Source organism: Varanus komodoensis, unplaced genomic scaffold (assembly GCF_004798865.1).
Source record: "Varanus komodoensis strain SLA01 unplaced genomic scaffold, ASM479886v1 scaffold33, whole genome shotgun sequence".
NCBI lineage: Eukaryota > Metazoa > Chordata > Lepidosauria > Squamata > Varanidae > Varanus > Varanus komodoensis.
In genome coordinates this window covers 5,484,228-5,627,338 of record NW_025335817.1, presented here as the reverse complement: position 1 = coordinate 5,627,338, position 143,111 = coordinate 5,484,228, and the positions used below count along the sequence as shown (strand labels likewise).

At 47.4% G+C, this 143,111-nt stretch overlaps 2 protein-coding genes across 3 annotated transcripts; one reads left to right on the top strand and one right to left on the bottom strand.

The window, feature by feature from the left end:
• The first annotated feature begins 27,007 nt into the window (after positions 1–27,007).
• DMXL2 (Dmx like 2) lies at positions 27,008–106,764 on the top strand. Of its 2 annotated transcripts, none has more exons than XM_044438949.1 (44): positions 27,008–27,094; positions 42,451–42,573; positions 44,521–44,592; positions 46,615–46,693; positions 48,641–48,821; positions 50,703–50,769; positions 54,192–54,370; positions 56,108–56,297; positions 57,248–57,422; positions 58,584–58,814; positions 59,661–59,938; positions 60,855–61,548; positions 63,609–63,730; positions 64,783–64,872; positions 66,179–66,296; positions 66,935–67,054; positions 67,807–68,034; positions 69,538–71,214; positions 72,021–72,131; positions 72,560–72,729; positions 73,971–74,068; positions 74,248–74,413; positions 75,547–75,811; positions 77,527–78,569; positions 79,170–79,361; positions 81,175–81,251; positions 82,802–82,929; positions 83,895–84,143; positions 87,406–87,587; positions 89,017–89,147; positions 90,590–90,675; positions 91,350–91,551; positions 92,342–92,459; positions 93,414–93,476; positions 94,102–94,188; positions 94,287–94,408; positions 95,901–96,054; positions 96,999–97,059; positions 97,207–97,334; positions 98,270–98,347; positions 100,714–100,805; positions 100,900–100,952; positions 103,603–103,820; positions 104,999–106,764. In XM_044438949.1, the coding sequence occupies exons 1-44, from the start codon at positions 27,008–27,010 to the stop codon at positions 105,206–105,208; spliced, it is 9,195 nt and encodes a 3,064-aa protein (XP_044294884.1). In that variant the 3' UTR covers positions 105,209–106,764. The 2 variants fall into 2 exon arrangements, with proteins under 2 accessions (XP_044294884.1, XP_044294883.1); XM_044438948.1 differs by having other exon boundaries at positions 82,799–82,929.
• A 3,011-nt stretch (positions 106,765–109,775) lies between these two features.
• GLDN (gliomedin) lies at positions 109,776–135,433 on the bottom strand. Its single transcript, XM_044438542.1, has 10 exons — positions 135,074–135,433; positions 127,938–127,989; positions 125,206–125,223; positions 123,290–123,390; positions 122,939–123,092; positions 121,414–121,533; positions 114,806–114,889; positions 114,332–114,457; positions 113,461–113,611; positions 109,776–110,315 (listed from the first exon to the last, which is right to left on the bottom strand). Exons 1-10 carry the CDS (start codon positions 135,431–135,433, stop codon positions 109,796–109,798), a joined length of 1,686 nt encoding a protein of 561 aa, XP_044294477.1. The 3' UTR covers positions 109,776–109,795.
• Between the last annotated feature and the right edge of the window lie 7,678 nt (positions 135,434–143,111).

Genomic DNA, 143,111 nt, shown 5'->3' with positions numbered 1-143,111 from the left:
CCGTGTGGTTATTTTGAGATGCAGCCTGAATACAATTCCCTGCATACAGATCGCTCTCACACTCATCCTCCTCTCGCCCATGCTGTGCACATCTAACCATGCACCTGTCTAAATCATTTATTTCTCCTTTTCCCTAAATCATGCACAGAGCGAACACTGACACAGCAGGACTTCTGTGCATAATTATGGATTCCAGCAGAAGATTCTGCACACATGAATAGACTCCACATTAGTTAGCCCCCTGGTCTGAAAGTTAACTTTTCCCTCTGATTTTACCTGAAGCATATTCATTGGGCATTTAATGCTGTGTATTTTAAAGTCTAAGATCAGCTAGAAAAAGCACACCAGAGATCTGCATCAGCTCTCAGGGAGTCTAATGCAGAATGGAAGACTACCCAGAACGGGCGCAACCTAAAAGTTCTACTAAGGTTGCTTCAGCACCCTCTGGGTAGCAACCAGAGGCCAAATTCAGGGGCTGGCACTGTTTGGGAGGTGCGTGTCTACCCAGAAAGAAGCTTCGCAGAGTCCCCACTTCGTACCCCCACCCAGAGAACATAAAAGTCTCGCAGTATAATTGACTGCAAAGCACATAAGATTGATCCAGTACAATTTCATAAATATTAAAGCGGCAGCCCCAGAGTTCGTAGTAGCATTTGTTTATGTTCTCCAAAGTGTATACGCTGCCTTGGAGCACTAATCAGCATTCCCAGGGTGGCTTAGGCAAGAATACACTGTATTCAAACATCAAAACTGGAGGACGACAACAGCTCAACACAACACCCCGCGGTCCCCACAACCCCTGCAGCAGCCTGCCTTCACTGCGGCTGCTCAGCTCCCCTCCCCAGACACCCCCTGTTCTAGCACGCGGAAAGAGTTTTTGCGTCGGGAGCCCTGGGAAGTGGCCCAGAGAGCCAGAAGGAGTCTTGGTGACTGTGCCACACTCCCAGAGCGCAGGAGGGCCCCGATCCTCTCAATCCGTGGAGCAAAGACCCTTCCTTCTACGCGGGACTCTGAAGAAGCGCGCCTCGTGCTGCACCGTGGGAACGGCGCTTCCTTTTGGGTTTCCTGGGCGTCCCTGATCTCAGTTTCAGGGCGGTGTGGGTTTCTCACCTCTGCTCTAGTCGCCTTCCTGTCTTCCATACTGAATCTGTAACGTCCGTCTCAGGTGCCGCGGCTCCTTGGTCTCAGTCAGTCTCGCTTGGTCAGAGAAGGAGCACAGGCCTTTGCCGGCTGAGGGCACCTCCTGCTCTGTGGGCAAAGGCGGGCTCCCCTCTTGTCTGGCGCAGCCAAAGAGCCGGCGCAGCAGCGAGGATGGGCAAAGGACACCCTGGAGCAGCAGCGCCTACTGGCGAGCGGCTGCTGGCGGTGGAAGAGCAGGGCAAGGCAGGGCCCGGGCTCCAAGCCCTTGCTGGCTCACGTGCCTGTGGAAATCCGCCAGCCATCCCTGTGTCCCTGCTTGTCGTGCGGCCGCTGGGCATGCTGGGTGGAGACACTGCTTAGGTCGCAGGGCTTCATGGCATCAGCAGCAAAGAGGGTTGAACCGGGTGCTTAGCCAGCCCCCCTTTGTTCGGGCACTGATGTCTCTCGGGCAGCTTCGCTGACCATCAGTTCCCGCTGACTGAAGCCTGCCTTGCAGTCCAGCACACGCTGTGCATTTATTCATTCATTTATTTATTTAGTTGGAGCATTTGTATGCCGTCCCATCGCATAGCCTCGGGACGGCTTACATAAATAAAACATAATACAGATAAAATCCAGATCCACCCTGGCTGCAGATTAAAACCTATATAGCTGATGTTAAAAGTTATTAAAATATTGTTGAAATAAAAAGGTCTTTGCCTGGCGCCGAAAAACAAATAACGACGGCGCCAGGCGGACCTCTCTGGGGAGCGCATTCCATAGGCGGGGCACCACCACAGAGAAAGCCCTCCTCCGGGTACTTTGCCTCCTGATGTCTCTCCCGGAGGGCTCCCGGAGGAGGGCCTCTGCTGCCGTTCTCAGGGGGCGGGAGGGCAAATATGGTAGAAGGCGTTCCTTTAGGTATCCAGGTCCCAAGCCATTAAGGGCTTTATAGGTAATAACCAGCACCTTGAATTGAGCCTGGACTTCGATGGGAAGCCAGTGAAGCTGGCAGAGGACTGCGGTTATATGAGAGTAATGCCCAGTCCCTGTCAGCAACCTGGCTGCTCTGTTTTGCACCATCTGAAGTATCCGGACTGTCTTCAAGGGCAGCCCCACATAGAGCGCGTTACAGAAATCCAACCGGGAAGTCACCCATGCATGTGTCACTGTCGTTAGGCAAGTGACTTGCTGCTAAACTCTTTTGAAAGCTAGCAAACTTGCATTTTGTGCACAACAAAGAACTCCCCTCCTCGTAAGTAAACCTGGGTCTTGCATATTATTTCCCTGGGATCTCAAAGGACTCTCTGAGCCCACTGCTGCGGGCTAACGAGGGGCAATGCAGGTCCCAAGGTGGAGACTTCGTGCAGATGGGGTGTTTTCAGTGCCCCAGATTCTTCGTCACTTAGGTAGGGTCCTGGAATATGCGCTGGGGCTTCCTGCCAGGTGTCCCGTCCCCGGCTTCTGTTTCATGTTGAGTGACACACTTGTGTCCTTATGCCAAAAGAAGCCATACGAAATTACAGAAGTGTGTTTATATTGTTTTTATATGGTTTTATTTATTTATTAAAAGTTTTTATATGCTCTCCCAGTACTAAAAGTCTCTGGATAGCTTTTATTGTTTGTAACCCACCCAGGGAGTCGCATGGCTAATGGGGTGGGCTAGAAATCAAATAAATAATAAATAAATGTCCTGCCCCAAAATATGATAAGGCAGGAATACCTGGTCGGTACAACAGAAAGGGAAATTCCTGTTTTACTTGCCTCTCCTAAGATGCGGCATTAAATATGCCTCCCCATACAGTTTCCAACCAAACCAACCATAGTTGGGTAATTCAGATGCTTCCTTGTTGCGTTTACTTTTTCTACTGTTGAGATTCTTGCCTGTTCACACATCCTACAGTTCCAGTATTTAAACTGGAACAAATGGAGAAGAAAATAAGCATCCATGACCTGTTGACGCCAAGTTATTTCTCTCCTATCTGACCTTTAAACAAGAGAAAGGAGAAAATGGAATATATGATTTTGCAAATACCAGCCATGCTTCAAATAGACATCCAAGCTCAAATCTATTTGTTGAAATGGTGACAAACGGGGATAACAGGGGAGGTCAGAAAAATGGCTGACCTGAGCTATTTTTCGGAATCGGAATGAATGCTGCCGAGTGTTCTAATGCAGCACGTGGGATTCCTGGGCAGTTCCCATCCCAGCGTGTAATTTCACCCGGCCAGCTCCTCTGAAAGCAACCTGGCTTTACATCTTCAGAACATTTCCCAGCATTCCAGGTGAGAAGGCTCTGGATCAAAGGAGGGTGTTTTAACCTGGTAGGCCAACTCCCAAGGTCTAAATTACCTGTACTAGCCAAATCCTGAAAGCCTTTCTTCTCCTGACTGAAACCTCCTGGAGAAAACACTCAGCCAAACAAAGGACTTTTTGCATACAGCATTTGCCTTGGGCCCATGGGGTTAAAAATGACCCCATCTAAGGCTAATGCTAGGCTCCCTATTGACACAGTAAAGGCTGAGTTTGTTCAATTCCTGCATCAGTTGTTATTACTACATTGCATTTATATCCTGCCTTTTTCCTCTTCTGTGGAACCCAGGGTGACTCCATTTTATCCTCATAACACCAACCCCGTTAGCTAGGTTAGGCTGAGAGTGAGAAGTTGACCCATGTGGATTTTTTTCATGTCTGAATGAAAATCCCTTTGTATTTTTCCATGAGTTCATCTAAATATGTACACCTTTGCATACAAGCGTCTTGTCCATCCCACAAGGAGGGTGCTACCACGAAAACAGCTGCCGCCACACAGGTTGGTCTTCGGACAGAATGGAAAAAGAAGTGCAGACAGAAATGGATTAGGTGCCTCTGGGTTTCGTGCAGGCAGCATGACCTAGCGGCTGGATGGAAAGCAACTCTCCAAGAAGTGGGTGTTATAATTTCGTCTCAGACAGTAAGGTGGCAGCCGCTCTCTGTGCTCCAACCCAGATGCCTGCAAAAGCACCTGCAGCTCCTTCAAAATGCAGCCCGTGTTCAGCTCCAGCAATACTGACTGGCATCGAGAGTTCCTGCAATCCACAGTGCAATCTCCACACCCCTGATTAAAGTTCTCCTTGTGGTGCTGTACATTTCCCTTGGAGATGCGATAAATAATATTCCTGCCCGTAAAGCAGGCACTGCATAAAAGAGCATCTCAATACCCGAGCTAATGCTAGGACAGAGAGAGAGAGAGAGAGAGGTGAGAAAGAGGAATTCCAATCCTGCAGCAAACCTCATTTGTTTTCATTAATACTCTTGTGCAATCAAAACAAAAAGTAGGCCGAGGCAGTGTGAGATCTAGTCCCCTGTCAACCATGAAACTGACCAGGTGACTTTCCATGGTCTTATTTCCATGGTTAATATGAATACAGGACCAGAATGCCTTTTTCATTGGTGGGTTAGCATTTCTACACTAGTCTGAGCTCTCTCGGAGGTTCTCAGCAATTCAAACCGTAAAACAGAACCTGATAAAAGCAACGTGTTTTTGCTTGTTTGTTTGGTACGGTTTTGTTGAAATTGAATTGTTATGAATTATCATGGCAGGGAGGGTTTAATATACGTTTTGCATTATTTTAAAATACGGTATTTTTATGTAAACCACTTAGGAAAGCCTCTTAGAAAAAGTGGCACAGGAACATCTTAAATAAAGGCATAAATATGCAGAGTGCACTGGGTTTAGGATGCATCAAAGCAAATTAAGCAACCAGTCTCTGCCAGAGTGCCATTCTGCCCTCTGGTGGAGACAGAGCATCATGACCCCGCTTCAGAAGAGCATGCTATTTTCTGAGAAGTTCTGTAATCGACAATATTTGCTCATAGCTGGGGATATATGAGGAATCCAAAGTAGGCGAGGAAATCTAATTGATGTTCACAATTCACACCCACACACGCACACACACTCGATTCCAGTGAGTTCACTTCGTGCTGGTGTCACTTCACTGTTGGTGCAAGCCAAGGAAGCTTATGGCATTCTGTCTCCAAGGCAGGCCATGATTTTCATATAATTGTTTCATCACTGATGAAATGTGGGCAAAGTGCTTGGACAGGTTCATGGAAATGCCTCTGAACTGGGTCCTTGTCTTCCCGGCTCATAAAAGCCAGCAAGAAAAGGATAACTGGCTGGTCCAGGGAGGTCTTCAACACCTCCTTGCAAGAGGGAGTGGTCCTGGGCTGCCTTAACAAGGCAGCGGTGAGACCACCTACCAAGGCGCTCTTCCTTGACCCAGGAAATCTGGACAAATTCAGGCCTATAGCAAACAGTCCTCTCCTGGGCAAGTTTCTAGAGAGGGTGGTTGCCAATCAGCTCCAGGCACTCTTGGATACGACTGAATCTGGACCCGTTTCACTTGGGCTTCAGGCCTGGTTTTGGCATGGCAACAGCCTTGGTTGCCCCGTTTGATGACCTCTGCCAGGAGTGAGACAGCAGGTGTGACCTGTTGATGCTCCTGGACCTCTTGGCGGTCTTTGATGCCATTGACCATGGGATCCCTCTGGAGCTGAGATGGGAGTGGGGGGCACTGCATTGCAGTGCTTCTGCTCCTGCTCGGAGAGGCCTCTCCGGAAGGTGGTGCTGGGGGATGTTCTTCAGCCCTGTGGATCCTCCAGCACGGGGCTCCCCAGCGGGTTGCTCTGTCCCCCGGGCTATCCAACATCTACGTGGAGCCACCAAGTGGGGTCGTCCAGGGTTTTGCAGTGTGCTGCCATCAGTCTGCTGGTGGCACTCAGCTCTGTTTCTTCTTCTCCTCATTGGCAGGTGAGGCTACGGATGTGCTAAACCAGTGCCTTGCCATGACAAAGGACTGGATGTGAGCTAACTGGAGCTCCATCCAGACAAGACTGCGGTGCTGCTGGTGGGTGATTCCTCTGACCAGGTGGGGGGTGTTCGACCTGTTCTAGATGGGGTCACACTCCCCCTGAAGAAGCAGGTTGGTAGCTTGGGAGTGCTCCTTGATCCATCTCTGTCACTTGAGGATCAGCACTGCCTTCTCCCAGCCTCGGCCAGTGGCCCAGCTGTTTCCCTCCCTGAACAGCCTGGCTTCAGTAATCCGCGTTCTGGAAATCTCTACCTTGCATTACTGCAATGCACCCCAGGTGGGGCTGCCCCGGAAGCTGGTTCTGAAGTTGCAGCTGGCGCAAGATGCCTCAGCCAGGCTAATAACTGGGACCTGGAGTTCCGAACATGCAAGACCAGTCCTGGCCCACCTGCATTGGTTACTTGAACGTTTCCAGAGCTGATTCAATGCACTGGTTTCAACCTGTAAGGTCTTCCACAGCTTGGGACCACAATGCCTGTCAGAATGCCTCTCCCAAGCCCGATTGACTCGTCCACTGCTCTCAAACTCTAGAGCCTCCCTCTGATGCCAAGCCCTTGAGAAGTACGGAAGGTCGCAGGGAGGGGGAGGGTCTTTTCTGTGGTAGCCCCCATCTTTGGAACAACCTCCCTGCTGCGGTCCTCCAAACTTGCCATCTTTTCAGCATCCGGTCAAGACTGTCCTCTATGCAGAGGCCTTTAAAGACCTCCCTGGCCATCCAGGAACCTGACGGGGTTATCCAGGTGCTCTTCTTCTTGTTAAATCTTTTTATTGCATTTTATTGTGTCATGTATGTATGTATGTATTTATTTATTTATATTGCGATTTATATCCTGCCTTTTTCCTACAAAGGGCTCAAGGCAGCTTACATCATTCTCCTCCTCCATCTTATCCCCACAACAACAACCCTGTGAGGCAGGTTGGGCCGAGAGTCTGTGACTGGCCCAAAGTCACCCAGTTGGCTCCATGGCTGAGCGGGGACTCAAACCCGGATCACCTGAGTCCCAGCCCCGTGCTCTTCACCACGACACCACACTGGCTCTCCTTAATTAATTTTTAATTTTTAAGTTATTTTTAAATTCTTTTATACTGTTTTTAAATTGCTGTTTTATGCTATTTGTACTTTTTACTATTTCATAGAATCATTGAATAGTAGAGTTGGAAGGGGCCATGAAGGCCATCTAGTCCAACCCCCGCTGTTGCAGGACACCAAGTCACACCATCCCACTCAGATGGCTGTCCAGTTTCTTTCTGAATGTCTCCAGTGTGGGAGAGCCCACCTCCTCTCTAGGCAGCCGCTTCCACTGTCACATTGTTCTGACAGTGAGGAAGCTTTTCCTGATGTCCAGCCTGAATCTGAGTTGTTGCGACTTGAATTGATTTGTTTTATACTTCCTGTAAACCATCCAGCTACAGAGTGGTATAGAAATTAATATAAATAAAAAAAATTGCACGAAGAAGCCTGCAGAACCCGCATGGCTTTGTGCAGAAGTCTGCAGAAAACACACTGACTTGTCCCACTTCTGTCAGGACCGGAATCAGGCAGGAGATCAGCCGCACTCACACAAGCCAGGCATATGCCCCCAGCTGGGCACGTTCCTCCAGGAAGGCTTGCATGTTCAGGGCTGCAACTCTAAAGAAACTTTTCTCTACGTGTTCTTTATGGGGTGCCCATCTGCCCATATTCAATAAGCAAATACAAACCTGGATTAGCCTCAAGTATGAACCAGTTGTCAAGAACCCTCACTAGGAAGGCACACGTGTTTATGGCCTCTTTGTGGGCTTCCCCACATGGAGCTAGACGGGTCTCCAGTCTGATTCAGCAGAGCTCTTCTTCTGTGCTTAAAATTATCAGGGGAAAATATGCCAAAATCAGCACTGGTCTAGCCCTCCTTGAGATACTCCCGCTGTGGCCCCTACATGACCAAAACTGTACCATGCTCAGGAAAATGGGAAGGGATCTGCAGACATAGGGAGAAATGTTTAGGGAAATTCAGGGGCCAGCCTTCCTCAAATCAGCTGAAAGAAATCCCACATAAATATCTTTTAAAATCCTTTCCACATATTAAAAACTTACCCTTTTTCAAGGAAGGGTTATGAAGGGAGGAGTGTCGCTTTACCTCTGTAGGGAATGTTGTTGTTGTTCTTTTGGTTGTGTTGTTAAGCATTCAGTCACATGAGCTGCCTCCCGCATGCTGCGTCAGAGCAGCCTAGACACGGACTTGTTGGTTTCCTTTATCTGAAGTACTGATACGCTGCCTTGTAAATTAAAAAAATGAAGCCACTTACAAAAGAACGTCAGTATCTCATCACTAAGCAGCCAGAAAATAATACCAATTACAAATTCATGATCAGTAAAAGAACGGAGTACAGCAGGGAAAGACCGATGATGTGATGTACCAGGCAGGAAATTGTCAACAGCATCTGTAACATCGTGGCTTATTAAAAAACCAGGCAAATTCCTTGGCTCCCAATTGGGCCTCAGGGTTTAGTCTGACACATAATACAATACAAGAAAACCTTCTGGGTTTGCTGCCTTACAGAGAACCCAAACATGCAGGAAAGGGGGCAGGATATAAATATATTAAAGAAATAAAATAATTCAGATCAATCAACAAGTAGCTTATAGAATGAAAGACACTTGGAGATAAGTTGGAAGTGACGGACTGTAACTGCCACACTCCGGCTTGTACATGGGAAGTGGGAGAGAGCGAGAGATAGAGAATGTCGGAGTGGTTGGAGGCTGATCTGGGCTGTTCAAGGCCTGACTTAGTTGGAAGCTCGCCGAAAGACCTCGTCTCTCTCACAAATAGAGAGCACGATCATGTGTGTTAGCTTGAATACTTGGAGGAGAAGAGGGCATAAACAAGGAAAAAAAAGAATTACTGAATATAGCTCAAGGCTGCCAAACAGGGAAGGCAGAAAGACGGGTGTGGACAGCTGAAAGATCAGTGAGAGCCAGCATAGCACGGTGGTTCAAGTGCTGGACCGGGGACCTGGGAGATCCGGGTTCGAGTCTCCACTCAGCCATGAATCTCACTGGATGGCTTTGGACCAGCCCCAGACTCTCAGCCCAGCCTACCTCACAAGGTTGTTCTGAGGTTGAGGTGGAGCTACACAGAGCCACCTGAGGTTCCTCAAAATAGAGGAAAGGCAGGATCAATGTAATTCACTGCAGGAAGACCTCATTTTATTGTGCCTCTCCATTGCTCTTCACAGATATTGCTCTCTGCCATTGTTAGATCGATGTGTGACTTGCTTTGTTGCTCTTTGCACTTGATCGCGGTGGACCGGGACTGAACCTTCCATACCTTTGAGGCATGCCTCTGCCTTGCACCTTGCACACACCACCTTGATCGAGCACCACAGCCTTTGGCGTAATTTCTCCAGCAGGGGTCGCTGTGTCTCGATCCCACAGTTTGGTATTGTGATTCTCAAACTCTTTATTCCAAACTTGTCTGTTCTTGTGACAGCGCTGTATATCTGTATATCTGATTACCAGTATGCAGTACTGTACATGTAGCTACAGTATATGTGACTCAAGTTATTGCTCTGTTCAACTTAGTGGTCTGGAACTGACCCTGCAATATCTCTGAGGCATACCTGCAATAATGACAGACACAGATAATGAGCTTTTGTCCCCTTCCCTTTAACATGCTGCAGATTACAAATAATTTAATTTGTAATAATTTAAATACAAATTATCTGGAATTTGTAACCAAATTACAAATTTGTAATTATTACAAATTAAATTGTTTGTCATTTATAATTGACAAAAAATCTAATACAAATTACTTGTCATTACAAATACTGTAATACACAGTACTGTAATTACAAAATATTGTGATACAAATTGTAGTATAAATTACTGTAATACAAATCGTAATTACAGATGACTTCAGCAGCCACGTTTATTTATTTATTTATTTATTAAAACATTTTTATGCCGCCCCATTCGCCGAAGCCTCGGGGCGGCTTACAACAAAAAATTTAAAATAACATTTTAAAATATATACAATAAAATACAAATATACACTATAAAACAAGCCGCCCTGGCCAAATAAAATTCAATAATATTAACATTTAAAATACTGCTTAAATAAAAAGGTCTTCGCCTGGCGCCGAAAAACAAATAACGACGGCGCCAGGCGGACCTCTCTGGGGAGCGCATTCCATAACTTAGGCGCCACCGCTGAGAAAGCCCTCCTCCGAGTAACCACCCTCCTAACTTCTTCCATGGAGGGCTCCCGGAGAAGGGCCTCTCCCGCCGATCTCAGGGGGCGGCTGGGCATATAAGGATGTAAGCGCTCCTTCAGGTAACCAGGACCCAAGCCGTTTAGGGCTTTATAGGTCATAACCAACACCTTGAATTGGGCCCGGACTTCAATGGGAAGCCAGTGAAGCTGACGGAGAACTGGAGTCATGTGAACATAACGTCCAGTCCCCGTCAGCAGCCTGGCAGCTCTATTTTGGACCAATTGAAGTATCCGGACCGTCTTCAAGGGTAGCCCCACGTAGAGCGCGTTGCAGAAGTCCAAACGGGAAGTCACCAACGCATGTGTCACTGTCGCAAGGCAGTCATTCTCCAGATAGGGGCGCAGCTGATGAATTAGCCGAAGCTGGAGGAAAGCACTCCTCGCCACTGCTGTTACCTGAGCTTCCAGTGAAAGCTCTGGGTCGAGGAGCACTCCCAAGCTGCGGACCTTGTCCCTAAGAGGGAGTGCAACCCCATTCAGGACAAGGTTCAATTCACCCTCTCCGAAGCCCGATCCACCAACCAACAGGACCTCCGTCTTGTCTGGATTGAGCTTCAGTTTATTGGCCCTCATCCAGCCCATTACCTCGGCCAGGCACCGGTTCAGCACAGCCACTGCCTCACCTGGATTGGTGGAAAACGAGAGGTAGAGCTGGGTATCATCAGCGTACTGATGGTTCCGCAGCCCACACCTCCTGATGACCTCTCCCAGCGGTTTCATGTATATGTTGAACAGCAAAGGGGACAAAATGGACCCCTGCGGTACTCCATGGCATAGCTGCCATGGCGCAGAGCCATAGTCCCCCAGCACCACCTTCTGGAACCGGCCATTGAGATAGGAGCGGAACCACTGCAAAGCAGTGCCTCCAACCCCCAATCCCGCAAGCCTATCCAGAAGGATACCATGGTCGATGGTATCGAAAGCTGCTGAGAGGTCCAGCAGAACCAACAGGGACGCACTCCCCCTGTCCTTCTCCCTGCACAGGTCATCATACAGGGCGACCAAGGCAGATTCAGTACCGTACCCGGGTCTGAAGCCGGACTGCAATGGGTCCAGATAATCAGTTTCATCCAAGAGTGCTTGGAGTTGTCCCGCCACCACTCGTTCTAACACCTTGCCCAGAAACGGGATGTTGGCCACTGGTCTATAATTAGTGGCCATCTCTGGATCCAGTGACGCCTTCTTCAGGACCGGTCGGACTACCGCCTCCTTCAAAGGGGCCGGCACCCGACCCTCCCTCAGAGAAGCGTTAACCACTTCCAAGATCCAGGTTCCAATCCCGTGCTTGGAATCATTTATTAACCAAGACGGGCAAGGGTCCAAAAGGCAAGTGGTTGGACGTACTCGCCCAAGCACCTTGTCCACATCATCGGGCCGCAATAACTGAAATTCATCCAATAAATCTGGACCAGACGGCAGCATTGGTGTCTCCTTTGAAACCTCTGAATCAATAGTGGTGTCCAGCTCGTGACGAATCTGAGCGATTTTCTCCCTGAAATGCCTGGCAAAGTCGTCACAGCGGGTCTTTGAGGGTGGAATCAGGTCTTCCTTTGGACCTGGACGGACCAGGCCTTGCACCACTCGAAAGAGCTCCGCCGGACGGCATTGTGAGGAGGCAATGGAAGCGGAAAAGAATCTCTTTTTTGCCGCCCTCACCGCCACAGCATAGGCCCGATAGTGGGCTCTTAAGTGTGTTCGGTCAGATTCATCTCGTTCTGGAGCAGCTTCTGTGTTGAGAGGCGGCATGGGGAAGAGAGCTGAAGGGCCGTTTTTCTGGTGGCACAACCGTGCTTGGCACACCCTGTCACGACTTTCCGTGTGGGCATCAGAAAAGGGGATCCCACGTGTGACTCGCTGACCATGCCTCGGCGCGTCACGTGCTTGGGGGCCGCCGCCGGGCACATGATGCACTCCTCCCACATGCATGCAGACCCTCCCACATCAGCGTCCCTTGGCCTGTCCAGAAGCTGGCAGGGCAAACACTCAGCAGTGGGCTGGCGAGGACAGCTTGTCCCTTGTTCTCACCAGGAAAAACCCGCACACGAGCAGAGGGGGAACGTGCCTGGGGCAGAGGCACAGCGCTTCAGGCAGCCCACCCATTCCAGAAAAGCTCGGGGGCCCCTTGCAAGCAAGGGTGAACTCAAAGGCAGAAGTGTTGAGAGAGAAACCCCAAACACTGCCTATTTGTTGCTTAAAGCCCTATTGCCAGTCTCTACGCCTTACGGGAGGGACATCAGGATAAAAGACCAGGAGACCAGGATGCAGAACAACCAGGAGGCAAACCCAGAGTTGGCAGTGGGTCCAGGAAGGGCCTGGTGCTTTGGGGCACTGGAGATGTTCTAGAGGGCTAGACTCGTGCCTCCGATCGAAGACCCAGCAATGGAGGAGAGGCATGGAACGGGTCCATCCGTCTCAGCACCATCCCTCCGCAGTCCAGAGAAGTACTGGCATGTTTTGCATGTGTATCTGCGGGACTCGTTGTCTCCCTGCTCCTCTTCCACTGCCTTTTGTACCTCGGTTTGATTCAAAGAGGGGCAAGGATGCGAGGATTTACGGAAACCGCTTCGCACCAAATTCAGCCTCTCCGAAGACAATCCCCAGGGCTGCCACTGGGTGTCACTGCTCCTTCACAGAAGGAACAAGGCTGCAGCGTCTTCTTGGAGAAGGGAGGCACGGCTCGACTTTTCCCTCCGGGCTCTGCTCCAAAGGAAGATGCTCCACATGGAAGCAGGCGAAGTGAGGGCTGGGGGAGCTGCTGCTCCCGAAAGGAGCCGAGAGCCTCTTGCAAGACTCCTGTCCCTTTAGGCTTCCGGTAGCATCCCATGCAGGCGCATCCTTGCACATCCACGTCACCCTTCGTGCATGTCTGGGGTCACGCATGTTTGCGTGTCTGTGTTGCTCCGTGTCTCCTGTAGGGATGTGTGCATGTCTCTCCGTGTCTGTGCAGGTGGGCATTTTGCTGCTTTTGTATCTGTGTGGGCATTTTGTGCTTGCCTCTTTCAGTTCGGGCTTCTGTGCATGTGTGCACACTTCTCTGTGTGTGTTTGCCTGTTTCTGAGCATGTGCATATTTGTTTTCGAGCATGTGTGTTTCTGTACATACAGGTGTGTGTGGGCCCACATTTGTGTGCACGCGTTTGCATCTCTGTGCGTTCACTTCTGTGTGAGTGTCTTGAAGCATGTATACGTGTGTGTGTACAAAGCATATGTGTTTGCGCCTCTGTTTGCATTTTTGCTTGCATACGTGTGTGCACATGTGTATCCATATACATCTTTTGTGTGCCTGAGTTTGTCCATGGGTGCACACATCCCCTCTGAGTCTCTGTACCTGTGTGCTTGCATTTCTGTGTGTGCAGTTTGCACATGTCTGTGTGCATTTTTGTGTCTCTGCACATGTGTCTGTGTGTTTCTGCACATGTATGCATTTCTCTGTATGTTTCTCTATATGCCCATACTTTGCAAGTCTATACATGTGTGCTTGTGCGTTTTTGTGCACACATGTCTGTGCGTGCTTGTGTTTCAGTGTGCTTATTTCTGTCTGTTCATCTGTGGGAGATCAAGACTGTTGTCAGAGGCTTTCGGTATCTGAGCGATATCTGCCGCTTGGAGATGCTGCTCTTGGAGGGACAGACAGGCGGCATCTGGCTCTGCCTTCGCCGAAGCTTCAGTCAAAGGGATGCATCGTTAAACACATTCCCTTTTCTTTCCCCTTTGCCTTTGCCCCGCTCTGGTGAAATTCGCACCACACAGACACTGAGAGGCCCTGTGGTGGCGGCGGGGGGCGGGGGTGGAATTGAAGTGGAGCAGGGCAGCCTGCCTGAGGGCCCTTGGGCAGGCCACGGGCACAGCTGCTCAGCCCCTGGACTGCGGCACATGCCTCCGCAACCCCAGATGCGGCTCAGCTGCTGTTCCATATGGGGAGGCTGCCGAGAACGTGCATCCTGGCTGGACTTGTAAACTGGGAACACTGCAAGAGGCAGCTCGGACACGTCTCCGCCTGGGTGGCTGAAAGGATGGCTTGGCTGGGAGGGGCTGTGTGTGTGTGCCAGGCGGAAGCGGCTCTCTGTGTCTCCGTTCAGGAGAGAGAGGGGGACGGAGGGAGGGAGGGAGCATCATTGGGCCGCGAGCCAGACTGTGGGTCTCCAACCGGAGAAATTTCTGCTAGCACCAGACACAAATCGGCAGAAAACAGGGCAACTCGGGCCCCCATTTGGAGAGTGCCGGCAGCCCAGGAATGTTGTAGAAACTTGCAGTGCAGGTGAGCGTCTTTCAGTGTCCGTTCCTCTCTCTGGCCGCCTCCACTTCCCCAGCTTCCCACACTTCAGGGAATGCCCAGGAAAGACACAGCGAGGCCATTCCTCCCATAGAGCTTTTTCGAACTAGGAAGCGCTGGCAGTCTGGGAGGCAGCAGATCAATGGAGAGAGCTAAAATAGGAAGAAAACCACATGCGGCAGACGTGATGGCTGCCCGGGTTTTGGTGCCACCCTCCTCTCCATTTGCAGTGCCTTGGAGCCGAAGGAGACACAGGGCAAGGCCCAGAGTATTTATTCCCTAGAACATGAGTACCGAACTTCCTGCAGCCCAAAGGCCAGATTCCCTTTAATAAAGGCTCTTGGGGACTGCATTGCAGAGGTAGGCAGTTGTCGGAAAATCTCGGAATCACAGAACCAGGAGAGTGTAATTCAAAATCACAAGGAAGGCATTGCATTCGGTTTCAGTGATTTATTGGCAGGATAGCCCCAGGAATCCTCTCTGACAGAGAAAAACAACAGTGCTGTCAGGTAGACAACATACCAAGCTGGCTACAAGCTTCCAGAGCATAGGCATAGTTTTTTATACGTTGTGGGTCACATACACAGTTTCAAGGCAGCGATGAGATTCTGAATGGGTGAGAGGGACAATGGGGAATAACACAGAAACATCAAGAAATCATTATAGGAATCAGGAAAAACAGCAGAACCCATCAAAGGCTTGAGTAGCAGATAACAAGTAAATCAATCAGGAGTCACAGAAATGTAACAGGTTTAAAATGCTGTGGTTTTTGCAATCAGAGATACAAAATTCCTTAAGAGAGTATGAGCTACTTAAGACAAAGCATGAGCTGGCTAGATATTTTTACATTACAAAGGAAGTTCAGCTGCAACATTGTTTCAATGCTTTTTTTTCCAGCTAGGAGCTTGCCTTATCTGAAAGCCAGTGGATCATTAGTATGTTGTTGTTGTTATTAGTCGCAAAGTCGTGTCCGACCCATTGCGACCCCATGGACAACATTCCTCCAGGCCTTCCTGTCCTCCACCATCCCTTGGAGTCCACTCAAGCTCACACCAACTGCTTCAATGACTCCATCCAGCCACCTCAACCTCTGCCGTCCCCTTCTCCTTTTGCCATCTATCATTAGTATAGCTTGGGGCTATTCCCCCTCTCCTCCCCAGGAAAGGATCTAGGAAGGAAAACCCCTGCAGATAGGGAGGGGGAATAAGGGCATTACTGCCGGATATTATATTAAAGGAAACACAAAAGTATATCATTTTATTTGAGGATTCATTTGGACTTTCCCAACACAGTCCAAAGGCAAAGATACTGGCATATTTTAATTGAAAGTTCCTACTGACACTAACAAAGCTTTAGAAAGGCAGTCCAGCCTCTTGCAATGGGGAAAATGGCACAAAAACTGGCAAGCCACCCAGTAACTGCTGGCTGGGAGAAAGGAGCTAGGGGCAGAGGAAGGAGGCATGGCCAGGGGAGGAACCCCAGAGGACTAGGTTGGGATCCAGGATGGCAGAGTTAGCCTCTCGTCTGAGGTTCTGCACCTACTTGGTTTAGTTAGTATATGAAGTTCCTAAGTTATTCCCCCAAAGAGTCAATAGCCAGTGTACCCCAATGAATGCTGTCAGGATCTAGGCAGCTCCAGGGCTCCCCCTGGTGCCAGAACAAGAACAACCACTGCAGGGTTGCAGGATTGGTCCCAGACTCTGCTAGAGTTCCCAACAAGCATCAGCTGGGAGCCCTGTGGGGGGGAAGCTATTTCAGAGCAAGCTCTTCCCTCCAGATGCTGTCTCTGCATCACAGGTTTTCTGCTTGCATCTTGCCTGTACCACGCTGTGCCTTTGCTCCTCCTGGATCCCACCAGTTCTCCTGCCTCAGGTACATACAGCCTGCCTGGTTGTTGACCCTTGCTTTGTTCATGACTGTACCTTTCCTTACATATGCCTTCCTGGTTCCTGACCTGAATCCAATGCTTGCTGCTGACTTGTTGCTGGACTGGGCAGGGTCTTGACTGTTTCGCCTGGGCCATGGTGCCTCTGCCTGCATCTGAACCCCAGCAACTGCCTCTTTTCAGGGTTAGACAATCAGGCACCTCCAGGTGGTTTGCACTACAGATCCTACCAACTGAAGGTTGATGATTCTGGGAATTGTAGTCCAAAGCAGCTGCAGGGCCTCCCTTTGCTCTCCTCCTCCTCCTCCTCCTCCTCCTCCTCCTCCTCCTCCCCCTCCATGACTTCTCTTCTGTGAAGCAGGATTGTGCCAGCAAGCAGACCTGAATTAAGAGGATGGGATTTGCATTCTGGAGGTCTGCAAGCACAGAAATGACACTCCTGCCCTCAGCTGCATCTTCTCTTGCTGGGTGAGCTACTGCAACCCATTTCATACAATTTTCTCCTTTGCATTCACACCCACTCATGGGTAATAAAAAAACCCATTTCCTTCTGCCTCCCCCAGCCTAGCAGTGACCCAGTTTCCACACGCATCTTCTGCCAGGCCACAGCTTTGCTCCTGGATCTCTCCCTGATGTTCTCCTCACAGCTGCAGTGCTCCCAGCAAGCAAGCCTCCTTCCTCCAAGGCCAAGGACGTGGCAGGAGGCCGCTGAGAGCAAACCACTGCTTTGTGCTTTGGAATGCAAAAAGAATGCAAAAACAAGCACCCACAATTCCCCTTTTCTAAACTGGAGTTAATTACCACCTCTAATGTAATGTCAGAGGAAGGAAACCGGCTAAAGTAGGTGCTATGAACAATGTAGTCCCATTCCTCAGGCCTTAATCTTAATGACATGTCCTGCCTGAGGGCAAGAACTGTAAATAAGGGAGCCAAATAATACCACCCCATGTTATCTCTCCATCTCCTCCCCCCACCCACCCACCCACAGGGACTGTGTTCTCTACAAAACTGTGATTTAGGTTGACTGTGGTGGAGACTGGGAGGCATTTCTCTTTAAAGCCAGACCTGTTTAGCACAGAGATCTCTTAGACTTGACAGTCTAAATCCCCCTTTCAGAGACACCTAATTCTTTAAACAGGTGGTCCAGCGGAGGTTGCCCTCTGATGTTCTGGAGCTCTGCTCCAAGGGCAAACTCACCAGTCTGCTCTGTGGCTGCACAAGGGTGCAGAACTGGGGCTCCTCTGCCATCAGAACTGGGCTGGCAGGCAGCCTGGAAGGAGGTGTCCCTGGGGCAGTCTGAGGACCTGCTGCGGGAAGCTGCAGACTTGCAGATCCCACATAGGGCATGAAGACCTCTGTCTTTCAGTGATGTGTTCGTGGTTTACAAGGCACCTGTGAGGTCCCCCTTGTCCTTTTGATATTTTGAAGTACTAAGCTGCCTACGTGGGACCAATTGTGGCTCCTTTGCATGTGGAAGCTCCTAGTTTGATCCCTCTTGGTGATGCCAGTGAAAACTTGGAAAGAATCCTTCCCGCAACACTGGAGAGCTATGGCTGCCTGCCAGGGTTGACACCACCAGGTAAGATGGACCAATTTAGTATGGTCCCCTGTCCCCACCACCCACACATACCCAAAGCGGTGACTTGATGAGCCCCACAACTCAAGGGCGAGCCCTCAGCCTCCCTAGCTAATGGTTTCCATTGCTGTACTGCTCTAACATCTAGCCGGAATCTGGTTTCCTGTAACTTCAGCACATTATTCCATGTCCTGCACTCCGGAGTGACCAAGAAGAAATCCTGGCCTTCCTCTTGCAACAGCTATCATCTGTTGCAGATGTGCTATCATCTTTCCTGTCAGTCCCCAGTTCTTAAGGCTAAAGAAAGAGCGGAAAAAGCAAGCCAAAAGGTCTTTCCCAAATCATGTGTATCCCATACTTGCTTTCAACTACAAATATATACACTCCATATTTTCAAGTCTTCTTTAAGACTGCATCTGGTTGGAGATCCCCCACCAGCCCCTGCATCAAACCATTACAGCATCTGCCACAAGTATACAAACTGGCCCAGTGTTTCATATCCTGTTTGAAGGGGGCAGCTGAACGGGCCTGTTTAGAAATGCATCTCTCCTTCAATCTTAGCACTGCAATCGGCATGAGAAGGTCCTCTTTTAACACCCGTTTTGCTACACTGCAGCCTTCTCACCATTGCTATATATAAACATCAGAGAAACAAAGGAAGTTTCCATGCTAGCTGGAAAGGGCAGGCATCAATGTGCGATTGAAAACAAAGAATTGTGCCCCCTTTCATCTCTTAGCACCCATTTTATTCCGACTTTTCAGAAGTGACCTTGGGGTGAGAATTCGGAACGCCTTTATGCCATGAGTTGCTGATTATTGCTAGGGCTGCTGCAAAAATTTAGCTTTGGTTGGTTTGTACATTCAGTGTAACAGGCTTGTACAAGGTATAACGAGGCCTGACTTCAAGCCAGAAAATGTTACCTTAGTCTTCATATCTACCCATTAGAAAAGGTCCAGCGGAGGGCAACAAAAATGATCCAGGGGTTGGAAACACTGCCCTACGAGGAGAGACTGCGGGGACTGGGCATGTTCAGCCGTGAGAAGAGAAGATGGAGGGAGGACATGATATCCCTCTAGAAGTAGCTCCAAGGTTGGCACAAAGAGGAAGGTCAAGCTCTCTTCTTGCTTACGCCAGAGTGCAGGACACCGAATAACCAGTTCAAGTTGCGACAACCCAGATTCAGGCTGGGCATCGGGAAAAGCTTCCTCCCTGTCAGAGCAATACGGGAGTGGAACCAGCTGCCTGGAGAGGAGGTGGGCTCTCCCACACTGGAGACTTTCAAGAAGAAGCTAGATAGCCATCGGAGTCGGATGGTGTGACCTGGCGTCCTGCAACAGCAGGGGGTGGACCCAGTGGCCTTATTGGCCCCTTCCAACTCTACTATTCTATGATTCTATCACCATGATTGGCAATGGTCTGCCAATCTAAAATTAGGGTGTGAGTTCAATGTTACACTACTCCATCACTGATCTTACTTTCTGCAGTTATTTATGCTTAAAGTCACACTTGTAAGTTGAACCTCAGTTGTTGTTTCCTTTCACTTTATTCAAGCATGGCACATACAAAATTTGATTAATTAATACTCCACGATGCATACCTAGGGGAGGCTGGTGCCTCCCATCTCGGTGGCCTCTTGGCACTGGAGCTCTCCAGGGTGCTGAAGGCCACTTCCCCACCCTGGATAGCTCCCATCCGATTCAAAATTGCCAAGGCAATGAATGTGGCTCACCCCTGGCTGGATATGCATTATACTCGGCCAAAAATTATACTGGCTTGTTGCTCCTTAGCTGCGTGTGTTCAGATATAATGTCACAGGTCGTGCCTGGCTTAGGATGTACCCTACAGCTTCATGGCTGACTGTGGATTTGAACAGGGTTCTTTCATCAGAACCTACATACCCACCGTCCACCGGATGGGAAGCCTGCCTTGGGAAATATGGGGGATGCACCCTCCTATCCTATCCTTAACAGCATTGATAAATCCTTTATTTTTCTTTCCCTGTGAAATCAGTGTGTTCTGTTTTTGTCTCTTTTTTATAATCAGACCACTTACATTGGTAAACATTACACTTTCAGGCTGGATTAAGAACACAGTATTCTAATCTACGACTCCTTATTAGAGGGTGATGTTACTTTTATGTCCCACCTTTCTCCCTCTTGCAAGGAACACACAGCAGCTTACAAGATTCTCTTCCTCTCTGTTTCGTCCAAGCAACACAACCTGTCAGGGAGGTTGTTGACAGACTGCCTGGCCCAAAGTCCTGCAGCGACTTTTAGTGGCTGAGTGGAGATCAGAACTCAGAGCTCAGGTCCCAGTCCAGCACTCTTCCAGCATATCCTAGCATAACATGATTACCCTTGCAAGTCATATTAAATTGCATAGCACATTTCAAGTTGTAAATGTGAATACTTGCAAAGGATTCTGTTGCTGCTGCCGCTGTCGTTGTTTTGGAAAGACACTGAGCTGCAAGGAAAACATTTGCTCAAGGCTTTTGTCAGGGCAAACTTCATGGGGCAAAATGTCTGAGCAAAGTAAACAGTTAGTGGTTGTTACAGCTCTGTCACGGCTGTGCACGACTGTGGCTTTCAAAGCAGAATCACTGCTGAAACGATACATTTCAAAGTTATTTCACCGGGAACTGACAATGGGGAGGCATCGCTTCTGCTTCCTGAAAAACAGCCTGATCTATAAATATGCCTTTGCAAGAGTTTTCTTTATCTCCTTCAGGACAGACAAGGCCCGCCTTTCAGAGAAATGAACTGCCAATCCTGCCAGGAATATTATAACAAACTTTCATAATTTATATGTATAAACATAAATACATATAACCTTTGCTCGATCAATGCACACACTGAAAACTGACATTCTCCTGTATGCATAGAAACTATTCTTTGCCTGCTCAGACTGGGCTTACAACCCAAAATTGAACTATGGAGGTTATTTGTAAGAAAGGTAAGTCCACATCCTGAAAGTCTGGGATGGGGAAGATTTTCTTTTGGTCACCACAGCAAGACGGGAATACTCCTCCTCCTTGAAGCTGAGTGCTTTTCCAAATTTTGCAACACAAGTCCTGTGGTTTTTTGTAAGCCGTCCAGAGAGTTTTTAGCATTGGAATGGCATATAAAATTTTTAAATAAATAAAATAAAATAAAAAATAAATATTAGGTTGGACTGCGACTCAGGAACTGGGCCTAGTCTCCACTCAGCCATGGAGCTCACTGCATGACTTTGGGCCAGTCACTGACTCTCAGCCTAACCTACCTCACAGGGTTGTTGTGAAGAGGAAGACAATGCAAGCCGTCTTGAATTCCTTACAAGGGGAAACTTGGGAGATTATGATGGTAATAATATATCATCAAGGGAATGGCACAGTAATGCCCAAACCTTTATAGCACTTCCCCAAAAACTGACTCACGTCTGAAATGATTCTGCGGCTTCCTGATTCAGCGAGTCCCTCCCTGCCTGTGTCAGAGTCCCAGAAACTGCTTACAAAGTTGGCCTAGGCCAGGGGTTGGCAAGTTTAAACACTCAAAGAGCCATTTGGACCCATTTCCCACAGAAAAGAAAACACTGGGAGCCACAAAACCCTTTTGACATCTAAAATGAAGATAACACTGCATATAACGTTTTTTATCTTTATGCTATGTATAAAAAAACTACAGTGTGTCGCATTTATGAAATCAATGAACTGCTACAGAGAAAACAAATTTTCATTTCTGCATGCAAAAAAACCGTATTAGGCATACTGGTAAACCAGTGAAAGCGAATGAATCTGCCCACGTACCATTAAATGTTCTGTTTCCTTCTGAAACTTTTCTTGGATTCATCCATGGTTGGTCTACTGGGGGGGTCGAAGAGCTCAATAAATCGTGGGCTGGCGGGTGTCGCACATTGGTGGTTGTGACGCATATTTTGAGCGACAGGGAGCCACAGCAGAGGGATGAAAGAGCCACATGCACCCCTGGAGCCACAGGTTGCTGACCCGTGGCCTAGACAATAACAAAACCCAATTTCTGGCGTGGCTCCGAGGGCCACGTCGAGTCCTGCTTGGCTCACAAGCCTTCCAAGGGGCTTGTCCTTTTGCCCACGGCGCAACTGGGGGATATTTTGCAGCTGGCACACGGATGAGCATTATTTACTAATAGAAGACTGGGCTCCTTTTAGTGCCTACATCATCAAGGAAGATGTGACTAACTCCATCGGGTATTCTTGCTAATGGAAGGCTTGTGTGCCAAAAGAAGCCAATTCATTAGCAAGAGCATGACATTTTCTTTAGACAAGAACTTTGCAAATCATTTGTCTTAGCTCAGGGCATGTCTGTTGGCACCAGACTCTAGGCCAGGAACATCTTGTGAGTTGAGAATCTACTCTTAGCAACACCTCAGCCCACCCATTGGTTGGATCCTCCTAGCTGCTTTGGAAATAGTCCAGTTGCTTATACTTTTCCCTGCATTTCTGGCCATGCATGCCATTCTATTTGCAGCCAAAACAGTGCTACCCACACCGAGGAACGAGATAGCAGCAGCACTGCAGGAAACCCAAGGTCTGGAAAAGTACGAGCAATACCTATGTGAGTGGGGGGAGGGGGGACCCTACAGTGGGCAAACCCCCAAAATACCCCAGTGAAGACAGGGCATGTCAAGTCCAGAGAACCTGGTGGACCGTTGCAGGGAAAATGAAAAATGGCAAGAGGGGAAATGCACTTCTGAACAGAAGCTCTCAGCACTGCAACATTTAGAAGTGCACATGATAGGCATGGCCTGAGTGGAGCCAGCTGGAGCCAGGGGTCAGACTAGATGGCCCTGGAGGCCCCTTCTGACTCGCTCAGTTTCTGTGTTCCTAACATCGTGTTGCAGGAGCCGCTTGTGTTCTCTGAAGGCTGATTCACACATGCATGTCTTCTTTTGTGATGACTCTCAGCTAAATGTCTGAATAGCCTCTGTTGAAAAGTCCTGTGGTTTCACTCTGGCATCTGATGCCATGGAAGTTCTATCCGTGGTGATTGATCTGGGTCAACTATTACAAACCGACCAACTGACCAAAGAAGAGTTCAGTCCTACAAGCCAGTGTGCCAGTAAGCAGTGGCACTGGAGAACTTGAATTGCTACATGTCTCAGCGTCCAGCATTGCCATCTCCCCTTTGCATGTGGGCCAAGGAAACTCTGGATCCACTGCAGAAATCCAGAGCAATGGACCTATTTTTTAAAAAAAGCTCTAACCCTGGTTCTGTGGCACGTGTGGCAGCCAAATATAGCCCCACATAGGACTGCTCCACAAGGGTGCAATTCAAACAGGAGAGCTATTGCATTGCAGGGAAAACGCCTGTCAGCTTTCAGGGCAGACACAGAGATATCAAAACTGTGTCACACTGACACGTCTGACATGGTGGCATTCCAGAAAGACAGCCCTGCACTTTGGTAAAATCAATGTTAGTGGGTAACTTACACAATGTTTGAGAACTCAAATCGAAATCCAAACCGTTCATTTTTAAGTCATGAGAAATTGCCGTGTGATTTTTATCTTGATGAATCGACTGTTTTCCTTGTTGCAGAAGACTGCAGGTCATCAGTGTCCATGTGCTAAAGCCCTTAAGACCTTTGTAAACAAAGCAAAGGAGGAGGAGGTTGCTCATTTTTAATCATTAACCTAATTGTTGCCATCCAAAACTCACTTCCAGATGGCTTCACTGCCTCCAGGGCTTGGTTCTTTACAAGACTGAAAGAAGAGCATTCCTTCCCTAGAACATCACAGGGGCAGGAGAGACCAAGGACCCTACCGACTGAAAGTACCCTCTGCAAGCCCAAATTGTGCCCCTATCCCCAGCCTCCCCCCTGCCACTCGGAGTCATCCAGGCAATCCATTTCATCTATCCGTCAACGTGAAATGGAAAATTTCTTCTTCTTCTTCTCTTCTCACAATTATTAGCAAAACCAAATTACACGCAGAGTCTATTCATGAGAACATGTGCTGGGTGTGCAACCGTGTTTCCCCACCTACATTCCTCTCATGCTCTAAAATTATTGGTGTGGCTGGCCAGAAATCCTGATTATGACAGTGCTTGCTCTTCCATTTAATTTCCAGACCAGCAGCAAGACCAGATACTGAAGGTGAAACTCAAATTCTTTGGCCACCTAATGAGAAGGAAGGACTCCCTGGAGAAGAGCCTAATGCTGGGAACAATTGAGGGCAAAAGAAGAAGGGGACAGCAAAGGATGAGGTGGCTGGATGGAGTCACTGGGGCGGTGGGTGTGAGTTTAGGTGGACTCTGGGGGATGGTGGAGGACAGGAAGGCCTGGAGGAATGTTGTCCATGGGGTCATGAAGGGTCGGGCACGACTTTGTGTCTAAACAAAAAAGCTGCCTCTTAGCTTGTCATGGGAAATGCCACTAAGAAGCCTTGTTCATGAGAAAATGTAATCGAAGCAAGTACACACGCCTCCTTACATCGCAAACCTCATGACTCGCACTAGTCTGGTGCCCTGTAGGCAGTTTGGACTACAGTCCCAAGAGCTCACGACCACTGGCCGTGCTAGTTGGAGCCAAGGAGCGCTGAAGCCCCAACCACTTGGAGGCCCCCGAGCTGAAGAAGGCTGCCTTAGCATCTCTCACGCCCACTCAACACCCGAGGCTGCCGTGTGGTTCCGAACACTGCTTTTCCCATCCTAGGATGGCTTTTCTTACTCGGCAAATCTTATCACATGCCATATAGACGTGGATCTCCTGGGGTGAACCAGCAAGAAGGTTGGCCTGGTGCTTGGGAGAGCAGGGTTCAAGGTCCTACTCAGCCATGAAGTCCACTGAATAACTTTGGGGAGGTCGCTGATTCTCAGCCTAACCTACCTCACAGAGTTGTGGTGTGGATAAAATGAAGAGGTGGAAGATGACAATTGGGGGTGGGGAGGGCTTCATTGTCTCCAAACAGAATTTGCAAGAGAGCCTAGATCTTTGTTTTGTTTTTTCTCCTCAGGGTAATCTGCTTTCAGCCTGTGATTATGTCTCCCCCTCCCCCCCTCAAATAACGCAAACCCCTATTTCCCCCCAGAGCACCATATTTCACAACTTGGGCTCACTCACTTTATATGAACTTGCTGCAATTTCTGAAAGTTGTGTTAAGTGGAGAGGCACCATCTCCTTCTCACCGAATTGATTGAAATGCTGTGCTGATCAGTTACGGAATGAAAAGTGCTTTCATATCCTGAAGGGGGCAGTTGAGCATGAAAGGGTTAAGGCAACTTATAACTACAGTGCATGGTAACCAGCATTCATAGCCTGAAAATGGTTTTGCTGGTCAGCCAGAAGCCAGCTAAACCTCAAAAAAGAGAAGTGGGCGGAATCCCTCCTGGAATACATTTCTCTTTTTTTGTGCAAGCCAAGCGGGGAGGTGCTTCACTTCCTGCACAAGTGAAGCCACTCGGGTGGTACAGAAGCCACTCGGATGGTGCAAGAGGGTCAGAGTAATCCATTTCCCTTCTGCCAGCCTGTTCACTTGCCTGCAAGGAGTTCCTGGCCCAGTAGGTAATTACCAGTCTGCCTTACAAGTATGTGAAAGCAATTGCAAGATTTTAAAAACAAAACCAGAAAAACAACCACCAAACAAATACTTTTAAACTGCAAAGCGGGGCTGAGAGATCCGAGGGTCAGAGGTCCAAAGAAGCAACAATCTTCTCATGGTTGGTGGTCCACACAACACACCCAAAGAGCTTACAACAACCTGCTAGTTTATCCACTTATTTAATAGCATTCATTCTTTAATTTCTATGCAATGAACAAAAATACAGGGTAAGATGATAATTGAGTGTTGCATGATATTACTACATCAGAAAACAAGATTGCCTTGCCAGCTGTTTTCAATTGGTGCCGAAATCCAGGAAGTGTTGTCACCCGTCTCATTTTATACTGGCAAGATGTTCCAGAGACTGTAACAGCGAGAGGGACCTTGGGCCCCCCAAAGGATAATTCAGATTCCCCGTTCTGAGGGCAGAAGCAGATGCCCTCTCACCTGCATCTGGGGCAGAAAGCACCACATCACCTGCCTCTCCGAGGTCAGAATGCTGACTTCAGAGAAGGGGCCGGGGAGATGCTCCGTGGGTCACATGGGGGAGCAGGCTGGTGCCTCCAGGCACGGCGGCACCCTCCTCTTCTTCCCCACCCAAGCACCCCCAGCCTAATGGGGGCTTGTAGCAGGTGCATCGAGGAAGCACTGGCAAGGGGGACTGGAGGCAATTCCGCTTCCGTTGCAGCACCAGGCCTTTCGAACCGCCACTGGCTAACTGCAGGGCAACCTGTTTCAGGGAACCATCTTGTGCATGCCTAGACAGAAAGCTGGGCACCACCAGGCTTTCCTTGTTGCTGGGGAATGCTGGGAGCCTGGAGGCTTCTGGGGCACAAAGGGCTGGGAGAGGCTGAAAGCTGTCAAACTTTTGTTCTGCCTGGAGAATCCGGGAGTTGTGGGGTTTTGTGTACCTTCCCTAGGGAATTCTGGGTTTTGTTTCCCTGCTGAGGAGTGCTGGGAGCCTCTTTCCCTCCCTCCCTCTCTCTCTCTTTCTTCTTCTCCGCCCTGGGAATGCTGGGACACGTCAGACTGCCCCCTCCCAGTCCGGCCGGGGCAGGTTGGGAACCCGAGGCTCGCGCTGCGCCTGAGCGCGCCCGGAGAGTCCGCGCGCCCGGCTGGCGAGGAGCCGCCCCCTTCCCCGCGCCGCGCGCTCCCGGGGCAGGCGCCCCCTCGCGCATGCCTCGTGCGCCCTGCCGGCGCCTCCCGCGCCGCGCGTGCCCGGCGCCTTCCTTTCCGGCCGCGGCGGGGCGAAGGCGAGCGCGAGCAGGTGCGCGCGCGCGCACGCGGGGCCGAGGACGCCCCGAGGCGGCTTCCCTCTCCAGCCGGCGGGGGGGGGAGCGGGCGGCGGCGGGCGGGCAGTGCCGCAGCCATCCGGGTCTCGCCGCCTCGCTGCCCCCTCCTCCCGCGGCTGCTGGCTGGCGGAGCAGCGGAGCAGGAGCCGAGCCGAGCCGAGCCTCTGCCTGCTGGGCGGGCGGGCGGCGGCTGCAGGCCGCGGCGATGCATCTGCACCAGGTGCTCACCGGGGCCGTCAACCCGGGCGACAACTGCTACTCGGTGGGCAGCGTCCAGGACACCCCGTTCACGGTGAGCCGGGCGTTGGGCGGGCCTGGGGAGGGGCCAGGGCTGGGAGCCGTCCGGAGGCCGGGAGAAAGGATGGAGGAGGAGAAAGGAAAGGAAAGGATGGAGGCGGCGGCGGCGGGTCCAAACCGGCAGCCGCGCTTTAAGCCAAGGTTGGCGGGGAGGTTTCAGGTTGCGCGGGTTTTATCCCATTTTTTAGGCTCGGCGCTTTTTTTTTTTTTTTAAGCAATTAATTCTATGAGGATCTGGAGAGCGGCACCTTCATAATCAGCACTGAGCTGCAGGAGAGAGTATTTCGCTTTGGCGCACGCCTGCGCGCACGGCCGCGTCCGTGCGCATGGCTGCCGCTGGCCGAGGGAGGCTTGCTCGCGCTGCGCCCGGGGGGCCGTGCCCGGTGGACGCACCTGCGCTGCATCCCCGCCCCGGGCCCGCAGTCGCGCTGCCCGCCTGCTGTGCTCTGGCTGGCCAGGGGACCCGTGTGCCGCTGGCTTTGCGTGGGGGGCCTGGGAGGGGGGAGAGGCGGTCAGGCTTCCTGACCAGGTGGGAGAATCATGAGAGGGTCTCCCCGCGGACCGTGATCATCTGGCAAAGGGGCCTTGAGGAAGTAAAGGTGTGTGCTGTGTTGAACACACACGCGCGCACACAGGGGAAGAGAGCGTGACCTGTCAGGTGCCTTCATAGGCAAACTTTGGCCTGCAGAAATTGGCACCAAGTTGGCAGTCATTGTGATCTCCCAGCAAGTACAAGTGAAACTGCTGCTTCAAGGCCTGGCTGAAGAGCTAGCATCCCCTGACAGTCTTTCCCTCCCACCACCCCTTGCTTTAGACAGGTAGGAGGTCGTTTATTTACCAAGATGAGGAGGGCTGTTTATCAAGGCGGAGTTAGTTGTAGATGCAGTTAGAGGGGGTTGTAACTTTCCTAAAGCTTGAGGCTGGTGGTTAGTCATCCCTGGAGGTGGCAGGAGTGGAGTAGGCTAAGCTGCCTCATTCCAGGGATGAAACACCAGCACTTCAGCTTCACTCTTTGGGGATTTGTGACAATGACTGCACACCCCAGTGGTGGGCGAGTGAGATTTCTAGCAGAATCCCCAGACAGGATGGTGAGAGCTGTTTCTAGCTGTGACATTATAAGCCCACCTGAAAGCTTCTTATATTTTTAAATTAGGAAATGTCATAATACTGTCTCTATAAATGCAAACTGCTTTGGCCCACCCTGAAATAAAAAGCAAGATTTGCATGCAACAGTCTGTTTAAATGCTTCCTTTCCCAGGCTGTGAATTAGCTCTGTTATTGTTCAATAAGTGACATTGAGTAGAGTATAAATACCTATTTGCTAAAAATAAATCGGTGGGGGGGGGGCACAGCTTTTTCCCTATAGGAGTTTATCAGCCTGACCAATACAAACTATGGGAGAAGATATGAGACACTCCACCTTTTGGACATCATAGTTCAAGGCCCAAGTCATTTTTTGTGCAGAGTTATATCCTCTGTAGGTCAAGTAACTTCAGGGCCTGTTGGCAAGCTCCCGCATGTACAGGTGGCCTCTTCATGAGTTTGCCTTTCAAGTAACAATTCTGCAAAACTGTGTGCTGTGCAGAAGCAGCTGTGGAGTCTTCCTCCTCTGTACTGCTCTGCAGCTTTACTGACGTCTAAGGGCATTGCATGACCACTGCTGTTGCGGCATCCTGGCATGTCTTTTATCGCCACAGAATTCAGATCCAGTCAGTCACCTGGGGGCCACGTTGAGTAGCACTCGTTGCCTGAATGCTTTTCCCGAATCTTACTAATATATAATCAAATGTGACAGATCCCTCCCCCCGCAGTTGTTTTAATGCCAGTTTGCTAACAACACTGAAGCAATGAGATGTGAGATAGATTGTATTTCATGTACTGACCCCAAACATTCTTCCTATTCTACATCCTGGTAAAGGAACCATGCAGCCTAAAAGCCTGCTTAGAAAGTATCAAATAATTTTAGTGCTAATGCAGTCTGTTGCAACCAAAACATAAATAACAATCATTCAAGCTCTTTCATTGTTACAATTCTCCCCTTCCTAGTTACTGTTGTTTGTTTGGGCTTTGTTATTCCAACGCAATAAGTTATCTCATGCCACAGAGACCTGGTTTCCTGGTGGTCTTGTTTGTCTTAAATACTTAAGTTGTTTTCAGAGCCCTTGAGTTAGAGAGCTAATGCTTAAGAACTTCCCAATAAGGCAGAACCTGACTTCAGAAGTTGAGCAAATACTGATAGTTGCAGTCATGGACTTACCCCCTCTTGTCGTCGCAGTCACCAGCTTTAACCCCCAGAAGACCTGCCTTTGTATAGTATATGGGCCTGCTTTGACTCTGTTTGACCCACGGCTACCAAAAGCTGTCCTCCTGCTGAGAACTGGTTTGATGTTTCTGCCCATATGCTGGGTTATTTGATCTCTCTGCTAAGCCTAGGGACCTCTATATCTGAGTCCCCACTGGAGCTGAAACACGGAGAAAGAGAGGAAGAAGGGGAGTTGTAAGGTACAGTGGACTGGGAATTCCCTCTTTCACCACTCCGAGCTAGGAAGGTCAGTCTGGAATGGAGCAGAGGGTTTCCAGTGAGGTGGGGTATTTATTTATTTGGTTATTTATTATTACAGTTCTATACTGACCCATAGCCCAAAGGGCTTTCTGGGCTGTTTGCTAATTTAAAATGAATGAAGTTCTTAACAGTAGCTGCTATGAGGCTACAGCAGGGTAGAGATCAGGGTTGGGATTGTAGAAAAAGCAGCAGAGGGTTGAAATTTGTTGGCCCCAGATTGGGAGTTACCCTCACAGACTGTAGCCAAACTGCAACTATTAATGGTTCTGCAAAAGCAAAAGCAAAACCCAACCCCTTCCTGAAACATGTCATGCTAAACCACATGATTAACCTAATCTGTAGTTTGGCTTTACATTTCCACATTTATGCAATTGCTCCGTTTCTAGTCTTGGGGAAGGCAGCCTGAATTTTCCAGGAAAGAATCATCTAGACAGCCTTAATATGTGATTTTGCACAATTCAGAAACAGAAGCAGTGAGAAATGGTCAGAAAAGTACATATTTGCAAGTCCACAAGTACAGTTTGTAAAAACACATTCAGAACAAACACAGGCTCCTTCAGCTAAGGGGGAAAGGTAGCTTTTGCAAGGTAGCAAGTTTTCCTTTCAGAAAAATTGCCCACACGGGCGATCCTGGGCAACGCAGCAACACACGGCCGGCTGTAGAACTCGAGCTGCCAGCCTGTCTGCCCCATCTGCTTGGGAATTCCCACGGTGGCACAAGTTGTCCTGTCTGTTGGTCTCAGTCTGGTTAACTCATTCCCATCAAATGCATGTTGAATTGGCATCCTTGTCCAATACCACCCCCATCTGATGCTCCATGGAGGCAGTGAGCAAATCCCATGTTTTGTTCTCCTACTTGTCACATTTTCCCACTGGTATTAGAACATGAGTGATTCTGGTATCAAATGGCAGGATGGGGTTTTCCGTACAAAGAGCACAGGGCAGGTACTGCAGAGAAGTCAAACCTTGACAGTGCTACTGGTGAAGAAACTAGAATTACTGTATACATATTGCAGTGCTTTTTTATGGCAAACTTCTGGCCAGTGCCGAAAGGTCTCGATGGACTGTCTTACCTAAGACAATCTGGTCTGATAAACCATGGTTTGTCGAACGGAGAAGGAGTTGTCTGCCTGCATGCTGCATCTGACTATCACAAAGCTATCTTTTTTGTCCTAAAACAGTTTCCTGTGTCATCTGAATTGGGAAACTGGGTTAAGAAGCTAAAAGGACAATCCATTGTATGTTTAGACAGGAAAAAAGGTCTTCCAATTCCCAGCATTCCCCAACCAGCAAAGGACTCTTTCCGTCTAAACATGCATAGGATTGTAACCTAAAATGGCTTTCTAAAGCTGGGCATGTGAGGAAGGAGGTGGTTAGAAAGAAAGCACATCAGATCATGGCTTGTTCTCATCCCTGTTTTGCCAGACTGGAATTATTGTGTCTGTCACCAGACCAATGTTGTGAAAGGAAAGGGCTTTTGATTAGTGATAATGGAAGCCTGATTCATATCAGTGTCTTATCATTGGCTGCCCAGAGAGCATGATGCTAATGGGCAGCTTTTAAACAAATATGATGATGATGATGATGATATCATTGTTCCAGCTAGTTCAGTATTGGCTATACTTCCTAGCAACATGGCTTTAGGATTGGAGAGAGGCGTTTTTCCTAGCACTCTGGAGATGTAAAGGATTGAAGCTGGGACATTTTGCACGGGAAGCACCTGTGCTTTGACTAAGTTATGACCTTTTGTGTGAAAATAGTGCAAAGCAACATAAAAAATGCAAAATTAAGTACATTTCTCATTAGAGCTTGGTTATTGAACTACCGGATTGGCAATTTCTGGTGTTCCTTCATATACAGGATATGGAAGGAGCTGTGCATTGAGAAATCGTGGCAGTTTGGTCTCTTGCCAAATAAAGAGCTCCTGTACAAGCAGCAAGTGTCTTCCGTAGCTTTTCATCAAAAGGTTCCAAGACCATTGATTCAGAGCTTGCCAATACCCAGATACTGCAGACAACTGCTTAATTTCATTAGAGACGGCCCAGGAAGTTCAGAGCTCTATTATCCAATGACCTTTCGCACGAACCTGCTGGGTTTAGTGTTTCACATGCCCTTTCAGGATGTCGGAATAGCTGCGTCAGTGGCAACGGTGGAAGCGCTATCATCTTTGTATCCAGATGAGCCTGTTAGAATGAGGTGGGCAGGCCAGAGATGGAGGGTTTTTTGGGAAGGATCTAGCATAGGAAGCCATCTAATCGTGAGTCAGCCCATTGGCCCGCTAACCCAGTATTGTTGACGTAACTATCAATGACTCTCCAAGGCTTCAGGCAGGTGGGTTCTTGCTCTACCTGGAGATGCCAGGGCTTGAACCTGGAACCTTCTGCATCGAAAGCATCCGCTCTGCCATGGAGCCAGAATTTCCCATTTGTGATGGTTCTTAGGCCCTACCATGTATTACGCTTTAAGGCATGCTAGTTATTGAATGCCCTTCCCAGGGAGGTCCGGCTGCCATCAACTTTCTTATCATTTAAGTCAGGGCCAGGTGGACTTCAGGTATGTGGAATCTACTTTTATTTATTCAGCCCTGAGGATCTAGAACCTTGTATGGCAAATGCATAGTTAGAATTACAGAATTCAGAGCTCAGGATCCTGTTTTGAGTACCGGAGCTGGATGCAACTTGAGCCCCGCCACACAGAAATCCACTCCTGGTTAGCCTGAACTTTCTTCACTGCAACGGTACTGGGTGGAGGTGTCATTGTTAAAAAAAAAAATGAGAATCAGCAATCCTTGCCTATTTATTTATTAGATTTGTATTCCACTTTTTTCTTACAACAAACTCAAAGTGGCTTACAACATTCTCCTCCTGCTGCTCTCAGTCTTACCCCCACAACAGCAAGTCTGTGAAGTAGGTTGGGCTGAGAGTCTGTGACTCTGTGAGTCACCCGACTGGTGCCATGGCTGAGCGGGGACTCGAACCCAGATCTCCTGTCCCAGTCCCCCGCTCCTAACTACTATGCCACACTGCCTCAAGCTAGTGCAGATCACCCAGACAAATAGAATGAATGCAGTTCTGCCGCTCTGGTATAAGCAGTAGGTGGTGAATGTTTTATTCCCCACGACTTTTTAATGGGTGATATGGCTGGCACTTTATTTTACTATTTTAAAAAGTCTTGTTGTGTTGCTGGTTTTAAATGGTGTGAGTAGCTTTGGATACATTTTATAGAAAAGCAGAATGAAAATGCTTTTGGATTAAAATTCAACACGCATGGGCAGCGCTAGGCTGTTAAATTAAACTGGACAACTTTATTTCTGACATCCATGGATTATGTGGGTCCTGTTCAGACATGATGTTTCCCAAGTTCTTAATCTGCCCCCCTTTTTCGGTGTTACCACTCATGTATTGCATCCACTGTATCTGTTCTAAGGTTAAGGCTATCTGTGGTTACTTTTAACCCAAATGTGTAAGCCAGCTTCAGTCCCTTTCTTCATACAGCAAGTTAACGGTTAAAATGTGTAGTCATAACAATACGCCATGGTTAAATATGGGGCAACATATATATTCTGTTGTGAGCCTGAAAGGCTGTCCAAGTTATCACTACAATTAGGGAAAATATCTGTACCAGAACTTTTAGTGGGATTTCACATAATGCCTTTTGCTTGTAGGAATTGTCGCTTGGTGCTTTTATAAGCATTTTCCATCTTTGCCTCCCACTCCCATATGATTCTGTCACAAAATTCTGACATTTTTAATGACTATCCAGAGCATGTGTTTAAAAAATTAGGCCTGCCAACAGCTGTGTGGGTGTCCTGTTCTTGGTCCCTTGAATCTCACAAGGGAAGCTTGTAGAGAGATCGAGGCAGAAAGAAATGGGACTTTGGATAACTCCAAGTGGGCCTGCTGGCTGGAACGTTCTTCTGCTAGAACAAGAGAGAATGTTGTCTCAGCAGGTAGGTGAAGCCTTGTGTTGGTGGACAAGACCTGGAGTGCTCTGAGCTCCACCCGTTCTGGAATTGCTCACTGGATAGTTAAGTAGCCTCCATGATCTTGTAGCCCAAGGCTTCTGTGAGGCTGGGGAGACGATAGCTCTGCTGGAGATGATGGATAGTAGGGGTGTATCTCCTGAATAATGCACTGACTGCCCTACTCTTGAGGAAGTCACCTATGCCTTAACTTCATCCGAATCCTCTGCTGCACAGTGGCAGAACTGAGTGTTGTGCATCTATGAAACAACTTGCCTGTTGAAATGCTAACTGCTAATTGTAGTTACCCTTAACTTGGACTTGCAAACCAGCTTTGAGGTCTTTATTCACATTGCAAGTCAAGGCTAAATCTGAGTTGCAAAATGAGTAGGCACCTTTTGAACATCCCCAGTACGGAAAATTATCTGAAGAAAATAAATCTGAGTTGCAAAATGAGTAGGCACCTTTTGAACATCCCCAGTATGGAAAATTATCTGAAGAAAATGTTAATGGCATGAGAAGATGATTAATTGAGCGGTGGTATGGTGCAATGCATTGGAAATCAGGGCGTTCTTGAGTGAAGAACCCACATAATTATATTGGTGCCTTTGTAATTTTAATAATGCAGGATTCCATTGTGCAGGATGAAAAAGAACAAGCTGTCCAGCATCTCTAAATTGTTCCACAATTAATATTGCTTAATTTCGTATTTTATTTTTCTGGGAACATACTTTTCAGATGCACATTCAGACAGGAGAAAGCCCTACAATTTCTAGTACCTCAGCAAGCTGAAGATTAGCATTTACTTGCTGCCTTATGGGTAGAAGTGCAGCTGAAAGTGTCTCTCTGCATCTCCATCAGTGATGGTGATCAATGCTTGGATGTCACACCAGTGCTTCTTGGTGTGACATCCAAGAATCATCACCAGGCAATCCAGCTGCAGTTCTGAGTATCCAGAATTCCCTGTAAAGTCACTGAAGGTGTCACTGAAGAATAACCACTTCCATGTGAACTGTCTTCAGCTTTGAGATAGCTGAATAAGGGCTTCTTCCTGTATGTATAGATTTAGACTTTTGAAGTCGTAGACAGCCTGGGACCAGAATATCTAAGGGAACTTCTCCTCACATCTGTGCCTGCTCAGTCACTTGGGTCATCTTTGACGGCTGGGTACCTATGCTAAAGGAAGCTAGATTGATGGCAACGAAAAGAGGAGGCCCTCTTAAGACTTGATTAATGGAATGGCCTCTCCAAGAGATTTGCCCGGACCCTACACCTTTATCTTTCCTGCCCCAGGCAGACCTTTCCTTTCTCAGGTCCATTTTAGATAATGACTGTTGTGTGGATACCTATCCTGTTTCTTTTGTATGTTGTTTTTTTAATCATTTGTATTCTATTTTATAATTTTAACTGTTTGTATGGCAACCACTGTCTTGTTTTTCAAAAGTGGGATATAAGTTTTTAAAAGAAATAACAGTGGAAAGCGGAAGCAACAGCTTCTGAGTTCCTCTTGGCTATGGAGGAGGACAGGTTAGAATGTGGGAGTCCCAGAGGCACCTAAACAATAGTTTAAATGTGACATGCAAAGGAAGCCAGAAACTCTGAAGTGTTTGTTGTCCTAAGGAAAAGGAAAATACTGAAAGATATTTTTTCAGCATTTGATGCTGCTGCTCTTTAATAAGCGAATAAGCAGAGAATAAATTCATTCAGATATCTGTGCAGCAGAGTCCAGTTGAGTCTCGGTAGGCAGTGTGCTGCCGACCTGGGCTTGTGCTGCAAAAGCGACCCTGCTATCTTAAACCCTTCATCTCCCCCACATCAATAATTGGTTGGTACAGCCTTGTCCTCCTGGTAGACGAATGGAAGCACTTGGATGGCTCTGCTGATTAGCTGTATTTTTACTGTATTTATTGTATGATCTTGCTTAACGAATTGTTGTAAACAGCTCAGGTAGCTTTGGTTACTGGGCAGGATAGAGATGAGATAAGCTGCTGGGTTATGTGTGTGTGGTGGGGGGGGGGAGGTCACGGTTTGCCACAAAACAGCCAGCTGCCAGGACTGGCCTGCCATTGGCTGTAGCTCAGCTTCTCCCCAATTGGGTCCCCTGTGGCAGCCTTGGACTACATCTCCCAACACCCCCAGCCAGAAGGGATGTCGGTGTGGATGAGGCTCGTTCCCCCACCAGTGCGAACAAGCAAGTTCCATCTTATGCCACTAATGGAAATCTGATGCCGTCCCTTGGTCCTTTGCCACTGCTGTATAGCAGAAGATAGAATTGGTCCCACAAGGAACGTGTTCATGTTCAAAAACTGAAGCAAAACCTCATGGTACATTTGACTGCAAGTATATCAACACCCCTAACACCATTTTGAGGAATCCTGTGAACAAAGTGTGCACACTGCCTGCCTGCCTGCCTCTCCTTGTCCATGAACCGGCTCAACAAACCAAGCATCTGTGATTTAGTGTGTCATCCAAATGAACCCTGCACTCAGCAGGGGAGTTCCTTCTACAAACCAGGATCACAAAGCAGGGTTTGTTTATGGTTATGAATCTTGGCTTATTTGGGAGCAACATACCAGGACCCCCACATGCTAAGCAAATCGTTCAGAGGATTTCCCAGGATCCATACGTGGCATTGCATGTGTATGTAGCCACTGCTTTTTCTCCCTGCTCTCAACTCATTCACCAAACAAGTTTGACGCCAAGGGACAATGGTCTTGCCCTGCCTTCCTCTGGCTGTAGGACATGTACCAATATTAGCCAACTGCACAGAGGTGGCTGACAGGCAGCATGATAATTGCCCCATTATATACCATATTCCTGTTTGATCATCTTTAGAATTGCTATTTTTTCTTTTTAGTTTTGGGGATGAGGTACCTGGTTATCTTCAACTCAGATTTATACCATTTGAAAGACTTGGACAACAAGGGGCTGCATTTTACTAATTCCAGTAGAAATTGCCTCGTTGCCCCTTGACCCTGTCAAGAATCCATGTTGCCTTAATGTGTCCTGTTTTCTTACTTATTCAAAGGAAGTGAATATGGCAAGAATGATGTATGACCAGAAAGGATGACCAGAAGGACAGTTGAAACTGGGGGGAAGTAAGCATATTATAAACTATTTTTGTAAGTGTTCAGACGGCAAAGCTTCTGCCTTCAGCATCTGTTCCTGAACCTGTCCATGCAACATTGCAGAACTAGCAGCTGTTGCAAGTTTCCTGAGCTCGAGCCGCAGTCCCTTGCTGCTGTCACCTCTCCTCCTTCCAGGAAGTGACAAGAGGCTGGTGGCAGAGGTCTCCCTGCCAGACAATAGGGGCCACTTCACTGTGGACACTCAGCCTGGAACGAGGGGAGATGGTAGCAGAATTCACCCCAGTCCATGTGAGGCTGTGCTTCAAAGGGCCAGCAGCCCATGAAGCCAAAGGTCAGCACAGCCATGGATGCAGCAAGAGGCCTGCCCGTTTGCAGCTCTTTGTAACAAATATCTTGGCTGCTGGCGCACAGACAGTTGGATCGCTTGGGGCTTCCCTGATGGCGCGGTTCTTCCCCGCATCTGGCAAATGGAGCATTACATGCGTCTGTGTTACTTAAGATGCAGCGCTGCTCTGCCTTTTTATTTATGCTCTCCCTGCTTGTGCTTATCTGTGGCCAGCTACCGCGTGCAACGAGATCTCCGCCATTGACTTGGATACGGCTGACGGGTTTGCTCTTAATGCAGGCTTTTGCAACACACCGTCTCTCTTGCCTCGGAGGATCCTGCAAGTCATCCTCGTTCCTGGCAGCCTGCAAACTCCATCCAGTTTTCTCTTGCAGGTAGCAGTGTGACTACAAGCTGAGCAGATTCTGCGTGGGTGGCACTTAGGCTCGCTTTGTGCTTCTTTCCTCTGTTGAGCTTTTAAATCTGCAGAGCTCGCACAACACTGTCGTAATTGTTGCAGGAGTCCGTCTACTTTTTCTCTGTGTTTTCTGTGTTCTGGAAACCATCTCAAGTTTGGTTTCTTTCTTCTCTTTTACACTGCTCCAAAATGTAGGTAATCTTCCCCCTTCGTGCCACGGGGTCAGTGTGCATTAGCATCATCTTAAAAGCAAAAGCCGGTGTGAACACTTAGAATTCACAACTAATTCTGGGGCTTGACTATCTTTGTTTGCCTATGCATGCTGATAAGACCTACTTCTGACCATTAAAAAAAAGATTTCCTCTGCAACACCTGATTGCCTGGAGGTAATTTCTGCTCACCATAGAGGAAGAGGCAACCCAACCTCCCCCCCCCCGCCCCCCCAGCCTTGTTTAACACAATTCAGTCTCATGGACATTTTCTTGTTATGTGCCATCAAGTTACCTTCAACTTATGGTCACCCTATGAATGCAGGCCCTCCAAAATGTCCCGTCCGTGACAGCTCCAGTCAGCTCTTCCGAGTTCAGGACATTTGGAGCAACATAAAAAAGAAGTGCTGATTTTGTACCATAGCAAAGCCAATATGTCACCCGACCTGGGCGAGCGCAGCTCAGCCTCAAGCAGCTCTGTATACGGTCCCAAATTTCTTCCTCGAGGTCACGCTGGGTGGGCCTGTGAGCTCACAGCAAGCCAGTGGCCTTCCGCACCACACACACGTACACTGATGCTGAAGCAGCTGGGGAGGGCACGGGTGGGCTGTGGATCCGTCCTGCCCCTCCCGGCTGCCCAGCTGGCAGATGCCAGAGCCACTGAGCACAGGCTGAAATGCTCTTCAACTTTCCCCTGTATCGGTCCCCTGCGGAGGCGTGATGGGATCGCAGCAGCGCGCTGGGAAGAAAGGTTTACATTTCTCCAGTTTGTGCACTGAGATGGTTGTGGAGGAGAGAGTGTTCGTGTGTGTGTGTTTGAGAGACAGAGAGAGAAGCACAGACACAGACACAGAGAAATGACCACTGCAGGAATGGGTCTCCCTGCTGCATATGTTTATCGGGGCAATATGGCTTGACCAAAAGACTTACTAGGATAAAGACCCTTGTGATATACAAGGGAATGCAGCTCCTGCTAGGCATGGTTAACCAAGATGGAGATCAGTTAATTTGGTTGCTTAGATCTTTGTGAACCATTTTTCATTACTCAGCCTTCAGTTGTGTGTAAAACTTAATAGATGTACCTTTTATTTGGGTGAGTGTGACAGAGGGGATTTTTTTCAGTGAAAATGCATTAGTTATTTTAGAACATGAGTTGACGCAACACATTCTGAAGTACAGTTAGGTTGCGATCAAAGTGAGTGCAAATAATACGATTTTCTGTTTAGTGCAGGTGGTACAATGGTGCCAGGTTGCATTTGATGCGAACCAAAATTCAGTTAATATGAGGCTAGTGCATGCATGGTGGAAATTCCTGGTTGCAGTTCAGGTTTTAGATGCTGCGACTTCAGTATGCAGTTGTTATCCACACACGTACATCTGCTGTTGCCTTCCGTAATGTATTTTCATATTCAGGATTTGTTTTAATTGTTTTAAGAAGTTCCCTTAACAAAATGGAGAGAAGGGAGATCCCTTCAGGAAGATTTCTGTGAGCACAAAAAGAGGTTTGTTATTACGTTAGAGCAAAACAATGATGTGACTGAATGACTTGAATGTGGTCTTAGGAACTCTAAAATAGAACAAGGTGTTGAAATGTCTCAATCTATGGTGCAGAATATTTTGAAACACACATGGGATTTTTTTTTTTAAATGGTAAAATTTCATCAACTTCTTGTGGTCTGCAAACGACTACAAGGAATAGAAGTATTTAAGAGCATGAAATAAAAAATAGTGAAGTAGAAGAATCTTAATGCAAGTGCTGGTTATTTTTATTATTTCATTTATTTCTTTTTATCTTATGATTACTGTAATATTTCATCCATAAACATATAAGAACTTGCATTTACTTTTTCTCATTGCCTGTTTCCATCATGCTGGAACCAATTGCCATATTTTACGTACAATTCTAACTAGGAATAGTGCGAATCCGAATAATGCAACCACTTGATGGGCTTCATTATCCTCACTAATCAAGACCTAGTTGTATAAACTCACAGGCTGTGAACTGTGTGTGCGGAGGTTAATTTGCTCGCCAGGCAGTGGCCTGATGCAGCCTGTCGGGGTCATACTGCCTAGAAGCTTTAAGTGGAACAACCTGAGGACGGTGAGCTGGTCACGTGGTCACAGCTTGTCCCAGGCAAGGGGCTGATTTCAAGGCTGGCGAACGTCTAGCAAAGGCAAACGCCTGTGAAAGTTCAGAGCCAAGGCTTCAATTACCAGCTGCTGACTAGGGCGTGCGAGGAAAGGTAGACCTTTTTCTGTGTGAACTTGTCCGGGAGGAAACTTTCTAAGATGCTTAGGAAGCATTGAAAGTCTAGCATCATAATTGCTAGTGCCTCCAAGAACAGAAAGAAACACTGAAGTATTTCCTCATCTCATACAACTATAGTGCATCAAAGAATATAGTATGCTCAACTATGTAATTATGTATTTATCTTTAAAGAGAAACAAAATCAATTAGGTACAGCCTCACAGTTCTTTTGTGCTCCTAAACTGAATGGTAATTTTTGTTTATGTTAATTACACTAAATATTCTGAAGAGGGGGGTGTTAAAGTGGGAATATTATTGAATTTATTTTTCCATGACTTTGATGGCTAGGCATTAAGTTGCACTGGCAAAGAGTATGTTATTTTCACCTCTCCCTTAGAAACAGCTGTTTTTGTATTAAGATGCAAGATGAAATATGGTCACCCCAGATAAATGGTGTGATGAAGCTAACTAGAAAAAGGGCATGCAGTAAGAACACACCAGTAGGATAACTGGCCGAAAGCAGAAAATTTTCATACTGAACATGGCATTGCTCAGTTTTAACCAAGCTCAGATGATACAAAAATGTTGTATTAATTTATAGGAAATAAATTGATCTCTCTGTTGGTATATTTTGATAAATTAGACTTTCATTCTTTCCATTTGGCTGCTTGGTCCATTGGTTTCCAGGAAAAATAAAGGGTGGGTTTTTTATTTTTATTGTTCTCTTAAAGGCTAGAATGCCCTTCATCCCAATGGAGCCTGGAGTACTGTAGCAAAAATCCAGCATAACTTAAACCAACAAAGCCATAGAATTGAAGAAAGAGGCAATTAAACAACCACAGAATGCCTGCACCTCAGCTGGAAAAGATTCTAAGCTCTCCGTAAGGTGTATCCTCTTGAGTTCAACCCACGTAGGGTGTGGGCTTTCTTTGAAACAAGACCTGAGCTGAAAGTGAAGCAGAAATTTGCTGAAGCTTTTACAGACAGTGAAAGTGCTTTCCCTTCCAGTGCCATTTGGGGTGGTGGAGCGAGAGAGGAGCGCATACCTGGTTGTCTCAACAAGTGCCCCTCCCTAGAGAGGACAGAGGACCGAGCCTTTCTGTGCCCAAGATCTTTTAAATACAAAGCTTGGCCCTCTTTTAAAGAAAGTCCATGCTGCTGCTTTCCAGGGGAATTTAGGAGTATAGTCCTATGACAGGCTGAAGCTCATGTAAAGTTCCTGGGGCTGATTGCAGAGTTGCTGCAGACTGGTCTGTATCGGGCTTGTGACCATGAGAAATGCTGCTTCTGCTGAAGTTGCTTGACTGCTTTGTAATGTTTGTTTGGTGATGGGGACTGACTTGGTTAGATTCTGTTTGTTATTGTTGACTATTTAACATTGTTTTCAGCATATATGTGGCTCTTTGTGCTGCCTCTTCGTATTCTTGCATGGCAGGGTTTTTAAACCTGTGTAATGCACTTTTAGAATTGCGATCTTTGTAAACCAGGTTCTGGCTCTTGGGTGGTATAGAAAAGTAATGATGAGACTAGAGCAGATGATTTTCGTCAGATGAAAAAGCAATGGCTTTGTTTACTAAATGATGAGAAACACATTTATATCGCGTCTTTTTCCTGCAAGCATCCCACAGCAGCTTATTTAAACCTCCTCTTCCTCTCCCTTTTTGACTTTTCTCCCTAAATCTTCAAAGTCTGACGTGATTTCTTCCAGCTCCACTTGGCAGTGTCATTTGTTCCCACATGTATAAGAAGAAAGGGATACGTGTCAGAAGACTGTAGGAGCCTTGGGAATCTTTCAGATAGACAGAAAGATCATAAAGGCAATGAGTACAGAGAGTCCTAAAAGTGATATAAGTGTCTGTCTGCTAAGGAACAGATCCCTCCCTTCCCCTGCAGACCCCTCCAGCCAGATGATTATGGGATGTTCTAGAGCAGATTTGGGGATATATGGGAAGAGGAATCAATAACTAAGAAGTCAGTTATGTGAGTAGTAATTAGCTGAGGTTGAATATCAACAGGGTGTCCTGTCCTGTCCCAGCCATTGCTGGAGCAGCCTTAGAGCTGTCCATGGTCCTGAATGCCACTCCCTCAAAATGTCAACACGATACAAAGCTCTTTTAGAGTTCGGATAGATACCCAGAGTGGATATACCATTCCACTGTTGCTGGAGCCGCCAGTCTTGGCTCATGGTAGTCCAATATAACTCCAGAAATTAAACAGAGGCTTAATACTGCGGTTTGAGGCATTTAGGGCCATTTCAGGCCAACATGCCTATAGGCAAATTATTTAATATAATATAGTTATTACTTAAGATAAATTTAGTATTTATCTTTAAATGTTTTAAACATCTTATGTATTTTTCTTAAACCCAGAACTTTTCATCCTTGAACTATGATGTTAAAACATTTCTGTCTGTGGCATTGCTATTTATTGTAGGAAGATCTAGAAGACAAGTTAAAAATAAAATATGCATTTGGGCAGTATGTGATTTAAATGATCAAAAAGCTCAGTTTTTTGTTTTGCTTCACAAATTTCTTTTAGGCGTATGGCTCCGGATGCGATATTGTTATTCTGGCAAATGACTTTGAATGTGTGCAAATTATTCCTGGTGCTAAACATGGAAACATCCAAGTCAGCTGTGTGGAATGTTCCCAAGAAGGAAGGGTAAGGAGTTCAAAGAAGATGAGAAATGGGAGATGTGATTTTTTTTGAAGGGGGAGGAGGAATGTTTAAATACTTAAGCTGAAACTTTACATTAATCCACAAGCCAATGTTAAGAATTTGTCATTGACTAATCACATCTATTGTAGCTGATTGCTTATTGACTTTATTCGTGAAAATCACTTATTATTTATTTGTTTATTTGATTTCTGTGTTGCCCGATTAGCCATAAGGCCCCCCAGGTGGATTACAATATAGTCAATACGACAATACAATGGAAGCTGCCATTGCAATAGAACCAATAATAAGAATAGAATCAATACTAACTTGAAGTTATGTATGAATAAGAACTATATTTCTGAGACAAGGAACATGCGAGGGGTCCCTTGGATCCAACCAAAGGCCTGCCTGGTCCAAAATTCTCTTACCACAGTGGTCGACAGATGCTCAGAATAGCTCATGAGCGTAAGACAAATTCCTGCTCATGTTCTCTCTCCTGCACTGACCAGGGGGTTGGATCTGATGGCGTCATGGGCCCCTTCCAGCTCTACCATCTCTGATTATATCACTCCAGGATTCCCCAGAGGTGCCCTGCCAATGAACTTTGAGCAAATAAATTGCTATCATTGCTAGCCACTGATTCTCACTTCCTGGATTAATTGGTTTCACTCTCCTTTTAAAACCATACTTCTGCAAAATCCCATGCGAGTCTCGACAGGAGCAAGTCTAAACATGCATAGAATTGCTCCTCGGTAGCCCTCGTGGCTTGCTGGTGAGCAAGCTCCAAAGCATCCCCAGTGACTTTGTTTTGCTCATTTCATACCTATTCATTCATGGTGTTTGTCATGGAAAATGGTTTAATATTAATTGACTTCCTTATTTATTGACCAGTTGCGGGTCAAGCCATCCCTTGGATAAAGCAGATTGATTTCTTTAACAACATCAGTCATGGTTAGAGTGTATGCAGTGTAAGAAAGAAAAGAGGGGTTTTCTTTCACAAAGGGCTGCTTGAGAAGGCCAGGGCAGCGTTTAATCTGCTTTGTGAAGCGAACAAGAAGAAAAGTTGGCCAACAGTGTTCTGTATTTTGCTGTATCTGTTTTCGGAAGACAGAACTATTTATCTGTTTAGTCCTGAGCGGATGCTTCTCTGTCCCCTAAAATATAGCAAGCATAATCATTCTTCGTTTACGGTTTACTTGTCGCATTTTGAAACTTTGCATCCGGCTTTTTCCCCTTTCGCTTCAGGCAGCATTGAAGCTAACAAAAAAAGGAGGTACATGGGATTGCATCCAAACGTGGTGCAAGTGGGGTGAAGTCTGATGTGCAGTGGGGTGCTTGTGCCCGTCCTTCTGACCCCTGCATGCCTTTGCAGGGGAGGAAAGAGGGAAAGTTGGCTAGGGGCAGCTTGCAGAGGGGACCTTTGCTGGAAAAGCTGCTGCGGCCTGATTTCCCAGCCCCGACTGCAACTCCTTGCGTCACATCACAAGCTTTTTCTGACCCTCAAGAAGTGTGGGGCGGGGACAGCTGCTCAGGCCAGTGTTACTGCAACCCACAGAAACAATCAATAAGCAATTGTCTTTAATTCTCGTGATTCTCCCTCCTTGTTGCATTGTAAGTGGCTGGTGTGGCAATCAGCACTTCGGTGTTTTAATGAATTAAGCAGGACTTTATCTCTTCTTATATGCTTTGAGTGCCCATTTTGGAACTGGCATATATTGCAAACAGTTCGCATTTGCTGTTTTCCACGATCTTCTCTGAATGGGCAAAGGAGTAAAGTTCCTCCTTTAGTATATCCCTCGAAATTTAGCCTCAAGTCTGCCAGAATGTGTTCTTGTATGTAAAACGCTGTAGGAGCTGTATTTGGTATCTCTAAATAGTAAAATATTCAGTGTTATGTTTTTACGTTTTGTTCATACCCTCTTAACGTTTTGTTCATACACTTTGCTTTAGATTGCGGCCTCTTACGGAAATGCTGTGTGTATCTTTGAACCACTAGGGGTAAATTCTCACAAGAGAAATTGTGTAAGTATTTATTATATGGTATAAATATTTGGTAGCTTTATTTATTTATTTAGAAAATTTCTAGGCCGCCCCATTCGCCAAAGCCTCGGGGTGGCTTACAAACAAATAAATTAAAATGCATAAATAAACAATATAAAGAGAGACTGTAGAGAGACTTTCTGGAGCAAGCGGGTTGTCTTGGGCTGGTTGTGGTTGGCTTGGGGACCGTGCTTGCCATGGCCAGCTCATATGTTCTTCGCACCCTGTTTTGGGGCTGCAAAGTCCTGCTTTAAGGAGGACATTTGCTGGGCAGAAATATCATACAAAAGGAAGTGTGCTTATGCTTCTCTCTCCAGTCCATTTCCTTGCTCAGCTCTTCTGCCTGGCACGTTCCCCTCCCGCAGCTGGGGCTCTGCTGCCTCAGACACAGGGCGGCCATCCCAATCACAGAAGAGCTGCAGAGGGAACGTGTTGGGGACAGGAGGAGAGCAAAGGTGCCAGCCACTTTTCCCAGGTGAATGGGCCACTTCCACTGCTCGTTTCCAGCAGTGGCACCCAGTGAGATGGAGTCTCCACAGCACTGGGACTTGGGGATGCTGTGAAGGTGAGCTGGGAGGAGAAGCACCTGGTGGCCGCGTGGGCAGTCGCCTTGGTGTGCGTGGAGGCCGCAAGCCCAGTTAGCAACTGTCCACTCAACCGTAACAGACGGATTGGGAGTGCCCCCCTAGGAGACTGCCACCTCCTGGAGAGAAGTCTGCAGTCTCAGAGGTCCCCAAGGATCTCTGGCCTCCTTGCTTACTTTTCCACCTTCTGGACAGACTATTTAGAGAGGTAGCGCTGCCATGGGATGGCGAGGAGTCCGAATACAGTGGATCCCAATCATTCCTTGACCTTCCCTACCTACTGGAAGTCTCTCTCTTTGACCTCTACAAGGTCATCTGAGGTGACTTGGCAGTTCTGAGGGGCAGGGGCAGGAATGCAGATCCCCCACCACCCCAATGTCTTCAGCTTCAGGAAGGGGGTTCCTGCCTATCCTTCCGGGACATACTCCTAAGGACTGGAAGTTGGGCCATCTAAAATATTGCTAGACTGCCCTCCCAAGGCAGTTCAGAACATTAAAATTCATCGAATGATGCTGATAATGCTGATGATCTGACACAGTTGTTAGGCAGCGGGGATTCATAGAACACCCACAATAACATAAAAGGCTGCAGCATCATTGGCTGCTCCCGAGTGGAACAGTCCATCAGCCCTAACGGTGGGAGACTGGGATGAAGTAGGTCTTTGAAGCCTTCCCAAAAGCCCGCAGTGGTGCCGTCTGATGGGCAACCCAGGAGGCCCTCCCGTCTGCCCTCGGTGCTGGCTGCTGCAGTCCATACCTGCACCGCTGCTTCCTGGTACCCACAGGTAAGTTTTACAAGCCTCTCTTCCTCCTGCCACAAGCTGGCGGCCAGCAGTATCCGCTGGAGAATTGCTTCTCCGGCCACCATTGCAATGGCACGTGGTCTCCAACATCAGTTGTCCATGGAGTGCAGCTTTTTGATCCAAGGCTTATTTTTTTTTTTTAATTCACCAGACACATTTTTTCCAAAGGCAGGTCTGACTGCGATGCAGAATTTTCAAGTAGATCTTTTTGTACAAGCAAGGCGGAAGGGGAGGTGTTTTCTCTCTGCAGATGTTTAGTTTTGCTCTTTCTAATGAAGGAATGGAGCATAAGCTAATTTTCCCCTCCTCTTTAATGATGTACAAATAAATTAGCTGTTCATGCAGAACGGAAGGCGTGCCAGCACATTTTTGGCTGTGCTGATGGCAGGGCTGTGACTGGGGTCTGTTTCTGGAAGGTGCTTAATTGGACTGCATTATTGGTGCTTCTCATTATCATTGGAGAATGCTATTCGGCAGCGACGGGGTTGCTTCGTCCTGCCCCGTGGCTTGGCAAGCCAGGATCATCGAAAGCGCAGGTTTATACAGCATGCAAAAACAAATGCAAATGGCATGTGGTTTTTCTGCCTTGTAAAATAAATCTCTGATATTACACTGCAGCTACTGAAGTGTCAATGGCTGAAAACGGGACAGGTTTTCCTCAGTTCTATGACCTACAACTTAGCCTGGGATCCTCAAGGTAATGTGAGATCGGCAGTAAGTGGTTTCATAGCATCCTAACGGCGGAATATCAGTGGGTGCTCTTCTTCAAGGCAGATGTTGAGATTCCCAGCGATCTGAGTGTGCTGCAGCTGGGCATCATTTCTGGGGGAGGTCTCAGCCTGCCTCCCACCAGCATGTTCCGTAGGCAGCATCACACCACCCAAGCATGGAGACGATCCGTGGGGTGCTAGTCTTTCCCGCCTTGTTAATGTGAGTTGCCAGGGAGGAAGGGGGGGCTGTATAAATGTGATTACTTCTTTATTAGATTTATAGCCCACTTTTGTCCTGCAGGGGCCTGAGATGGCTTAATGATGTTCATTCTGCTCCTCTCCATTTTATCCTCACAGCAACCCTCTGGCCTTGGTTAGACTGAGAGGGAACGGCCGCCGATGCACTTCATGGCCCTGTGGGGATAAAACCCAGATCTCCTGGGTCCCAGAGCAGCACACTCACTCCTGTGCCCCACTGGCTTTCAGTGTGTGTAGGCCACACCAGAACCTACTCCTTATCTGGGGGGTCCTCCAAGCAAAATGGCCACCCCAAATGTGTTATCTGCCAGCTCATTCATCCCCCTTTATGCCTGCCCAAGCCCTGGTTCTGGCTTCTTAGTGGCAGGGCCTACTTGGGGGATCTGCTCTTTGGATTTCCCACCATGCCCCTGGGTGATGCTATGTCGGCCATTCTATTTATTTATTTTATTTATTAAAACATTTCTATGCCTCCCCATTCGCCAAAGCCTCGGGGCGGCTCACAACATAAAATTAAAATACAAGAAATAACAATATAAAATAAGTCGCCTTTGGTGCCTTGTGGGAACTTTGCAGAGGTATTAGATAAACCTGCAGGCAGATGGCCACATGTTGGAGTTGTTGAGCCCGGTCAGGTTCAGGCTGGGTGGGAGCTAAACCAGAAGTGGCCGTGTTGGTAGGATGCATCCTTGTTCTCAAAGAGCGATGGTGCAGAATGGAAGGACTCCATCACACTGGAGTGAAGAGGTGTCCCTCTCCGGAGTGCCAAGGGCAAGGAGAATCATTCCAGTAACGTCTGGAAAGCCGTCCATAAAGAATGGAACAAGATTCCATGCCCCTGTCATAAAAGGAGTGCCTAAAGCTGACTTTACCCATCTGGTTTTTGGCCATTGTAGTTTAACAACCTCTGTCCTGAGGTTGCCCAGTTGGATTCACAAGGTTGGGGGAGATTGCTTTAAGGCTGAGTGGGTCAGAATTTTGGGAGGCAGACCCAGTTCACACATAATGGTGGCAACGGATAGGTTGATTAGGCTGCAGTTTGCCAATTGTGTGCTTACGCTCCTGCCACTTTGCAGAGTATCTTTCCAGTTGGTCCACCTGGGAATGCTGGGTTCCCTGTGAGCCCAACAGGATGTGAACCCAGATGCTGGGGGGATTACAACCCACAGTTCTGCTCAATTAATTCTTCCATTGGCTGTGGGTTGTTTAACGCCTGAACAACCCACAGTGTCAGACCAGTTGGAAGTTGATTTATGCAAGGTAACAGAGGCGTGGACCAGGCTTACAAACTGGCAAAGAAGGGAAGCTCTGAGGGACTTGATCTTCTCCTTGTTTAGTTAATGATTAACTAAGCATGCACCAAATCTTACAACCTCTAGAATAGACTTGAATATATAGTAGCAAAAAGGAAAAGAACACTTTTTATGCTGGGATCCAGTCCTGTGCTTGCTTAGACAGAAAAAAATTCTACAGCTCCCCAAATCCCCTAGCCGGGCATGTAGGACTTTGTCAAGGGACTTTTTGTGTCTGCACAGGCTTAGGTTTGTTCCCTTAGTATAATTCCTTTTCGTTGCATATCTGTGCATACAGTCGCCTCCTGTGTCAAGCTACGTCAGATGGCAGTGCTAAAGAATTATTTCTCTTCTCTATGTCACATAAACTTTCTGTGCTTCCAGGGAACCGGCTGCTGACAGCAACAGATTATTTGCAATTATGGGCTCCCCCAGCTAGTGATATCCTGGAGGAGAAGGAGGAGGAGGAGGAGCAGGAAGAAGAAGAGAAGGATCTTGACATTGAGGGCAAAGATGATAAAATTCCTCTTGTTTTAAATGACTGGGAATGTGTCTGGCAGTGCAAGTAAGTTTGGTGATGGGTGGGCAGCTGCTTAAAGAGTTCCTCGTGCACTCCAACATCTTTCAAGCCATCACCCTCCATCCCAAGACTGAATACTGCAGGAAGTCCAATGCCAAAGAGCAACAAAAATTTTATTTATGAATTTATTTATTTAAGGGACTTAAGCCACTACAATAGCCCATATCTGGGCTCTCTGAGTGGCTCACAATATAAAAACAGAACAACTTCCTAAAAGCAATAACATTAAATCAACATGTTTAAAACACATTAACACATAATCCTAATAAAAAGCTAGTATATCAACATTAAAATGGAATATAGAACATTAAATAAAACAATTTAAACTTAAATCAATGAAACCAAACATGGGGTCATTTTTAAAACCAGTCGCCCTTAAAATCCATGCTTAAAATAACTGGAGAAAAGGTGAGTCTTTGCCTGGCAGCAAAATGCTCGTAGGTGAAGCTTATTCCAGAGGCCAGGTGCCACTGTCAAGAAGGCCCTTGTTCCACATAACATCCCCCCACCTCCCTACGGGATGGCTCCCTAAGGACATCCTGGCTTGATCATAGCAGACAGATTGTTTATATCTGTGTGTTGTTTACAAGGCACAATATTCCTGGCACATTCCAGACTTCAGGGAGTTATTCTTCAAGAAAAGAACTATTAAACATAACAAAACTCACGGCCTTGCATGCTCCCAGTTTCCTTTTTGACATGTGACCTCCATTCCCATTTCCTGTTTAGCACAAACCGTAGTTTGCAGAGGTATTTGAATCAGCAAACTTTGGTTTGTGCAACTGCTCCAAAGTAGAGCTGGAAACTGCACTTCGACGTAGGTTTCTAAGTTCTGATTTAGGAGGGGCCAGTACAAACCAAAGATTGAATATTGTAGTTCTGGAGAACCCTATAATTGGAATATTCTAGCCCATTGTGATTTATGTAGGACTGCCAATGAAGCTACTGAAGACAGGGGGAAAATGGGGACCGTGCGAAGCTCTGACACATTTCTGGTCCTCCAAACCAGGGTTGGGATATGGCTAAATAGTCAGATTGCTTCGTTCTGGCAAGACTAGCTAGTCTTTCTGATCTGAAATACATGGAGAATTTTGTGCTTTAAAAAATTAATGTCTAGGACACTCTTGCTGCTGTTTGGTATATCTAGGAGTTACCCTCTTGTTGCTGGTGAGTCTGATACGCAAGATGTTTAACATGAGATTCCTTCTTGAAGAAAGTAAACAATCTTTAGCACTTCCTTTAAATACTGGAGGTCTCAGTAGTGATGATACGGCCTCTGAGCTCCTTAAGGCACAGAGTTCCGTTTCACCAGTTTACCAAAGGCACCAGCCTGGTTGAGGCTGGTCTCGCATTATAATAGAGTTGCTTTTTAAAATGTGCAGTGCCTTGCACCCATTACGTCATTTTGGCCATCTTGCACTGTGAGCATAGCAAGGTTCCAGGCGGATCTCATGCTGAAGGGGCCAGGAAGCGCCGTATGTACTACTTTCTGGTCAACAGCTTCTTCTGCAGCTGCTTGCAAGATCCACAAAGAGATTGTCTGTGATGTTTTAAATGTTTAATTAAAAATTGATCATTTTAAATAATTTTGCATCATTTGTTTATTGATATTTTGTCCAATTAATAGTTGGAATATTTTAATCTATGTTTTATTTGTAAATTGTTTATTAAGAACGAGCTGGTCACTGACTATGATAAGTTGTTGTTGTTGCATAGCAAGATTTCGATGATGGAAATAAATTTGGTCTGCCTTAGCAGATTTGTCTTGATATTATAAAAGTCCATTGCATTTAGAGTAGTGGATGCTTCTAGTAGTGTTTTCCCTTCCACTGGAAAATGTGCTTTCTTGCCTTGTGCTGTGTTTAGGACTGCTGTGTCTGTGCATCTGATGGAATGGTCGCCAGATGGTGAATATTTTGCAACAGCTGGGAAGGTAAGGCCCATAAAGAGCAAGTTCCAGCTGTGCCACGTGTCAGGAGATTCTTTTGAACAGTGTGATTGAATTATTTTCTTCTGTTTCTAACCCAAAATCAAATACTCATGTCTCTGGTCTCTGGTCTGGTGGCGCTGGGCAGCAGGTTTTCCATGGATGCCTGCTCCTGGCACTCAGCTGGCCCCCTGCCCCTCAGGATTGTCATTTTAGTTCCTAAGATGTTTTATTTATCTTTTAAAATAACCTCAGATGCTGGAGTGTTACAAGGTGATTTCCTGCCCTCCAAAACCGTCTTCATTTGAGTTCAAAAGTACGCTTTTGCATTTTGGAGCTAAACCCATTCCTCATGCTTTGATCTTGAGTGAGTGTTTTTTAACTCGCTAGCTTGCCTTCTAGAAATGAGTGTTTTGTGATCAGTTGTGCACATCATGGCAGACTTTTTAATGAATGAGCCCGCCCCCAATTGACAGCCCTTTTGTAAGAACACCCACAACCTTCTCCCCATGTTCCAGCGTGCCTACTGGCCCAGAATGGCCCGGGAACACCTGATTCCACTCCCACTGTCTTCAGCTCATGGCTCAGGACTTCCTGGCTTCCATGGTTGGACTTCCCTGCTTTTGTTACGGCTTCCATGCTTGGAAAGGGCACAGGAGTGGGCTTCCAGAGCAATTAAGAGCAGCTAAGGTAGAGCAGGAGGTGATCTTGGGACTCGGTGAATGGCAGCTCCTGATGATGACGCTGCAGTTAAGTGTCGGCGTGCATCTGGTGCCCAGGCTGCTAAGACGAGAAGTGCTTTGTTTGTGCAGCAGTCAGTCAGTTCAGGAAAAACTGTGCACGGGCCATGGCCTCCAGGGGCCTTGGGATCCCAGACGCAGGAACAGAAAGACCATTGCCTTCCCTGGCTACATAGAGCAACAAACGTGCTTGTATATGCAGCTCTCCAGCCAAGACCAAGTCGGGGGAGAGGGCATGCAATGCGACGATATTTTCAACCCTCCCTCTTGTTCCCTTAATATTACATATAACCAAGAATCTTGACTGGCCTGAAGGAAGATTTGCAAAGGCTCTCTTCCCCCATTCATCTCCATCTGTTCTGCCTGTTCATATGGCGTGCCAGAGTTCTGTGACTAAACAACGGAAGCAGATGGTCTCGGGAGCCATTTTCTGCTTTTCCCAGAGAAGGTTTCCATTTTAGTTCCTGCATGTGGCCGGCTTACATTTACGCCGGGGATCAGCATTCTTAGCCTGGCTGAAACCTCTGTTTCCTTGCTGGCTTTACTTTCCAAAATGATTGGCCTTAAAAAAGAAGAAAAAGAAGATCTGTTAGCTTTGAATAGTCCTTTGAAAGCTCTATAATCTCGTTGCATAATTTCATTATCCAAACTTCATACCCCATTATGTTTTCAGTATAGGCAGTATAATTGCTTCTCAGCCTTTTCGGTCAGAAAAGGGAGTCCTATGGCTGAACACAGGCAAGGTATGAAAAGAAAACACCCTACTTGGGCAGACAGGTATGCTGCAGCAAATTCACATCTTGCCTATAAGGAGTGGGTAACTAAGAGCAGAAGGAGCACCGTATTCTCCAGCTTTTTTATCCAGGTGTCCAAAAGATGATGCAGGGAACTGGTCGGTCACAAGGATGCCTAGAAATGTAGTACAAGGTGTGCAGAAAGTGGGAGGGTGACATTTGGGGCATTCACAGCAACGCAGCGCGTGCTGAATGGGGCTGGATGCAGTCACCAGAATCTCACCAGCACTGTCAGAAGGCAGGTTTTGAAGTTGGTTTCCAGGCTTGTTTTGGGAAGGTAAGTGGGGAGTCCTGTTCTGGCTGTAGTGCGAGGGGGTTTTCCCACCTGGCCAACACTTCTCTCCTTCCTTGTGAGTTCCTAGTTGTTGCAGGCAGATGAGCCTTGTGGGAGTAGACACGTGATGCCCTGGAAAGATTGGCAGGGAAAAGCCCAACTTTTAAAAACTCTACCTTTTTTTAAAAAAAAGGTGGGGGAATTCTTTTCACTAATTTTTTCCAATTCTTTTTGAGGCCTTCCCATCTCTAAGCAGGAGCGATTGCGCAAGGATGCGCAAGGGTGCTGTAGTGAACATTCCGCTAGGGATCTTTACAGTTCTGCCTTAACCATCGTGCAAAAATGCAGCTGTGAACTTCTTTCTAGTTGGCAGGCTGCTGCTCTGAAGGGAGCTGATTCATGGCTACCTCATACCAGCACCCCCACAGATGTTCTTGGACCACAACTCTTGGCAAAATGTCTCTATCTCAGGTGCTAACTAAGGGTACCACTCAAGACCGTTCATTTGTGAATGTAAATCCTTGTTCTGGATCTCTCTGGATGCAGTTTCTGACTTTTTCTTTTGCCCTTGGGACTGCCCTTGAAGATGGCTTAGAAACCCCAGCTGGTGCAGGTGATGGCCACCTGGCTGTGGTTGGAGTTTGCTGGGGCAATGCCAATCCTGTCTCAGCCACACAGACTTCCAGCATGTTTCCAAGTGCAATTTAAAGTGCTGGTTTTAACATTTGGAGATGTAAATGGTTTGGGCTTGAGCTACTTGAAGGACCATCTCCTTCCATACAGTCTGCCCTTCTTCTGTGGTCATCACTGGAAGCCCTTCTCACCTGCTCACGTCCAAGAGCAGTTATGCTGATGAGTACACGGCCTCTGGAATTTGCTTTCATCAGGGGTTCTTCAGGTCCCTTCTTTGCCCTTCTGGAATATCTTGAAGATGACTTGTTTCTGCTGGCTTTTCTACTGTCTGCAGAAAAGGTTCTAGGTTTTAGCTAATTGTCATTTTGTGTTTTATTAATTGGCTGGTCAATCACCAAATAAAGAATTGATTGAAGCTTCTAGGTTTTATTAGTTCTTCCTGATTTTATAACATTTTAATTGACTTTCAATCAATTGGTTGATTCTCTTCTATTTGTTCTTGTCTTGTTTTCTTTTTTATATTATTCATGGCTTTGAGAATAGTTTACCATTAAAGGGTGCCTAAAAGTCATTTTAAATAAAATAAAATAGTTATATGTTAAACACTAGACTATATATTTGTGATTTTGTCCCAGCAAATGGCCATCAGTTAATGTTTCACTTAATGTAATTGACACATTAGATTGATTTATCTGCATATGTTAAATAAAATATAAGCAATCTCATAATGCAATCCTGTGTCTTAAAACTAAGGAATGGTTCAAATTATCCCTATAAGAGATGCCTGCTACCAGACCAGAATAGTTTGGTAGCATCTTTCCTCTTTCTTCCTACAAGTCGCGGGGTGGAGATTTTGAATTGCTTCCCCTCTGCTCAAGCCAGTGCCTTCTTCCAGTTAATGCCCGCTGTAGCTGTTTACTTATGTGTCTTACTTAAAATTGTGCTTATCTCTACACTTACGTATTTGCTGTGTGTTGGTTTGTCTAGGATGATTGTCTTCTAAAAGTCTGGTATCCGATGACTGGCTGGAAATCATCGCTTCTCCCCCAGGAGGTCGAGGAACCAAGGAAGGCCTCCATGCCTGTCCACTTTGCCTTCGTGTACCTGGCACACCCGCGAGCAGTGACTGGATTTTCATGGCGAAACACAAGCAAGTTTATGCCCAGGTTAGAATGATCCTGGAAAGAAATGTTTGTTTATTTATTTTATTTATATTGCGATTTATATCCTGCCTTTTTCCTACAAAGGGCTTGAGGCAGCTAACATCATTCTCTTCCTCCATCTTATTCCCTACAACAACAACCCTGTGGGGTAGGTTGGGCTGAGAGTCTGTGACTGGCCCAGTCACCCAGTTGGCTCCATGGCTGAGCGGGGACTAGAACCCAGATCCTCTGAGTCCCAGTCCCATGCTCTTAACCACTACACCACACTGGCTCTCAGTGTTACCAGACTCCTCACCCCCAGAGGCAGCTGTGTTGGCCATAGGAAGAATTCCACATTCCATCTTGTGGTAATACCTTCATTAAGCCACCTCAAAATTCACAAAAATGTGCAGGCTTTCAGAAACTCCAAGCCTCCTCATCAGGCAAGAGGGTTGGCAAGGCAGTCGGAAGCTACAGGACGTGGTGCTCAGAATGTCTGCATAGTCAGCGCCACAGAAAACTTTTGTCTGCCGAGAGGGTCATGGCTGGCCGGATCCTCAACTGAACAAGTCCGCTGGGAAATGTAAAAGTTTCCGCACTCTTTTGTGGCATTTTGGTCAGTGCTATAAAGGTATTAGTCAACTGTGGATCGCAAATCCTGCTCTTATTTACTCAGAAATAATTCTCACTTGGATTTACTCCCAACTAAACCTGTAGGGATTGTAGCCTTGGATTCCTATGAAGGGCTTGTATTATCCCAGGGGAATGTTAATGAGTGCTATAAAAATTGGAGGGACGGATGGATGGACAGACTACTGTCCTCCCTGCTGTATCAGGAACTGCTTTTGAAACCCTATTTCAGCTTCAAGAACAAATCTCTGTATGGTAGGAATGGGTTACTGTACAGAGAGTGAGGGAGAAGATAGGTAGTTGAATTAATGTCACCATTCTATGACCTTGGCCATGATAAATGGTCTTAGCAAGATTGGAATAATGGGTTCCCTGTTGATCTAAGCAACTTTATGGTAAGAGGTTGCTTTTTCTAATAGCAAATTCAGGTAGTCAGTGTTGAGAGAATTGGAGCCAAGAACAGGGTTGCTAGGAAATGGGATTCTGACATGCAAACCAGAGATATACAGAAGTCTCGGAAAGGGCTTTTTTTGCCTTTTGCTTTTTGGAAAGGGTCTTTTTAGGCAAAAAAACTAAAGAGCAACTTGCCCTGCCAAAAAAAAAGTCACCCCAATGAGGATTATGCATGCCCAGTAGCTGTGGAATGCAGAGTGACAGCTGAGAAAGAAAAATAGCACTTTGTAGAAGGAATCGCTGTCTGGAACCTTGAACCGGCAACTTTTTTTTAAGAGAGAAGATAAATACCTCATGGTCAGATGCCTCAGACCCTATTTTGCTGGTAATAATCAGAGCCAGCGTAAGTCGTTTCTCTGTCTGAGGTGAAGGACAAAATGGTGCCTCCAGCCATTCCGTGATGGGAGCCACGTGGACTGGTGATCAGATGCTCCTTCAGCACTGCTAACAGGGGAGTGGCTGTCGGAGGTGGCACGCCCTTCCGCTTTCCAGAAAAACCGGTGGCAATGGGGGTGAGGGCAGCTCAGGGGGAACATTCAGTGGGCTGCCTCACTCTGCCTAACAGGAAGGCCTTGATGGTCCTGCACGTACCTGTGCGTTGCAGAACCACCCTCTCCGCTCCATCCCGGTCCCACAGGCCCTGACGCTGCAAGTGGTAATCCCTGTGTTTGCCTCTAGGGGGTCTGTCTGCAACGTGCTGCTGACCTCGTGCCACGACGGCATCTGCCGGCTGTGGGCAGAGACCGTGTTGCCCGAAGATACGCTTCTGGGGGAGCAGATCTGTGAAACTAGCACCTCCAGCATTAGCAGCAGTGCCAGCTTCTCGCACTCTGGAAGGCACAAGGACAACATTCAGCATGCTTTGGAGGTAGGGCGCTATCACCGGACGGCCAGAGGCTTAGAATTGTCGTTCAGCAAAAGGATGGAGAAGCAGATGTGTCAAAACCAGCCGAGATGGGAAGCAGTAGAGGCCAGGTAGTATCTCTGCCCAGCTCTCAAAGACGCATGGAGCTCCTCCAGTCTGATTTGGCAGTGCCTGCAAGCACCTCCTTCTTGGACAGCATGGAACTGCTCCCTAGCGGAATATGAATCTTCGCGGGGCTATCCTGTGACTGTGTTTTATTCTTAGCTTTATGCTGATTCAGCATGTTTGTGCCAGTGGGCTGGGAGAGCTGTCCTCAATATGTCTAATGCCCCCCAAACCCAAACTCAGTAAATGGGGACTTTCAGAGGATGTGTTTCAGGATTGGCAATCACGTGGAACACTTTAAGGCAGTCTCCCTGTTAGCTCCCCAAAGACTTTTAGGTTGCAATCGTAAGTGTGCTTACTAGGGAGTAATTCCCATTTAGTTCAGTGGGTCTTATTTCTGAGTAAACATGTTTAGGATTGTGCTCTGATTTACTCGCCGAATCACGTTTTGCTGCTTTGGGCGCTCTGTGGGCAACGCGCATCCCAGGCTTAGCACTACACACAGGAGTACAAAGGAGTCCGTGCAAAATGCTGCTCCCCAGAGCTCCTTCTGCATAGGAATAAACCAACTTTGCCCAGTTCCTGCCTTGCCATTACGTGGGAACCATGATTCAACTAGGGTTTCAAACAAGCCCTGATCTGCAAACAAACCAGCTAGACAAGCTTTAGTTTGCTTATTTGGAACTGACAAGGAGTTTCTTTTCAAACCATTTTTGATGGTTTAAAAGTTAGGGAAGTGAAAAAGCATCTTGTCTGGGTTTTGCACATGATGACAGACCAACCAGCTTTGTACTTAGAGTAGAAAAATATTATCTCTGATGCTCTTCTGTTTCCCTCGACTGCTTTAGACCATCCATCACTTGAAGAATTTGAGGAAGGGTCAGCGAAGATCGTCAGTACTGATAACCCACACGGAAGATTTGCCCAATCAGCTGGGAACCCATGAAGTCCAGCGCCACATTTCCCACCATGCCAATGCCCTGTGTCATTTCCACATCGCAACAAGCATTAACCCCAAGACAGGTAACACAAGCGATTTGTTCCTCAGCATCCCCATCATAGCTTATCTTAGGGATACTGAAGGAATTCAGACTTTGGATTCTGGTCTGTCTCTTTACTTACAATCTCAGAGCTGGGACGCTGCAGGCCAAACCCTCCCCTGTCCCTTATAGCCAGCACAGAAAGAACGGTTAGTCGTTGGCTGTCCCAAAATTCAGGCATTCAAGATGCATCTGGGCAGGGTTGGTCCTGGACAGGACTCGAGTCCTGCAGCAGGAGGGGCTTGGACGTGATGGCCTTCTTGGCCCCTTGCAACTCTGCTGTTCTGTAACTCTGTGCCAAAAAGAGAAAAGGAATATGGGCCTTAGTTATGCCAGGTCCAAACATTGTCCCAGTCACCTTTCCTCGCTCTCTGGCTCTAAGTCTCGACGGCCAAAGCGGTGCGATGGCAGACAGTTGTTCCTTGCACCTTCCATCCGATGCTTGTGAAGATTCCACTTTCAGAGGCTTACGAGCATCTGCCACAAGGTCGGGAGGATAGCGCACAGAGGAATTAGCAAGGAAAAGGGGTAAACGTGGGTCTGATGTGTAGGGTCCCTCTGATCCTGTAACGTGAGAATTGGAACAGAATTCTGCTTCATCTTTCATTCATTTATTTAGGAAACTTCTATGCCACCCTATTCGCCGAAGCCTCGGGGCGGCTCACAAACATAAATAAACTTCGTTAAAATAATATAAATTAACAGTATAAATTAAGTCGCCATTTCCCATTTTTCTGAGTGTGGCAAGGCAGTCCTCTGTCTAAAATGCTTATCAAAATACGTTCAGATAAACACGTCTGGGCAGGTATGTTTTTGAGAAAACGTTTTCAAATGCATATTGAGATTGAAATGGATTTTTGTGCAAAGCTGTTTTTTTCACAAACTGAATAATAGTAATAAGAATAAGAAGAGCAACTTAACCCAAAAAAGGACACAACGGGCTTATGAGCGAACAAATGAGAAGGTGGCCGAAACAGAGTGACCTGTCCATCTCTAGCTTGCAAAAATGGCTAGCCAGCACATGCTGGAAGTTGTGGGCTTTTTTTCTTTCTAAACACGTATAGAATTGTATCCTGAATTCATGTCCAATGTTTGTTCTTAATTTTTTTTTCCTGTGGAAAAAAAACCTCCTTTATTTCCTCAGATATTCCACCAGCCTTGCTTAAGACTGCTTTTAATTTAGATGAAGGAAATGAAGGCTTTGTGGTTCATTGGCTAAATAATAAAGAATTCCACTTTACATCCTCCACTGAAATATTTATGCAACATCTTCGAGAACTTACTGACCTGCAGATGAAAAAAGCGGAAGAGGATGTTTATGTTGGAGAGAAAGAGGAGGAGAAAGAGAGAGGCTTACTCATGAAACTTGACCATGGTTAGTGGTATAGATTTCGTTCTCCCGGTCTCTACAGTTTTGCCTTCAGAGGGATCAAGATAAATACAATAGAGCTGCTTTAAACTGCCTGTAATATCTATTTCCGGAGTCCTCTTTTTTCTGGGTTGCAACGCTCAGTCTTTCCCAGCAATTGTTACCAAGGGATAGATAAGCAGTCCGATTTCTCATGTAAAGCATTTCTCCCTTGCTCATCAATCCAAACAGGGGGTCTCAGATCATCAAGAAAGCCAGCCTTGGACTTCCATCTTACAATCTGTAAAACTGATGCAAAAGGAAAAGAAATGTTGAGGCAGGAGGAAAAAGCAAACTTGGAAACCTGTTCTTAGTTTCAGTCTCCCTGCATCTGTTCCTTCTCTGGACAGTGGGTGGGGTATGGTTGGTCTCCCCCATGCTGCGATGTCCTTTATGGGGAATGCTGCCTCCCAGGGATTTTAGGTTCCCGGCAATGACAGAGCGTAGCGTATACCCTTTCCTGAAAGCGCTTAGCAGTTCTCGTAAATGACCAAGATAGGTAACAAAGACTGTTTCTATCCCCGTTTTTCCTTCTACATTGCTGCATCGAAACGTATGCACGCTATTTGTTTGTTCAAAGGGCTTCTTGGAACACCTTGCACAGAATGCTCTCCTTGTGACAAAAAGGATTTCCTCATTTTTAGCTAGCCCATGTGCATGTAGGTAATGCCAAGTAAACATTGATAGGGAAAGCGGCTGACAACAACTTTTTACAACCTCGGCTTTGGGGGTGCAAAGAGGGGAGGAATAAGAATAACTGGGGAATTGCATAACATAACATACACGGTTCTTCTTTCTTATGCTGAATTTCAGAATTGTCCCTGGATAGAGAGTCTGAGACGGGGACAGGAACGGGTTCCTCTGAGCATGAAGAGGGGGAGAGGGAAGGTAGTCCCAAAATCCTTTCACCGGCTGCCTCACCTATGCCGCTGCCGACGGTCCTGCTAGACAGGAAAATTGAGCTGCTTCTTAAGGAGTGGAACAAGAATCCCGACATGCTTTTCACCATTCACCCTGTGGATGGCACCTTTCTGGTGTGGCACGTCAAGTATTTGGATGAATACAATCCAGGGATTTTTCGACAAGTTCAGGTATCGTGCATTTTAAAAGAAACCCCTGTTTATGAGTGCATTTATTGGCCTGTGCGTGTCTAGCCCCTTGTAGAACTTGGAGGGACTAATTTAATCAAGGGACAAGGGAATCGGGGCCACTTCATCCACTCTGCAGAGAAACCAGCAACATCCGGCTGCTTTTCTCCCCGTGGCTGTTGCAACTAGGAACGTGTGACCCCTTTTGCTTTTTCATTCTCCTTCACAACCCACTTTTCCTTTCCTTCCATTTCTTTTACATGGTAAAGCTCTGGACAGAGACTGTCATATTACGGATTTCTTGAAATCCATTCTGGGAGCTTTTTTTCCCAGAAGGCATTAAGTAAAAATGCTTAATCAAAAGTAAATAAATGCTCCCTTCTAACTTAAACCACAAAGTTAATCGCTAAGGGCCAGTGGCAGCAGAGCGAAGATCGGCTCCAGAAGAAGTTTCACAGCACCAGAATTTCACAGCCATCCTGATCATTATCGTTCTGCTATCCAGAGCAATGCTATTTACATGTTTTTATTTTATTTTATTATTTATTTATTTATAGTATTTTTATCCCATCCTTAACATCTCAGGATGGCTTACAAGATAGTTAAACATACCAATCAATAAACAACACAAATACAGCAAACACAATAAAGTAAAAGAAAGTAGAATGTGACTAAGCATGACCATTAAAAACTAGTTAAAATATTTAAATATTAAAATTCCGGGCAAATAAAAAGGTTTTTCCTGGTGCAATTTTAAAACAAGAACGCTCCATGTTAAAGGCAAAGGGGCATTCAATGTTGCATCTAGTTTATTTATTCATTTCCGACTACCAGGATTGCTATCTGTTCGGGGACAGGGTTGTTTAAAAACGGCAGGTTTTATTTCCAGGCTCTCAGTGCCCTTCCCTTTCCCCCCCAGGTCTCCTTTTCTTCTCAGATCCCAGTGGCGTTTCCGTCGGGAGATGCAAGTTCCCTTAGCAAGAACATCAAGATGTACGCCTGCACCACCTCCGCGAAGGAGACCGGCTACAAGCCGCCGCAGAACAGAGCCAGCCTTTCAGAGAGCCTGTCCGGCTGGAGGCCCAGCTGTGCCCAGGAGAGCAGCAGCATGAACATCACGGCGCCCACCGTCATGATGGTCTCCAAGCACATCGACGGCTCCTTGAACCAGTGGGCGGTTTCGTTTGCCGACCGGTCCGCCTTCACAGCCGTGCACACCGTGACTCACAAGTTCCGCTACTGCGGCCACCGATTCCACCTGAACGACCTCGCCTGCCACTCGGTGCTGCCTCTGCTGCTCACGTCTTCCCACCACAACGCCCTGCTGACCCCCGAGTCTGACGAGGCGTGGGATTCCGACGGGTTGAGTAAGATCGCGGATCCCACGCGGCACCTGAAATGCCCTTCCCGGCAGCAGCTCAGGAACGTGGCGACACGCACTTTCCACGACCCAAACGCGATCTACAGCGAGTTGATTCTGTGGCGCGTGGACCCCATCGGCCCTTTGTCCTACACGGGAGGCGTCTCCGAGCTGGCTCGCATCAATTCGCTGCACACCTCCGCATTCTCCAACGTCGCCTGGCTTCCCACGCTTATTCCCAGTTATTGCCTGGGTGAGTGTCATTGTATCAAAGGCCTGCGCAGGGTCCTGCCCCAGGGGGACCTTCTGCGGTCTTCTTCAGGCAGCGCTAGCAGAGCCCTGCAGACTTTTTCCACGCCGCAAGTGACCGCCCAAGAAGCTCGCACACCTGGTGGCAGAACCAAAGGTGCAAGCAGGACTCCCAGCCGGTTGCGCAGCTGGGTGGGCAAGCCGAACACACCCTGGGTGTGGCTTTCTTTGGAAGCACAGCCCCTGGGAGTGACGTCCTACGAGCACGCGATTCCCACCGGCTGCGTGTCACAGTCATTTACTTCCCACAGAAAGCAAAAATGGGGGACTGACTTTTCTTTTTAAAATTCGTATGATGCAAACCTGGCCATATAAGTATGGCAGCTGCTCTTCATTTATGTATTGTAAGTGTTTTTACAGCGCTTCCAGGAGTAATGCAAGGCCCCGAAAAGTTCTGGAGCACGGGCCTACAGGACGGGAAAAAAAAAGGCACAAATTCCTGGATACTCATTTACATTAGTTTTTTTTCTCTCTCTCTCTCTCCCCCCCCCCCGCCCCCCCCCTTATGTTATCTGCAAGGGCAGAGAGAGCATGTGCATATATATTCCTTGCAATGGTCTAGCTTCTCTTATTGAGGAACGACAGCCTCCCTTTAAGCCTCCATTTGAGAGCCAGTGTGGCACAGTGGTGAAGAGCACGGGGCTGGGACTCAGGCGATCCAGGTTCAAGTCCCCGCTCGGCCATGGAGCCAACTGGGTGACTCTGGGCCAGTCACAGACTCTCAGCCCAACCTACCTCACAGGATCGTTGTGCGGATAAGATGGAGGAGGAGATGTAAGCTGCCTTGAGCCCTTTGTAGGAAAAAGGCAGGATAGAAATCAAATACATAAATAAATATTTTTGTACCCACCCCTGGTACCTCACTGGTTCCATTTCGTCATTCTTTTTGTTTTAGGGTGTCGCTGTCCTAAAAGGTTAATCCCAGTTGCTAGAGCTGTCGTCCTTCAGGACGGAGCTACTGTCTTCAGGATGTCTAGACATTCAGTCTCATGAGTTGTGGAATATCTATTTATTTAAAACTTTTGTCTGCCATCCTTATGCATGGCATCTCATATAGGCGTAAATGGGGGGGGGGGGCATGAGGGGTTGCCATCCTAAACCCACTTATTGGGAGTACGGTCCATTCAACTCAGTGGCTCTTACATCTGAGTAGACACACGCAGGAGAGTAAAGCCTCTTGCAGGGCCCGGCCTGCAGATGGTGAGATATATTGTTAATTGTGATCAGGCGAGGATGCCTTCGCCCAAAAAGATGACAACTATTCATAGGGTCGTACAGTTGGAAGAGGCCTAGCAGGCCGTCGGGTCCAACTGCCTACTCGGTGCAGGACTCAACTCACCTGTCCAGATTTCTCCCGGGCCCAACCCTTCGCTCCTGAGCTTGAGCAGGATCAGGCACTTCAGGCTATATGGCAGCCCATCTTCTTGGCTGTTGAGATGGCGGGCAGTAGGAGGGACTGTAACTCAACGGGTGGAGCAGCCCTTTTGCACACAGGTGGCCCCAGGTTGATCCCCGGATTCTCCAAGTAGGGCTAGACGCAACCCTGCCTGGTAGGCTGGAGAGCTGCTGCCAGCCTGTGTTGGCAATGCTGGACTGGATGGACTGAGTGTCTGAACCTGGGTGTGGCCCTTCTTGTGTTCCCTGCGTATTAGTGCAGCACGGCAGAGGCAAAATGCCGAAATGATTGACGGGCATCAGCGAGGGTGGAGGGTGATATTTCAGACTCAGGCACTGATCTTTGCTTAGAGAATAGGGATTTTCCCGAGCGTGACCCTGTTTTCATGTAAAAATGTCAGGAATGGTGGGAATCTATTAAAAGTGAAGAAACACACGCTATGCAATAGCCTTATTTCAAACTCTGCTATAAATTGTGGGAGCGTAGAAACATTCTTTCTATTTGTCGCATGGTGGAACATAATGAAATAACGTCATACCTTTCCAGGAATTACTACTAAAGCATGCCCCGTGTATTAAATGCCAAACTAATGCTTGTTTCCAAATTAGGGACATACTGCAATTCCGCCAGTGCTTGTTTTGTTGCGTCCGATGGTAAAAACCTGCGGTTATACCAAGCGGTGGTGGATGCACGGAAGCTTTTAGATGAACTCAGTGACCCTGGATCTTCCGTAAGTTTCATGGGGTGGCATTTGCTCTTGCTTAGGGAATGCAATAGCTCTGCACTGATACGCAAATCTTGTCCGCATGGGAATTGCCACCGTTCGCTGGCTCGGAAACCCTCCTGAGCCCCAGACAGACTTGCAGATAAAACTCTGTGAAACAACATCGTAACGGCACTCCCCATTTTGCCCACAAAGAGTGAAACTCAAGATTGCCATTACCATTTTGTCCTTACCTGGGAGGAAGCCCCAGTAATGTCGGTGAGATTTATTTTTAAGTAAGCACTGTCATTGCAAATTATTGTGTTTGTGCTGACTTATGTGCAGCTTACTTTGTTGTTATGTTTCCTAGAAGCTAAAGGAAGCATTTTTGATAACACCTTGGCTGTTTTTATTATTATTACTACTAGTAGTACTACACTACTATTATGTTGTTGTTGTTGTTGTCCTATTTATACTCTGACTTTTTTCCTCTTATGAGGAGCAGAAGGAAATCTGCATAGTCTTCCTCTCCTTTTAACCTCACAACAACCGTGTGAGGTAGGCTGGGCTGAGAGTCTGTGACTGGCCCAAACGCTCCCCGTGAGCTTCATGGCTGAGTGAGAACTGGAACTCAGATCTCTTAACTCCCCGTCCACTTCTCTCACTATGCTATATTGGCTGTGTTAACCTCAATTGTTGCCTTATAGTCCACTTTTTCTGAAACTATGTCTATATATCTGTGTAGCAGCTAGTATGCCTTACCTGTAAAAAGCCATATTTTGGGCTGGGTTCAATGTCTGCTTTATTGACTCTTCTTTCAGAGTTCCAGCAATGAGTGGGCATTACCAGTCTATAGCATCCTGCCAAAATCAAACTCATTTCTTATGAAATCAGTGCTATCGAAGGAGAAAACTGAAATAGGATGTGTTAGAGTGCATCCTCTCTGTCATGTGGTTTTTCAAACAGCATAGTAGATGGGGAATTTTTCACAAAAACGTGAGGAGAGAGAAGGTACTGGTACTAAGGGCGCACCAACGGGAACAGATTGTAACACCGTTGTTCTGCTCACTTTGTTTTAGAAGCTCATTGGTGAAGTGTTTAATATTGTGAGCCAGCAGTCAACAGCTCGGCCTGGATGCATTATTGAACTAGATGCCATCACTGACCAGGTAAATGACTCGTATGCATCATTCAGGTGTGTCTGTCAAGTCCCGTTTCATAGCTAGAGACCCTTAGGGAAAACCGGTCGTGGTGCTGACTGCTTATTATTATTATTATTATTATTATTATTATTATTATTATTATTATTACATTTTTATACTGCCCATAGCCAAAGCTCTCTAGGCAGTTGACAGCAATAATCATAGAATCATACACTCAGGTCACCCATCCCACTTCTGCCCAGGCCTGACCCTGCTTAGCTTCCAAGATTAGGCAGGATCAGGCACTTCAGACTACATGCTTAGAGGATTGTAGGAGCAATCCAGCACCTGCTAGCCATGGTAGAAGTTAATGGGAATGCATCAGTCTGACAGTGCGGCTCAACACAGGTGTGCGTGGAAGTCAGTGCCGTTGAAATCAGTGAGATTTGCTCTTGGTGAGTGTCTTGAAAGAAGATTCGTGGAAGGAGGCAGCGGGAGGACAGAAACCTCTGTAATCCTGGGGGACCAGATGTAACCCTGCATTTCACCAGGTGCCCGTGCATCACAGGGCGATGGGGCACATGGCTTCCCAGAGAGCTGGGGCTCCAAATGAAAATGCAGGGGTCCAGCCACCATTTAATACCACCTCTGGCATCTTAGTACGATTAACGCAGCATACAATCCTGTATGTAAAATAAATAAGCAAAGGATTATCGGGGTGATTCTGGAATTCTTCCAGGGTTTTAGTGCCAGTACAGCAAGTCTATCAAGCGAGGCCTTTCAACATGGAAAAACAAGTGGTGTTTTCAATCCTTCAAAGGAATATCCCCAGTGCAATGTGTAATTTGCCTAGATCCTAAGGGAATTAGCATAATTTTGTTCCCTGCTGTGGTAAAATAATCAACTGAACGTTTCCCGAGTAATTAATTAAAGAAACTTCAGTCTCAGCCAGCTACTGTGGCAAGCCTGCTGCAGAGTTTTTAGACTCAATACGTTGGGCTTAGTGTTGGCTAACGCGACATCCAGTCGGGGCGCTGTCACTAACATTGAGCAAAACCTTGCTACACTTTTCGTCTTGGAGTTCATGCCAGCAATGATGCAAACTGCAGTCCAACACAACCAGAGGGCTCTTGGTCGGAGAAGAATGAGCTGCCATGCATGTGCTTCTGGAAAATCTGTGGGAAGTTCATGCACTATCAGCAGGAATGCTAAGCTTGTGGGGATGGGTCTGACCAGAGCTAAATAATGGGAGCGCGGAAGAATGCCAGAGCGAATGTTATTGGGCAGCACTATCTGGTATGGTTGTTAAATTTCTTCCTGGTGCTTTTTCCAGTGTGGGTCCAACACACAGCTGCTTCATGTCTTCCAAGAGGACTTCATTTTGGGTTACAAACTGCATAAGGAAGATGTAGAGCTGAAGGACTCAGAGATATTTTTCCAGCCATCCAAAGGTATAGTGAGGCATCCAGAAGCAAATGTTATCCTTGAACAAAGAATCTGTACAGGCTGTGGCCAGGCATGAGGGCTGGACTAGGATTTGGGAGGCTGTGGCTCAAATCCACCTTGGTCCATAGTGAAATCTGCTGAATGACCATGGCAAGCTGCTAAATCTCAGCCTAAGCTACCTCGCTTAGTGCTGAGGATAAAAATGAGGATAAAATGGTGATGACCTGGGATGGAGACGGAAAGATTTGTGGTGTGCTCACGGTTGTGTACTGTGACATCTGGAATAGCAAACTATTGGCCTCCCAGGCCATCTAGTCTGACCCCCAGCTCTAGCCGGCTCCGCTCATGACATGCTTACATATCATTTCATATGTAATTATGTCCATATTAGGAAACTATGAATAGTGGCTTCCAAGCAAGCCAGGTTTCACAAGGCAACTTTAATCCCTGGCTTGCTGTCTTGACTTATTTCCTAGTATGGTTGTAACTTCGGTAATGGTGGCTTCTTGCCGTGTTTGTCCTTACTAATGGAAGAACAGAAATGCAGGGGGAAAATGGATATTTATTGTGTGCTCCACTTTTTGTCAGTGTTGTTCTGAAAATCTTTTTGAAAGTTCATACTATATTTGGATTTTTTTAACAGGCTACCGGCCACCACCCTTCTCTGAAAAGTTTTATCTAATTGTAATAGAAAAAGATGGCAATGGCTGCTCCATTCTTCACATGTGGCACCTACACCTTAAATCTGTGCAAGCATCTTTAGGTAGGTGACAACCTTGCACAGAAACATACATTTTTACCATAAGTATGTGATCCATTTGTTTCTTTAAGGCATTTTAGCATGTCATCCACAAGGGTACTCTTCTATAGCTGAATGCCACCTTTTAAACATTGGTTTATTCAATATTGAGAGGAGGAGAAGGTCTCTGAAGAGAGTACATCTCTTTGGAGACTCCAGGAAAGATTCTTCAAGTTGTGGTGGACCTCTCAATCAAGACCTTGGTCCATTAGGAGGTAGCTATGAAAAAGGCAAAATCCAGGATGGGATTTCACAAGGAAAGGGTTTGGAAAGAAAATGGCCAATATCATGATGACGTTGCGCAAGTCTAGGCAGTGAAACCCTGTGTGTGGTCTGATCACAGAACCCTGGAAAGAAAGCAAGGCAGAGCGGGAGCAACAACATGATTTCGGGGATGCAGCAACTCCCCTGTGTATTTTATTTATTTATTAGATTTGTTTGAAGGCCAGTGAGGAAGGGTTAGACTTTTTCCTGGTTTTTGTTTAAACCAAGTCAGAGGGAACAGTCTACAAGCTTATGAAGTTATGCATGGTATGAAGTGAATAGATAGAGCAAGGTTTTTCTCCGTTTCATAAGACTAGACATTGAAGGCATTCATTAAGATGAATGGTAAGTGATTAAGAACAGATAAGAGGAGGCATTTTTTCACCCCATACATGGAATTCACAGTTCTTCCTTGTTTAAACTGTGAATCTGTTCGTTGTGTTTCTTCAAAGCAAAGCCGGCTGAAGCTCACTCGTTAGGAAACCAGCTAAGCATACCTGGGCAACAGACTGTGGACTCTTCTCCCGATACCTCACCCAGCACGACTCCAATGCCACGTTCTTCATCCGTTGCTAATCTCCAGACAGCCAGTAAACTTATTTTGAGTTCCAGCCTGGTCTATAGTTATCCACTGGATCTTCCTGTTGGTGTGGAAGTTGTACGAGCTACTCCTTCTGCAGGTAAAACACTACTATGGGCAGGTTATTGATTTGGTAATGAGTTACATAGTTGTCCAGAACTTCAGGTACCAAATCTCAGCATATATATATGAGGGGTCTTCAAAAGGTTTCTGCACTTTTATACTTTATAAATATATTTTATCTGTTTTTGTTAATGGCATTAAAAAGTTGGTATGACGCTGGGAAAAATGCATTGCAAAGGAAAGTGATTATGTAGACAAGTGATGTAATTTGTTTTTGAATTTTTTAATAAATAGAGTTTTAAAAAGTGTGGAAACTTTTTGAAGACCCCCTCGTATATAGAATCTGACCCTATATATCAGGTGGGCAACTTTCAGATGTTTTGACCTACAAGTCCAAGGCAGCATAGCCAGTGGTGGTTGGGGATGATGGCACTTGTAGACCAAAACTTTTGGAGGGACATAAGTTGCCCACCCCAATATATATCCCAACAACCACTTGAATTCAATTTTCGTATTTCAGATAGTATCCACAATCTGAGTTGGCATGAATAAGAAGCAAAATGTACCAGTGGCTGAGATATGTATTTATTTGAAGACTATCCATTCCTCTTCTTGGCCAGAAATGGCTCCTGGAGAGGCTTACAGTCAATTAACCCATCAATCAGCCAGCCAACCTCTGCCCGCATAATTGTAGTCTAAAAAAAGATACAGCACTTCGAGAAAAAGTGCTGAGGAAGAAAGACAAGAGAACCTACAGGAGACCTCCAGCATGGCTGCTAGGCCTGCCACGCTTCCCCTCTCATCGCCTGGTGTAGAGGCGGAGCAGGTCCCTCAGCGTGGTCTGGCTCCCCTCACTCAGACTTCTTTCCCGCAGGACCACTCACCTCAGCCTTGTAAACATCTGGAGGGGGTCCACATGGAGCAGACCCAGATGTTCTTCCTACCCAATCTCCTTTATGTCAGAAATTCGACACTGCTTGACTCTCCTACAATTGCATGGTCCTGTGATAAGCTACAGCCTTTAAGGTCACCCCTAGATGGCCAAGCAGGGGATGTTTTGTGAACTGGAGGGGCTGTAGTCATAGAGTGTGACCTGATTTGCATGGAAGAACACACAAATTGGTGGGGATATGAGGGGGGAAGAGAACTCACGTCCTTCTGCCTGATCCCTGTTTCTGTGTTGCATCTACTTTGCTAAACAGCCCAGTTCCTGGTGAGTTAATCATGAGCTCCAGCCTGGCATCCTGGGTGCCTGAAGGTTGAACAACCCAACATTGTAACCCAACAGCAGACCAATGAATTCTTGGGTTGTCTGTCAAACCAAATGCAAACAAAAGTGGTGAGTGGGCAGGGACAGAGTCCTCAATTCACTCGTGCTTTTCTCCAGCAACCATGGCTCGTCATTGTATGTGAACTGGCCCTATGCCTGGGCAGGTCTGTGCAGATAAGCAACCATTCGTGGGTCCATTAAAAGGCTGCATTCACAGAAACGTCGTCATCTGCCATTGTGTGATGCTAAACAGTTTTTGGGTTCATTCAGGGCACCTGAGTTCTTCATCGATTTATCCTGTCTGCCTGGCACCTTACCTGCTGGTGACGTCCTGCTCTGATAACAAAGTACGGTTCTGGAGGTGTTCTGTGGAGACGGCGGTGAGCAGCAGGAGCGGAACAAAGGAGATCTATCACTGGAAAAAGTGGCCTCTGATGAACGATGAGAGAGAAGACGACAGCAGCACTGTGTCTGTTGTTGGAAGGCCGGTCGCTGTCAGCTGTTCCTACACAGGGCGACTGGCCGTGGCGTACAAGCAGCCGGTGCAACCCAATGGGTTTGTTTCCAAAGAATTTTCTATGCACGTCTGTATCTTTGAATGTGAATCTACCGGGGGATCGGAATGGGTTTTGGAACAGACTGTTCATCTGGATGACTTAGTCAAGGTTGGGAGCGTCCTCGATTCAAGAGTTAGTGTGGACAGTAATTTATTTGTGTACAGTAAGTCAGATATATTTTTGAACAAAGACCGATACCATATGCCAAATATCAAGCATTTGATACACTTGGACTGGGTCTCGAAAGAAGACGGCTCACATATACTTACTGTCGGCGTGGGCGCAAATATATTCATGTATGGCCGCCTTTCTGGAATCATGACAGAGCAAACCAGCAGCAAAGATGGTGTTGCTGTCATCACTTTACCACTAGGTGGTAGCATAAAGCAAGGCATAAAATCCAAATGGGTGCTACTGAGATCCATAGACTTGGTGTCTTCTGTAGATGGTACCCCTTCATTGCCTGTCTCTCTCTCTTGGGTCAGAGATGGGATACTGGTTGTGGGAATGGATTGTGAGATGCACGTGTATGCCCAGTGGAAGCATGCCATGAAGTTGGGAGACACAGAAAGCAATGGCTTTCTTGGCGACGACTCTCCCATCCAAGATCCCCTGAAGACCAGTTTGCTAAGCAAAAAGACCAGCGTCATTGACGGAGCAGGTGTGGTGGACGATGTTTTTGGAACTCCCACTGTGATTCAAGATGGCGGCCTCTTTGAAGCTGCTCATGTCCTTTCTCCCACTCTGCCCCAGTATCACCCAACTCAGCTGCTGGAACTGATGGATCTGGGTAAAGTTCGCAGAGCAAAAGCCATTCTTTCACATCTAGTCAAATGCATCGCGGGAGAGGTCGCCATTGTGAAAGATCCAGAATGTGCCGAAGGCGGCTCCAAGCGCCATCTTTCTCGCACCATCAGCGTGAGTGGCAGCACTGCAAAAGATGCCGTCAGCACCGGGAAAGACGGCACGCGGGACTATACAGAGATAGATTCTATCCCTCCCCTGCCCTTGTACGCCCTGCTTGCAGCAGATCAGGATTCCACCTACAAAACCGAGGAATCTACCAAATTGCCCCAAGGCCTGGATGCTCATGCTAAAAGGAAAATGGAGGATCAGTACTCGGACCTTTTCCAGATTCAGCAGGTGACGACGGATGACTTCATTGATTTTGAGCCAGAAAAGAGAGAGCATAAATCCAAAGTGATCAACCTGTCCCAGTATGGGCCGACCTGCTTTGGCCAGGAGCACGCCAGTGTCCTTTCAAGCCATCTCATGCACTCGAGCTTGCCGGGCCTCACTCGCCTGGAGCAGATGTTCTTGGTGGCCTTGGCCGACACGGTGGCCACAACCAGCACCGAACTGGAGGAAAACAGAGACAAGGACTACTCAGGTGATCGAACCGCTTGAAAATGTCATATCCACTGTTTTTATCATTGCTGCACAGTTATTTGCACTGGTAAAACTAGAATGGCATGGATTGTGATTATGCACACATGTTCGGTGTTTGTGAGTATAGGAGCCTGGTGGAGCGTCACTTCCCAGACCAAATCTTTCTAATCTTAACCTGTGTAGCCTAACAGGTGACTTCTGCCGTCAAGCTTTCCCCATTGTGACGGGATGGCTTTAGAATTCCGTTGCTCATTTGCTTGACTTGTCTAATTTGTATATGGCTTTAATAAATATTCTCAGGGTTTGTATGACCCAAACAATCATATCCCAGCTTAATAAGGCAAGATATCAGTAATCCTTTGGACTTTGTGGAAGCAAGCTGGCCAACCAACCAACACAGTTTGTGTTGTGAGCCACCCCGAGGCTGTGTAGCAATGGGGACGGCATATAAAAACTTTAAATAAATATAAAATAAAATAAAATGTTCTTCACTAACTGTGGTTGTCTGTTTCAGAGGAAACTATAGGAAGCTGCTTCTGCAACCACAATAAATAGTTTCAGAACAAGCCAGGATATTAAATCATGGACTGAAGCTGACTTAATACCATGTCTTGTTTCAGAGTTGTTAACCATAGTTTTTCCTTTTGGACAAAACTAAAGGAGACTTCTGGGGTTGTTTGCCATCACAGTGTGTAAGCATGTACCACACATGAACAGTTTTTCATTCAGAAACAGTATACAAATATCCTAACTAAATAGCATACAAGTCTGTGAATTGTATCATGACACTTCTATGTACTTTTGCAGGGAGAGAGACTTTGGATGAGTGTGGATTGCGTTACTTATTAGCTATGCGTTTACATACGTGTCTCCTCACGTCACTCCCCCCTTTATATCGTGTTCAGCTACTCCATCAAGGTAATATGCAATGTTATATTTCTATTGACCAATAAAGGGGGCTGTTTGAAGTATGTGAATCAACCTGGAGGGACAGTTAGCCATGAGGAAAGTTGGGTTTCTAGTGTTAGCACAGCCTGTGCTTTGGCTGCCGAAATATGCAGAAGTCATGTCATATATCAGAGAATGGCGATTTCTCTTGTACTATTTTTCTTACATTCCTAATCCCCGGATTTTGTACATATGTATCCAAAAATCCATATAGAATAAAGCTGCTATATAATCCTTAACGAATGATGAACTTCTGCACTTGGCGTCTTATAATTCGACAATTGATTATGGCCATGTGGAGTGCGCTGCTCTTCTCTCCCGACCCCGTCGGTCATTTCTCATACCGTTGGCTGTGGTTAAAATATGTTTGCCAAGGAGAGTCCTTCTCTTTTCTTTAGGTGTTTCAACGTGCCACTTTGCCTGGGCTTTTCACTCGGAAGCAGAGGAAGAGTTGATCAACATGATTCCTGCGATCCAAAGAGGAGACCCCCAGTGGTCCGAATTAAGAGCAATGGGGATAGGCTGGTGGGTCAGAAATATTAACACTCTCCGAAGGTGCATGGAAAAGGTAACTTGTTCCAGGAGTCTTTGCCAGCCACATTCGGAGATGAAACTTGGCACTTTTGCATGCAAAGCTCACGATCTGCCACTCAAGCTGCCGCCGTTCCTCTTGTATTGGGTACCATGTTCCAGGCACAGAACATGCTATTATCTGTACTCCCAATATATAATACATTAATCCAAGAAACTCTTAAGACCCCTAAACCAGCTGCAAAAGAACAAGATTCAGCAGTTTCTCCCAAGGAATAATTACATTTTTATGTAAAGTTGATTATATTTGCTTTGCCACCTGGGCAAAGCTCTGGTGTAATCCTTCATTTTCATTTACTAGATTTCTGTGCTGCCCGCTAATCAGTACTCAGCTCCGGGAAGGTCATTACTCAGGGCTGTAGGGAATATGCAACAGAACAACAGCCATTGAGCCAAAGCCCCGCTTGTCTTGTGGAACATGGAAAACATACTCGTTGTTCAACTCTCACTGTAGACCCAAGTCTTGGTTTTATGTTTATGCCACCTGAAATTGAAATTGATGCAATAGCTTGTCCTGCTCTGGGCAAAGTGGAGATAATGGTCAGCCATTGATAGCGCCGTGTGCTTTTGCTTCTAGGAAGGGAAGGGAAGTTGTGGGTTTGGTGTATCTTTCTGTGAAGGAGGTTGCTGACTTGGTTCTAAAAGCACTCTGGCCTGCCATTTCAGCAGTCCAGTCATAAGGTCATCCCTTCCTCAGACTGGTAGGAGGTCAAGAACAGATAAAAAGGACTTCTTTACACAGAGTGTAGTTTACACTGTGGAATTCACTTCCACAAGAGGTACTGATGCCCACCGATTTGGATGACTTTAAGAGGCAGCTAGACAACTTCATGGCGATTCAGGCTATCCGTGGCTGCTGCTCCAAGATCAGGCAGTGCACCTGTGTACACCAGTTGCCTGGGCGCCTGGGAACCTTCACCAGTTGCAGTGGAACATGGGTGGGAAGGTGCTTTTGCACTCATGCCCTGCTTATGGGTTTCCCATGGAGAGCCAGCTGGCCACTGGGTGGATTAATTAGCCCCCTGGTCTGATCCCTACATTCTTTATGTGGATAAATGGTCCCACAAAGGGAAGTATTCTCACCTGCTTTAGGGTGATACAAAGGGTGGTACAGATGTGCACATTCCCTATAGCTTTTGCCATTAAACCATTGAAGCCCCAACTCTCTCTGCTAGCGCAATTTTGTGGGATTCTTTTTTTCTCCTCTAAATATTGCAGGTTGCAAAAGCGGCCTTCCAGAGGAACAACGATGCCTTGGACGCCGCACTGTTTTATCTTGCAATGAAGAAAAAGGCGGTGGTGTGGGGTCTGTTTCGGTAAGTTTGGTTGGCGTTTGCTTTCTAAAATGACGATTGGAAAGCTTGTGCGACTTATGGAAACCTGAGCCAAGCTGCTAGCTAACTTTCTACTTGCAGGGCAATCCTTTGCAAGTCTTCCTGAGCTCCACAGAGCTTTATGCTGCTCATTCTGTTCTCCCCTTTTTCTTTCTGCACAGTTCTCAGCATGACGAGAAAATGACCCAGTTCTTCAGCCATAATTTCAGCGAAGATCGATGGCGCAGAGCAGCACTGAAAAATGCTTTTGCTCTACTGGGGAAGCAACGCTTTGAGCAATCAGCTGCCTTTTTCCTATTAGCTGGATCCTTAAAGGATGCTATAGAGGTATTAACTGAAAGGCATAATGTCCGGGATTTAAGTAGACGTGTCCAGTGTAATTTGGGGGGATTTTACCTCAAAAATTTGCCTGGGATATCAGAAGTCGGCCTCATGCAGCTTGCACCTTTATGGCTGAGCATGTTCCCTCTGATGTTTGATTTAGCTTAGGTTATACTGGGTCAGAAATGACACAGCTCTTCATTGCCTCTTCTGCAATGGGGAAATCAGCCGAAATGTTTTAGTCAAGTGGCAGCATCTTCCCCACTGTAAAACCTACTACAATTTAAATTGTAATAATTTCTAATTTTGCATTAAAGTACACAGAAACTTTATGGAAATATGTGTTCCCCGTGTGGGGGGTTTTTTATTATTTTTGGGGCTCTCTTCCCTTCCCCTTCCTCTTGCTCCTTGCCCCCTTCCTGCCTTCTTTTTTTTTTTTTTTCTTTTCTCCCTGTTTTTGGTGATGCCTTAAGGCTCTCCAGGAGTTGGCTCGGCAGGAGAGTCACCGCTGAAGGCGCAACCTCCACAAGCAGCTTTTACAAGCCTCACCTGCAAGTCCTGCTAGGGAACGTTTGCCAGAGTTGCCCTTTTGGAAGTTGTGGGACACACCAAAGGGGAAGCATGGATATAATTGCATGTCTGGGACTTGGTGCTTCCTTGCCAACATCTCAAGGGTGCCTGAGACAGAGCTCTTTTCCCCTTCTGCCAGCAGACAGTGAAGGCCTAGAGCCCTGGAGATTATATCGCCAAGGGCAGTATTGCAGAGCGGCTGGGGAGGAAAGATTGTGCTTGGCTCGTGGCTGTATTTACTTATTTTGTTTTTCCGGGAGCCAGTACACTCCTGTGCTCCCACTAGTTCAATACAGCCCACAGTTATTTTACAATGCTCAAATGATATCATCTCTATTATCTTCTTAATAATTAAACCGAAGGATCAACAAGCTATCAGACCAAATCAAGTTAATTAACACATCACTACCTTTTGCTTGAGTCTTAACCTGTCTTATCCGTATTAAAGGAGAATGGCTTACTTTCTGGGCTCTGTGTTTGTTCTGAGGCTGAGTCATGTATTTTTGCATGTGTTTTGTAAGTTCATCAGATAGGTTCTTCTGGGACCTTCACAACGCTGTCTTTTGCAGGTGTGCCTTGAGAAAATGGAAGATATCCAACTAGCTATGATTATTGCTCGCTTATATGAATCAGAGTTTGAGATATCCTCCACGTACACAGCCATCCTTTATGAAAAGATTTTGGGCTGTGAGAAAGATGGGACTGGATTCAGCTGCACCAAACTACACCCCGATCCTTTCCTGAGGAGCCTGGCCTACTGGGTGATGAAAGAGTACACCAGAGCGCTCGACACGCTGCTAGAACAAACACCAAAGGAGGAGGATGAAAATCCAGGTAATGAAATATTAAACTGTTCTGCAAACCTCCACCTTGGAAGGAAAATTTGTTCTTAATTTTTTATTTTTTACTCCAGGTGCTTGCTTCTTGCCTTATTATTTTAAAAGTTCCCAAGGTGATTTACAAAGAATTAATATATAGCATGGTAACATCCAGCTTAATAAATAAAGGCTTAGGATTCAAAGGCTTATGAATAAAAGCAGCACGTGAAACAGCAGATAAAATTATTATTATTATTAAATTGCATTTATATCCTGCCATTTTTCCTCTTGTGGGAAACCTGCGGGGGGGGGGGACTCGTAGTCCATTCTATGTTGTCCTCATAACAACAACCTTTTGAGGTAGGTTAGGCTGAGAGCAATTGACTAGCCCAAATTCATGCAGTGAGCTGTGCATATTTACTTAAATGCAGTTCAGATGCTCACATTTGTGCAACACTGGAAGGCACCTCGGGAGGTGGCACCCTGAAAATGTGGCTCAGAGATCAGCAAAGCTACACCAGAGCAGAAGTGGAGCTGGCATAGCTGCAGAAGCATTTTGTCCGATCGCAGCCCTTTCCCAGCCTGGAAAATAGTCTGGAAAATAGTCAAGCAGGCAAACTTATGTGCCTGTCTTTGGGGGACACTCACACCTCCTCTCAGCTGCGCCATCTTGGAATGACTGATTTAAGCCATATTTTTGTGTATGCATGGTTTTTCGTTTTGATTTCTCCTACATGTGTTCACGCAGTGGGCTTTGGTGAGAGTGAAAGTTTGTGGCACTCCAGTGGCTGCAGAAACAGTGAATCGAGAAATTGGGGTTGATCCCAGTGGAGATTGGAATTCTTGGTCCAACAGTGCTCAGTGTCTCTCTGTCTTTCTAATGTCCTCTTCCTTGGGACCTTTTGTAAAGTCAGTGAAATAGATATCCATTTGCATGCATCTCAATTTGCAAGCATTTCAGTTTGGTGAAATAATTATTTATTTACTTATTTATTTAAAATATTTATATGCCATCCTGTTGCAAAAGCCTCAGGATGGCTTACATGAATGAAATAGAAATTCATGTGCATGTATCTCAATTTGCAAGCATTTCAGTTTGGTGAAATAGAAATTCAAGTGCATGTATCTCAATTTGCAAGCATTTCAGTTTGGTGAAATAGAAGTTCAAGTGCATGCATCTCCTTTCCTTTCCACTCTCCCTGAAGGGTTTCTGCACAGGAATTAAAATAGCCGCTCTGTCTTTTTAAAAAACGATGTCTCAATGAACAGTGCAGCAAAGGGCCACTAGGATGGCGGCTGGTTTGCAGGATGAGCCATATGAGGAGAGACTGAGGGAGCTGGGTCTTTTTAGCCTTGAGAGGGGGAGACTCGGAGGGGACCTCTTAGCGACATACAGGAATGTGAGGAGGTGCCATGGAGAGGTGGGTCATGACCTTTTTGCCCTGCAGTGGAGGGCAGGATGAGTTCCAGTGGAGCAAAGCTCAGGGAACCAAGATTTAGGGTGGATGCCAGGAAGTACTTCCTGATGGTTAGGACCCGAGGGTATGGAATGGGCTTCCATTGGAGGTGGTTGAAGCCCCATCGGGGAGGGTGTTCAAGGAAAGGCTGCACATGCACATGGTGGGCATGTCATGAGTGGAGCCGGCTGGAGCCGGGGGTCAGACTAGATGGCCCGATAGACCCCTTCTGCCTCACTCTTTTTCTGTGTTTCTGTATCTCCGATTTCTCTAGTCATCGTCAAATCCTGCAATCCAGTCGTGTTCAGCTTCTACAACTACCTTCGTACTCACCCCTTGCTCATCCGGAGAAATTTTTCCTCGCCCGATGGGACTTTAGCCACATTAGGACTGCAAGCTGAGAAAAGCTTCGTGGACAAAATCAACCTCATTGAAAGGAAGCTCTTCTTTACGACCGCCAACGCTCACTTCAAAGTGGGCTGCCCCGTTTTAGCCCTTGAGGTTCTTTCCAAGCTCCCCAGCATAAGCAGCAAATCTGCCTTGTTCCCGAAGAAGGAGGACGCCAGCCCTAGTCCGGTCATGCAGAATGGGGTGAAAGCAGAGCCAGCGATCTTTGGTGAGAGCCGTGCATCGGATTCGGTAAGTCAGGCCGACTCTTCAGCCCTGATTGACTGGAGCAAGCCGGCAATAACCTTTGAGGACGAGCCTCTGCAACTTGACTGGGGAGAAGACAAGAGCAGTTCGCCGGAGGAGGAAGAGGGGGGCCTGATGATGACGGGCTCAAAAGCAGGACCAGAAGACACGAGGCAGGCTGACAAAAGCCCGGGGAGCGAGGATGCAGATGCCGACAAAACGGAAGTCGACGTGATTGCCGAGCAGCTGAAGTTCCGAGCCTGCCTCAAAATCCTCATGACGGAACTCCGGACATTGGCAACGGGGTACGAAGTGGATGGAGGGAAGCTCCGGTTCCAGCTGTACAACTGGCTGGAAAAGGAAATCGCAGCTTTGCACGAAATATGCAATCACGAAGGACGTGACAAAGATGACGGTAAAATCGATGTCGGGATAAACGGAGACCTCCTTGGCCACGAAGACGCGGTGGACAAGCCGGAGGTCGGCTCCTACGAGCGGCACCAGATGGAGCGGCGCAGGCTGCAGGCCAAGCGCGAACACGCCGAGCGGAGGAAGTGGTGGCTGCAGAAGAACCAGGCCCTCCTGAGGGTGTTCCTCAGCTACTGCAGCCTTCACGGGGCGCAGGGCGGCGGCCTCGCCTCCGTGCGGATGGAGCTCAAGTTCTTGCTGCAGGAGTCGCAGCAGGTATGGCCGTCTTCCCGCGCAGAGCCCTTCAGAGCAGCACTGCAGCTGTGGGCTCCACTCCACTGGTGTCCCAGCCAGGGCTTCGTGCGATAGAAAAACCGTAGGCAAATCTGCTTCGACGTGGCTTGGAAAATACCCTTGGGAAGCCTTTTCGATATGGTGGGGTTTGAGCGAACACACCTCCCTTTACACACGCCACCACAATCTCACGCATGCACACATGAATTATGTCTTTGCACCGCTAACCAATGCGCACAAGGGGCTAGCAAAGGGTGAGTCAGGTCCATTTACGGCACGGGTGAGCAGCCTCCAGATGTTCTGGCCTGCAGGTCCCATCTAGGGCTGTGATTCTGTTGCTCTGAAGCCTGCCTTTTCTTTCTTGCCTTCAGTATGTGGGTTCAAAAGGTGGGTGCCCCGGGAGCTGTTGGGGGCTGCAGGATCCGGGGCCGGGCTGCCAAATGTGGAAAAGGGACACAGGGACTGCGCTTAATGCAGTTCGCTGTCACCAGCACAGACAGATGCCAGAGGGACGTTCGCACATTTCAGGCCAGGGTGAAATGATGCCCGAGCCTTTGTTTGCTTGTGTGCTTGGCCCACCAGGAGACGACCGTCAAGCAGCTTCAGTCGCCTCTCCCGCTGCCTACGACGCTGCCGTTGCTTTCAGCCAGCATTGCTTCAACCAAGACGGTGATAGCCAACCCCGTGCTGTACTTGAACAACCACATCCACGATATTCTCCACACCATCATGCAGATGAAAACACCGCCGCATCCCAACGTTGAAGATGTGAAGGTAAGAGAAGGGAAAGTGCAAAGCAAGTGAGGCCATGTGTGCTGACTCTGCGAGGTGCTCCAGCCGTGCAGAGAAGGCTTCTCCAACCTGGGGTCCTCCAGACTCGCTGGACTACAGCCCTCTGTGTCCAGCAGCCCTGATGGCTGGGGGAGCCGCATGCCATGGGACTTAACTTAGCATTGTTCTGAGTTTGCTGAAATCCAATTTGCTACATTTGGCTTCTGCTTCTTTTAGAATCAAGAGTTCCGGTATGACATGGTCACTGTCCCGTCCCCTGCCTCCCCCCCACACCCCCGAGTTCCCATAGCGGGCACTTTGTCCACCAGGTCTTCCCTGTTGCTTAGTATCAGGCCAGGGATCGCTGCTCCTCTCGCTCCTTCCTCCACTTCCTGTTGGAGGGAGTTCTCGGAATGTCCCTAAGGGAAATCCCATGTGAGGAATCTCTTGTGGAGGCCATGCTTGGCAGAGCTGATCTCCCAACTGATCTCGGGAATACTGGGGAAATTGAAGTTCCCCATAAGGACAGCCTTGTGCCTTGTTGAAACGCTGGCAATCTGCTTTTCAGAAGTTTCCTCCTCCTCTTCTCCTAGCCTGGGTGGTCAGTAACAGACTCCAGCCAATGTGCTCCTTGCTCCATTTCTCTTAATCCAGATATAGGACAGCTGATCCGCCAAGCCCCAGCAGCTGGAATCATAACAAAGGAAAGAAAGTTAGCAATTGTTACTGAGATGACCGCATTCTCCAGCAGAGAGCATGGGATTGTGGCTGTGTTCGTGTGAGAATCTGGGATGAGGGGGAATGGAATGGGAATGGGAATACATGGATGGGCAGCTAGTATCTCCCTTTTGTCTCCAGCCTCTTGCTCCACTTTCCCGTGGAAGGGATCATGGCCTCCTGGTAGAACACACCTGCTTCACGTGCAGGATCTGGCACCTCCAGTCCTGTGGCCAGGTGGGCTTCCGGGCAGCATGGCAAGGCAGGAAGTGCCAGCTCATTTGCCTGGACAGGTGGGGCGTGTTCTCCATTTCCCCAACCCCATTGGAAGTAAGAGCAGTGGGACAGCTCCATTTCCCCTTAGGGACATTCCCAGTATATCGCTGTAGCGTCATCATAGCCATGACTCCTGGAGTTTCCCACACAGGGTTCCCAGACAGCTCTCTTGGCATCCACCAGGCTTTGTGTGCCTCTCCTGGTTTTTATTCTGTTTCCTAAAACAGATTTGTATGTCTTATTTTTTTTAAACTGGCAGCCTGACATGCTGCCAAGTGAAGAGTTGCCCTCTCTTGCATTCATTATTTGGTTCAGAAAAGTTGGGTTTTGGTGTTCCGTTCCCATGTTCTAAGACTGCCCTGTGCTTGGGTTCTTGGGCAAGTCATTTCTCTTTTAGGCTTCCAGTTTGCTTTTTGGGAAATAAGCAGTTTGCATCCAGCTGTGAGCACCAAAACAGCCGCTCTATGAGTAGGAAAGCTCTGCCCCCACAGCAGCCATTTTGGGACAGCACCCACAACGATTCCAAGTCACCACACACGTTTGGGGAGCCCTGAACCACACGATTGCTTGGATCCATCCAGTCAAGAAGCCTTTTCATGTTGAAAGAGAAGGAAAGGAAGGAAGGTATCGAAGGGCCAACAGGTTGGGGGAAAAATGGATTTCAAGCGTTGCCCAGGAAGAGACACGGATGGAGCAGTTACCACTTATACGTGGCCTCCCTCATCACCCCAAGCAGCAGCTTTGCACTGGAAATGCAGCATTAGTTTGTACTGGCATATGGTGCCAATCCATAACATAAATGTTGATTTTTCTCTCTTTTCAGGTACATACCCTCTATTCATTAGCTGCCTCCCTTTCTGCATCTATTTACCAAGCACTGTGTGACAGCCACAGCTACAGGTGATCTCTTTATTGTTTTCTTTCCCAGCATTGTGCTTTGAATCTGTTTCGCTCTCCTTTGTGATCGCAACATGATCCTGCTGACAGAGTGAGGGGTGCGGGCCTGGGCACAGCGTAGGACTGGGGAACAACCCCCTTTGAACTCAGTGCCCAAGTTGGAGCACCAGACTCCTGAGTCACTGGAAACCATAAGCCAGACTGAAGTGCCCCCTCTTTTCCTTTGCTTCTTCCTTTCCTTGGATTTTACATCCTGGTGTAATTAAATTACAGTTAGTCATTGCATCTGAAACTGGAGTTATGTATGATTTTACAAGCTAAGATCTTAAACCACAGTTTGAATTTGATTTGAGATTGTCATTTATAAACTCACATTAAATCGTGGCCTAGTTAAACCAGGCGCCAAGGAAGGAAGGAAGTGGGAAGGGAGCATAACATGGCATTGCTGGGCATTCTGTACCAAGACGATGGCATGCCAGAGCGAACGTGCATCATGTTGCTGTGATTTCAGTGGTGGTGTTTTCAGCATGTGTATTTCAGAAAATGTATTGTTGTAGTAACAGCACCACCACCATAGTGTTTGGACTGTTTAACTCTCCCACCGAAATCAGCAGGATCTGAGTGAGCTTAGCTAAGCCATAGTCTTTCAGTGGATAGAGTTTTGACTGTAAGAACTGAAGTAGATACTGTGCTTCCCCATCAGTTCATCTGGGGATGATGGAAAAGCATTATTGCAGCAATTTTGTTTAGTGAGCTATGTGGTGAATCCTTGGTTTTAGCAGGAGTTATTTAATAGCTCTGCAGTTGAAAGGTGGGGGGAAATTGTCTTGGATAATCATGAAGGGTTGGGTTCGATGTATGATCACAAGGAGGAGTTTGAGATGTGTTAACTCTGTTTTTGTTTAATTTTAGCCTGTCACATTACCCACCGTCTACAGTTAATCAAGCTATTGCTAATCTTAGCTATAATTAATAGAAAGAAGTCAACATCAAACCATGGTTTATGATGCTGACTTCTTATAACTAAGCTTAGTTAAGATTAACCAGTTTTGGGTGCAGATAACACACAAGGATGTGGTTGATGTGAAATGAAAGCAGAAGCTTCTGAGCTCTTTTTTGTAGCCTTTCAGGAGAAGGAAAGGAGGGTGGTAAATGGGTAAGCCTGAAGGGTCATCCTGGAAAAGTGTCGATTCCATATTCAACCAAAGCATCCCTTGCTTTTACGTACTCCAATCCTTCTTTTTAGGACCAAAATAACACAACTGAATCTGAAGCATAAAGCTCATTCTATGATCCCTTAATCAGTATTTTTAAAAGATTGATTCTGCAATGTAAAATATTGAAGAGCCGTAAGGCTGGTTTCTTGTGTTTCTAATCATTTAGCCCATGGCACAGGGAAAGGAAAGGGAATACAGACATCCCCTGCCTAATTATCAGCAGGAACCATATATGCTCAGAATCTTGAGAAGTACCCTGAAACTAACTTGCCTTTATTCTTTGGTATAACTTTTTCTCATCTCACATTAAGAAGAATTAAAACTTGTTTTCAGCAGTCAAACCGAAGCAAATCAGTTTACAGGAATGGTTTATCAAGGACTTCTCCTGAGTGACCGTCGCCGACTGAGGACAGAGAGCATTGAGGAACACGCCACGCCAAATTCCTTGCCAGCTCAGTGGCCTGGTAAGGAAAGTCGAGTGCCAGACCATGGTTTTGTAGGCTCAGTCCTGAAAAGCCTGATGCTGCAGAAAGTTAAGAACATGCATGCAGCCCTTTGCAGTATCAGTTCTCAGCATCCTGTTACTCTGCAACTATTTCCATGTATCTCCTCTGGTTTTGTTCCCTTGTCTTTCAAAAGGGCAATACCATGGTTAGAATCCCATCAAAGTGAAGCAATTTATTGAATTTCCATTGTTTTGAATGGGCAGTTTTGGAATATGAGAGCCCTGCTAAAAGTGTGAGAGACCAGAGTTCCGTGCACTTCATCTCATGCTCCCATGAGATGCTTCCTGAAAGCCAGCTGGCAGGATGTGGCGGATGTGGGCCTTGTCTCCCCGCAGCATCTGGTTTCCAGTAGCCCAGAAGTTCCAAGCAGCCAGTGCTACTTAGTTATTTACAGAACTAGCCCAAATCCCGTCAGGAGTGTCTCTCTTATTTTCAGCCAGCAGGTGTGCAGTCTTAAACCCCAGATTTGGTTGTGCCATTTAGATCCCGTCTTTTCCTTCAAAGGTTCAATTTGGAACCTTCCCTCCCCAAAACAATCCTGCCTTTTCCTCCAAGGCCATCTGCCTGATCCCCCTGCTTCTGATTTATCCTCACAGCAGCCCTGTGAGATGGAGGAGGCTGAGAGTCAGTGACTGGGTCAAACTCACTGAACAGACTTCCTGGCCTTGTGCACACGAGAAATGAGGGCCTCTCCCGGGGCCCATTTCAGCATCTTTAAATCCTGCACCCCATAGCGAACACAGTGGGGCTTATATCTGGTAGATACGTGCCGGATGGTGCTGGTAAGCAAATCCAGCACCTCTTACATTGGAATTTCTGGGATTCCCCTTTGCTTTGGAGCATAGGCAGACACATCCGGACATCCATGAAAGCGGCGCCACCTGGTCTTCGTCCAAGTGACCCCCCCCCTAATGTTCCTGCAGGTGTGAGCTCGCTTATCAACCTCTTGAGTACAGCCCAGGACGAGGACCAGCCGAAGCTCACCGTCCTGTTATGTGAAGCCGTCATAGCCGTCTACCTAAGCCTTCTGATACACGCACTCGCCACGAACGCTTGCAACAAACTGTTCCGACTAGCAGCCCATCCTTTGAACAACCGAATGTGGGCAGCTGTCTTTGGAGGCGGAGTGAAACTTGTGATAAAACCAAGGCGGCAGTCTGAAAATATTCCAGGTAATCCGTCTCTTAAGAGGCTCTAGACTCCAAAAAGGGGCACTTGGAATAGAAGTGGACCCGATCATACCTTACTCAACATTTACCCTTGATTTGTCTGCCAGATGATCGTTCAAAGTTCAGTTTTCCCCAGTGCCTGCATTGTTTGACTCCCGTCTCCTTCTGCCTCCTAGAATCTCAAACATCTTTGTAACACTGTAGTATTTTCTCACAGAATGTTACCACCACTGCCTACTGCCCCTATAGCCTGCCAAAACAACCCCTGAGCAGTCCATAGTTTGGGGTTCGCATGTAATGCAACTCAAAAGAGCTCATAAGAGTTTGAAACCTGTGCCTTTTCTTCCTGGGTGTTTTGAATTAACAACTGATAGTTAACTCACAGTTCCAGGTGTGACATACAGAATTCTGCAACTCGGGCTCAACACATAGTCTACGAGGTTGTTTTTGCACGCAACTTGCTCTTCCTTACAGTTGACAGTAGCAGAGCAAACGGTGCAAAACAATAAATGCCTGATTTTGCTTCACTTATCTTTTAGCAGAACATCTTCCTTTTCTTGGCGAAGGTATTGCTTGAAAGAAATGTTTCTCGTTGATAAAGTGATACAAGAACAAGCATATCCAAGGCCAACATATTTACCTCTTTGAAAGCTAAGCTGTTACAAGCAGTAATCATTCTCTAATCTGTTCAGTTCAGAGCAACCACAGTCCTTAACTGCCAGCACAGAAAATATAGTGCCCTTAAAAATCTGCAGTGATCACACCACATTAGATTATTAAATAGCAATGAAATTGCCACTGACTGTGACAAAAAGCATCTGTGCAAGAGGGTTAGTGAGAATCTATGTGCTGATTGCTGCGTGTCTTATTTTCTCTTCCAGATATGTTCAAATCGGGATAAATATAGCATGGATCTTTGTTTTTGGATGATACATTTCATCTTTATCTGCTTTTTTCCTTTTTAAGTGGGAATTTGAATGTGGATTATTCATAATAGAGACAGTCTTCGAATTGAGGAGATTTTATGTTCGTTATAATTGAGATATTGAATTTGTTATCAGTTTTGCTTCAGTGGTGATTTGTTACTTATTCTCTGTAATTGCTTATATCTTAAAGCACAAATATTGTGTGAGATGCTCTGGAAGGACACATCCCTTCCTTCAGTGAATACAAAGATCAGACGTCTGCATTCAATATCAGTCCTACTCAAACCAAAGCCAGGTGGCATAGTCCTTGCTAAGTATTAAATAAATTCTCCACAAGTTTCTGAGCATTGCAAAGGGTTGAATAAAGCAGGGAGAAAGTTTCAGCGTGAGGGCCAGATTCTGTTTCTGCTGAGCTCGGGGCCACATTTGTATGGTGGGCAGAACCAAAGGCAGAAAGAGAAGGACCAAATACTAGTGCATTTTTAGTGTCAAGCTCCTAGTCTCTCTTAATAACTAAGTATTAAGAGAGACGTCTCGGCTTTGATGTGGACGGGGGAGCTTCCTGAAGGCTGGGAAACTGCCTGATGATCCATGCTTGGGGAAAGGAGGCTCTTCAGGATGCATGAAGAGCTGGATTAAACCCCCTGAGGTGCTGATCCCTGGAATAATGTGATGCTATAGTTGTGTTCCCTCTGGGCTGCTTGTTTTCAGACTCTGACCCAGGAGATGGGCATGCCTGGAGTTGAATAAATTAAATATTTAATTCACTATTCAGGCCTCATGAAGATGGAATGCTACAAATACTTCACTGTGCTTAAGAGATTAGAAGCAGCACACAAGATTGTGAACATCGAGTGTGGTGTACTGTTGAGTCTAGGGGGACACTAACCAGGGTTAGTTTTTCACCTGAGTTAAAAGGGGTTTGAAGCTTGTTTATAAGGCCTACTGAAGGTTCCCTCCAGTTAGAATCAAGGCTAGGGCCATCGTTCATGCTGACAAGAGAAGGAAAAGGGGAGAGTCTACTTCCTTGAAATGATGTTCCTAAAAAATAGCTGCTGTCAGAGTTCATTTCCACCTGCCTCCTTCCCTTCTAAAGTCCACCATGCCTTCTAATGGAGATAAATTTCTTTGAATCTAGCAGCTGATTCTGTTTCTGATGATACAAAGGACATTAATGAAGGTGTGTAAAGATGTGCAGAAGTGATTTGCGTTTAGGAATGGGAAGTCAATCAGTTTGACCATAGCAATAGCGCATATTTTCACAATGGACAAATATTGTCAGATATTCCATGAAACTAAGGATGGCCTTATGGACAGCATGAGAAAATTTTCTATTGTATATTTGCAACAGGAATATAGGAGTGAGTGAGCAAAAGCAAATAATGCAATGACAGAAATCCTAATTATCCAGAACTGGTCCTAAGAGGATCCGTTTCTCTGTTTGATAACACTTGTGTGAAGGAGAAAACTGAAAACTTGAGGCAAGGTTTCACTCCCTTTCAAACTGCATGTAGAAACTTATATGGATTGATACTTATTTATTCCTAGCCATCATTTAATTACTTGATATCTGTAAGTTCTGGGATTTCAGAAGGGTAAAAATGGCTGCAAACATCAAGTTTTTAACGTTCAGGCACACATTTATACTGAGCTGCCCCTGTTAGTGTACTTAATTAAGAATTAAAGAAGGCCTGTATTACTTTACATAACAAACTTAACTTGATTATTCGCAATAAGAGTAAAGGGGAAACCTATTGACAATGAAGGCCTTTTTGCTACTTTAAAAACAACAACAGATGCTTTTGAAAGTGCTTGGCTGATACTTGACAATATTTGACCAATATTAGACAAGTCTGTTGACTGTATTTTGACTGCCTAAATCCCAGCCTGGCTTGTGTTTGAAAGAAGATCTGCACTTTTGAATCTGAGCACATTTGTTGTGATGCAAGTGTAATCTTCAGTTGCTGGCTAGGTTTGGAAAGGAAAATTCGAGTTTAATGTACAAACGGATGGCATTCAAGAAATACTGAATTGGCTTTATATCATTGTTGTTCTTGTTATTATAAGCATTCTCAAAGGGTGAGAGTTTCCCAGTCTGATCATTACCACTCACAAACCAAGTTGCTTTTCTATTTTCATGGAGTCTGACTGAAGATTACAATTAACTTTTTTTTTTAAGTGGATTTTAGGTGTAGCACCAAATAGTTCTAGCACTGTTTTTCTTTTAGGTTTTCCATCTGGCAACCTTGCACTCTGTGTGTGTGTGGAATTTTACACCCAAGGTTCTTCAAGATAGGAAAGTTGGAGTTCATAGCTGTTTAAACTCTCTCTGCCTTCAGCTCCTCCAGTTTCTTCAGAAGAGATGGATAAGCATCGTCGTAGATTCAACATGAGGATGTTGGTGCCGGGGAGACCAGTGAAAGACAGTGCGGTCCCTCCGCCTGTGCCCACGGAAAGACCATCCTACAAGGAAAAGTTCATCCCTCCGGAACTCAGCATGTTGGACTATTTTGTCGCAAAGGTGGATTAGTTGGTGTATCCCCAGTGTTACTTATTTTATGTGTATCCCGTCTTTTTTCCTGTAAGGAATCCAGGGCAGCGTGCAGAATTCTCTCCCTCCCTGTCCTCACAGCAACCCTGTGAGGTAGGTTAGGTTGAGAGAGAGTGAACCTGGTAAGCGTTGTGGCCAAGTGGAACTAGAGCCTGGATCACCCATATCCCAGTAAACACCCCAGCACTAGCCACACTGGGACAGGTCCGACTTTATTCTCTAAAATAAGGATGAGAAACGCATGCTCTTCTAGATGCTAGACTCATGCTGACCCCTGCTTGTGCTGGCTGGACCAAGTGGGAGTTGGAGCCCAACATCACACAAGTTCTCCATCCCTCCTTCAAAAATATGTCAGCATTTCAGATACAATACTTCCACGTTGAAAAGTTAAAGTCAGAATATAATGGGGCCTATATTAGCTTGCATCTCATCAGGCAATATTTAAGTCACTTAAATTTGGTATCTTTGGAAAGAAGGCTTGATTACAACAGTCTTGGGTGCCTTCCCTTTCGGGCACGCACGGTCTTGTTGCCTGTTAGAACCACCAGGTGGCTCATACTGCCAGGATAGTTCCATTAACAATATTAAGAGCAAATTAGCTATGCAAGCTGATGAAAGCTATTGGAACAGCAACAACAGACAGCCACTAGAACAGATGAGACAGGGTTTTGATTTGGTGCCTATGTGTCGGAAGGTAGTTGCCAGATAAATATTTCTCGGGAGGATACTCTGCAGTTCGGGTGTCCCCAGCAGGAAGTTTCTGTACCTGTCTTAAGCGACTGGAGCGGGGACAAGTGGAGGATGCTGCTGCGGACGAAGCCTTACCTGGAGGCAAAATGCCAGTGCACGCTCAGTGGGAGAAAGCAGCCTTTGCATGCAGACGTTCCCACGTTCAGTCGCTAGCATCTCCAGACAGAGCAGGGAGAACTGGTGGAAACCTTGGAGAGCCAGGATTGACACTCCCGGGCAATGGGGACCCAGGGTGCAGTGGAAGGCCGCTTCCCATGTGCAAAGCCGGGAAAGGCAGGCAGCCACAAATTTCCCAGGCTCTAAAGGGCTAGTGATGGGATGCATGGAAGCTCGTCTCAAAGAAGCTCATGTTTCTGGCGGCTTGCGGGGGTGGCCTCCACTGATGGCTGAGCGGAGGTTCTGCGATCACGAGCAGGCCGTGCCCCCCAGGGACTCCCAGTTCTCTTCCTGGGGTCATTGTGCTGCCTAACCCAGAATCTTGTATCTGGAGAAGCAGCGGTTGGTGACGGGGATGGTCATAACGGGAATCGTTCTGCACTGCCGAAATCCTTATCCTGCTGCTGTGAAACTCGGTAATTTGGTTAAATCAATGAATTGGCACCTGGTGGAAAAGCCTGTTTTGATACCTGGTTTTGTCCTCTCTTTACAGCCATTCCTTCCTTTTTCAGACAGTGGTGTGATGTATGATTCTGATGAAAGCATCCATAGCGAAGACGAGGAGGAGGATGCTTTCCTCTCTGATGTGCAGATCCTGGAGCACAAGGATGCCAATTCGTACAGGTAGCAGGCAGCAGTCGCAGAGCTAAAGTGTTGCATGCTGGACTTAGGGCAGCCGAGATCTGTTGGCTCCTCTCAGAATCCTGGTTTTGAATGAATCCACATTGATTTAACTAGTTCAGTGACCCTCCTTTCTTCCATCATGAAATCCACGATGCGCTACTTGGTGGCCTTCAATCCAAACCCTGACCAGACTCAGAGCTGCTTAGCTTTATGCTGTGAGTCTTTGTTGGTCGCAATTCATTCCATGCCTATGGATGTTTGCATAATAATACGTTCCATTAAGGCTTACAGGACTTACTTCCTAGCAAAGGTGCTTAATAAATCCTGTAATTATCCTAGAAGTAACACCATGGAACCCAGCAGAACTTCTGCATAAGCATATAAAGAGAGATAAACATTCCCTAAAACACAAAGAGAGCTTATAATTAATGTCATGTGCCAATAATCTGTACTCACTTCTCTGGTGAGTGCCAAAAAAGAAGGAATTTTCCAAAGACAAGGGTTTGGGATTTAATCATTTTTTCTTGTGATTGATTGACTGAGATGTAGCAAAAGGAGAATTTTTCTCCAATGCTTTTAAAAATGCTTGCTTACAAAACCATACAAACATTTTTTGCTAACTTGGACCACAAACCTATGCAAACTTATGTGGGAATAAGCCCCACTGAAATTAAGGGGACTCACTTCCAAGGAAACATGCCTGTGATTTGGTTGATCACCTTTCACAATAAATAAATCATCTAATCTTAATAGTAACTAAGTGTTTAGTCCTCATTTTGGCACCAGGAGAAGATCCTTTTCCCAAGACATTTTAGTCTTTCAGCTTCTGTTGTTTTAAATCTATTTTGATATTTTAAATCTATGCCAGGTTTTATTTTGTGTTTTATGCTATGTTATACCACTGTTAGAAATTTTTATATCATATTTTATCATGTTGTCTCTTATGGTTGTAATTGCTGTGAACTGCCCAGAGAGTTTTGATTAATGTGTGATATAGACATTAAATACAGACAAAAAGGCATTCATTTTGTTATTGCTTTTGCCTTTCCTTTGAAATATGTTTGGGGTGAACCCTGAATATGTTATTTACTTTAAAATATTTTTTACTTTATATACTATTTAGTTATATGCTTTACTTTAGCAGCAGTGTGGTGCAGTAGCTAAGAGGACAGGACTGAGACTCAGGCAACCTGGGTTCTAGTCCCTGCTCAGCCCTGTAGACGACTGAGTGACTGGGCTATTCACAGATTCTCACTCCAGCCTACCTCACAAGGTTGTTGTTATGGGAATAAGATTGAGAGCAGCAGGAGGAGAACCATATAAGCCCCTTTGCATTCTTTAAAAAAGAAAAAGGTGGAATATAAATCTAATAAATAAAGATATGTATTTAATGGGTCCAGTTTTAGGTTTTTTGTAACACTTCAATTCCTCTTTTTCTGCAGCTGGGCTCTTATCCATTTGGCGATGGTAAAACTTGCTCTGAACAATATTAAGAACTTTTTCCCCATTACTGGTTTAGAAATATCTGGTGAGTTGAACTGTGCTTTTGCACTGGGCAATGTGAACACAGAAGGCTACCCCAACCCACCCGGCCTGTTTGCCTGTTGGTTTCCAGGCTAGGTTCAAGGGCCTTTTTGCCAAACCAAAACCAGAACCAAGTAGAAAAGCCAAAGCAAACAGTAACCATGATGAAACAACGCAGGCCTTAGTAAACACCGCCATTTTTCTATGGCCCCAAAAGAAAGTAAAGATGGAGGCAGGAGGTGTCTTGTGGGAGGAGATTTTATCTCCAGGGCAGAGACACAGTGGCCAAGAAGCCTCCTCCACCCGCAGAAGCCCCCTGGAGTCCCTGTCTGATGATGATCTCCAGAGCTGGTGGAGACTCTATTATCCTCCCAGTTGCTCGAGAGGCGTGCGCCTCTGCTTTTGAGCCCCTGCGTTCTGCAGAGACTTCAGGGGCCTATTCATGGCGCATGTTTGGCCCATCTGGACACTGGCCAGGGCTGTCGCTCTTCCCCGTTGCCTGGCTAAAAAGCCCCCAACTGCCTGTGCCGCTTTCCAATGCAGTAGAAAGTGCCTCATTTCAGTGTCCATGAAGTGTCCCCAAAGATCCCACTGCCGTGGGGAATAGGCTGTTGTCAGCAGCACGGCAGATGCCACCTCGGGTGAATCCCTGCTCACCTTCGTAATCGCTGTCTTTAGACCTTCCAGTCACATCACCTCTGGGAATTGCTGTCATTAAAAATCTGGAGAATTGGGAACAGATCCTGCAAGAAAGAATGGACCAGTTTGAAGGCCCACCACCCAATTACATAAACACTTGTTTCCTTGAACCCGCAACGGGGGCTGCAGCAGCAAATGCCCGATTAAAAGCGATGCTAGATCCTGAAAACACTCCATTCAGGTATGTTTCCTCTTTTAAGAAACGCTTTGATGAAAAGTGGGCAGCTTGGCCGAGCAATCACCACCTTTTGTGCCTTTCCAGTGGCTTCAGCTACAGCTCTCATCAGCCCCAGCTGGAATGGTCAACTGGAGATGATGGGAATTGTAGTCTACAACGTCTGGTGGGTGTCGGATTAGGAAAAGCTGATCTAGATTTTCAAGGATGCTCTATGCACGCAAATCATAGTACTTTAAGAATGACTCTTTAATTGGTTTTCACTAACACACAGTTTTATTTTTAAGGAACAACTAGCCTAAAAGTCCAATTCGTATTTGCAAATGCACAGTTTGTTGCTACCCCCAGTAGTAGCAATTTATACAGTTTTTAATTGATAAAAACTTAAAACCAGAAATGACTTGTGACCTTCATTCTTCATCGGTTTTAGGGCATATGCTGGTAGGCAGTCAGTTTTTGCTTCTTTCAGCAATTTTCTTTCACTCAGTTTTTTGTGGGCACTAACGGAACAAGGATGCATTGAAGACATTACTTGTTCATGGAGGATTCTGAACTCCTACTTTGAGGCTGCTTCTTTTGACTGCATGATCCTGATTTTATAAGCTCTCTGGTTTCTTTTTATGGACAAAAGTAGTTGGCTGGTACTTAGATGAGAAGGGCACCTGTGCACTTTCTTTCAAATGCCATTAACTCTTTGGTCTCCATCTTCCACATTTCATTTTCTTCCAGTTTTGTCCTTTTGTACATTGTTAAAAGGAAAAGCACTATCACAAGCCCCTTTCCCTCTTTCCCATAGATCAAAAGATTATTCAGCATTGCCAGCAAAGAGACTGTGGCATTTTCTGGTAAAACAAGAGTTATTACAAGATACTTTCCTCCGCTATACATTCACGAAGAAGAGAAAGCAGAGTGAGGTAGGCAAAAGAAGCTGCGAACAATATAGGTGGAAGTCTGTGCTCTCTTGAAGTGACTTTTTAAAAACTGTATAAAATAAGATTAGGGGAAAATATCCGCACAAGCATAAAGCTACCCCCTTAGTTCCCATAGGAAAAGAATGGCAGGAAAATTTACACGGAGGGATCCGGAGTGGGCAATCCTGCATGATATTCCATATCATTGGTATCTGGTTTAACTATCAGGTAGCTTTGTGTTTGCAGCAAACAAAAGCCTCTTCCCATTTCCCAGCAGCCCTTCTCTTTCCTGTTAGGGATCTGACAAGCCTTCTGATGAGCAGTTTAAATCTCCTGCTAGTGTGGAGTTTGTGTGTGTCTATTTTTCTTTGCTTTAATTCAGGGGTGCAGAACCTCTTTCAACCCGAGGGCTGGATTCCATTCTGAAGAATCTTCTGTTGGCCACATTTCCGTGGTGGATGGGGCCGAACCAATGGGGTGGGATCAGAAATATCTCAGAAATATCTCATAGTGCAAGCTGTTAGCTCAGAGCCCTTACTGCATTAAGCGGCATGTCTGGTGTTTAGAAGGGGAGAAACTGCACTGCAGCCAGGACACTACCAAACCATCAGAGAAAGAGGTGGAATGTAGGAAGCTGCATGGCTGTCCGGGGAAGGCAGAGGGTGCCGGGCAGATTCGCTCCCCCCCCACCGCCCTCCACCCAGGCCTGGAGTTCTGCACCCCTGGCTTGGTTATGCTGCCGTTTGCATGTGTGTTCATCCAGGTTGCATTCCATTCAAAGGGGACATATGCAAGCCCCCAGCCCTATAAGGACAACCCACCAGTGATGCCCGTTTCTCATCCTTAGCTGCCATAATAGGGTGACCACTGAAGCACTCATTAGGAATGTTTTCATTCTTTTCTTTTATATTTGTTTGTGCTCATGTTTTGTGTTTGTGACGGTGTGGTGTTGTATAGTCTGTTGAAGACCGTGAGGAGCAGGTCACACAAAACAGCGTAGCAGAAGATGGCAAGGACAAGGTAGTATCCGGTCTCCCAAAGCTTTCTGCTCCCTGTGGGCCCAGCTTTCCTGTCTCTTCTTCGCTAAAGAGAAGATAACAAGCTGTAGGCAGTTGCTCTGGCTGGCTCTTTAATCTGCGTACTAACTTTGGAGATGGGGCGACCTGGTTCACATGAGCACCTGTACATGCCGGGCATGTTCCAGCTGTTTCCACCACTGTCCTTGTCGGATGCTGTACTCCATGAAGTCCAGACCTGATGAGGATGGGCAGTTAAACCAGCAAGAACCCATGGGCTGTTTTTATTTCTGGGGTGGTTAACATCGGTAACCATCCCAGCCCCGCAGCCCCATCAGGTTCAAGCATCACCTTATGTAAATTGGGTCAACACGCACAGGGTGGTTAAGATCCTGTGATTCAGCCCATTAATTAGGGCTCGCTCGCTCACACCCATTTGTGCGTCCGGTCCTGAAGCATGTCACTTTTGGCTACAGCAAAAGTACCGCAAACCCAAAGGCTACTTTCTGAGAAATGCCACGGATACTCAGCGTCTCTCGCATGCTTCTCTGTATCTCTTGCGGTCTGTTCAGGACACAGTAAGGCACTTGAACGTACCCATTTGGAATCTATCCTTCCATGTTTTGTAGGTGGAGGCGGAACTTGGCTACCCCGGGGGCAGAGCCAAAATTATACACAAGGAGTCTGATATGATCATGGCATTTGCAGTGAACAAGGTAAACCCTTTGCGCTGCAGCTTGTCCTTGTCACGACTGCTTTGCTAGCCAGAGGGTCTAACGTGGAAGTCACTGCTCTTGTGTCCCTACTATCGCAGGCCAACATCAATGAGATCGTTTTAGCTTCGACACATGATGTTCAGGAACTCGACGTTTCCGCTCTCTTGGCTGCTCAGCCCTACATATGGATTGGAGAAGAGTATGACCGCGAATCTAAAAGGTTGGTTAGCACTGCCACTGTATGCAAGCCTAACGTACAGGCCACTGTGATCCAGGTTCTAGTCCTCGTTCAGCCACTCACTGGGTACTGTGGGCCTATCACAGCCCAGCCTGCCTCACAGGGTTGTTGTTCTTGTGATGCTAAAAAGGAGGGGAGGAGCACTCCATAAGCCAATTTGGATGCCTTGCCAAATGCAACTTAATCATAACCGGGGAGTTGCTTGCATATCTTTAATTCTTTTGCAACTTCCTCCACTCTCTTATTTACCTGTCTGAATTACCTCTTGGGTAGCTTGTTTTTTCCTACAGTTTGTTGAACTGTAATTAGAATGATTTTCTTTTCTCAGTGCCTTTTGTTTGTTATTTTAGGCTTGATTACTATTCTAGAAAAAAGAACATTTTCCCCATGATTTCATTATTCTGATTAATCACACTCATTCAGAGTTTGGACAAACTTCTCACAGGAAATGTGCACAAGTCTAATCTTGAACAACGTTCAGTAGTAATGTAAAATCGTCTGTCTGGCTGAATTTTGGAGATCAAGAGTTAAAGGGCAGGGAAGTTAGAAATTTCACTGATACTTTAATGCATGCAATTATCTTTCAGTCCACTGAAAGTGGCTGCTTTTAAATGGGTTACATGCCCCCAGACCTTCAAGTCCTATTTGGTGCCCTACAGAAGTTTTAGACTACAGCTCCCATCAGCCATGACTATGTTAACTAGAACTGATGGGACCTGAGGTACAAAACAGCCAGAAGACACCTGGTTGCTTATCCTTGTTTCAAGCTGCATCTGTTAAGAACATAAAACAATATACTAAGGAAGGTTTATGAAATCAGCTTTCTTGGTTTTGGAGACCAGGTAGGGACAAGGTAGACCTTGGCAAGGCCGAGTGGTGGACTAAGGGAGTGTCTCAAGCTGTATGCACAGGTCTGTTCTACGGACTCAGGACTAGAGGAGCTTCGTGGTCGTGTGTGCATAGTTGTGTACCATTGGATTGTTTTGAAAAACAGAGGCATCAGTGAAAGCACCTTTGCTGTTCCTCCCCAGACTTAGCGTGCTATTTTCAGTTCTCACACTTCAAGGCAGCGTTTCGTATCAGGATGTTCAATGCACTCGGCAGCCTGTCCAGTCTGGGACCCAGCTCGCCCCGCCTTCTACACAGGACCCATTCTTATCTTTATTTATCTTCTTCTCTCCATACATCATCCCTTGCGTCTCCTCTCAACATTCTCCTTGCCCCCCTTTCCATGGAGCCCTCCTCTTTCTGCTTTATCTTCTCTTTGGGAAGAAATACAGGGAACAAAAAGCTAAAGACCCTCTGTTAGGGCTTCATCGCACCAGCTGAAGTCAGGTGCTTTAATGTTCTGAATTACTCATTGCGGAGACCGTAAGTATCCTCATTGTCACACCAGCTCTTGGATTGTCGGCTGTAATAATTGCCCAGTATACCTGAAAAGCAGGTGTGTGATGCACTGTTTCCACCCTTGCAGTTCCGATGACATTGACTTCCGGGGTTCCACCACGACGCTCACCCAGTCCAGCACCGCCTCCTTTGCAGTAGCGCAAATGCAGCCGGCAGCCCCTTTGTCAACCTCCTCCATGCCGTGGCTGGGCAGCGGGCAGACGAGCACCGGGGCAGGCGTGGTAGGTGGCCTTGCGTGTGCCCCATGCAGCCCACGCACCCCAAGCAGGTGCCCCTGGGGCTGCTGGACTACAGCTTCCCTGGTCCCCAGCCAGCGTGGCCAGTGGTGCTTGCACTCACTGTTGACTCGTTCATTTTATAAGCACTGGCTGTCCCAAAGAGGATGCTCAAGGTCTCTTCTTGCTGATGCCAAAGTGTAGGACACGGAATAATCCATTCAAGTGGCGACAACCCAGATTCAGGCTGGGCGTCAGGAAGAGCTTCCTCACTGTCAGAGCCATACGGGAGTGGAAGCAGCTGCCTGGAGAGGTGGGGGGCTCTCCCACACTGGAGACATTCAGGAAGAAACTGGAGAGCCATCTGAGTGGGATGGTGCAATGTGGTGTCCTGCAACAGCAGGGGGTTGGACTCAGTGGCCTTCATGGCCCCTTCCAACTCTACTATTCTGTGATTTTTTATTTAATTTTTGCTAAAAAAAAAATGAGATGGTTCAGTGGCCGCTAGGGGGCAATAAGTGCCCAATTACTGGCAGGTTTTGTGTTCAATGATAAGAAGTGATGTCTGGATCATATAACTTGTCTGAGAATATGCACCATTCCATCAGCATTTCTGTGTGCTCCTTCCACATCTCTTCACTGACGCTTAGTGCAGAGGGTGTTGGACTGAGGACTGGGGAGATCCAGGTTTTAACCTCCACTCAGCTCCCTGGGTGACATTGAGCCAGTCTCTGGCGCACAGCCTAGCCTATCTCACAGGGTCGTTGTGAAGACAAAAACGAGAGGACCGTGTGAGCAGCCATCGGCCCTTGCAAAAGGGATATAGATGTCATATTAAAATATACATAAAATATACATAGAAAGGCCATCTGAAGCCAAATAATCTCTCCTTGCTACAAACTTCACTATTTTACTGTCTAGTTTTAAATGTAAATTTCTTTTGCTTGAAGCTCATCAAACGGAACTTGAATAACGTGAAAAGGATGACTTCCCATCCAGTCCACCAGTATTGTAAGTCATTCATGTTTAGCGGTTCCAACGGTGGGACGATGAGTCAGGGATACAACGAATTTTAAAATTACAGTGTCTGCTTCCAAAGTTGAATGTTAATGTCCTGCTCTTGTGTGTGCGTGTGTGTGTGTCATGGGTGTTTTGCAGACCTTACAGGAGCCCAGGATGGGAGCGTCCGGATGTTTGAATGGACAAGACCGCAGCAATTGGTGTGTTTCCGACAAGCAGGCAACGCAAGGGTCACCAGAATGTATTTTAACTCTCAGGGCAACAAGGTGAGGGACCCGAATGGCGCTTCAGTCCCTGCATGACCGCTGCACTCCTGCGTCCGTGCCATAGGGCCCACGGCCACTTCACGGCTTGCCCTCGCTTACCAGCCTTTCCCGTCATTAGAACTGCACCACCCTTTACGGGGTCTGCAAGCACAAGATGTCACATGGGGGAAATGTAAATGCAGCAGCAAGGCATGAGTGCTTAGCTGTAGATGTCGCTACAATGTGATTACAAAATCGTGGTCATTTGGAGGAAACATATATGGATGCAGAACTGGGACAGAATTTTAATTGTAGGATGTGGGAAGCATCCTTCATCTAGGCTCTATTATAGGAAAAAGCGCTCTCCCCAAATCATATGCAAGAAACTCACACAGGGCTCTGGGCCTCTCCGCTCTCACTGCCCCCTCGGGGCACGGCCCGTCTTGGCCCTTGTCTCCCAGTCAGTTCAAGCCAGAATGTTGCGTGTTCCCACCATGGCTCGCACTCCTGATGCAGTGCTGGCACTCATCAATGTCCACAGCCACAACTGAGAATCCAGACGTGCAGTTTTAAATAAACAAACAAACATGGAAGTTGCTATGATGCTCTTACTTCATTGAGTCTGTAGAATTAGAGGAATTGGTATGTATCTCTAATCAACCTTCGCATATAAACACTACTTTTAAAAGTCACTGAGATAAATATTAAAATATGTAATCTGGAATATCAAGGTGTCTTAAGCAAACAGTATTTATCATGTATTGCAATGACTTTTTGAAAAGGCATTGGTATGAGAAAGTTGATTTAAAATCTGTACCCATTGATCTAAGTCAATACGCCACATGTAACCAGAAACATCAAGGTATTTTATGTAATGTAGCACCCAATGTTGACAATAGGTGAGTTGCTGCCCTCGAGATATTGTTAATGGAATGCATGAAATTCACCTTTTGTAGTGCGGAGTCGCTGATGGAGAGGGATCCTTAAGTATTTGGCAAGTAAATCAGACCTCAACGAACCCTAAGCCCTACCTGGTGAGTAATCAGGGCCGTTCTTCTGATTTTAATTTAAATGCAGAACCAGGCAGCTGCGCTTCTTTTTTCTGTAATACGATCCTGTAAGATGATTTTCCCCCTCTTACTGTATTTTTTCCTTCCTTTTAACATGGTATTTGTAAACACGTGGAAGTTTTAATGATGATATTCCATTTGAACTGTTTTTAGGGGTCCACTCTCCATGCAAGAAATATTGTCAGGTATTTGAAATGTCCTCCTATTTCCCCACTGTTCAAGAGGAAGTTTGAACCATGGGATTGGTTCCACAGTTTGTGTTTCCTTTCTGCGAAACAGAAGAGCAGGGGTACGCAACTCCCAGGCGGCCTCTGCCTAACCAAAATATGGAAGCCCGACATCGCACAAGGAATGGTTGTGCTTTAAGGCAAAGCTTGCAGCTTCTTTCAGGCAAAGCCCCAGGAGGCTTCACATGTGCCTCATTCTGAAATAAAATGGAACTTCTCTGGCGCCACCAAATTCAGCAGCAAACAGCCAGTCTTTCTGGTGCCGGTGCTGTTCAACCACTTCGGCGCCGGTGGTGGGGCGGGAGCCGCAAAAAGGGCCTGGGGGCCCAGGAATGCCTGCCTCCTGCCACTGGCATCAAGTGACAATTAGTCGCCACGTTGAACTTCATTTTAGAACTCTGGTTCTCGCTGCGTGAAACCGCCCGCCTTTTGTTTCAGGGCATGACAGACAGTTAGCAGTGGAAAGCCTTCCTCTGTTCCAAGATGGTTCTCAACAGGGTGGGGGTTGACTAGATTGGGATGCATAACGTGGAGGGATCTTGTCCCTGTCTAATGGGGGCGGGTTGATGATCGCCTGCCTGCAAGTCTTTAAAGAAGATGAGAGGCATTCCTGGAGGATACCAGTCACGGGGACTGTACCGTACGCCCACATTCAGAGGTAGTATGTCCCTGTAGACCAGTCCTTGAGGAGCATGAGCAAAGGAAAACCCGTCTCCTCACGTCCTGCTTTGGGATTCCCGTCCAGCAGAGCTCCTCCTGCATTTGTCATTCACACAAATGAGCTCTGTAGGAAACAGGAAGTTGAGAATCCCCATTTTAGACTACAAAACTCTGATGAACCCTTAAAGGACAGGTCCAAACTCCTGTTTACTTGTCCACATGCACATGGTGGGCATGTCGTGAGCGGAGCCGGCTCGTGCCGGAGGTCAGACTAGATGGCCCAGGAGGTCCCTTCTGACTTGCTCTGTTTCTATGTTTTGAGGTATTTGAAGGTCAGCAAATGTCTATAAATAATAATTGGGATTAATTGCACTTCTCCACAGGACCAGATTAAGTGGATAATAAATCCACAGCTGTGTTCATGAGATTTAAGCGTATTTCCATTTCTATTGCATGCTCGAGCAGTCTCTAAAGCGCATACCCTTGACTTCTCTGTGGCTCGCTAACTCCATGTTATTCCGTTGAGAAAAGGAATTAGTGCCAAATGCAGGTTGAATAGTCTGTGCTCTCATGACTCTTGCCACACGGAAGAGGCCCAGAAGCTCTTCTCGCTCATCGCAGTGTGTACACCATGGAATAACGAGGTCAAGTTACAGGAAGCCTGACTGTGAAAGCAATATGACATTGAGGGCACTCCCCCAGTGGAGGCATTCAAGACGCATCGAGACAGCCATCTATCTGGACGCTTGAATTTGGAGTTCTGCGTTGAGTAGGGGGTTGGACCCAGTGCCTCATGGGGCCTTTCCAGCCGATTACAAGGCCATAAGAGATGGAGTCCGCCTTCTGGGCACCCTGCTCGTCCATTTAGAGGGAGTGCAGGCAGAATGAACAGCAGCTGGTTTGTGACATTGCTGAGTGGGCAGAATCAAGGTCAGGACTGAGAGAAGGGCCGCCGCCACCGCTTTGTACCTGGCTCTGTCTGCTGGTCCTTGGGGTCCGTGCCTGCCCGAGGTGGCGGAGACACAGCGCTGCCCTGGGAGATAGAAACCTTTAACCAGTACGTGGGGCAGTCCAGCCTCCGGTTCAGGACTTCCTGGTGGACAGTTGTGCTTTGCATGATGCTCCCTATGCAAGACCCAGAAGCAGCCATTTGTGAGCACAGCTTGGCAGAACAACGTGTCCTTTAGGACTGCCGTATTTTATTCATCTCGAACCTCTTGGCAATTGCAAACAATACATGAATGCAGTTATAAATGAGAGTGTTATTGCCTTCCTGGTCATTTCCTGTCCTGTAGAGATGGCTCTCTGCTGGGTATTTGCTTTTAATCGCGCATTGCGTTCAATTCCTCTGCTTGCCAGCATGGTAGCGGGAGGCCCCCTGAAGCTGTTGTTGGCGGCTTCGCTCCACGTGGCCACTAACCTCGTGTCTCTTGTCTTTGGCAGAGCTGGCAGTGCCACAGCAAAACCACAAGTGACTTCGCATTTATTACCTCTTCAAGTCTAGTAGCCACTTCTGGGCAGTCCAATGACCACAGGTGCGTTCCAAGGGCAAAATGGCGGGTTCCTAGAGCCAGCTGTGAGCTTAGTGGTTCGCTAGAACTGATTCCCTGTCTCTTGTTTCTTCCACAGAAATGTGTGTCTGTGGGACACTTTGGTGTCACCATCCAATAGCCTCGTACATGGTAGGTTTTCTTGCAATCTGTCTCTTGTATACGTGTGTGTGTGTGTGTGTGTGTCCTGGACAGGAACTGCCTTCTGCATTCTGAGCTCTGACTCCCAGTGCACTTAACATCTTACTTCCAAATAGATAGACATGGGAATAGATTTCTCTGGAAAAGATGTTCTTATTAAAAATAATTCTCATTGCTCTGCTCATCCCGATGTTTTGTTTTTACGCCTTATCAGTGCTGAGCTACAGAATCCTTGACATTATGCCGGCTTTGGTGAGCTGGTGATGGCCTGTGTTCCCAATCCACTGGTGCAGGAAACTCACAACCTGTGCGACACTTTGCTTGCCACACGCTGGCCAGAGCATGGTCCAAAATGCCATTCATTGATGCGACAGCCCCACTGCTGCTTTCTGCGTGACTGTGCTGCGAGTTGCCCGGGTGTCCTCCAGTCCCATGACGGGCCAAATCATTTTTTGATTAAAAGCTCCTTACCCAACCTGGTGCTTCTCTGCGCACCCACATCCCTCCCTCCCACCGGGCGGGTCGGAGTTTGCAACAAGATATGCCTCCTGTGCTTGGATCACAGCCTGGTAAATGGAGCAGCCTCAAGACTTTTACAGGCTTCGGCCACCCCTGTGCTAGACTAAACATCAGCTAATCAGAGCGGTAACAACACAGGCACGGCCAAGCGTGTAATGAGGAGGCAGCCTCCGTCATAATCGCCTGCACTTGGTTCGAGATGAGGCAGAGGAGGTGTTGTGGGGAAGCCAGTTGCCGGGCTCCCCTGACACAGGTGCGGGGAAACAGCTGCAAGCGGTCCTGGCGATGGAACACATTCCCCTCGGCTCTGCTGCATTTGTGGCGAACCCTTCCAGTGACTCCCTGACTCCCTTTTTTTCTTAAGATTAGGTGGGTTCACAAGCGAGACAGAAGGCTGGGCTTGTTTGAGTTTGTGCCCATGCCTCCCTTCCCGTCCTCGGGTATAAGCAAGATTTGTTTGGTTTTTCTGCTGGATGTACAGATGTTTCTCTTAGAAGGTGCAGCTAATAATTATGGGAAATTACAGGTTAAAGAGAATTATGTTGTGTTTTCTATCGGCTAGCTGTGCTTCACATCCAGATGTGTTTTGGGGAGTTCCAAGATAATGTCTCTAAATATATGAACTGAGTTAGCGCTAGGATAAGTCCTGCCTACTTAATTAATTTAGTGTGCAGTCCTATACACGTTCAGGCAGAAACATGGGCTACAGCTCTCAGCATGCCTGGCCATTCATTAATGAATGCGCCACCATTCTGCCAAGAGATGGATGGATGGATACGGCACTCACACTGCTAACAGTAACAAAATGCAGGTTAACCATAATTAAAGGATAACAAAAGATAATAAGAAAAGGAATAGACCACAGCCAACCCTGAATAAAATCATCTCTGCCAGCTGGTGGAAGGAGAGCAGGGATAGGGCCACCCTTGGCCCCCTGGGCCTGGGAGTGGCCGCTGAAATGGCACCACCTTCAGTGTACCTCCAGTGGCAAGAGGACCAAAAGAAGGGCCTTCCCCAAGCGAGCTAATATAAGGCTTCATAGGGCAAAAGCTGTTTGAATAAGGGAGTCGCGTGCCCTCGATCACTGGCCTGGGCAGCAGTTTGGCTGCAGCTTTCTGGACCAGCTTAAAGTTACAGAAGACTTTTCAACAGCAAATTCACAGCGGGCATTTTACAGTATTCTAAATGGGATGGAACTAAGGCATATGCAAGCATTTTCCAGATTCCATTCAGACATTTCCAGAACCTGCCTCTGTAGTCAGTCTTGGATCCCCTGGAGATCACATAGGACAGCTTAAATATGCTAGCTGTGCTTCACATCCAGAAGTGTTTATTAAATGTGGGTTGCCTCTCTAATTGCTACTAGTCATGAAATCTGAGCAAGAAGAAACCGTGGCTAGGTTCAAACCGCACAAGAAGCCATGATGGGTTTTTTACCATTGTTGGTCTGTCGTATTGTCTGAACCTAAACATGGTATTTCACCATGGTAAGATTGGTCTTTAGAGACCATGGCAGGAAACTACAGGGTTTGTTTCTCCTGTTCCTCTACAACCGTGGCTTCTCGGGTTGTCTGAACCTATTATGGCAGGTTCCGCAGCCCTGGATGCAGCCGCCACAGGGTCTGCTGGAAAGAGTTGCCACTCTGAGTTGCCCCTGCCATCCAGCCTCTGTTCTCCTCCTCCTAGAAACAGGTGTGTGGACCAATGAGAAAGATGTGAGGTAGTCAGGGAGCAGTGCAGGCTGGGATTGACTTGAATAAGCATTGCCTGGTGGGCTATGTGCCGACAGCAGCAGGACCGAGTGGGGAGGATAGAAGCCGCAATAACACAGACATAATTTGGTATTTGTCAGGTAGATTGTGATAAAAAGGCAAACCATGAGCTCTGGCAACCACACAGTGGTTGTTTGTCACGCCGTGTGAATGCAGTTAGAGGATGCCTTCACACAACACAACAAGCAACACTGGGTGATGGCACAGTTTGTGCTTTTCTCTGCGCCACCTTCTCTAGCACTCAGAAATAAGCAACGGGGTTCGCTCGGCACTCACTGCCGAGGAGGGGGTGCTTCTGCCGCACGAGGCTGGGGCTCGGCAGCAACCGCATCCCGTGCCTTTCCCCTCAGCCTTCACCTGCCACGACCACGGGGCCACCGTGCTTCAGTACGCACCAAAGCACCAGCTACTCCTCTCTGGTGGCCGGAAAGGACACATTTCCATCTTCGACATCAGGCAGAGGCAGCCCCTTCATACGTTCCAAGCGCACGACTCCTCCATCAAGGCCCTCGCCTTGGACGCCTCCGAAGAATGTTTCTCCACAGGCTCCGCGGAAGGCAACGTGAAGGTAAGCCTGGCCGGCCGTGGGCTGCGGGTCACACGGAGCAGTGGGGAGCCGTCTCCCTGGTTAGCGGGCAGGGCGCCCTGCCTCTTCCCAAGCGGCTGGCCTGCTCGGGTGCAGAGAGGCGGTCCTGCCCAAGACCCCGAGGCCAGAACGAGACGAGGGCACTCCCTTGGCACGCTCACTTCCGCCACAGCTTGAAGGGCCAAGCAGGCAGGGCCCGTGTGTGGACCTAGCATCGTAGCCCCAGTGGTTTCCTGAGGCCTCTGCTCTGAAGTTCGCGAAAGAAAAGACATGCCAGTGCTCAGGGGCATAGGCGGCTGCTTTGTGCCCAGACCATTTGCCCACCTGGCCCTAGTCTGACGTGCAGCCATATTCCAGCCCCTCGGGAGAAGGTCTTTCCCGTGATCTGTTGCCCCCCAGGAAGGAACCCAAAGGGTGGATCTGTCCATCCAGACTCTGAGGTGGCTCTGTCCCCTTCGCTGGCCCTGCCTCCTCCCCACAACCACTGGCCATTAGCTGCCATCTCTGCTTTGGTGTCGCCTTTCCCCCATTCTAAAAGTTTGCTGTTTAATCCATGATTCTGTTTATTTGCAAGATTTCTGTACAAACCCAGCATGGAGATTTTGAACCAGAAAAGAACAGAATAGTATGTTTAAAAACAAGATCAATAAAAGTGTACCAGTAAAACCATAGCCATTTAGACAGAAACACTCTCAAGGGGTACAGAAAACAATATGGCCCTGGCACCGTCTGGACCTCCCAAGGCAGAGAGCTCGGAGGAATGGAGCCGCCGTTCTCCAGGTGGGCTCCCTGGGCCTGTGTGAAACTACCAGGAGCATGTCAGCCAATGGCTTCAGTAACTGGGCAGGCTGGTAAGGCAGTGAGGCTCGCTCTGACTGGCAGCAAGGGCCATAAAGCTACAGCACACTGGGATGGTTGGGTGTTTGCCCCAGTCCCTAGCTTTCAACTCCACCCGCCAGTGCCCGGCGGGTCTCCAAAAGAAAATGCAGTCCCCTGGCTGGGAGAGGCTTCCCACCGCAAGTGTTGGCTGAGATTTGGTGGCCGCACCGGCATGCAGAGCATGAGCCGTGCCACTGGCACCTTCCTGAAGAGGACCTGGCAGGAAAACTCTGCGCCCAGCCCTACCCCGGCAACACTTCTTCACCACGGTCTCTCTGCAGGTGTGGAGACTGGCAGGCTACGGTCTGATCCACTCGTTTAAGCACGAACACGCCAAGCAGTCCATCTTCCGGAACCTCAGCACGGGAGTCATGCAGATTGAGATGGCCCAAGGCAATCGCATCTTCTCCTGTGGAGCAGATGGCACCCTGAAGATGCGGGTTTTACCCAACGCGTTTGATATCCCGTCCAGCCTTTGTGACATCCTGTAGACTTGGCCACTGCCCCTTTCAGGAAAGGTTTGCATTCCGGGGGACCGGAGAAGGCTGTAACGGGCAATTACCACCCTTCACTTTCAAAGTCATCCTTGCGGCACTTGATGCCCTAATTAAATTAATGGGAAGAGCAATGGTTTGACCTTAAAAAACAAACGCACCCACACATATGTATTGTTTTGAGCACCTCATTCCTGGATCCGTGGGATAGAAATGCATGCACCGTAGCCAGGGCTGATGTCCCAGAGGAGGGACAGCTGAGTCTGTGCACCTTGTTTACTGATGTGAGCACAACCATGTTTCTCATTCTGCCATTGCAGCAAACACCTAAAGTAACCGATTTTAATGTACGTTCAGGATATTCATTCACAACTTTGCCACTGATTTGAAGCATGTCCGCATCTTTTTCTCCTCCATTTCAAAACTAATTTGTCACGATGAAGGGTATTCCGAGTGAGTGTGATTTTATGTTGTTTCTTATTGTTATTACTATTATTTTGGGTTGTACCACTACCGAAATGTGATGGCCATGTAGTCCGTGGACCAATGAGGAATGTACCAGGGCTAGTGTGTATCTTACTCGATGCTGAGACCCTTTTATCTCCCTTCTCTTTCCCTCCTCCAAGTTAGTATTAAGGCACAGTTGGTACTATAAACTGCACAGAAGCACATGTCTCAGAACCAGTAGAATTTCCCTTCAATTGCACACTATTTTTGATCTTCTCTCTTCTTGAGCAGGACATACCTGGGACGGCCGCTGAAAATGGAAGCCCTGTGTTGTATTTTCTGCTCCCCTCTATAATATTAAGTACATCTTACTCTGATCTGGTCAACAGTATTTGCGCTGTTCCTCTACCTTCTTTCCCACACCAGCCGGTGAGGGAAGGGACTCAAATAGTGTCATGACATCAGGACAAGAGGCACTGTGGAGCATCGGAAGGAATTCAACATGGGGCTTCCATTTTCATGGGTGGCACCGAGTCCTTGTATTCCGGCCTTTTGCTCCTTGACCCTCGCTTATTTTCGGTCCTGCCTTCTGCATTAGGAATGTAATCGTGAGCATTCGGTGTTTGTAGAGAAGGGGAGCCTACTTCTGTTGATCATTCTGTTGAGTTTTGTTTTATCCAGAATAAAAGCAAACAGAACTTCATTAAAGAAACACTGATAGATCCTTATAATGCCACATTTCAGATGAATGTCGGGTTTACATGTGGCCAGCTAGTAAATAGTTGACAAGATTGGTAATCTAAACTGTTTCCACAGCATATTGTATAAACTATGCAGAGGTCAACATTGTTTGCTTGTAAGATACCAGCTACTGTTTGTCATATTTAGATGTATTTTTCTCTGTTGTAAACAGGAAGAGACATTCTTACCAAGATAACAGAGTTGATGTCTGTGTATTTAAATGTTAACACATTGTAATTTTACCCCCTCCAATGAGAATTTTGGTGTCTGTGCTGTATTGTAAAAGAGGAAAATATGATGGAATAAAATGCACCTTTTGTCTAAAGGCAATTTTAATTGCAAGCTGTGATGTATGTATAGGAGAAGAAAGCAAATGTCATTTGTTAGTTTAACCTTTGTAAGTTAAATAAATTCTGCTTATTTCATGGAACACTCTGCTTCTTTTGTCTGTTGCAGTAGCAAAAGGCCTTGCAAGGTTTAATTGCCACAAATTAAATTCCAGTGTTTAATTGGAACGAATGCCCCAAGCATTTGTTCCAACTGAACATTGTTCCAACTAAACTTTGTAAACATTGCAAAGTGATCTTTGCTTTCCAGAGATGATGCTTAAGTGCCTTTTTTGGAAGCCCATCAATTTCTAAAGGGAAGACATTCATAGGCTTCAGATGGGAAAGGACAAGGAATACTATGACGGCACACTCCTTTTCATAAGGCTGGTGAAAACTGGGCTAAAATAGCAGGTCTAGGAGCACCTTCAAGGCAAACAACTCTATCTGAGCAGAAGCTTCTGTAGTCCGGGCACAACTTCACCTGCTAAAGCAGCAACTGATGGAATTCGGTGCATGCATGTGTCCGCACCCCACGGAACTCAATTAGAGCAGTTTTCCTCAGGCTGATGCCCCCTGATGCTTTGGGCTACAGCTCCCAGCATTTCTGACCATAATCTGTGGTGACTGGAGCGGATGGGAGTGGAATTTTAAGGTTTCTGGAAGTCCCTAGGACGTTCTTCTGTCAAAACTTGCCTAGGTTGTGTCTTGAGCTTTAAAACAGCATGGTTCCTGCCATAGCTCTTGTTCACAGCTTCTATTCCACTGGCCAGCTTTTCCTGTCATCTCGCATTTCTTTCACTTGGATTAAGGAATTATTAAAATCATATTACTCCTCTCTTCCTCTTGCAGGGTGCCTGAGTCCTCCTATGTTCCCCTCAAACAGTAACAGTGAGAGCGAGGTGAGGACTGAGATTCAGTGATGAGAAGAAAGAACCCAGCTCTTGCATGTCTAATAGCCTTGTGGGTTTTCATGCTAGCTGCAGAGGAAGGAAGCTGCTTACTCCGTGTTAAGGCAGTAAAAAAAGAACTGCCTTCTGCCAAAATGGCTAGGGGAGGAATGATGGCTCCCTCGCATCTCTCCTACTGGCCTGCTGCAGCCAGCGTAGCAGTTCATTGTCGATGGTTCTTCTTTGTCCTCCTATGTTCCCCTCAAACAGTAACAGTGAGAGCGAGGTGTCTCAGTTTCGCTCAGTGAGAGCGAGGTGTCTTCTTTGTCTCAGTAGCTCAGGATGCAAGTTGAAATCTGTTCTGATCCCAGGAAGAGGAGATCACCGCCTCTGTCAGTGCAATCAGATCCATGTCTGCTCAGACATAAGCCACACTGAGCTGAATGAGACTTACTCCCAGTTAAGGATGGGGGAGAAGTTAGGTTGGTTCCCATCTCAATAAGAAACCTGCCTGCTCTGCATATCCTAAAGCAAAGCATGACCTGAAACCTAACTGTTCTTTGGTATTCTCCAAATTTTGCAATGCATTTCCCCAATAAGAATGCAGACAGGTGAACAGAAAAGTGAAGATTAGTGGAAATGTTCAAAAATGCAGCAGATTCAGAAAAATGGTTTGGAAAATGTATTAGGCTCAATTCTGCACAAAAATGTACGTATTAGAAGAACACGGAAATGTACACAATTTGTGTGTGTGGACTTAAAAAAATCCAAATTGATGCAAAAGCAGAAAGAAGCAAAAGAAAGCTGGAAAAATGAGAATTGGAGAGAAATGTCGGGCATCCCAGATGATCGTCATGAAACATTTACTACCTGAGTTCTTCAGTGATTTTTCACCATGCTCTGATGTATCTTATTTTTCTTGTATTTTGTTCTTCACCTAAATATCCACCTCAAGTTTGTTCACTGAGCATCCAGTCTAACAAAATAAAATATAAAAACTTGCCCCCTTCTTTGTGATGGTTCAGTCGGCCCTAATAATGCACCACTGTTGCTTTGAGGTTGTTCTTTTGTCCCACCATCTTCTTGTCCAACAGGTTTTGCAAGGGGACGAAAAGAGCTCAGGATGGAAGTGCACACAATGCGAAAATGTGTACCTCTGGTCCATTTCCACATCCACTGAAAACAGTGCAGGTTGGACCTGAATTAGGTTACTTAGGTTAACAGTATAGAGTCTGTTATCCTCAACATCCGGGAGATAGAAGGATATAAGGAACGGGTCTCCATTCCACCTTCCATGGATGAATGGAACAGCTCCACTCACCAGAAGTGCCTCTGCCCAGTTCTGGGGCATCCCTTCCCCCCGCAACGCAGCTCATCCCCACAACCCTTGGTGCTGCCTCTAGGGGGTTATCAGGGGTCCCATGCAAGGAAGGGAGCAAAGAAACCTGATCCCCCAAGCCCAGTTGCAGGTACCCTGATTTTGATCCAACACAGAGATTTGCATACATTTCAATGTAACAATTGCCTCTCAAAATGCATGCCAATAGATCCATTTTCCCTCTGGAAGCTGGATTATCGAAAAGGTACCACATCTGGCCTGCTTCCTGACATGCTTTAAACTGGTTGATGGGCCGGCCTCTGGAACTAGCTTTCTGAAATCCTATCAGCTGCAGTTCTGATGCATCTGAGTCACTCACGGCTCCTGCCTCCAGATAGACAATTAAAAAAAAAAATAAAATACCCAAAGCAAAATAGCAAAGAGGAGAGGACCCTTCCGATTTTCCACAAGAAGACAGATGACTTCATCATGGAGGTTGTTTGAAACACATGGCATTTGAAAGTTTCTTCCTCCCAACCCACGAGCCCCTTTCCACACACAGATGCACACGCACACTCACAGACAGACTGCCGCAAGGAAACAAAAGGCTCTTTGGGTTTTGCTGGCATGGACATCAGCCGTAATATTATGCAGCCTTTGTTCTATAAAGCCAAGAGCAGCCTACTTGCATAATCCACACACTGGTTCATAATCTTCCCTATATGTGTGTGTGTGCAAACAAACACACATTGTTCAACTCTCCTTAAATAGGAAATGTGTATTTACTAAAAACTTGCCCTCCAAAATGGATTCCTCCTTTACGAAGGCAAAGGCAGCTTGGTGGGCACAGCATCGAGGGCACTCAGCTGGCAAAATGGACAGGGTATCGCATTAAGAAGCCGTGCTCCCATGTGTAAAGGTTCCTGTGCACCGCGTTGTAGGAGAGCATGGCCAGGACGGGCACGAAGTCCGTGTTGTCCTGCTTGGGCGGGAAGAGCTGCCTCTCAAAACGCGCGTCGGAGAGCGACAGGTTCAGCTTGAAGCTGGCGTCGAATTGCCTTTCGCGCAAGAGGTCGAAGGCGAACGCCACGCAGGCGTGGTTCTTGTCCGTGATGTACAGCACCCCGCAGGCGATGAACGCGTTGCCAGCTTTGGACTGCGGGTAGGTGGTGTTGATGTTCCGCAGCACGGAGTGCGTCTCTTCGTCCAGCTGCGCAACAGCGATGTGCCCGTCGGGCCGGGAATGGTACATCACCCAAAGTCCATTTTCATCCACTGCCACACTGAAGTAGGACTTGGAAGCGCTGAAGAGGTACATGCGGTCATAGTACCAGGCATTCTCTATCTGGAGGGTTTGGGATTCCTGTGTGGCAAAGTCATACCTGCAAGAAATGTTAAGGGGGAAAGGTGGGGTGAGTCGGGGCTCGAAATGGTTTTTCAGTGAATGGAAGAACGAAACAGGTGGAGCTCCAACGGTTTGGCTCTTCATAGTCTCCCCTGTGACTCGAGGGCAATATCTCAATTTTGGCGCATCGGGCATAGGAAGCAGAAACCCCTACAAGATCACAGAATTCTTTTCAAGGTCCCAGCAGGCCCTCCAGGGCATGGCAGACTGAGCAGAAGCGTTTAGCAGCATCCTAATCACTTCAGGAGCCAGCTGCAGCCCTTCTGGGAGAAGGTCCCACAGGTTGGGCACTACAGAGAGTAGGCATTGCCGTGCCCTGCACGTTCCAAGGATGCTGCAGAGCTCTGGCAGGAGAGGACATCCAGACGGAGGCAGTGGGCACTGCCCAGATACTTAGGGCTACTCTCTGACCATTTGCCATGATGGTTGTGGCTTATGGGAATTATAGGCTGCTAGGGGCACCCAGGGCCTCCCACCTTCCTCCTGAGGGCTATCGCACCATCTGGCCTGGGACATTTTCCAGGCAAGGAAACCATTTGGATCACGGCTTTAGCACTGCGAACCAAACTGGCGCGTCTTCGCAAGCTCTTCCTAGAGGAAGCCCATGCCTCAAAGCCTTCAGCGTCTTCTCCCAAATGCAGTCCTGGCTGTGCTTGAAGGAGAGCACCTTGAACAGAACTAATGGCCATCCCAGGAAGCACCTTCCTTGGTTTGGTTCCATCTCCACCTACGACAGAGCAGGGAGAAGCTACCAGCCAGCTGCCTTCAAAGGGAGATGTTGTTGTTGGCTCCAAATCAGGAGTTTGATTGGAGCTTGCGTTGCACCAGAGGCCAGTCTGAATTTGGCTGGAAATGTTGCCAACACATCCCATGAAGCCAAGGCTAAGGTCTCATCATCTCCTTCTCGCAGCTCCTACACAATGGAAGCTAATGACATCCAAAACGGCTGGACTTGTGCACCACCGTGAGCTTGAAAGCCAATCTTGATAAAACGGCAGTGCCGCAAAACCTGAAGGGAGAGACAGATTTCCTGCAGGAATCTGCCAAGAGGGGATAAGAGCGAAACTTCTTCAAACAAGTATGAGACACAGCCCAGTGTGAACACTGGGCAAGCAAGCACTCATGGCAAGAGTGAGGTAGATGGACAGACGGCAGTGGCAGATGGGTCTTTGTCACCTCCAAATAGTCAGATTGACTGAAGAAGTTGAGGGGCTGAGTTGTTCCTTCTTTCATACTAGAACGGCAGAGAGCAGGTGCAGTGGTTAGTGTTGGTCTGGGGCTTGGAGAGCTGGGTTCCCACCCCCATGCAGCCAAAGACCGACCTACCTAAAAGGGTTGTTGAGAGGATAACATGGGGAGGAAGAAGACCATCTAAGTTGCTTTGGGTTCTTTCCAAGAGGAATAAAGGCAGGAGAGACTCATTAAAAACATAAAATAAGATATGTGCAAGGGGGAATCCAGGAAAGGTGCCTAGCTGGGTTTAGCAGGTCCACACTGTGCTTCTAATCTGGATCAAGCCCTCTGGACCAATAATTTTCACTGACAGTAAGTGAGCGGCCAAAGAAAAACATGGACGAAAAGGTGGTTCACTTCTGCTGCTAGAGACAGAGTTCGGGGGCATCATTTGTTGGGCATTCGGGAAAATACCAGGTTTCTTCCAAGTGCGCAGTGGCTGAGTGGAGAGCGGTCCTGGCACAGGCTGATGTTCACCCACTCAAAGATCAACCAGCCCACGTGCTTCCACCCAGGAAACCTGTATCAACAGCTTCTCCTCTTGGGGGCCATGTTAGTGTCCCTGCTACCATCTCCCAGGGGCTGCCCCAAAGTTCTACACCCGCCTCCCCTGCCCCACATCCTGGGCCCTTCTGCAACTGCAGGGCCTCCAGAGCCAGTCCTAATCAGGCCATCCGGGGGCCCCTTGAGGGCCACACGCCATTCGCTCAGCCCGCCCCCTTTCCCCAGTGGATCCTGTGCTGGGTTCCCAGCTTCTACCTGAAAGGCTGAACTGCCTCTCCTAAGGCAGTAAGAGCTGGAAGTGACCATATCCCGGTCATTTGTACAATGTCACTGATCATTTGATCAGTGTGTCGCTTACACTGGCTGCCAATTAAACTCCGGGCCCAATTTAAGGTGCTGGTAATAACCTTGTTGTTGTTGTTGTTAGTCGCGAAGTTGTGTCTGACCCATCACGACCCCATGGACACCATTCCTCCAGGCCTTCCTGTCCTCCACCATCCCCCGGAGTCCACTTAGGCTCACGCCAACTGCCTCAGTGACTCCATCCAGCCACCTCATCCTCTGCCGCCCCCTTCTTCTTTTGCCGTCTATTGTTCCCAGCATTAGGCTCTTCTCCAGGGAGTCCTTCCTTCTCATTAGGTGGCCAAAGTACTTGAGTTTCATCTTCAGGATCTGGCCTTCTAAAGAGCAGTCAGGGTTGATCTCCTCTAGGACTGACCGGTTTGATCAGCTTGCTGTCCAAGGGACTTGCAGGAGTCTCCTATAAGGCCCTACACAGCTTGCATCCTGGATACCTGAAGGAGCACCTTCTTCCCTATGTGTCGACTGTCCCTTGAGATCGGAGGCAGAGGCCCTTCTCCGGTAACCCTCTTTAAAGGAAATCAGGAGGGTAGCTACTCGGAGAAGGGCCTTTTCAGCGGTGGTGCCCCGAGTGTGGAATACGCTCCCCAGGGAGGTTTGCCTTGTGCCATCACACTATTATTTTCAGTGCCGGGCAAAGACCTTTTTAGTTTCCTGGTATTTTAATGATGAGTTGGCTTTATCTTTGCTTTTGTCACTATATATAGATGCAGTGTGCTGTGCGTTGTTGCTGTTATGGTTTTTGTTCCTTGTAAGCCACCCAGAGACTTTTTGAGTAATGGATGGCATAGAAAAACTTTAAATGAATGAATAAATTTGGGAAGGCGGTCCTCACACCCCTTGCTCCCGCTCCACCTTGCCTTTGGCCCACCCTCCATTGTCCCCAGAGCATCCCCAAAATGAAATATGGCCTGTGGCTGAAAGAGGGTCACGTCTGCTCCTCCAGGAGGGGTGCCCGGATCCCCCTCCCCAGCCAGCAGTGACTGCGATGGCAGAAATTGCCAGTCCTTCTTCGGGCCCCTTACTTCACAATGATGTTGCGCCCCACACGCTGGTAGTACAGAGCGTTGTTGTAGACGGCGTGGCCGCAGCCGTAATATTGCCAGGGGAGCTCCGTGGTGTTGTAACTGTTGTTCCATAGCGCCACAATGTCCTGGTATTCTCGGATGATGTGACCTGTGCGAAGGAGGAGGCATGGTAGGCATTGCAATGTGCATCCGTGGAACCTGCCAGACTTCCTTGGATCACCCAGTTATAGAAATCGGGTATGATTTCCCCCTGCATTTTGAAAGGGCAAGAAGGGCACGGAAGGGTTGCCCTTGAAACAAAGCAAAATTGCTGTAGGATTTGCTCTGCCCAAAGCTGGATGCTGCGTCTTCCCATCTGCTTGGTAGATCCCTGATTACCGTCTCCAATAAGGAGAGATCCACCTTGTACCTGCCTGCCACATGGCTACTGTGAAAGAGCAGCAAAGAAGAGGCGGCACCTCCAATTTAGCAGGAAGCAGAGTTGAATTCACACCAGGTTTTTAACACTCAAAGCCCTGGGCCAAGGATTATGATTCTGTCCATGTTGGTTTCTCCCACATTTGCTTTTGATTGTTAATTTCCAGTTCTTTCCAAAGAGAAAGACATTTGAGAAGTCTCACAAATTCTTTTTACAACATGCTCCCATGCAATCACCTGTTCTTACCAGCAACCGTCTTGGGAAAGTAGCTCTCTGCCCTTCCAAGCAGGCAGTCACAGAACGATCACAGTGCCTGCTAAGCTTTTCTCCTGTGTGACTGAGTTCAGGGGTGTGTAGATGGCACCTTCGCTTGTCGTTTCACCCTCACAACCACCCTGTGAGGTGGTTTTGGCTGAGGTGGCTCAGCGAGCAGCAAGAGCCGAGACCAACCTGTAAAATGCTCGGCGATCCAAATCTTCTCATCGGTTCTGTTTGAAAGATCCATCATCCACGCTCCATAGCTCTGTCTCAGTTTTATAATCTCAGAAGGGCTTCCAATGGATTCAATGAGGCATTCTGAGGTGGAGACACAGCATTATTTATTTATCTATTCAAAACATTTGCATGCTGTTTAATTGTGCCACAGCACCTCTGGGCAGCTCACAATCACAAGATAATACACAATGAAAACCAATCGCAACATAGTGAACACAATATCAATAAAATAGAGATAAGAATACAAAAACAAAGGTCAAGTGGCATTAACTGTTAAAATATTATTTTAAAAGGAAGGTCTTTGCCTGGTGCCGGAAAGAATATAAGGAAGGCTCCAGCTGAATCTTCTAGGGGAGAGCATTCCCAGTATGGGGAACATTAGTTCTGGGCCAGGAGGTAGTAATTTAGCACAAGCTTAGAATGGATTACCGGGTTTTCTGGGCTGATAAAGGTGTGCCCGTTCTTTTGCTCTTGCAGGTAAGGTATCATCATTCGGGATGGCACACGTTTCCCCTAAAATTGTGGACAGGAAAGAGGGAGGGGGAAAAAAACAGCTATGATTCTTTGGGCAGGCAATTTTAATTTGCAGAGCAGTCGAAACAGACAAGCAACAATAATTGTTGATCCACTGGTTATTTTTGTATTGTTTCAGCATTTTAAAAATACCACCTCAAAACATAGCATTTATTTATTTAAAGGTTTTCAGAATAAAAGCTTCCAGAGGGACTTGCAGACAGTAAAAACCATATGATAATAATAGAAATGTTAAAGCAGTGCACAGCATGCGAAATTTCAAAAAATAAAATTAAAAGCTAAAGAAAGCTTTTACAGTACAGCATCAAAGTTAGACCTTTAAAATGAAGCACTAGGAATATTAAAGAAACATGGTCTTTGCTTAAAAACAAAGCAAAAAGTAGAACAGCCCTTATTAAATCTGGTGCCAGAAGTACCATAACACAGATACAGTCCTAAGATTAGAAATGCCCTTCCAACTGTTCTATGTCTGAATATTGTTATGCAATATGGAACTATTACACAACTGCATTGATGACGGTTTTGACAATACTTGTGGCTGTACATTGTCTTGGGTTTCATTGTTTTTGATCCAGTGCATCAGGATAAAGTCCAGTTTACAATGAATGGATTAAGCATTGCGTACTGTGATATTATATTAGCCCAGTCACAGAGATCCTAGTCCACATCTTCCCAAGCCCTGCATCTTTGTTTAGTTTCAGTTAATAAAGGTAGAACTATTTCTAGATAGCCAGATCTTGCTGTGGCTTTTTAAATATCTCAATAAAATGAATATGGTTGAAATGGAACTTCCTAGCTGGTCGTTTCTTTGGCCAAATCCAATTTCTGGTATTTTCTTTTCTTTCTTTTTTAATTTAGGTTTGGACAGGTTTATTGCTGGAGCAACCAACACTGTAAATGGCTTTATTCCAGGGTTGGGGGTGGGGGGGGGTAGATTTAGATAACATATGCTGTGAGGAGGAAAGAGTTGGCAGGTTTTGAAAGAGTACATTCAGAAAACTAAGCAAAACAATGCAGACAGTCTGAGCTGTTTGATGTTCTTGTTCTTAAGTCATCAGGCCATGAAATTGAGAGGCAGTATCATCCCAAATTATACAATGCACCAAAGGACGCTCAGGAAAAAGATAGGGGCAGACTTAATTTTCCTCAGTGTCCGTGATAAGGTGTCATTTTTATAGGACTTGAGATGTGGTACAATCTCAGGTTTTATCACAGAATGGCTCTATTGCTTGTTAAAGCACATGGTAATGTGGGGGGGGGATGCAGAAGAAGGTGAGAGGGAAATACGTGCTAAACCAAGGTAATACCATAGCTGAAGTATGTGCTGTTCCTCTTAAGGGGTCCTTACCTGGGAAGAATTGACATTTGCAACATACGCACCAAGTCTGGTGGCTTCTATGCATCATTTGTGTCTGTATATCACATAATATCAAAAAACCCAGCAGGTTGGATGCATCACAAAGCCACAGATAAATTGCACATTGATGAAGTCTCTTCCTTTGCTCTCCTAAAGCTATTGCTTATTGTGTGTGTCTGTGTGATCATCTCCATCCACTTTCCCCAGTTCATGTCCTTAAGAGTAACAGCAGCACCCTTAAACAGCATGTAATCTTTTCCTGTGGAACAGTCAAGGCCTGCGCTCACATTCCCGAAGAAGCTAACAGCAGGGGTTTGTGCTTTGGAATAACCTTTAACAAAAAGAAACAGAAAGTCTAAGGCCAGCGATGTTTTCAGTTGGAGTTCATCCAAGGCCTGAAGATTTCTCTGTAAGATACGTATCTAGACATCAGTCTGAAAGTCATAGCCATGCCCATCGCTCAGGCAAGGCTCACTACCAGGGCTGGCGTCAAGTGCAGGCACGGTTGGGCACCACCCAGGGACAACAGCCCCCCGACTTGGCCTTCACGGTTGCAAGCTGCCTGTTCATCTGCTTCTCGTGCTGGCCCAGGTGGTGGTGGTGGTGAAGAGAAGCAGGAGCAAGAGATGCCCTGCCAGCTGAGAAAAGGACAGCAATGCTGGGAAATGGCAGGAGGGGCAATAGCAGCTGAAGACCATGGTGGTCATCAGGGGCTCCCTGGCAGGCTTGCCCAAGGGTCCTCCAAAAGCTGGAGCCAGCAGAGTCTATTACCACTGGAGGAAGCTTGGATTTCAAGAGCTCACGGGGTACAGTCTTGCTTCTGCACACAAGCCATCTCCCTGGGCATGAAAGGAATCAGGAATACCATGTGCATGTGGAGCTTTGCCAATGTAAGAGAACCACTGCTTGCACATTGAAGCCAAAATCCCAGAAGAATTAAACGTGGGCTGAACAATGTCAGAAAAAGGAAAGCTAGTACACACAGGCCACAGTCCGTTGCAGAGTGAGATACCCTTAAGCTCAGTGATTTCAGGAGAGCTTGTTCCTCCTTCTAGAGATGTTTCCTCACTGAAAGGGTCAGTCCCATATTGGGCTTGAACCTCACCTTTGACTCAGATCAGTTACCTCACTTAACCATGCTATGATTTGGACGTACACTGAACCATGGCTTAACTTGCCGAACTAAGTCCTGCTCCTCAGAGACACAATGTAAGTAAAGTGGATGGAAAGATGGGAAATCTATCTTAACCAAAGTTAAGCCATGGTTTCAAGCTAGAGTGAGCAGTGACACATCTCCAGATGTTTTACAGCAAATTCCAGAAGCACCTACCAGCGTGGCCAGCAGTCAGAAATGCTGCGTGTTGAAGCCTGCTACTCCTTGTGAGAGGTCCGCTTGCAGGCTTGCTGCCAAAATCGAGCTCTGCAGTCATTTCTTAAACATCGTTTGGGAGTTCAGCATGACTATGATTCTGGTACTTTCCTCCTGTGCTGTTTCTCCAGATCTACACTAACCGTTCCTCAATGTTATTCTCAGTCCCACAGGGATGATGGGAAACTCATGCCTGTATTGTGACTGTTTGCATCATCCTACCAAACACATACAGTGCAAATATCATGGTGGGCACCTAAATCTCAAAAACCATATTATGGAAAGGGTTGAAAACAAACTTCCCCAAGTGCTACTACCCCAAGCAAAATCAGGGAATCAAACTCTTGAAAATTGCTTTAAAGCATGGAGACCCAGTCGCAGCTCTTCCATCTCGGAACCTTGCACCCAGCTCTCAGACGTCTGCATCAGAACTTCAGCCAGCAGAATGAGGGCAAGATGAACCCAGGAAGCCACCTGAGACCAAGTCGGCCGAGCTCAGCCTTCTCTACACCAGACTTCCCCAAGCTGGTGCTTTCAAGATGTTTTGGGCTACAGCTCCCATCAGGTGCAGCCAGAAGGGACAATGGCCAGGACTGAGGGGTACTGAAGTCCAAAACGTTGGGCTGATCCTGGCCACTTGTGCAAACAAGGCGTGTGTTCTACCACTGAGCTGTGAGAAACTGATGGGTTAAGCACTGGGGTAAGCTCATTTGCGGTCTCCACTAGCCAAGCCAAGGCTAGTGGAAACCTCAAATGCAAACGGCTGTTCATATCCATACCACACATTATCTCCGTTTCTTCTCATTAGATAAGACAGAAGCTAGACACAGCAGGGGATGGAACCAGTGGGGCGCCAATTCCTACAGCGAGCTAATCAAGCAGCCCCCAAAATAGTACAAAGAGGAGAGAGCAAGAGAAATGTTCTTCTCCAGCATCCTTGAAGTGGTACGTTCTGTTCTGAGCACTGGAAGAGGGCCATGTTCCCACTTCACAGGCACATTACTAAAGACAGGGCCCATCTTACGCCTGAAAGGTGAGATGCTCCAGAAATAGGACGGCAAAAGTGAGCTGCTTTATGATTTCTGACCCCAGTGCAGAAATGGAGTAGCAATCCCTCTGGCAGCGAAGGAGAACGTGTCCAAAGCCTAAATGAGTGTGACACTGAATGCAAACCTACAGATGAGCTGCAATGGCCATGAATTCAAATAAAACATCCGGAACCCATAGGATGCTGTCAATACTATAACAGTGAAGCAGGACTGGGCCTGGAAGGAAGGAAGGCTACATGTAAATGGCTTGGCTCATGGCCAGCTGAGCAGTGAAATATAAACAAAAGGAAATGATTCCGCAATATGTGGCCTCCCTTTTCAGACACCACGAGCCCTCAGATGACAAGAGACTGGAATTTAGAGCAGGGAATGAATAGAAACCATACCCATAGCTTGCAACACACACACACTCCAGGCTGTCTGTTCAGAGCCCAAATTACCAACTCTCTCATGCCATTTCACCACCCCCCCAAAGCCCACCTTCTTTGTGAGGCCTTCTCTCCCATTCACTTGGAGGTCGGCATCATCAAAACATCATATTGGGGATCATACTGTGATGAAATATCTGAAAGCAGGGGGCGGGAAGCCAATTCAGAGTGATGGCACAGTGTCTCAATACCCTTGCTTGGAATTGGCATAGCTGCAGCTGGAATGGTTTAAGGAGTGGGGAGGGAGGGTCACCGCCACTGTTGCCACTTGGCCAGCTGTGGGCAGGGAGCATCACGGAAGCTGCCTGACTGGTGTCCGGATGATCCTGCACATGCTGGTGGTGGGAAATGACATTGCTATTAAAGGGGGGGGGGGCATGCTGCACACTGCACAAAGCGTTCGTGCAAAGCATGCACACAATCCTTCTGAAGGGTTCAGGCAGCCCTAGCAATACTAATGGTATCACGAGCATCATGCAGCCACCTTCTCCAACACGTGCAAAGCCACATGGAAGCTCTCAGCTTCTGCAGAAAGAATACGTGTCTTTCGACGCTTCTAATTCCTCTAGCACCAGATCTGCAGGCAGGTTCCCGATGGGATCGGCACACCAGCACGGCTCTCTGAAAGGCAGCCAGTGCAGCGCAGTGGTGCGCATGAGCGTGTTGGACTGGAACCCAGGAGGTCCCAGCTCTGCCCCTGGGCAGCCATGAAGCTCTGGGCCAGTCACTGACCCTCAGCCTAACCAACCTCACAGGGGTGCTGTGAAGATGGAAAGCATGAGGGCCATGTGAGACTCCCTGGGTTCCTTCCAAAAGGGGAAATGGTGGGATAAAGATTTAATCAATGAATCAACTGCACTGGAGTGCAGGCAGCAGTTAACCTGTGCATGAAAGGCTGAGAATCCACGCTTGTAAAAAAAATGCTTTTGCCAGAAAAACGATTTATCCATCCCTGTCATCATGCCCTGAGGTTATTCGCTCTTGCAGCCAAAGCTAGGGAGCCATGACCAGGGCAGGGCTAGATCCAACAGGGTTAAGTGGCCAGAGAGGAGATCTCGAGTGACCATCCCGAGGGGTAAGAACAGTTGGGCAGTGGAGGCCAATGCCTGCAGGACTGGTGAGCTTCTTCTCTGGGCAGCTGCCTGTTGGGACCCTTTGATGCCCCACTTTGTGGCCTAGAACAGAGGCAGGAGAAGGTTGATCCAGAGGCACAGCAGGTCCCTGGATGGCTTCCAGTACCTTGGCCAGGATCTCACTGCTCTGACGACGAACGCCACGGAGCAGATCCTCCCACCCAGCGATGCTGCTGAGAAGACGAGAGCTTCTGATGTGGTTTTGTGCACAGAAGGACCGCGAGCGCTGCATGCAAAACACACCCTTTAATTCCAAACATGTGTCTTTTGCAACAGGCTCCAGATGGCAGAAGTCAATGTCCTTGCAAAGGGGTCGATCGCACAAGCTCACACTTGACCCGGTCTCTCCCTCACTTGAAACTCTTCATGGAGAGAGGCCTTGGCTCAGGATTCCCCGCACTGACCTAGATGGTCTACCAAAGCCCCGCTCCAGTTTTGTGACTTTGTGATCTACAGTCTCTCTGCACTGTCAGAGTTCTCAGCCAAATCTACCCAAAGCGGCTATCAAGATGCACAGATACAGAGCCAATCTTTCTGGGCCTCCAGCAAAACACCAGATAAAAGGCTCATAGTTGTGGGGAGACCTGTTTCCCAAGACCACCAGTGGAGTTTTTTAATTTAAACACAGCCTTGTCCTTTCCAGACCCTGAGCTGTACTCCTAGAAGCAAATTGTCCATGCAAGCCCATGAGATCTCCCTGCTCTTTGGTCTCTCCGACGATGCTGGGTGGGTGTGTCTTTTCTCCCATAAACTCACTCCAACTACTGATCTGAGTTCACGTTCGGGGAGTGAGAGAGAAGGGGTGAAATTAAGGGCAGTCCCTCGCCCTGTGCAAAACCCTGGCAAGGAGAAGACTGTTGGGACAGGGCTGCGCTCTTCAAGCGCCCGAGAGGCTGCCGTAAGCTCACTCTCAGCTCTTAAATCCATCTTCCGGATTTAAGCGGCAGGAGGGTGGGTTCCAGTCAAACAGTGGAAGCATCGTAGCAGTAAGAGCACCTTGACAAAGACGCCAGTTCCCCAAAGGTCTGCTGGGCTCTCCCACATGGGGGTCCTTCAGGAGAGGCTGGACAGCCATCCTGGCAGGATGTTCTAGCTTTGGTACAGGGCAGAGGCTCGCACCTGTTGGACAGGAACTGCCGCGGCACTGCATCGTCAAGAAGCACTCACCTGTGCACTCAGCACTGTAGATCTTCTCCTGAGCTGGGGGTTTTCCTTTGCGCTTCCCTGGGGGCCCGGGGGGGCCTGGCGGGCCGGGGGGGCCTGGTGGGCCAGGATCACCCTTCTCACCTGAGCAAGCAGAAGAGGAAGCACAACCGCAAGTGAGCTTTGTAGCCGTCAGGCCAGGAGATGCTTTCAAGCAGGTCCTGTGTGTGGGAACTTCTCTCTTGGCTGGTCACAGTTTCAGATCTGGACCAACCAGAGTCCGTGAGCCAACACTGGCTTCACCTGGCAATCCCAGAGTTTCCGACTGCCCTATGCCAAAGTTAGATCCACAGCTTCAATGCGAAGTTGTTAATGCCAGGAATGGGCAGGACGAACACTGGGATCTAACCGGAGACCTTTAACTGGTTTGCTCTAGATGAGGCCATAAGATGTCTGGCCGGTGGACAAATTCAGCCTGTGCAGGGCCCTTCCCTTCCCTTCCCTGCCCTCCCTCCCCTGCCAGTGCAGGCGGCTGTGCACAGCCCTTCTCCAGCGATGGGAAAGGAAGCTGCATTTGAAACTGGGGTGGGGGGTGGGTACTTTCTGAACAGGCAAAAGGACCCCATGACTTTAGGGCGTGACACTTTGGGGGAAGAGAAGGAAGGTCATCTCGCCCCTTCTGCAGTCAGCAGCTGCACTGCAGCCACTTCTGAGAAGACAGTTTGACTGCTAGGACTACACAGGTAACTAAGAACGAGTGCTTCGCTTGCTTCTTCTCTCTCCACCCTCCCAAATCCTTTGCCTTTTCTGTCATGTTTTTTGAGACTGCAAACCTGCAAGCAGAAGCCATCTTACTGCTGAACTCTGCAGAGCACATCACTCTGGAAGGATTTTCAGTTGAACAGCAGGATGCGTCCCCTTGCAATGAAGGAACAACCCTCGTTGGATACACACACCACCTCCCAGATCAGTCACCTTGCGAAAGGGTCATTCCCTCATGTCTTGGTGGGGTTCCCATGTGGCATCTGGTTGGCAATGGTGGGGAACAGGATGGTAGACTGGACAGCCCTCGTCTGACCCAGTGGGAGTCTCCTTAAGACATTACCAAGACATTCTTTGAGACTGGACACTCCTATCCCCAGCTGGATGGATGGAGGCTGAGCGTTGGTGGCTTTCCTGAAGTCCACCAATGAATCCATGGACCCAGCAACAAAGATGCTTGAAGTATGCACCAGGCAAAAACGGGGGCAAAGGCAACAATTCACGAAGCATAAGATCACTCAATGGGAGCTGGACAGCCAGTTTTTGTTTTTCACCATGCACTTCCTCAAGCTGGTACCCTGCATGTCCAGATCCCAGCTGTCTAGTATCTGGAGAAAAAGCTCCAAATGCCTTGGACAAGAACTCCCAGGATTCCTGGCCAAGGACCCAGAACCATAGAAATGTTCTAACAACAACAACAACAACAACAACAACAACAACCTCTGCAGGGCATTAGGCTGGAGGAGGCTGCATCAAAGCATAATTCTGCGACCACATTTCCTCTCACCTTCTGCTATCAGTTCATTGTTGGCATCGCCTTTGTTGCCCTTGGCTCCTCTGGATCCTTTTTCTCCTCGTGCCCCCTCTTTCCCAGGTAAGCCGATTTCACCAGGATCTCCCTTTTCACCTTTTTCTCCAGGATCTCCTTTGGGCCCTACCAAGTCAACAGGAATGTGAAATACTAAGCGTGAGATGCAACAGGGAGGATTAAAGAAGGTTAGGAGTGAAGTCTGAAATCGGACAGTGACCAGAAAAGGTCTCAGCTTCTGAATTAGTAGCACAGAACTAGGAAAGGGGGTGGATAGGAAACGATACATAAAGAAAACAATATCCAGTTATCTCTGAGATCTGAGAATATACCCATTTTTCCTCTTTTTCCGGAGTCTCCCTTTTGTCCAGGAATCCCAGGAAGGCCATCTGAGCCATTCAAGCCAGGCAATCCATCAATACCAGGTGGACCTGATCAACAAGAAAGCATTTTAGACATCCCTTCTTTTCAGACAGGATATCAGCCATCATTACCAAATATTTATTCAATTCTTTCATTTTTAATTACATGTATACCCCACCTTTCTCCCTATATCCCACTCCTTTCTCATGGAGTTCAAGGCATACCTGTGGTCCCTGGGCAAAATTCCTTCTTTTTGTTGTTTAGTTGCAAAGTCGTGCCCAACCCATCACGACCTCATGGACTACATTCCTCCAGGCCCTCCTGTCCTCCACCATCCCTCGGAGTCCACCCAAGCCAACACCCACTGCCCCAGTGACTCCATCCAGCCACCTAAACCTCTGCCGTCCCCTTCTCCTTTTGCCACCAATCATTCCCAGCATCAGGGGCTTCTCCAGTGAGTTGTTCCTTCTCATTAGGTGGCCAAAGTAATTGAGTTTCATCTTCAGTACCTGACCTTCTAAAGAGCAGTCAGGGTTGATTTCCTTTAAGATTGACTCGTTTGATGTCTTTGCAAAATTCCTTCTAGGAACTGACTATACCTAAACCCAGGTTCAGGTAAGCATGACTGCGTACTCAACAAGATTGGATGCCTTCTCAAGGCATGGTCCAAAACAGAGGCTCCTTTGGTGGAGCTGAGTTCCAAGAATCCCTTCCTCTAATAATAAATAATGGCATAAGCATTACTTTTTTATATACAATTAGGCACAGAATCCCATGTTGTCCAAGCTGGGAATCATCGCTTACATTGACCCGGGCTAGTTTAAACATCAGTTGCACAACCCACAATTTATGAAACTGATGCGATGCTTTCCACCGGCAGCTTTCGTATTCCTATTCAAGGAGAGGTGCCTCAGTGGTAAATACAGTATATCTAAATTAATAAAATTCACATCATGTTTTATTTCTTTTAAAAATGCATCATATCAAATGAAAATGTGTCCTATTTTAGCAATATTTAAAATGGTAACTGTTGTAAAAACAATGCCTAGTTCAGTGACACGAGTGTCTTCAGAGTTTCATAATTTCCAATATTTAATTGATATCATATGGAAGAAAAGGACACTACCATGTGAAAATTAAAAGCAGACTGAAGCTGTTGCATTTGCTTTCAAGTGGTTTGTGGATTTGCAGGATTCCAAAGCATACATGGTAGAAAAAAATACAGAGACTTGAAACAACTCTGAGTTACATGCAAGCCTAGCTGTACTTCAGTGGAAAAGATCCATTGAAATCAGTGGAATAAAGTTAGTCCTGATTAGTTTGTCTAATCCATTTTAGAGGATCTATATTATATGACTAAATCTGAATCCAGCGCTAGATCTGATATCTATACCAACTTGGGGAAATTCTTACGGAAAAGAGAGCCAGTGTGGTGTAGTGGTTAAGAGCATGGGATTGGGACTCAGACGACCTGGGTTCTAGTCCCCACTCAGCCATGGAGCCAACTGGGTGACTTTGGGCCAGTCACAGACTCTCAGCCCAACCTACCTCACAGGGTTGTTGTTGTGGGGTAAGATGGAGAAGAAGAATGATGTAAGCTGCCTTGAGCCCTTTGTAGGAAAAAGGCAGGATACAAATAAAATAATAATAATAATAATAATAATAATAATAATAATAATAATAATAATAAAATCATTAAGCTTCATCCACCCCATGTTATCTTCACAACCACCACCCTGTGCGGTTGAGAGGCAGCGACTGGCCCAAAGTCAGTCCGTGAGCCCCGTGGCTGAGGAGGAATTAGCACTGTGATCTCCTGGGTCCCCAGTCCAACATGCTCATTGCCACTCCACACTGGCAACATAATAGAAAAGGTTTATTACCTGGCAGTCCAGGTGGTCCTAGAGAATAAACAAAAGAAGAAGAGAAAACGGTGAGTGTGAGCTGACACTGAAAGCAAAAAGACAATTCTTATGTAAAGGACTTTTCTGGTATCATACTGAAAACTACATTGAGGTCTATATATCAAAATCTACATTGAAATCTAGATCAACAGGCATTTTGCAAGCTTCATTTCTACATCTTCTGTCTGGTTTCAGATCTGTTTAACTATATAGCTTCTGTTCCAAGAACACCGAGACATGTCAAGTCTACCGGCTCTGCATATATCTTGGGGCTTTTGGTGGCTGTTTGTAGGGGAGATGAGTGACTCCTGCATCAGTGGAACTCTTCCTTCATTGCAGCCTGCCTGCCTAGCTGTCTAGGAGCTCTCCAGGGTGCTGAGCACAGACTGTGAATAGGTTCACCTCCACGGAGCACAACGAAAGCTGCAGTGAATAGGGGGCCCAACTAACTTGAGAGACCCCAGCTTCCTCTGGCAGGTGGAGACTGTGTGTCCTCCCTCCTACTTCTCGCCATCCTCATTTTGCCTCAAGTCTCGCTGGCACATCTACACTGGGCTCAGTATTAGAAGGAACGATAATGCGGGTGAAAGTGGTGCGACATCAACTGGCTGGCCTAGCTGGACGGACGAGTCAATTTCTCACGAGCACCAACTTCAGACGTGCTCATTCACTCTAAGTCCAGTCCATCCTGTTTCTGCACGAATCAACATTCTTAAACTCTGCACAAAAATGTGTACTGAAATAGTGTTTTTGAATGTGCACTTTTAGATTTGTTTTCCCTCTCAAAGCATGCATTTCTGAATGTATTTTATCCTAAAATATTATATCATTGAGACAAATATCGGTGCTTTCTTTGAGCTGAACGTGACATGGCAGCATTCAGAAAGTACAGGTTCCAAAGAATGAGACACTCTGGTCTGGGACTAGGGTCCCCAAGTCGTGCCCACCAGCTCCAATGTACCCGCAGACGCCTCACTTGCCCCCAGCAGCCCCCTTGATGCTCCTGAAGTCTGGCTTGTTCTTTCACCTATTTTAATTATTTCAGCAAAGGGGCTGGCATGGTGCAAGGTGAGAAGGTCACTGGGATTCAAAGCAGACCCCAGCACACATGCAGCCCTCAGCCTTGAACTTAAATGCTCGGGTGAGTTACTTCTCTTTCAGCCTCAGCCATTTTTCTTCTGGGAAACGAGTGTTTTGGGGCCTGCTGTTGCCCAGTCATTGCATGAATGGGAAGCCCTGCTCCCTTGGCAGCCTTCCTGGGACGGCTCCCATGCCGCTCCCGCAAAATTCCGCAAGTGCTCTCCTGCCCTATTGAGACCCCAGAGCATCCAGGCCAGCACGAGCCAGGCGGTGAAGAAAAAGCAGTCAATCCCACCTAAAAATCAGGAAAGCATCGTTCGCTGCTGTCTCTGTCGGAACACCACAGAAACTACCCAGTATGTTTGTGCTCTCTTTCCCCAGTTCAGTTTGTGGAAAGCTAATTTCCAAAATCCAATAAGCAAACTCTGGCCTTGATCCCAAGCAAAGCAGCTTCCTAAATCCCACTCCATTCCTCTTTGACAGAACACATGCTCAGCTGGGCAAGTCTGTTTGCGCTTCGGATAGCTGCTCCACTGCCTTTTCCCTTGTGCCAGCCAAAATAATCCAGGAGTTAAAGTCTGGACATTCTTTAGTGTTAGCACATCCTTCCCACATCTCCAGTTTGCACTGCAAATAAAATGGCACATTGCATCTGAGCACCATACCAAAACAACACAGTGGCCCAGATCCGGGATCAATACGTCTGGCAGTGCAGGAAGCAGTGGTGCAGTGGAGCCCAGGTTTCCAAGAACTCAATGCTGACACTTTTGGACTAGCAGGGATGCTGACATCATCAACTCCCACCTCAGACTTGCCTGCTCCCGCTTAGCTGGGTTGTGATCTGGACTGGGGGCGGTGAATGAATGTCCCAGACAACAATTCATTGTGCTTTGTTTTGATGCAAACTATTTGGGGTGGTGCTGGAGGTGGTATTCTAGAGAATGATTGTTTTTAAGCTGTTTGCATTTGATCTGCTTTCAGTTTTGCTGTAAGTGACCATGACTCTCATTTCTTTTTTTGCAGGGGGAGGTATCAAGAATAATAGCATGAATGCTTTATTTCAGATGAGATTGAGATGGAAATCCCTGGCATTTCAACCCGCTTGCCTGTGCCTGCATTTCCATGCACACAGATATCTTTTCTTCATGGGGAATAACTCAGCATCTGCAAGCATCAGATACAGCATCTGCAAGCATTGCAAACCGAGTGGCCAAGCAGTAGGCTTAAAAGATCTTTTTGATCTTTAAAAAAATCAATGGATGGAACTAACACCACCAGCCAAGGAGATAGCTCAATCCTCTTTCTTTGCTGGAACTTAATTTCTTTCCTCTCCCACCTATTCCCATCCCAGGAAGGAATTACATAGGATTACCAGACAGCCTCCCCTCCGGACCATGACCTGAGTCACAGCTGATTAAGGTAAACTGCATGAAGAGCCACTGGATCAGGGCATGGGATGCTTCGGTGCTCTAAGCTTAGCAATTCACCTGGATGAAGCCTTTGGACCACAGACCATCACACCTTTTGCAGCTTCCTCGTTTCCAGCTGCCTTCATCCTGTGCAGTGGCCATGAAGCCAAAGGACGCAAGGAAAGCCCACCAGAGTGTCCAGCCCCCAGCTTTGCCACCTACCTGTTAAGCAAACGCCCTTCGTGCTGTTGCACAATTCAACCATCACTCGGACCTAAAATTTGCAAGGAAAATATTTCATTGCAGGCTGTAGACAGGATTTGTGATTTGGAGAGAAACAAACATGCATTCTCTCCACTGAGCATTTCAGGAATTCCCTGATTGTGAAGCAGGGTGTGCTTAAATTAATTAAATACCCACACAGGAGGTGGCATCATATGGAGTCAATGGCTCATTCTGCTCAGCACTTAGAGCTCCAAAGAGGTGGGGAGTGGCCCTCCAGATGTCGTTGGGTCTGTGACTCCCACCATCCCTGACTGGGCCGATGGAAGCTGGCATCCAAAGCTTCTAACCAAAGACCGAAGCAGTTCCACTGCACTAGAAGAAAAACTTATCCACAACCACAACAACCATGAACATGCCTGGCCACATTTCCCTTCAAGGCTGATCAGCAGCAATCCGGTCAAAGCTTCCTCCCTCTGCAAGGAGGCATGTGGGTTGCACTTTGTACAGGGATCCTTGCTTACACTTGAAGGAAATGTATGTTCCAGATGAGGACAAATGAGGCCATGCTGCAAGATGCAACCTAAACTAACGGAAAGGAAGGCCATGGGCTGGCCTTGCCTGATCAGGCGATGGGGACTGGGAGGGTGGCAGAAAGCGCACTTTCCAATCCTTGGTCGGGGGCAGCACCCTCCCGCTCCCCATCCTCATCCGAAATATATTGTCTGGGGGAAAAGCCCAGCTGTGTTGTGGCTGGGGATGCTGTGGCTGGGAGGGCGCAGTCCATCCCGGCCCCTTCTCTGCGGCTGCAGATCTTCCTGAGCAGGCCATTGTCAGAGCGCCTCCCTCCCTGGGCTCTGCCCCGCAGGTGCTCTGGGTCGTCATTCTGGACCATGAGAGGAGATTGAAGGAGCAGCGTCTTTTTAGCCCAGAGAAGAGCAGACGCAGAGGGGATATTATAGCAACAGGTAGGTATGTGAAGGGATGTCACACAGGAGTCAGTCGTGACCTGTTCTCCCCCGATGGAGGGAAGGATTTGGTTCAGTGGGGCAAAGCTCAAGGAACCGGGTGTCAGGTTGGAGGTCAGCAAGTACTTCCTGATGGCTAGGTCCCCGAGGAGATGGAACAGGCTTCCATGGGAGGTGGGGGCCCATCAGTGAGGGCATTCAAGGAAAGACTGGACAACCACATGCAGGGGATTACAGCAGAGCCAGCAGGAGGTCAGACTAGATGCCTGGGGAGGCTCCTTCCAACTCAGTATGTTTCTATATTTCTAGTCCCTTGGCCAAACCAGCTGGGGCTCATTGGACTTGCGGTCCCAAACATCCAAAGGGCCTGCAGGTCGCTACACTTAGGCGAAGGCCACTGCTTGGGGCAGAGGTCTGCCCGGCATGTGGAAGGCTGCAGCTTCGATCCCTGGCGGGTGCATGCAGGGATGGAAACTGGGGCGTGGAGCATGGAACAGATGGTGCGGCACTCGAGGTGGAAGAGCAGCTGCCCAGGAGAAGCCAGCATGGAAAGCGACTGCAGCGCTGCATGACCCACAAGCCCATTCGAGACCCCCACATCCCAACACTTTGCATCACAAGGAAGAGCAATACGCTCTTGCTGGGGAAATTCTTCCCTGCCCCACCCCAGGTCGAGGGCAAGGAGGCTAGCCAAGCGGAGGGCGGGGGCAAGGGGCAGGTGACACTGGTGGAACAAAACGATGGCACTGCCACCTTGAGAGAGCATCAGAAAGTCCAAGCTGGATCAGACCAAAGTTCCACCAGGTTGAGCACTCCATGCACAGGGGGGCAAGCCAGCTGCCCACCGGATCTCCCAAGCAGGGTGGGCGCAAGTTGTCTGCCTGCCCAAGCTCCTCATTGAGGCCACTTCCAGTAAAGGAAGTAGCACATGGCCATTCTTGTAACTAGAGGACTCTGGGAATTGCACGATTGTTTTCTGTCTGAACATACTTGGGTAGTGTCCTCAGTTGAACACCAAAATCCTGGAGCAGGGGAACCACCCGTCACAAGGCCTCCATCATCCTGTCAGTGTTCAGCATCAACTTACTGAGCCTCATCCACCCCATTACTGACTCCAAGCAGCAGTTTGGCACATCCAGGCTCACGTGATTCAGATGAAACCAGGAAATCCAGCTAGGCACCATCTGCAAACACCTGATCTCCAACCGCTGGGTGGCTGCTGTTCATATTGGTGTTCAACAGAGCAGGGACAAGGGGGAATCTTGCCAGGCCTCACAGATTAAATCCCAGTGAGTTAAGCAAATGCCCCCCAACTCCCCCAGTACTGCCTTCTGAAACCAACTCAGCAGGTAAGAGCAGAACCACCATATATGGCTCTCAACCCTCAATTCCAAGGTGAGTGGTATTGAAGCTACTGAGAAATCAAGAGAAATTAACGAGGTTGCATTCTCCCTGATTGTTTTTCTCCCAGAAATGGACCTCCATCAGGTAAACCAAAGATATTTAAGTGCCTTTGTAAAAGATGTTGGGCTTTTGCCTCTGGGTGGCTTTGAGAAAGGGATGGCACATCAGCCAGCTCTATTCAGCGAAATAATACAAATGAATGGATCCTGTTGATGAGCATTGAATCTTGGCTCACCACAAAAGTGCTCATTTTGTATTCCATGCAGCGCTTTTCACTTAACTCACAATGAACAATTTATTACAGCTTTGGGCTTTTTCTAAATTTTCCATTGCATCCAACTCCATAACCACACCAGTTTATCTTTACTGGGACATGGTGTGTTCCAAGTCCCTTCTCCTGCTCTTCCCACCCGGTTTCTGAGCTTTTGTGTGCAAAGACAGAAGACTGATTGCCCACTTTCTGATCATCCTGCTTTGTCAACTAGTGTAAATCACACTCAGACTCTGTTAAGCAAAAGGGCAAAGAGGAAAAAGAAAAGGATTTGCCCTTTGATATCATGTGGGCATAAGAACAAATTGAGGTAGGAAAATTATTCTGGCATAAGAATGAATGGAGGGAGGAAAAACGGCCAGTGTCCTTCATTTTGCCCCACCATTCCTTTCTATAGCAAAACCTGCTTTTTTCCTTGGCTGGCAACTGCTGTGAAAGCTACAAGAAGACTGCAATTAATATCTTTTTAAAAGATGAATACCTTACTCCTCTAGCATTCTTCTCCCTATACTTAGGAAAACTTCTCCACCATTGGTGTTAGGAAAAAGCCACTGTGTTTTAGTTTGCACTGATTTTAACCTCCTTTGCGGGTTGTCAGGAGTATTAAAAGGCAGGGTGGGGAATATAGACAAACTGCCTTATATCAGGATAGCTTATTTTTTCCATCTAGCCCAGTATTTACCAGCAATGGCCAGAGGTCTTCTTCAGTACCTGAGTGATGCAGCTTCTCCTGGTGGCCTGATAGAGAGAGCAGCCTGGTTCATTTTGCAAGTCCTTGTAGTATTGGCACCATATCTGTATGACTTGCAGGATTAAGACCATTGCAGTAATAGAGACCAACCGGGAATCATAGTTTCCTATTAAACCCATTAAAGACCGCTCAGCCCTGCCCAGCTTTGCTGCGGCCACATGACTCTTTGTGGTGGCTGTCCATATGCTTGGCTTGGTTTCTTCCTCCGGTGTCTTCATTTGTGCCTTGTCTCCTGCCTGTTCCTGATTCTGCCCTCAAGACTGGTCCTGCTACTCCATGCTGGTCCCCAAGTCCTGTTTCTTTCTGAGTCTACCTTTGCCTCTGTCCCTACAACATCTCGCCAAGTTCTCCATTCACCTCTATTAACCCAGTCCTGGTTGCTCCAGCCGAGAATTCCTGCCGCTCACAGCCCAGAGCTGACAGCCCTGGGCCTGCCACCCTCCATCAGCCCTGCTCCCAGTGTTCTATTTCCACTTGTGTCCCATGGGCTGCAACCCTCTCTCCCTACTGCTCTGCATTGCTGGCTGCCCCTGGTAGAAAACCATTCCATGTGATGTTCTCAGTCACGGTGGCATCATGGCCAAGTAGGCGTGGGTCCTTGCTGAGCCCCACACTCCAGCAGGGGCTCCCTAACAAGAGCTTCTAGAGCTGTTCCGCCTCTTCTCCACTGCAGCCTGCTCAGCCACGTGCCTCTCACTTTAGCACAGATCATGGCAGTGGTGGAGGCACAGGAGATGCCACAGCTGGCTGGTTTCTCCAGCTGCCAGGCAGGTAGTGGTGGTGGTGAGGAGCCAGAATGAGGGCGATGCTGAGCCGAGCTGGTGAGGATGCAGCCGGAAGATCAAGGGACCTTGCCAAGGGGTGGGACACCTTGAGGGTGTCCCCCTCAATCAGCTGGCACTACCAACACCAAAAGGTGGGCAGAACTCAGGGCTGCCATTTTCAGTGGCAACCTTGCGTTTCTTGCAATGTTCCCCTAAGCATAAAACCTCATGCTGCTTCATCCATCCACCTCTCTTCTCTACCTATTTTCTGCACACGTGTAGCCATTGCTGGCATGTCGGAATCTGTGATGAAATTGGAACATTAACTCCCCCAACTGCCTATGAGAAAAGATTGCAAATGAGAAGGCCATTAGCTGCTTATTCATTCCAGCAGTCCATCGTCCTGCCTTTAGCGCTCAACAAAAAGTATCCGCATCAATGGTCCTCGGCATCAAGGGCTGGTTACATAAGCCATGAAAAGCTGGCCCTTGGCTTTCACCCATTTGGAATCAGAGCTGGCATCCTTTCCAAAGCAAAGCTCGAAGGGGAAGCCCCCTCCCCAGCCAAACACACGAGGTTTATGGAGGCATCCCTGGATGAGGGAGCACCCTCTGCCCCATATCCACTGCGTTACATGTCCCCCCCCCCAAAAAAAACCCCAGATAATTTGGGGCAGGGTGAAATGTAAACAAGAGGCCCTTTTGCTGAGAAAATTTGCTGAGGAGGTATTTTTCATTCTCCTAGGGAAACAGGTCTCTCTGCAAGGTCCCTTTCCCTTGAATATTCTCAACCCATATTTAAGGGAGCTGCCAGTTCCCCCGCCCCCAGTGCCCTACAATGACATCAGGGCCAGGACATTGTGGCAGGTGAAAACTGGTGGCTTGTGGGGCTCATAGGGGCGCAACCCGCTGCTCTTCCCAAGAGTAGCCAGGCACCTTTGTCAGGACAACAGGCACTGTGCGGAGCCAAGGATTTCACGTTTCCCAGCTCCAAGAGCTCAGAAAGGAAGCGCGGCGGGGCACTGACATCACCCGGCCCACAGAGGGCTGGGAGGGCAATCACCCCCCACCCCCAGCATCCGAGTCCTGTGTCCAGTTCTGGGCACTGAGATTTAGGAAAGATGCAGCAAAATTAGAAAGGGCCCAAGGAAGGGCAACAAAAATGATCCAGGGGCTGGAAACACTGCCCTGTGAGGAGAGACAGAGAACTGGGCATGTTCAGCCTTGAGAAGAGAAGATGGAGGGAAGATATGATAGCATTCTTCAAGTACTTGAAAGGCTGTCACAAAGAGGAAGGACAAGATCTCTCCTCACTTATACCAAAGTGCAGGACACAGAATAATGGGCTCAAGTTACAGGAAGTCAGATTCCAGCTGGATATTAGGAAAAGTTTCCTCACTGTCAGAGCAATATGAGAGTGGAGCCAGTTGCCTGGAGAGCTCATGGGCTCTCCTGCACTTGAGGCATTCAAAAGGAAACTGGACAATGATCTGAGTGGGATGGTCTAAATTGGTACTGGACCCTTCTTACCCCTTCCAACTTTGCTGTTTTATGCATGCACCCCATGAAACCCTTCTGTACCCTGGACTTAAGTAATCATCCATTGAAAGTCGGCAAGATTTGTTTTCCCCAGCCCTTTGCAAATGACTGAGGGTCACCGTTGCCACCTCACCTTCATTCCTGGGTCACCTGGCTCAGGACACCTGAAGCTTTTTGATACACAACAGTTCAGACACAATGTGAATTAATGCTGCAGCGCCGGAGGAGGCACCGAAGGGCAGTCTGGGTCAGAGGGCTTGAAATAATTAAAAAAGCATCCCTCAAGAATGCCGTTGTGTAATCCCATCCTCTCTGACCTGATGTAACCCAGATGTCTTGCATCATATCTTGCTGCATGGCTATGCTACCCTGAAAAAATTATCCAGGCTTCCCCTTATTCCTCTATGGTGCTTCCAACATCCCTAAAGGATGGGGAGAGGGATTCAATTAACCCTCTGGCGTTCCCCAGAAAGCAGTGCCCCCTCCTCCTGGCCCCGGCCCTGGCCCCTTCCCCCCACCACTGTAGCTTGGAGATTCCCCCACTTTGGTACACGTTTCCTTCCATTTTCAAAGGCTAAATTCTTCTTCAGAGCCTTAGTTACTGGCCATAGGAGCTTTAAGCCAAACTGCACCTGTTCACTAAAGCAATGTGGAGTTAATCAAGGGATCTGGCAGGAGATGGCTTGGTTCACCCCTTCAGCACAGCCCTTCAGCCTTTCTGAAATACCCAAGTGTTTCGCAATGGAAACACGGAGAGTCAAACACCGGGGAGGCATGACTTTGAAAGCCATCATGGGCCAGCCTTGCCTGAGCTGGGTTTGGGTTGCTTGTCGCCCCTTGAACTATAATTCTCTCCATCATGGTGATGCACAGCAGGAGCTTAAATTGTGGTGGCACCCAAGAAAAGAGAATGTCCAAAAAGTCACCCAGTGAGTTCCAAGGCTCAGCAGGGCCTAGACCTGGTGCCAGGCTCACAGTAAGAGCGTCTGCAGATTCAGATCACACCGAGCCAGGCATTCTGGTCACAATGCAGCCAGCCAGCTGCCCCCACAGACTATGAGCAGAACAGCCACGTTCCCCAGTAACAGGCAGTGGCACACTGCATCTCTCCACTGCACATCACACTGTGCACCCGTCAATGGAAACAAGCAAGATTTAGTGACCATGCAGCCACCAAGTCTTGAGGCTGCCCTGAGCTGAACACTGTGAGCGGATGGCCCTCCTGCAGGAGATCCTTGCTCCTCTTGGAGGAGATTCTTACAGCTCCGAGCAGTGAGGTCAGAGACCCGAACCATCTGAGCAGGAGGGGAGGCGAGGGGCTTTTCCCACCCACCCTCAAGCAAGCCTTGCAAGCAGCCTTGGTCCCGCCGGCTTCCCGCTCCCTGGCTCTTCGGCCACTCCCATCACCAGCTGCCCCAGCTGCAGCAGCGCGCCCCCTACCGGCACCATGGAGTAGGTCATCATCATGAGCATGTCCTCGTTCTCGGCGCGAATGTGGCCCTTGGTGAGGCCGCGCCCGCGGTGGCTCCTCTTGTTCCTGCCGCCGCCGCCGCCGCCCGCTCCCTCGAGGCCGGCGGGCCCCGGGCCGGGGGGCTCCGGGGGGCGCCGGAGCGCGCTGGGAGGGAGCCCCCCCTGCCTGGCTGCGCCCGCCGCCTCGTCCTGCAGCGCCCGCAGCTCCGCGCTCAGCTCCCTCCACTGGCCCAGCAGGAAGACGGTGCCGGCCGCGTTGAGCGCCGACAGCAGCCCGACGGCGGCCAGCGCGCAGCGCAGCGCCCGGCCCTCCGCGCCCTGGCCCAGCATGGTCGGCCCGCCCGCCCGCTCGCAGCAGCAGCCGCAGCAGCAGCCCGCGGACGACTCGCCAGGCGCTCGCCGCGCCGGAGCACTCCCGGGCCGGGCGGCGGGCGGCGCGGGATGTCACTCGTCCGGGGCGGCTCCTGTGCCCCGTGGGCGGCTCTCTCGCCCCTCCGCCGCCGGGATTCCCGGGGCGGCAAGCGAGGGGGGAGTGGCGGCCCTCGGCGGCCGGGGAAGGGGCCGGCCGGAGCAGGGGCGAGCGGGCAGCGGGAGGGCCCGTGGCGACCCCGCCGGCCAGAAGGAGAAGGACGAAGCGGCGCGCAGGGCGAGCCGCGGGAGCGCGGGGCACGCGCTCGCCCGTCCTTGGGGGGGGGGGGGGCCGGGGGGGGGGGGGGGGGGGGGGAGGCCGGTAACCGTGGGCCCCTCGGACCCCCCCCCCGCTCGTCCGAGCATAGGCACACGAGGGCGAAGGGTGGGAAAAAGCACCCCCAGTGATCCCAAGGGGAAGCGGGTCTTGCTGCTCTAAGCTGCCTTGCCCTGTAAGATAGAGGGGGCCGTTCGAGCTGGAGACCCCTGCGTGGCAATGAAGCGGATGATGTCAGACTCTGGGCTTGGGAAAGAGATGCACGGACCTGGCCCAGCAATGCCGCAGCTGGGCAGCCTGAGGAGGGGCTCGGCAGTGGCCATGGAGGGCGCAAGCTTCGCACATGCCCCAGCGCCAAAGCAAAGCCTCGGCTCACCGAAGGCCCCTTTCACATGCCAGAGCGAACCGTGCGCGCTATGATGCTGTGGGGGGGGGGGGTCCTAATTGCTCCCCACAGCAGCTCCAGCGCCCATGGAATCCCCTTGGAGTTGCTCTCCGAACTTCAGAGGCGCTGTCCGTGGTGCTAAGCCCAGTTCAGAAATGGGGTTCAGCACCATGGAGAGCTCCTTAAGTAGTCAGGCTGCAGCCCAAAGTGGATACACCACGCTGCCGGCTGTAGAGGGGCCCACCACCGCCGTGCCATCCCTTCCTCTTTTCCGCCTGCCACGCACGCTCTCTGCTCTTGCTCAGATCCAAATATGCAGAGGTCACCCTCAGGGTTTGCTGCACCTGCTACTGGGTTTATTTATTTTTTATTCATTTAAAACTTTTCTATACCATCCGCTACTGAATACTCTTGGGATGGTCTTAAAATAAAGCAAATTAAAGCACAGCATTGATGCTGTACAATAAAGCCTCAATTAAAATACTTAAACCTTAAAATACTGCACAAATAAGAAGGGGTTGGCCTGGCCTTGAAAAGAATAAACTTTTGGTGCCAGGAGAACCTCTTTGGGGAGTATATTCCATAACCAGGGTGCCACCACAGAGAAGGCCCTTCTCCAGGTACCCACCTTCCTAATCTCCTTCAAGGGGGGGCTCCAGAAGAAGGACCTCTGCCCCAAATCTTAAGGGGTGGGCAGGCAAATAGGGAAGGAGACGCTCCTTCAGATATCCAGGTACTAAGGCATTTAAGGTCTTTATATGTCATCACTAGCACCTCAAATTGGGTGACTTAAGGTTAATGAGCCATGGATGTGGGTGCACACAGACACATATGCACACATGAGAAATATGTGTGATTCAGTCATCACCCACTTCTAATTTTCCAGGCACATACAGGGGATGCCCACAGGGAAGGGGGAAATTCCTGAGTCCTGACCTAACTAAGCTACAGACTAATGTTCTGCTGGGTTTAAGCCCTGACATGTGCCTCTAGCAGATTAAACCCGGGACTACCTGAAATCTGCATGCAAAACTTTTTCCTGGCCAGTGCAATTCAAAGCAGGGCAACATCATGGAAAATTAAGTAGTACACTGCAAAACATCATAAAAACCATTATTCTGCAGTTGACGTCCAATCAAGTCAAGGTATGAATTTCCTGCATATTCTTTTTCATCTATTTGGCTTAAATTTTGAGCAGCAGCCCTCAGAAAAAGTAGGAAAATCCTGGGGAAAAGTAGGGATGTTTCTCCTTGAACAAACTGCATAGATCTGACCAGAGATTTCATCTTTGAGATGATGGAAGTATTGGCTAAACTATAATTGCTTTCCAGAATGAATTGCTGCTCATTACAAGAGGTATTCTCCCAAAAGAATGTACAAAGCTACAAGGAGAAACAAATACAGGTGTATTTATTGCAACAGCTATCAACCCGTAAATGCGTACCATAGTGGCCAATTAAAACCTCACCAGTTCATAAGAAAATCTTAAATGGAATTGCCCCCTTGGGACTGGAGATTGTTTCTCTTTATTACCCACTTCAAGGCATTGAAGATGCATTGCTATACCTACCAGGAAGGGCCATCAAACTCAGGGAGGTTGCTTCTGAGTAGACACACCTAGGATCGCACAGTAGAGGAACTTTGGTTATCAGGAGTCACCATCTGGAGCCCAGCAGGAGAGAAACAGCATGCTGTTCTCCGTCTGTGCCATCCCTTGGAAGAGCCAGCCTCTTTTAAAGTGTTGCTTCTTGCATAATGTAGGTATCACATCTTCTAAGTGAGAAGAATTGCCTTAAAGTCAGCTATGCACTAACCTAACCTGAGTGTGCTTAGTGATGAGGGTAGCAAGATATGAGAAGACCTGGATTCCAATCCACATTTAGGGATTTTTTGGGGGGATCAGCTACTCACTCTTCATAGCCTGCTTTGCAGGGTTGTTGTGAGAAAAATAAAATGGGATGACTTAGAATCATAGAACGGTACAGTTGGAAGGGGCCATGAAGGTCACTGGGTCCAGCCCCCTTGCTGTTTCAGGACACCATGTTATGCCATCCCACTCAGATGGCTGTCCAGTTGCATCTTGAATGCCTCCAGTGTGGGAGAGTCCAGAACCTCTCCAGGCAGCTGGTTCCACTCTTGTCTTGCTCTGACAGTGAGGAAACATCACAAGCTACCTGAAAGGAGGAAGGAATTGTTTCTTTACAGATTATTTCCTACAGTGTGGATTTGGGAACATGGAAAAGCCCTCAAAGCAACAGCTTCTATTGGCTAAACTAGGAAATGCTCCTTTCCCTCATTCTGCCCCTGAATGCAGGGCCTTTTCCCCATAAGTGGCAGCACAGAGACCTGGTTAAGAACCTAATAGAAGTCTTCATGCATTGCCCCGGCTGGGATCCTGGTTTGCAGGGAAGGCAGGACAGCCCTATGCCTGTGGGGTCCTCATCCACTGAGACCTTTCCCTTGAGCTGTGTGGGAGCTGCCCATGGTGCTCCATGATGGTGAACGCCCTTTGGGGATGAACCTCAGTGCCACGAATAGCTCTGATAGACAAGCTGAAATGCAGGAGGAGGTGCAGTGATAGGAGCTGCCATCCTCCCTTGCTGGTGTGGTTTTCTCCCCATTCCAGTCATTTGGGTTGGCAGAGAAAGCCCTGCACCCAAAGGACAGAGCTGCCCAGAAGGGCCCTTGTGTCGCTTGGCCCTCACATTCTTGCTAAGGCCGAGAGCAGGAAGTCTTATCCCCAAAAACACTAGCAGCAGCCTCAGTTCCCCAAGTGCTTGTCTTTATGTGACTGAAAGGGTATCTTGCCCTTCCTAAATAACCAAAATTCTTAGGGGTGCACCTGTCAGTTGTGCAAGCCCAAAGAGATGATAAATCACCAATTGATGAGCTCATCTAGAGAAAAATTCTGCATCATATTGAAGGGAGAAATGCAGAGTTTTTCCAGTTCATTCTTTTCCTGGAATGTATTTCTGTTCCAAAATCTGATCACCACAAAAAAGATAACACTGCCACAGTTTGATAACACAAAAAGGATAACACTGCCAAAGTTCAAAGAAGAATTGCTTTTCCAAGGATAAGACTGAATAAATGGATGGTTTATTTATATTTCTATACCACTTTATTTTTCTAAAAAGCCACCAAGATGGTGCACAACTTTATTTGTACCTCGCAAAGCAAACTTGATGTAATTTTCAAACAAAAATCAAAAGCCAGGAAAAGTGGAGGGGAAAGTGAAGCATGGAAAGAGCTCCATAATTTCAGATATGAGCCTATTCATGTTTAAGTCCTAGCATTCCCACTATTTCCCAGCTAAAGGGATCTTACTCCATAGTTTCAAAGCAAAGCAGGGGGGGAAAGCCCTTTGATGCGTGCCCAGCAGATGAGATTTGGCTGACAAACAGCATCCTCCAAAAGTCATCACCTGAAGCTTTGCCTAAAAAAGGATGCTGTTCTGTCCCTTCCTTACCTGGCGTCAGGTAAATTGTGAGCAGGGGGAGGGGGAGAGAAAGTGACCAGAGCAATGGCGAGGAGGAAGGGAGTTCTACAAACGACACCACTGTTGCAGAGCCTGTTCATGCAGACTTAATCATGTCCAAACAAGAATTCGGGTTGCATCATCGCCTATCGGGACAAAGGAGCCACAAAGCCTGCCCTATTCACTTGTTTTTGAGAAGACAAAGGCAGAAATTCCTTGGATGTGTCTCCAGCACTCAGCGGAGTTGTCATTTGCAAAGAACATGGAGAAGAAGACAGCACAGCAAAACAAACAAACAACCCCCGCCCTTTGACAATCCCTGGTAATAAAAGGACACTTTTCCAGCAACTGAATTTTCTTCAGACAATCAGATGCTTGTTTCTCAAAGGAAAGATGAATCAGACAGGAAAGGTGACCCAAAGGGAGTGATCGAGCTGAACCAAAGGGGGGGATTTCAATGAATGAATCAAACAGAATTAAAGAGTATGATTATAACCACCCACTTGTGAGCCAAGCCAACGGATCAAAGTGACTGGTCAAAAGCTGAATGGAAGTGATTGCTATGCGTCTTCCATTACTTCACTCAGGCTGTGACCTGCAATTGATCTGGATTGACGCTGACTGGAAGCAGAGCTGCCCAGAAGCCCTCTGCACCCATTGCCATTTAGGACTGGATGCATCGGTGGGGAAACAGCCCCAGCTTGAGAAAGATGACATTCCAGCAGCGTTAGGACTCTGGCAAAGTAGGCACAAGTGCTTAAAGAACAAGACAAGTTCTTGGAACTAGCTGTTAACATTTATTTATGTGCGTATTCGGGGTTTTTTTGGGGGGGGGATTTGTATTTTTTTTATTGTAGCTAAAACTCACTCCGTAACCCAAGCTCTTTGGGCACATAAAATAGAAGCCAGGATAAGAACAGCACATAATAACACCAGCAACAAAGAGTACAGCAAATAAAACTGGCAATTAAAAGTACAGAACATAAAACCAAAATAAAAACAAGCAGCGATTTTACAAAATGCTAAAAGCTTGGGGTGTGCTAGGAAGCTCAAGATTCACCTTAGACTCCAGTTTAACCATTCTGAAAGTTGCCCAGTTCTGCTCTGGCTTCTTTGGAAGCTGTTCACTTTGATCTGGGTACCAAACTCAAATCAAGACTTGGAATTCTGAGGCTTCAAGCATCCCACTATCATGGGGAACTAACAAATGGTTATAACATTTTACTTGTTTGTCAGAATTGGATGAAATTTGTGGGTGTGGTAGTTCCTGAGGAGAGAGCTAGGCTCACCAAATTTCAGAAAGTTAGGTGCACTGGGTTTTGTGATAGGCACCTTTCTATTTTGAGAACTGCCAACATTTGTCCCTCTTGGCTCTGAAGACACCAGGGATGTCTGTCTTTCCTTAAGCATAAGGCCCTCCAGTGAAATTTATCTCAGGAAGCAGGGCTGAATGTATGCCTAGGAACTAGGAGTGAGGGTTGAGTCTGTCAGTTGGAAGAACTGGCTGGAATGTGGGGAAACGAAGAGAAGCCACAGAGAAAACAAACAAACAAAAAGATGGGATTTTTGAAGAAGATAAGTTTGTGGGTTGCAGTATTATGTACTGGTAGCATTTTTGTCCTGCCCTTTAGCCAGCTTCTAAAGATACAGATATAAGACACTAACCACTGTAGATTACAGTAACCTCCATATGTTTACTGTTGAAGGTTTTCTCTTTTGTTTAAGTGTTCTGGTTTGTATGTTCTCATTACGTTAATTTGTATGTAAGAGTTGTTTTGATATATTGATCATTTTAGTCTTGCTCATTCATATCTAGTAATTATAAAATTATCCCAAAATCCACTCTGTGTGTATCAGTTTAACCAGGAGTGTAAACTGGATCTGGTTCATTATAGATATGAAACAGTGAGCAACACATTGATCAGGGATTATTATCATCATCATCATCATCATTAATACTAATAATAGCAATAATTTCATTTCTACACTGCCTGCAGCCTATGCTCTCTGGGAAGTTGGCAACAAAGTATAAAAGCAATGAAATACAATAGAAAGAAGCATTAAGAATTAGAAAAAATTAATTTAGAATAACATAAAAGAACACATAGAAGACAGCAAAAAATAAAATCAGGCCAAGAGTAAGAGAAAGGCACCTGGCTAATCATATCAGAGCCTAACTGACTGGCAGGGGGAGGGGGTCTTTAAAGGCCTCAACAAAGAGGGCTATCTCAACCTGGCACTGAAAAGATGGCAAATTTAGCAAAATAAATGGGATATAACCAGTTCAGAAAAATATCATTGCTATGTGCCATCATGCAACATATAAATGAAAGCCCTCCAAAAAGCCCTTGCAAACTCAAGGCTTCTTTTATGCCATCCATCCATCTCTTATTTGGCCCTCCTCTCCTTCTGCCTTCAACTTTCCCTAGCATGATTCTCAGGAAATTTACGGGCAGAAAATCGCTTTCAGACATGAAGTGAAAGCCGGCTGGAAATGTCATAGAATCACAGAAGAGTTGGAAGGGGCCATGAAGGCCATCCAGTCCAGCCCCCTGCTGTTGCTGGACACCGATTTATACTATCCTATTCAGATGAGTGTAATATGATGGATCCTGTGATCTCCAGACAGTGAGTTACTCCCTCAGAACTGCACTTGTTCAAACAGTGAGGGATGGCAAAGACCTCACTCAGTGTAACCTTCCTGCTTTCCAACACCACAAAGCACTGCACCGTGTGGCTTTGGAGGAATCCATTTAGCAGGGAGAAAAAAAATAATCAGAATCTGCCCATGGTCCAGTACCACCAGGTGCTGTAGGAGAGTCCCTCTTTCAGAGGAAATTGTTCCACTAGCCAGGGCTGATTCGAGGTTTAGAGAGCCCTTGGTGAGGTGTTCTGGGTTGGTGGAGGACAGGAGAGCCTGGAGGAAGTTTGCCCATGGGGCCGTGACGGGTCGGGCATGACTTGGCAACTAAACAAACTAAGGATGGAGAGGCGGAGGACCACACAAACCATCTTGGGTTTCAGCATTGAGCATCTGGACTGCATGCACACCGGTCACTTGGTCATAACCTTCCCCAGAATGGTGAGAATTTCTAAAAAGCGGTGCTATGCCCCTAGTTTACATCTATGGTATTGCAGGAGCACCTTCACCTTTGTCCTCTTCTGTTCTCTTTCTTTCTTAGGGCTACATTTCCTCTTCTCCAAGGCAATGTGTAAGTGGCCCCTCTGGGCACACCAAGGGAGATGAGGAATATGCTGTCACTTGATTCAGAGTCTTAGGACCAGCTCACACTGGCTGGATGCATGGCCCCAGTTGTCTTCTCATGCAGTTCCAGTAAGCATGAACCAGGCTTCCTTGGCTTCCTGTGGGACATCTGTGCTTTTCGGGTCTGGACATGTTCCCACCTCTTTGTCAGGCAAATGGTAAGCAGGAGTCAGCACTCAGATATTTCCAAGGAAA

Bases quoted from the DNA above. Each gene is read 5' to 3' on its own strand.
- GLDN (XM_044438542.1), bottom strand. From the start codon at position 135,433: ATGCTGGGCCAGGGCGCGGAGGGCCGGGCGCTGCGCTGCGCGCTGGCC. The intron at 114,890-121,413 runs GTGAGTGCTTCT...CCACAATTTTAG, and splicing joins CTACAGTGCTGAGTGCACAG to GGGAAACGTGTGCCATCCCG. The intron at 113,612-114,331 runs GTTGGTCTCGGC...TCCTTCGCACAG, and splicing joins GATCGCCGAGCATTTTACAG to GTCACATCATCCGAGAATAC.
- DMXL2 (XM_044438948.1), top strand. From the start codon at position 27,008: ATGCATCTGCACCAGGTGCTCACCGGGGCCGTCAACCCGGGCGACAAC. The intron at 74,069-74,247 runs GTAAGTTTGGTT...CTTTCTGCACAG, and splicing joins GTGGTGTGGGGTCTGTTTCG to TTCTCAGCATGACGAGAAAA. The intron at 100,953-103,602 runs GTAGGTTTTCTT...CTTTCCCCTCAG, and splicing joins ATCCAATAGCCTCGTACATG to CCTTCACCTGCCACGACCAC.